Source organism: Trachurus japonicus, chromosome 6 (genome assembly GCF_045865225.1).
Source record: "Trachurus japonicus isolate A0001 chromosome 6, Traja_1.0".
NCBI lineage: Eukaryota > Metazoa > Chordata > Actinopteri > Carangiformes > Carangidae > Trachurus > Trachurus japonicus.
In genome coordinates this window covers 27296455-27440633 of record NC_140912.1, presented here as the reverse complement: position 1 = coordinate 27440633, position 144179 = coordinate 27296455, and the positions used below count along the sequence as shown (strand labels likewise).

At 40.9% G+C, this 144179-nt stretch overlaps 5 protein-coding genes across 6 annotated transcripts in view; 2 read left to right on the top strand and 3 right to left on the bottom strand.

Moving 5' to 3' along the window:
- Positions 1 to 4961, bottom strand: part of far1 (fatty acyl CoA reductase 1) — a 26617-nt gene extending 21656 nt beyond the window's left edge. For both annotated transcript variants that reach the window (XM_085780083.1, XM_085780082.1), the window contains exon 1: positions 4805 to 4961. The gene's annotated coding sequence lies outside the window, so the exon portion shown is untranslated. The remainder of the gene's footprint in view (positions 1 to 4804) is intronic.
- A 3175-nt stretch (positions 4962 to 8136) lies between these two features.
- On the bottom strand, positions 8137 to 18808 carry dkk3b (dickkopf WNT signaling pathway inhibitor 3b). The gene is made up of 7 exons (XM_085780084.1): positions 18501 to 18808; positions 17671 to 17796; positions 16775 to 16855; positions 11847 to 11939; positions 9945 to 10089; positions 8763 to 8913; positions 8137 to 8399 (listed from the first exon to the last, which is right to left on the bottom strand). Exons 1-7 carry the CDS (start codon positions 18666 to 18668, stop codon positions 8375 to 8377), a joined length of 789 nt encoding a protein of 262 aa, XP_085636210.1. The 5' UTR covers positions 18669 to 18808; the 3' UTR covers positions 8137 to 8374.
- A 4818-nt stretch (positions 18809 to 23626) lies between these two features.
- On the bottom strand, positions 23627 to 31258 carry LOC146986318 (dual specificity tyrosine-phosphorylation-regulated kinase 4-like). The gene is made up of 12 exons (XM_085780461.1): positions 31142 to 31258; positions 27184 to 27502; positions 26969 to 27074; positions 26692 to 26876; positions 26336 to 26472; positions 25959 to 26099; positions 25711 to 25849; positions 24576 to 24660; positions 24286 to 24458; positions 24135 to 24195; positions 23912 to 24026; positions 23627 to 23783 (listed from the first exon to the last, which is right to left on the bottom strand). Exons 2-12 carry the CDS (start codon positions 27301 to 27303, stop codon positions 23627 to 23629), a joined length of 1419 nt encoding a protein of 472 aa, XP_085636587.1. The 5' UTR covers positions 27304 to 27502; positions 31142 to 31258.
- Positions 31259 to 33673: 2415 nt separating this feature from the next.
- On the top strand, positions 33674 to 109741 carry mical2b (microtubule associated monooxygenase, calponin and LIM domain containing 2b). The gene is made up of 38 exons (XM_085780081.1): positions 33674 to 33858; positions 56901 to 57283; positions 62035 to 62242; positions 64590 to 64706; positions 65733 to 65834; positions 67482 to 67637; positions 67735 to 67835; positions 72221 to 72478; positions 72616 to 72731; positions 74338 to 74464; positions 75484 to 75574; positions 78542 to 78689; positions 80018 to 80214; positions 83823 to 83917; positions 84225 to 84293; positions 85462 to 85590; positions 86549 to 86755; positions 86939 to 87202; positions 87327 to 87446; positions 89088 to 89570; positions 90578 to 90679; positions 90843 to 90935; positions 91120 to 91161; positions 92980 to 93166; positions 93280 to 93353; positions 94115 to 94196; positions 99429 to 99590; positions 100575 to 100625; positions 101410 to 101513; positions 101613 to 101849; positions 102517 to 102722; positions 104133 to 104509; positions 105705 to 105778; positions 105887 to 105976; positions 107643 to 107736; positions 108314 to 108419; positions 108534 to 108607; positions 109245 to 109741. The coding sequence occupies exons 2-38, from the start codon at positions 57020 to 57022 to the stop codon at positions 109472 to 109474; spliced, it is 5637 nt and encodes a 1878-aa protein (XP_085636207.1). The 5' UTR covers positions 33674 to 33858; positions 56901 to 57019; the 3' UTR covers positions 109475 to 109741.
- A 2521-nt stretch (positions 109742 to 112262) lies between these two features.
- On the top strand, positions 112263 to 138157 carry parvaa (parvin, alpha a). Its single transcript, XM_085780080.1, has 13 exons — positions 112263 to 112688; positions 122279 to 122368; positions 124070 to 124140; positions 124528 to 124630; positions 124958 to 125098; positions 129352 to 129467; positions 129633 to 129691; positions 131330 to 131349; positions 131478 to 131539; positions 132374 to 132442; positions 132552 to 132653; positions 135770 to 135842; positions 137173 to 138157. The coding sequence occupies exons 1-13, from the start codon at positions 112553 to 112555 to the stop codon at positions 137247 to 137249; spliced, it is 1119 nt and encodes a 372-aa protein (XP_085636206.1). The 5' UTR covers positions 112263 to 112552; the 3' UTR covers positions 137250 to 138157.
- Positions 138158 to 144179: the final 6022 nt, after the last annotated feature.

The window sequence follows — 144179 nt, the reverse complement described above, 5'->3', positions numbered from 1 at the left end:
TAATATTGTAGCAACTTGCATTAACCGCTGCACTGAACTCTGATGGACGTTCCCAGGTGCCTAAAATGGTACCTGTGTTCATACTTAGGTCAATACAACACTGTGATGTTGTTAGGCCTGATCTTGTGCCAGGATTCAATCATGGGAGCCAGAGAAAGTGAACATTGACACATTGTCAGTGCCAGACCTTGACAGTGTGCAGATGTTTTGACTTGAATAATAATAAACTTTGTGGTGTTTTATACTGAGGTTCCTCACAGATCTCCTGCATGTTTTATCCTCTATCAAAAAATCTTCACAATAAGCTTAGCTAGAAACCAGTTGAGAGCGACAGCGAGGCTGAAGCTCTGGACCGTGTGCAGCTGAGAGGTGACAACATCTTTGGCTTGGATCAAGAGTTACTGCAGGCCAGTGGGTTGATGCTGCATTCACTGGCAGGACTGAACCCAGGTTCATGTTTCCCTCTGCTGCCTCGTCTACAAACCAAGTGTGGCCATGTTTGAGAGAAAACAAGAGGCCATGAAAAATCTCTGCATCTCATCCTGAAGATGTTCCTGAAACTAATCTTTATACACCAAGATTATTTCCTGTTTACATCACTGCAGTTTTGTGTTGACATCAAAATATCAAAACAGAGTAGGGCTGTCAAAACAGAACAGCTATTCAAACAGAATTCAACTATTTTAAAAAATGAAAACATTCGAAGGTGAAAACTGACGTTGGAATCTGTGCCTTCTGCAACAATGCAAATTAACGTTGTGCGTTGCGACGTAGAGCTGCAGTATCAAATACAACCAGAGTTTTTTTAATTGCCCATTTATTCGGCTGGGGCAGTGCACCGCCGCCTACATGTTCCCACACTATACGCACACCTTTTTTAAATATCAATCGATCCGTGAACCACTTGCGTGCCGATCAGGGATCAACTGCCATCCGTTGCATCACTTCTTATAATATTTCGATTTCCCTTCTTGAACTTTTATATTGAGTTGGTAAAACTTAAGTGTGTTGTAGATGTTCCAAAACAGAGTGGACGCCGGACGTAATAATAAGCTGGTATAGGTGTATGAGTTTTTAAAAAAGAAAAAACATTAAAAATTTGAATATCATGAATATTTAACAAAAGAAGCATTCAAAATTTGAATCTGACTTGGGGGGAAGATTGACAGCCCTAAAACAGGAAGAAAATGTCGTATTGTGACAGTGCCAGCTCTTCCTCTGCAGTATTGCCTCCTATATGATTGTCCTTGAAAGCTGATCAGCCGAGACTGAAACACTGAACTCTTCTCGTCCGTATGTTAACAAACAGAAAGCTCTATAATTTTAGACTTGAGCCCTGCCAGGACCTGCTGTGGCCTTTGATCAAGTGTTTGTGAAAGAGCTACTGTAGCTTACAGTCAGACAGACTGGCAGCAAGTTGATCCCTGATGCCACATATTCACTCTGAATAATTGATCAAACACATTGTAATGCACCTGGGGCAGAGGGTAAACAGTTTACAGGAAGATGAAACTTTAAGGTTCGACAACAAACAGCCTCAGAGGAGCAATACATGTCTGACTAATGTGAAAATGTGTGTGCCGGGCAAAGCCGGGAAAATCTTTAAAGAGTTTAAAGCCTTTGCCAAAAGACATTCATTTAAAATCTCTATCGAAAAAACACCTAAAAGACCCAGTTTACATCTCCTCTAGTAGGGTTTTCCTTCGTCAACAGCGATCCAACTAAGATTTCCCCGTCACACTGGCGACAGTGGCAGGTCATGCTGGTGGCTGTGTTCCCGCAAACACCGAGATCAAGCGGATCCTTCCACAACAATCTGCTTAATTCTGTAAGAAATACCAACCCGTGCTCAGAAAATGCACCATCTTTGCACGCGGCAGGTCAAATTCAAATCACCCACATTAGTTAAACAGGACATGAGGAATGTCATGAGACTACGAGAGCTGGTCACTTTGGAAAGTGGGCCTGTCTGACTGCTACTGCTATCCAGACACAGCCTCAACTCATGTGGATGTAACCTACGAGGTAGAGATCCCTGTGAGTGTATTTGTTTGGTATGAACGCCATTTACACAGATAAACGTCTTAGCAAATTCATGTTTGGATGACATGTAAGTTTTGGGTCATTCCTTACCCATCTAACAGAGGAAGTTTGAGACACAGCGACTGAAAGCTGATGCCTCACATTTATAATCATGTTCATGCCTTGTTTTTCCACCTGAATCAATCAGCTCCAGATCTGTAATGCGATCAGTTCACATATTTGTGCCATCGGTGAATAAGCCAGAGTATATCTGATTTCCAACATCTATGTCACACAGATGACATTTCAACTCTTTTAACAGTGAGCCACATCCACATACATCACAACAGGTCTTGGGTGAAAAAGAACATTCAAAGTTTCAAATCAACCCCGCTGATGGATATTAAGGCTGCACTGTTGATCGCAATGTAATCTAAATCACAATGTGATTGTTTATATCGTCATTTTAACGTGTGGGGTAGGCTACTGGGTTACTACCATAGACTGTAAAAAGAATGGACGTAGCGTCCGTGACGTCACCCATTGGTTTGGGGGAGTCTGTTTTGTGCCGCTACTACGGGGGTTTGAGCCGCGCCATGTTGGATTCTACTTGCCATATTTGGAGCGGTGCGGCCGATGGCCGGCCGAGAGCCCGCCCACTGGCCTCGTAGCAGCGGTCGCCAGACCTGTCACTCAACGGTTCTGCGCCCTAATTGGCCAGAACTTTAAACCTAATAACAGTAAAACGGTAGAGTTTTAAAAAAATTCACCCCCCTCAGAGTGTGTGCGGGGGTAGAAACTATCGGTTGAGACCAAAAAAATGAAATGTACCAGGCTGTAAATATGTTTTTTAAAGCTGTAAAATCGGCTATTTTAACATGGGGCTCAATTGGAGTTGCTCCCTTCTGGAGCCAGCCCCCAGCGACAGCCGAGGGGATTGCAGCTTTTTGAACGCGGAAGTGAGCTTCACTTCTCAGACCGACAACTGCCCCCTTGGTTACTATGGATCGCAGGACACGTTTGTGGTCCGTGATCGAGGTGCAGACGAGTGAGTTTGGAGCTGACGAGAGGATTGAAGAAAAGAGCAGCCGTAGCCGCCGTAATATGACGACCCCGTCCACACTGAAGAGGAACTATGAAGAACTCAGCTGTAATAGAAAAGCTAAATCGAGTAGAGTCGAGCCAAGTAGAGCTGTAACTGTATAGTGGAAAAGGGCCGTTACTGTGCGTCACCAGTTCTCTATGCAGGAAAAACCCTGTACATACGTAATTTTAAGAAAGAATACTATATCGAGATATAAAAGTATCTATATCGGGATATAAAATTTTGTCCATATCGCACAGTACTATGTATGACTGCCATGGCTGAAGGTTCCTCATTGATCGTGAAACGTTGTATCTCAACAGGAACTATCCATCCAAGGCCTTCTTCATGCAAAAATCTCCATAGTTTGTGAAGAATTTCAGCTCAACTTAAAACAGCTCTTAGACAGGAGTGCTTACAGAAGTCAACTCTAAGTTAATGATAGACAAGAAATAGCTTTGCGAACGTAAATGAATGATCCACATTTCACCATTAACTCAGTATATTACATATGAAATGTATTTTTAATGGCAACTCAGGGTTAAGTAACTGTACAATGTACTTCCTCCAGTTCTTTGCCTGTCTTTTAATATTCTTGATTGTCATATGGACTATGTGTCAGAAATAAAGAATGATAACGTTATATATGAAGAACCTGATGAGGGCACCATTTCCATATCATCATGTCAAACTTGCCAGCACAACATCATTGACTGCAAAAGCACTATCATGCATCATCATCATGCAACAGTGATAATCAGATGCATATGAGGCATATAAGCCAAAGCGGGTTGTGTGTATACTGTAGCACCAGAAGAAGGAGGCAACATGGGCTGAACTCAGACTCCCCCAAAAGAAAAAAAAATGAAGGCAACGGGATCTCGTGATTTTCATTACACACAGCCGCATCACATTATTAAAACTATCACCACTAGTCACCACTCACTCACCGACCGTACATTTATATTTGCACAGCTGTGGCTTCGCTTTAAAAAAAAAACCCAACACCGTCTTCTAACTGTTTGGGGCTGCCTTTAATGTGATTACTGATTACTGCCGCCGTACCTGGAAGTGGATTAAAAAAAAAGTGAGGCACCATTGTTAAAACCGTCGACTTGGTGGTTCAACAACAAAAAAAAAAAAAAAAAAAAAAAGGAGAGAAAGTGCTGCCGGGGCGGTTCAAACCTTCCTGGGTTTTAAGCTAACTTACAACCAACGGTTAGAAAGAAAGAAAGAGAAAAAGGGAAAAAGAAAAAAAGGGAAAAGGAGAAAAAAAAGAAAAAAGAGACGACCGTTGAGAATTGGAATTGTTGTTGTTTAAACGCAGCAGCAGCAGCAGCACGGCAGCGGTTAACGTTAACGGCTGTGACATTAACGGCTGAAGTCAACGCAAAAGGGCACACGAAGTCTAAACTTTATGGCCGAATCTGCGCACATATCTCCGGCCAACAGTACAGTACAGTGCTCGGCGGCGGCGGTGGTGGTGGCAGGCACCCCTCCCTCTTACCCACCAACCCTCCCTTCCTCCCCTCCTTCCTTCCTTCCTTCCTTTGGCGCATCTCTTCCTCCACGCTGTCACCCCGCTCACGAAGCTTGTCACAGCGGCGGTTTTTTAGAGCCAACGACCACGGCTCTTCAGCGGCTCCACTGAGGCACGTACACGGACAGACAGACAAGACAGACGGTTAATGTACCTACCGGAAATGTCGATGTTTTCCCCACCCGGCTCTCTTCAACTCCACACCGTCTGATATGTGTATAATGTGAGAGTGAGTGAGTGAGTGCGGGTGTGTGTGGTGGAGACAGAGGACCGGCGTGTACCGCTACCAGCGACCGAGTGGCAGGCAGAGCGGAGGCAGCAGCTTCTGGGCGGATAAATGAACCGACGTGACGTCAACGGAGCGGCGCAAAAACGACTGGAAACAGAGGTCTCACTCTCTCTCTCACTCCTCCTACCTGCTGTTTCACCTCGGCTTGAGGCTTGAGGTCTTCCACTGAAGTGAAGTAAAGAAGAAGGGGGGAAAAAACTCACCTTTTTTTGGACGCCAATAATGTGTGAGTGTGTGTGTGACTACGGAAGTTTCAGAAGTCTAGGAAGTCATGAACCCCCGCCCACTAGATGTGGTTTCAAAAAAAGAAAAAGGGGGATCTCTAGTGGTTCTCAAACTGGGGTCCGGGGACCCCCAGGGGTCCTTGAGAAGGTTCAATGGGGTCCCCAACTTTTTCTTGAAATTTTACCACTTTTGAGAATTGAGAAGTTTTTGAGAATTTTTTTACCACTTGTTTTTATTTTTATTCATTTTTTCCTTTTTTTTTAAAGGGACAACGAGGAGTTTCTCCATCGGCAGAACGAAAAATTCCACAACAATAAAAAAGTCTCATATTAATGTGGATGAATCTCCGCTACCCACACTTGTTAATGGGCCCATTTTCGATAAATATATAGTTTTGTCTCTATCGTTATTTTGTTATTATTAGTGGTGGCGGAAATGCTGGTCGAGCCGACCAGCGTTTCCTTACTTTCGGTTTTGCGGCGAGTCATGAGAATAACGCCGCCGAATCGCCGTTTATGGTCGGAACTACAACGGTATGTGATCGTCTTCGAACCTCTGACTTTAATTATTGATGAATGAAAACATGAGTCCGTCTTGCGCCGGTCAAAGAATTTCACGGTGCGCGCGGAGGCTCATAAATGTAGTGTGAAAACGCTTCGCTTTTCCAAAACTCCTCGTTGTCCCTTTAAGTATTTTTTTGGCTTTTTGCCTTTATTGACAGCACACAGTAGAGATAGACAGGAAAGGGGGAGGCAGAGAGAGGGGGAATGACATGCAGGAAAAGCCTGCCCGACGCGGGATTCGAACCAGAGCCGCCTGCGGTGAGGACTGTAGCCTCTACATGGGGCGGCCGCTCTATCCACTGCGCCACGCTCCGCCCCAAAATATTAGGCCTACCACTTTTTTCTAGAAAAATGTTTACTTTTTTTTAAGTCTTACCGTGTGTTTTTTTTCTAGAATTTTTACCATTTGTTCTAGAAATGTTTAAATGTTTTTGGAGAAATTGTAACCAGAAGTTTCTCTATAATATTTCCAAAAATTCACGCCAGTGGCCCTGATTTGAACGTACATTGACTAAAAAAAGTCCTTCATCCTCAGAACAAATATTTGCATATGTCAAAATGTTGTCCAATGAGGATCCGTGGTCTAATTTGGGGTCCTTGATGTAAAAAGTTTGAGAACCAGCTCTAGACAATTGAATCAAGTCAACCTGACTTAGTTTTGTTTTGAAGATGTTTCGCCCCTTATCCAAGTGCCAGTCTAATCCAAGATCCAGTCAGACTATGATGGAAAATCTTGAAAAATAGAAGCATGTGTAGCCTAATTCTAGTTAATTTCTTCATCACTTTGCACAAAAGCATTAAAAGAAGCCCTTATATATTTAGTTTCTTTGTGGAAAAACACCAAGGATGAATCCTAAATGTCTTTGAACATGCAAGTCAAAGACCTTGTTGTTTCCCACTGTTCTTCTGAAATGTTCGTGCTTTATCAGTAGTCTACACAAACTGAAGAAGCCACTTGGATAAGTGGCAAAACATCTTCAAGACAAAACTAAGTCCAGGGAGTTAACATGATTCAATTGCAGAGAGATGCAAAATCAGCTCCTTGTCAATGATATCATTACCTCAGGCTGGCCAGCCACACCAGACGGTTCTCCCACCACCACCATGACCACCACGACTAGGGGGCGTGACCTGATTTGAGGCCTGTTGCAAAGGGTGGTTTGTCTGAGCAATTCTCAGTTGTGTTGTGCCAGTATGATTATTTTTCTGCCCTCAGGCTGGAATCAAACTTGGACTGCTGTGGTTATAGGGTTAAAGCCTTAATGGTATGCGTGCAACTGAAGAAAACATGTGCAAAGACACAAAAAAGTGAGGGGCCTGGCTAAAGACAGGGGATTAGCTAATAATACACATTTTCAACAGTATCTGAATCATCTAATATTGACTATAATAACAAAATCACCTTATTTTCAAGTCAGGAAGCATTGAACAAAAGCGTGCCCCACAATCCATCACTTTTTTTATGGCCCCAGAAACAGGTCTCCACTCACTCATCAATTATGGCTTGATTCATCTCTTACAGCCGAAGGGAGAAAATTTGCTGTCGGTCTCCTGCAGACCTTCTCAGCCTTTTGTGAAATACCCTGCAGCTAAGTTTCCACAACACTTGTCAAAGGCTGTCAAGAGCATGCTAATTCAAATTGCAAAGCCATGTTGGCCAGCCTGAAAAACATCCTGACTACAGGTATAGTGCCTGACAGTGGCAGAAGTTTTGCAAGGGACCGGAAACAGTGTTTGCATGAGGACAAAAAGGCCAAAAAGCATATAAAAATATCACCTTTTCATAAGTACCTGTGCACTTGTGGATGTTGTATCAGATCCACAGGTGTCCACTTGCTGGAGGAAGAGGAGGAGGGTGTGAGCAGTCTTGACAGAAGTGTAGGATCTTTGGTTTTCCACTCTGGAAAAATTCAGTTCAAAGTGTTTTTTATGATGAACACGGGTTGCAAATGCAAAATCTACACAAAATACGTTTATTTCTGTAAATACAAAAGATAGGCAAAGACAACAGGGCTGAGGAAAAAGACTATGATCATCATCATTCTGCATCATTCCTTAGATATTAAGTTTCTTTGTAGAAAAACATTGAGGATGAATCCAAATCTCTTTTAGCATTCAAGTCAAAGACCGTTTTGTTTCCCACTGTTCTTCTTTATATATATGTGTGTGTGTGTGTGTGTGTGTGTGTGTGTGTGTGTGTGTTTGTTTGACAAATTGAGCCAGAGATCTTTATCAGTCTGCACAATGATCATGTGGGTATCAGCCTGAATATTTTCTTCATGAATTTACATGTGTTAAAGTGTGTTCGTTTGTGTGAAGTTCGCCCTCTAGTGGTCAAAGCTCTGGTTTGCCATAAAATAAAAAAGTTAATATATCTCCAACCTGGACTGTTTTTTTTTTTTTTGGTTCTCGGTTAAACCCCAAAACAAGTCTTTTATTTCCTTTGTTGATATATAATACAGGTTGGTAGTAAGGCATAAATTACACAGTGCAAGTCCTGCCATGAAGCAATATCCTGTGCTTTAATAAACGGTTGATCAGCAGGTGGTCAGTTCTTTGGTGAGTGATCAGCGAGGATGTTCATGTAGCTTCTGGACAGGATTATGTAGTTTAATGAAAAAAAAAACAACTCCTCATTCTTCTCTCCAGCTCTACTCTCCACAAACAGCTCCACGTCTGTAAGAGAGAAGGAAACAGTGACTGTAAGAAAATATTTTTTAAAACACAATACAGGCAGATAGAGCAACAAAAAAGAACAAAAACCATCCATACAACCAGCAGCACAAATTCCTCGTAAACGCTGCTAAGGCCATGTGGATTTACTGAGGCATAAAGTTGTGCATCGTCTGCATAACAATGATAAGAAATACACCCAACACAACTAATAATCTGGCCCAAGGGAAGTTTAATATCGGGAGAAAAGAATGGGACCAAGTATTGATCCCTGAAGAACTCCATATAACTGTAGATTTACATTTAAATAACCTCAACTAGTTTAGTCCTGATTGTTTTTCTTTTATTTTCAGTGTATTTTCTCACCCTTGAGGTTGGCATTGGAGGGAGTCAGCACAGGGGCAGTGGTCCCGGGGCCCCTCCTGGTCCCACGCCAGCATATCCATCAGCAGGTTTGGGTGGCTGAGACAGGACTCGCCCTTCCCTGGTTTGGGGTTACATACTGGAAATAACAGCTCTGAAAGAAAGAAAGAAAGAAAGAAAAAAAGAAGAAAGAAAAGTAAAGTAATCTTCATCTTTCCAGCTCAGTCATAATGGCCATTGTGCTGTATCAATGTTAATATGAACCAGTGAAACCAATAAAAGGCCTGAACAGCTCCAGTTTGCCAGATGTGGAAGACTCGTTCCAAACAGATTTTTTTCATTTATTTCTCCACTTTGGTTTTGGACTACATTTTATTTTTCACATTTTGAATTCATATAAAATACCACTCGTTGCTTTTTATGTGTTTTGTCTTTCATGTAATTATATTTTTTATTATTGCAGTCAATGAAAACAAGCCTCAAACCAGATGATATATACGTAGGAGATCATTAGAGTTTCTTATTACTTATAATGACACAAATGCCCTACACATTCTTTACAGTTCAGTCCATACATTATTACACTGGAATATATTTGATAAAATTCTGTATATTAGCGTGTAAATATATGTATACAGTATATTGTTGACAGGGTATATTTTTAGTTCTTATTTTCTGAATATTATAGAGCTTTTTATCTTTATGTGTAAAATGGAGCATTGTTACTAACAACTTCCTGTGGTAATAATAATATAGAAGATCAAATATGGAAAATCCTGCAGTCTGGCATGTGAAGCATTACCACCACTAGAGGTCAGCAAGAATACATTAATGTCAGTTCACCTGAATTCAGCTCAAAAAAGCAGCAGCAACAAAGTTCATTGAGTGCATTTAAAGCAACAAAATTTTGACTACCAGTAAATAAAAATGAAAAGCACTGAAGTAAAGATTAAAATAAGTATATAAAACCCAACAGAGGACAACAGTAGTGAGACAAAGAATGCATAAGAGAAAATAGATGCAAGACTGATTTGATTTATGCTCCAGATACCACACGCTGCAGTTATATCTGGGTTTATACCGTCTATGTGGAGCATGGCATAGCCTAAATGAGTGTGTGTCTCTTGTGGGTGTTATTTCTGGGTCAGTCTCAGTAGGACAGTCAGTGTGGTGGTTGGAGCTCACCTCGCTGGAAGGCGCAGCACAGGTCCTGACTGCAGTCCCTCTGACCTTGACAGATCGTCCCCTCCGTCCCTTTGGTGGCGTTCGCCGTGCACTGGCCCCACACGCACAACTGATCCGAGCAGCACTCCTCGTCCTTAGTGCACGGCTGAGTGGTAAAGCACATCGTCCAAACTTTAATCATCCATTTTTATTGATTTTAATCACTCATTTGTGGTAATACAAGTTGGTATGATGGTTAATTAGCCGCCTGCACACTTGTATTTGTCATTACACAGCAGTGGATCAGATTAGGGGCTAAATCAGCTCTTGGGTTTGAAACTTTTGAAACTGCTTTTCAGCTCAGAGCAGGGAGAGGTCACTGGTCCTGCAGGTGAACAGAGATCACATTTCATCACTGGTTTTCACTGGCAGACTCTGTGGAAAACGCTCGTTTATCCCTCTCAGTAAACCTCTACCCAGAAGCAGAGATGCCCTTTGTGATGGATGCCAGTGTTTTGGCTGTTCAGCAGTTAAATGTAATGTATGTACATACACTTCAGTCACACACAGTATAAGAAATATGTCTACACATAAACATAATCATGAACATCATGAATCTTGACAGATTTGCCTATCTGAATATGTACTTATGCACTTACTTATATATATTTATGTCCTATATGGTAGGACAGATGTATAACAATAATATTTATATATATTCTTACTAAAAGAAAAGGTCTCATTTCAAAAGAAAATATAGAAAACATATGGAAAATCAATTATCCTGCATGTTTTCTCCAGGTAACGGGTTAGTCCAAATGTTTCATATGTAAATAGACAATGTGTGTGTGTATATGCTATGGTAATATATTATATTTCTGTGTGGGTATTCACTAGCCAGACATTACATTTTCAGCATAAAAAACAAATTATTCATTCTTTCTTATGACTTGTAAAAATAAAAAAATAAAAAAGGCAACGTCTTTTATGTGGTGAAACTCGACTAAAACAGCCATGAATCTCCTGCAGAGTGAAGAACTATCCAGTTAAAGTATGACATCAAGACTGACTGCATCTTTGTTTTTACTCAAGTGTGTGGCCACAACTTTCCAGACGTGGCCGTCACACTGGAAAAAGTCCTAACTGGCTACTGACTGAGACGGCAGGGAATCATCATCACCGAGCATGAATGTTATGGTTGGAGTCCAAGGACTGTTCTCTGCTCGTGAAGTTTACGATTGTGAACTACTGACCACACTGTGAATCAGGGGAGTTCATCACTGTTGTGACTGCAGATGCATGCAAATTTACAGACAGTTTTTTTCAGCATTAGTCTGCAATTATTTTTGATTTTTGCACATTTTGCATCGTTTCACTGTGAAGACAGTTTGTTTCCCTGCAGCTTGTATCATGCACATGTGCAGAAATGACAACAAACCTGAACCTGTGTCTGAAAACACTGAGCTAACAACATTTTCAGTGGCTGAGTCACTATGAGCAACAGGTTTCACATTTAAAAATAGTCATTTGTTCCACTGTTGAAGTAAAAATATTGATAGGTGCAGCTTTAATTGAACAAATAACAACAAAAACAGACAACAGCAGCTGGGTTCTCACCATGTCAGTTTTTTTAAGCATGAGTCTGCAATTATTTCGATTTTTGCACATTTTTCTTGTTTTGCATCGTTTCACTTTGAAGACAGTTTGTTTCCCTGCAGCTTTTATGATGCACATGTGCAGAAATGACAACAAACCTGAACCTGTGTCTGAAAACATTGAGCTAACAACATTTTTCAGTGGCTGAGTCACTATGAGCAACAGGTTTCACATTTAAAAATAGTCATTTGTTCCACTGTTGAAGTAAAAATATTGATAGGTGCAGCTTTAATTGAACAAATAACAACAGCAGCTATGGGTCCTCACCATGTCAGTTGGTATGCAGGGGAGGCACTTTGAGTTCTCGATCTCATAGAGACAATACTTCAGGTCACCACAGTCCTCGTCCACCATGCATTCCTTAGAAAAAGAGATAAGTAAACACAGCTCAGTATTAAAACACACATTGAATAATAATAACTTTACACTTTTTCATCTAAATGCATCACTGTAATACACAACAACACCATAAATCAATCCACTCCAAATGTAATTACAGTTCAAATTTCCCCGTGTCACGGGAGCAGTTGTCCTCCATTGCACCTCCATCTAATGAGTTCCTAGAGTCTGATGGTTTTCTAAACCTGCGTTATTGCCAGCCACAGCCCGTCTCCATGGAAACTGTCTGATGTACGACATCTGAATTACAGAGAAAAACTAAAAAATCTCAAGAGCCCCCTCGCCTGTATTTGCTTTTGCTTTCTCCCCTTGATTTATTTTCTACTTTGTAGATGAAGCGTTTCTTATCTATTTAAATGACAAAGACGGGGAAAGTGAAGTGAGACATTTTATTTCAAAGAGGGAAATAAATTAGTTTTTAGTTTCTCCATGAGGCAACCTGTCCTCATATGACTCCTTGTGTTGTAAACTGTTTGAGTTTCAACCCAAATATTTAGATCCCCTCAATGTTTTTCTGCTGCCAAACTCCTCTAAAGTTTAATAAATATTTCATATTGCAGAATACGTCTTATTTAACCTTTATTTTACCAGAATGCCCCTTGAGACTTGGTCTCCTTTGCAAGGGAGACCTGGCCAAGAAGCTGAACTGGTGCAACAACGATAATAAAAAAGTAGGCTAAATAAACATTCATTTATTTGCAGGAGCACCAAATGCACCATGCAATAAAACAGGCTCATGTCATGCAAAGCACATTATAAACTGAAGAATTTAAAAGTTTCAGATGTTTCCTGCAGTATAAATCTGACTCGTCTCGCTTTCTCAAATTTTGAACAATCGGATGTTTGAGACTTGAGTTCCACTCTTTTCCGGTGGCCAGAGGAAACCGTGTCTGCCAAAAACAACACTGGCTTGCTGTGAACACACCATTTAAGTGTTTCTTTCTTTTTTCTTTCTTTTTTTGATGTTTTTTCTGCTTGTGTTCTGCTGCATCTGGGAAAGCGAAGACTGAAACTGAGCCAAGTCTCTGAAACAGCCCGTACTGGTCTGTGTCAGAGTCAGAGACAGGACCAAAGGCCTGACAGCAGAATCTGTTTGTCATTAAGCAGGACTACAAAGTACCAAGTCCATCAGTAGTTTAGAAAGCAGAATAAAGAGATTTTCACCACACCACACCCATGGACACAAAGACAGATATCTGCAAAGAAACCTGCTTTGTGTCCACCTGAGATCTTCAGCTTCACGCAGCCTCCTCCTTTCTGCTGATGATATCTACAAGTCTGCAGAATTAGAGTTGTGCTTCTTTTGTTTAGCATTATGTCATGATGATGATGATGATGAGACAATACTGAGGTGACAGAAACACGCTGGAAACTACAAACATGGACCCTGCCAGACAAACTACCCACAACCCTGTAATTATTTTTAATAAGTGCCAGATGCCTTGCAGCTGTTATACCTCTCTATAAAAATGTTTTCACTCAAATTACTTAGCAGAAAAAGGTAGAAAGAAAGTAACATTGTCGACTCACTGAGTAACAGATCTCATGCACAGGCCCAAATTAGTCAATACTAACTTTATCTGTATTTTGATGTAGTGTTAGATACTGTAAAGAGTTTTGTTTATCTAGCTACTCTTTTCCTGTATTTACTTCATCTTCTATCTTTACGTTTGTCTAGTCTTAATGTGGTTAATCTTGTTGAATCCAGATGTGAACAGCTGACAACAACGGGATATCCCACCTGAGTAAATCCAGCTAATCCAATATTAGGTAAACAGAGCTCAGTGTTATAAAACTTTACTAAAATCTGCCCTGTAAGCTGTAACTGGGTTAGTCAGGACTTCATATGTTACTCTGCAACTGAAGCACAGTTATATTTAAATTATTGCCAATGTTTCATGTTTGATTTGAATGTTTTTGTGGCTTTTATTCTCGTCGTTATTCATTATGTTTTTGTTTCCTGACCCATTTATGTAACCTCAACCTTGTTATGTCTTCTGTCTTGGACCTTTTCATTTAATCTTTTGCTCTTCTACCGTGTAAATAAAGTCTCTGTCTCGGTGTATTCCCGAGTTAAAAAACAAAGGTTAAATGAGATGAGAATGAAAAAAGACATCATGGATGTGATTTCGCTGGATAAAGTGTCCAAAACACTCTGGAGCTCAAGTACACAGATTAGTCGACCTGCTGAGAGCAGGTGGGAGGTGAACCTGCAGGACACCACTGGATCTGGGTCACCACACCCTCCTCTCCGCCCCCTCGCTCTCTCCCTGGGGCTCATGGTGAGTCACGGAGATACCAAACTGGCACAGTGAGGAGGAAATAACCTCAGAGAGCTGTTCACTGCATTCGTCAATATCAGTCAGTGGTTATAGACCTTCAAGGTCTAAATCAGGAAGAAGGGGAGTAGCACCATCATGTGTCTGACTGTAAAATACCAAACCACCTGACGAGTAGGCGATCCATGTTTCATACAGTAATGAAAAATACATGATGGATCCTGTCAGGTTATTTTCTTATGCAAATTTTGTTGTTCTTCATCTAAAACATTTTTCAAAGGCACATGGTTTTTGACCATGAATTCTTCATACGCTTTGAATCAGTAAAATAAAACTGATGTTATTTCTAACCTTTTAAACATCTACATCTAATTAAAGCAACATATGGAACAATTTTACCTTGAAGTTGATAGTTTCAAAATCATTTTGAAGCTTCATTGACTTGTAACAGAGAGAATGGCCCCAGTCATTAACACAGCGCCCCCTGCTGGCCTGTTATATTGCACAGTGTAACTTTTGGTTGCCTTCTTGTATATCACTTACAGTATGGTCTATCAAGGCATATGTGGCACACCGGCATCAACTTATAATTAAATAGAAGCTAGCTCACAGTTTTCAAGCTGTGTCCCAGTTCAAAGAGGCAGCGGCTTCGGAGGAGGTTCCTCTGGCGGCTGCGTCAACCGTTGGTAAATGGGACGGTCTCGCCTTCCGAGCCAATTCCTGATTGTGTCCAAACACAATCAACTTCCTAACGTTAACCTTGGAAATGTGCCGGCTTTCTTACACTTCGAACAGCTCCTTGAACTCAGGCAACCACCACGCCTCCGCGCGGGCCGCAGAGCTAAGTTACCATGGCTACAGCACGGTGCGGCCTTTACATTCTGATAGCTAGCATGCTAGGTGGCTGATAATTAAGTCCTGCAAGAACAGAAGAGAGAAGGCTGCATTTGAAGAGGCCATCAAACTGTGACAGGCCTTGTCGCAACACTGTGACAAAATTGGCCTTCAAATGCGACACAGGTTCAGTTTGTTCACCAATGGGCAGGAGACGTAAGCAGTGATTGCTAGAGTAAGAGAAGAAGACAGAGGAACCAAACAAGAGACCGGACAGAGGTAAATATTGGACTGGCTATCACTTGTTGGTGAGAGCTCAAAGGAAAAGACAGGATGCAAAACTGACTCGCCATCTTGTTGCTGGAGTAGTAGGCTACATATCTTTGCTAGCGGTAGTCTATGTATAAGCTTCAGCTTGTCAACGGATGCATGTGCACTGCTGTTGTCCATGAGTGGGGCTCAATTCTTGACTTGTATTTCCTACAGGAAAAGGGAATTACACTCCAATTGTAATACTAGGGGGAGCCAGAAAGCAAGTAGGGCTTTAAAGGGGAATTATACAAGTCTGGTCGCTTTTCCGCTGTTTTGCTAACCTTGGCCATGTGCATTTGTTTACAATAAAGCTGGCGAGAAATCAATCAGTAGAGCCGTACATAACATTATATATCGTATACGATGTTACGATGCACATATTTGTGTAGTTTTATGTCATAAACAAGAGATTGCGGGTTACGGGGAGTGTTTGTGGCTCTGATCTTGCAAAGTTGGTTTTCAGCCAAGAGACGCTAGGTGGAAGGCAGAGAGCCTCTATTCTCCCTGTAACAAGTTACAAGTCATTTATTTAACCATCACAATTATTCCAAAGCTGATTAATTAAGGTTAAAAAAAAATCCTGCATAGTTCCTCTTTAAATATCTCCTTAAACCATCCATCCAAGTCTTTTCTCTGAGCGTGCTGAGTCAGTCTCCTTCACTGTGACTCTCTGTGTCGATGCTGAACGTCTGTACAGTTAGTCACTGTGGCAGAGCAGACCTTACCCTGCCTGGCCTGGAGGCTTTGCTGCCTCCTTCTTTCTTTCCTTCTTTCCTTCCCTGGCATTTTTTTTTTCCAGCAGGAAGCTCTATTAACATAACCACTTTCTGTCTGGCTGCCAGGAAAGCGAAAGATCAGAACCACGGTTGTAAAGGAAAATGGCAACACAAGGCCGCAGCAGTAATGACCTCAATCCAAAACTCAAACTATGAAAAGTATATGGTAGCTCTGCTCTCTGGATGATCTCACTCTGTAGAGACCCAGATTCAGAAAAATCGCTCCACCTCTCAGTCTCTTCTTACTCAATGACACGCAGTTTACAAAACCAGAGGGGAATGTTTATGCAGGAAAATACATTTAAATGAAGTGCTGAGGATTAATTGACAATTTATTTGGAGTAAAAAAAATACTAAATGACTGATGATTTTACTGAGTCAAAACCTTAATGTGTTTCCAAAAACACCGCCTCAATACACACAGTGCGTCTGTACCGGTCTGTAACTGGTGCAGCTGGGTTCAAACACAGGTTTTTTGCAAACATCCACTTATCAGCTACTCTGTGCATTTCTGTTGCATGACACTATAAATGACTAGGGAACTTTATCACCCAGAATGCACTGGTAATTATTTAGAAAAATGCAAAAGACTCACGTGGTCGACGCTGTTCCACAGACTAGTGATCTCCATATGGACGTGAGACAGATGAGTCTCTCCTGTTTTGTTATTGGTTTCCTACAAATAAGGGGGTGACATCACACAGTGTGGTTACTATTTGTTCTCAAACAAATAAAATGCAACGTTGGGTGTGGGCACTGAACAAAGACATAATGTAAAAACAATATGGCACATGCTGGTCCCAAACAGTACATACAGTGTCATGCAAGGGAAAGTTTGGGCACCCTCGGTCAAAAATCTCTGCTAATGTGAACAGTTAAGCAAGTGGAAGATAAAATGATCTCTCAAAGGCATAAAGTTAAACATGAAACACTCTTTTGCAATATTTTTAAGCAAAACCAGTGTATTATTTTTGTTTTCTACAATTTTGGAGTGAAAAAGGGAAACAAAGCAGCAGCCTGCAGAAGAATGGGAAACCCAGGAGACTTGAGCTCTCAGATAACTTTGACCAAGGCATCAGACAAGATATTTACTATTTACACACTGTGATAGTTTCCAAAGGGGGGGCTTTTGGAAATCATTTCATCTTCGACTTGCTTAACTGTTCATATTAACAGGAATTTTTACCAGGGGTGTCCAAACTTTTGCATGCCACTGTAAAAATAACCAAATGTGTCCATAGCATTTCATGCCCCCCCAAAAATAAACAACATATTAGTTATCACACTCTGCTTAATAAAAACAAACAACTGAACTAATGACTCATAAAGGAGAATTATGAATAATCAACATCATGCAAAGGCAAAACAAAAGTATAAATAATAGATAGGAAATCAACAAACATACAACCAAATCAATCAACAAATGTCAACATAGTCAGTTTGTAATAAAAGTGACTGAGGAGGTTTCATTCAGTAAAAGTGAAGCTCTACCTTGTCGGTCCGATCCAGGACCTGAACCTCTTTGTCTCCGTTCTTAACGACCCTCTGAGTCTGGTTGTGGAGGCTGAGGAGCAGATCTGCTGACGTTAAAGATGATTTAGCGCTCTCTGTGGTTATCTGTCGAGTCAGACGCAAGGACATAAGATATACTGTACAGTGTGTGGACTGACTCCATTCATAAATCTCACATAACTCACAATACATAACACATGACATCTCCAGTTTGTTCACACATCAGATTTCCATATGGGAGTCGGAGGATGAATCCCCCAGGTGCCTGTAACTGTGGACGGTTTGTTGATATACAGTGTTTTTATATTTAATCCCTCTTTAATCTCTTGGTTGATGTGGAGGAAACTTCCCAGTAGTTCACGTATGATCAAAACCAGACGTCAGCAGGATCATTAGACCTGCTCAAACTCTCCCACCTCCAGGGGAAAATAACAGACCTACCAGGAGCCTCGGTCAGTTCCCCACTGAATATGAGTTTGTTGTTTTTAGTCACAGGGGTATATGAGGTTAAGTTTACACAGCATTACTCTCTAGTCTTGTTATTGAATTGACAGGACTATGTCCATTATGATGAGGACTATTAATAGACCTCTTCAGACACAGTGTCAGACACAAAGCAGACATGGAAACTGTTGCACATACCTGAGGCTGAGAGTTAATATTAAGCAGTTCAACTCAAAAGGCTTTGATTTTTTATTCACTGACTGTTATAATAACTAACTACAGAGTGGAGCTGCGCGTCACTCTCTCCGCTCTGCCTGAACCACACAGCACTGCCTTTGTATAAATGAATAAAATGTGACGCAGACCTGATCCACTGCCTCCTCCAGTATGTGCTTGGTATCCTCCATCAGCTCCTCCACCTCGCGGAACATGTCGTTCAGGCTGACCGGGACCCGCTCCAGGGCGTCGCTGCCGCCGCTCGCCCACAACAAGCACAGACCCCAGGACACCGACAGCAGCGTGATACCGGACATCTTCTCTGTTTCTCTTCTTCTTCTTCCTCCTCCTGCGAGCTGCTGTCCGATCTGCCTGCCTGCTTGCCTCTCTCTTTCTCTCTCTTGTGACGCACCGAGGGCGCACAGCCGCGCGCACAGCTGGATCCGTTTTATTTGGAAAGTCTGAGCAGGGATCGCGCGGGGGCTGGAGCTATAAACTGAGACAAATCACGGTTAATGGCGTGGAAAAGGTTCAGATTGCATTTCGTGGAGTAAATGTCAAAATCAAACAGCTGGTTATGAGGATTTGGTTTTTCTTTTTTTCCCTTCCTAATACATAAAAGTGAACTGCGCGCTGTAAACACACTGTATAGGCCTACTGCACTGTACTGTATGTAGAAAAGATCAAAAACCACGGTGACAGACAGAGGTTTCCAGATGTGACCTGTTGCTTTGTTAAGCGGAAATTCACCGCGAATACAAAATTGCAACCAGCAGTATGTTAGTGGAGTTGACAGGAAGAAACACAGGGAGTTCACAGGATTATTGAAGCTTTTCCCACATCACTGAAACTGAAACCAAATCAAAGAGATACCAGATGGAAAAAAAAAAAAAAAAAGATGTCTTTAATTTCATGAACTAGCCTATTATTAGATAATTTCTTTGATTGATCACTTTGACTTTGCAGCAACTAGACTTCTGCCCACTGTCTTGGAGGTTGTCCTGATGTCTCTCCTCTCCAATCAGGCCTCTGACATCCACTGATTTTGGGATCATTTTTTAATTTTGCACGTATAAACACCTCCACAGCACCACAGAGGCGTTACAACAGGACAGGCAACTCAGGCAATAGCCTATAGGCCCTGTGAGCTGGAAGAACATAACATAACCATGAACCCAACTTATCCAAGGGGAGGACGAGTTATTTATATTATTTGCTGTTGTTTATATTCTGTAAAAGAAGAAACTTTTGTTAAAAATGAAATTATCGGCTGGGGGGGGTCTCTTGCCTGGGGCCTCCAGAAATCTAGATACGCCCCTGACAGCACATAGGCTACTGTACACAACTCACCCGTGCACTTCTTTAATGGGTAAACTTGCTTCATTGCTTGTCTTTTCCTTTTGTTTTAGTTGTTTATTTTTCGTGTAACAGCCACTTTTGTAAGATTAAACATAACCACAAACCGTTGCAAATTGTGCCTTGTAATGATAATAATGTGTCAACAATGTTTTTACACAAAACATAAAGCTGAAGAAGTTGTGACATCATAAAACCAGAAAAACAGACTTTTTTCCCATCCAAGAAGAAGCTTTGCAGCCTTTAAATCATTTAACAGATCAAACAAACAACCCAATGGACTGATATTATATTTCATCCTCCACCACCTTCAGCACTGTTGATCACATCTATTGGTAAAGATGCAGGAGAGCTTTAGGTCACTCATCAACCTGTTGATACTAGAGCTGCAGACAAAAGCCTCACTGGGAAGATGTGGTACTAAAATCCACAAATATATCATCCTTTGTCTCAACACTTACAATGACACAAGATAAATATAAAACACAGGATTGATAATGTGCCATGGTTTTGTTTTAATGGGCTCATAATTCACAGCATGCGACTGATATTAACTACATTTTTGGTTGGTTGTAGTACTGTAGGAAACAGGCTGACCTGAACCATATTCACACCCACAGGTATAAAAGGATAGTTCAATATTTTTGATATTCATGTAACATTATGTAACATTACGACACATGAAGCAAATACTCAGAACTACTTGCACTTTTGAAATCACTCCGCCCAGCAGCCGTGTCTGGAATGTAGTTCCGGCTGCATTCACCTCAAAAACAACTCTGTCTCGTAATGTTACATGATTATTTCATAGCGTGGTGAATGTGCAGTTCACAGCTTGTCCACCAGAGCATTTTGGAGTTGTTGGATTGTGTATTTGATGAGTTTGATGAGGGACAGGGGACCTGTACCGTTCACCTCCATTGTGTTCTCTGACGCCTGATTTCCACCGGGGCCGTCAGCGCCGCGGCTGATCTCAAAAAACAACATGCACCGATAATTAAAGGTAACGAACCTACTGCTATGACTATAGAGGGATTATGGTGATAGGAGAATTTGCCAACATGTTGAACTATCCCTTTAACAGTGAGAATTAAGGAACGTTACGCGAGATCGTTGCTCTTGATTGCAGTGTTAGAGCGGTTGATATTAACAAACGAAGACAATTAGACACCATCAGATTGTTTAGCAGTGGACCTCTTTGAAAGATATCTTTATTTTGCAGCTGGATCTTGAACGGTTCTTGTCGTTTGGTACGGAGGAGAGATCAGGCTCTGTGACTACTTTCTCTGAGCGTCAACGAGAGTTGTTCCGCCTCCTCACGTTGAGTGCAGGCCACTGGAGCTCATTAGTGAATTAGACAAACATGATATTTCTTTTACTGTGTTGGGTAGCAGCACTGTTAACACAGTATCTGGTCACCACTGGTTTTGTCCGCTCGTATTTGGTCAAACACCAATCAGATGGATAATCAGTAAAGTTAATAATTTCACTTAATGTGGCATGCTTTTAAATTAAATTCCAGTTGTTTGTCACAGCAGCACAATCATCTATGCCCAACATCTTAAGATGATGTGCTTTGTTTCTCAGCATTTAAAAAGGTCTTCACTTTCTTTGTACCCAACCTGTCCCTATGAGATTTGCTCATTGTAGTGACGCACGATACAAAACCCCACTGTAACCTATTCAGCCTCGCTTCCAAGGGTAAAACACCACTCGCGTTATACTTGCGTTTATGTGGAATATAGTGTAACAATATAATACTGTTGAAGATGAGTTACATTTATTGCTTCAGTGTCCTATATGTATGATGAACTGAGATAGTCCTTGTTTGAGAAAGCTGTCAGAGGAAATTAAAATCCAGACTCTCGTCGTATTGCAGCAACATGTTCTTGAGGCTGACGATCGTGTTTTTTTTTTTTATCGCTCATAGATAGATCCTGGCTAGATAGATTGATAGATAGCCTAGATAGATTGATAGACAGATAGATAGATTATATCTAGTATATAGATATGGGGTAATTTTTTAGTACCAGGGACTCTGGGTCCAGTTAAAAATATTTCAACAACAACAACATCTTTTTAAGATGACACGCTTGCCATTCTTGAATGTAAACTCATTTTTAAAACAATTGTAGTGTCTTATAAGCCCGTTGTGGATCAATTTTGGCACAGAAATATTGTGCAAAATGACACTTGATATTGAAACAAAATCATAAGATCAATTAACAACCGATACAAAGTGTTAGGCTACAGATGAACACTGCAAAGCTGGCCATGTTGAGCCTCTTCGCAGTGCTTCTGCAACTAGTCCAACACAGCTGACTTTTATTCTCGATGTAATGTCCTGTTGTTAAGTTAGATGACGTGTCAAGTTGTGGATTTGAAAGGGGGATAAGGGAAGTGTTTTACTTTGATACAGTGCACCCGCCTCAGTGCTGCCATCGGCTCTGTTGAGCTTGACGCGAGTATCCTTACAACGGGAGCGTCAAAAATAGAAGTGCTGCGGGGATTGATAGCGCTGCGGCGCGGAGAGTGCACACTGGGACGCTCCCTGAGACGTGTCAGCGGCGCTTCGTCTGGACATTATTAATATTGATTAGAGTGACAGCTATCGGCCGGTGACCCCAATAGTTCCGCGGCGCTCACAACTAAATAAGGCTTTTTGAGCAGCTCACGTCTCTGCCCCAATTTTCTCAAACAAGGCATTCTGGTGTACCGATAATTAAAGGTAACGAACATACTGCTATGACTATAAGGGATTATGGTTTTCTTTTCTTAAAGCAGATTCAGTACATGTTGAACTATCCCTTTAACAGTGCAAGAAAAGGCTTAAGTTATTGTTAAAGTGAAATCTGACCATTGCTGGTTTAGTGTGGACTCCACTTGCTGGGGTGGCAGAAAACAAAGGACATTTTTTAGACACATCAGATTGTTTGGCCTGGACCAGCCTTTCAAGGCCCCCTTATTTTGCAGCTTCTTGCTTCTTGTCTTTGGTCTTCTTCTCCGGTTGTGTCGGCTCTGGTGCTACTTTCTCTCCTTTCAACTTCTGGCCCTATTTTCTCATCAGGCCATTTTGATCTGAGCTGGAAAGCTACTGACAGATATTTATTTTACTGTGTTGGGTAGCAGCACTGTTAACACACTGACTCTGAGCACCAATGTTTTGTGGATACGTATTTGGTCAAACACCATAGCCTACTAGCTACATCATGGGCTGCTTTTAAAGACCAGTTGTGTCACAGCAGCACAATCATCTATCAAACATGGCTAAGAATGATGTGCTTTGTTTCTCAGGCAACAAAGTGAACCCTTCACTTTCACCCAACCTGTCCCAAGTCTCATTGTGTGACGCCGATGAATAACTGACGAAGTAGGGAGGTATAAGGGTACACCAGAAGAGCAGCGTTTACGTGTTGTGCGACCTTAATACTGTGAGTTCTTTTTATTGCTTTTTTTTTTCTTTTCAACAACTGCAGGTCGACCCTTGAGAAAGCCCAGAGAAAATCCAGACCTCAGTTTTGGATGTCTGCCGCATGGACATTGATGTAGGGTTTTTTAAGAGGCTGTCTATGTGCTCGCACATACATTGACGACAAGCACGCGCATCGTCGCGACAGAAAGATTATATTAATAGAGAGTTGGCCACTCGAGGTAAAAACCAAAACCCAAATGAAATAGCAGTTTTTTCTCCAGTTCTTTTAAGAAGGTGCCGCACGACTGGCCCGAATGTATATTTTAAAGTTTTTTTTAATAACGCCCATGTGAGCTTGGCACAAATACGGGATTGATTTGACAAAATCAATCAATCAATCATACAAAGTGTACGGCGGGAAATTGAGGGGTCAAAATGAACTATCTGCGGACTATAGATACTGACATGGCCATCTGTCCTGTAGTTGTTGGGATCTTTGGGCTCCTTCTACATCCGTGTTGACAGCTTGTTTAGGTGCACTACGGACACTGAGTTATTACCTGCTCTAGTTTTTCCAGCACCTGGTCCAGGTTTGGCCTCTGTTTTCAGAATCCATGGATGCTGCATGGCCTTGTCTGGTGTTAAGCGCTTTGCTGGATCATATCTAAATAATGACATAGATGTATGTAATGGAGAGATGCTAGTCCAAATATACAGAAAGCTCAATCTATGAATGTTTTACTGAATTATGCAGTGTCATTCCTATGAGCATTTCTCAGAGAGTGCACTTACTCAAGGCAGCGCTCAATGAAATCCACAAAATTGACACTCTTAGATTTCAGGTGTTCATTCAGAGTGGTTTGATGACGTGTTATTTCTTTAATTTCCAGTGGGACACCATGACAATCTGCGTAACCATGACAACTTTATGGGTAAGTCTCACAATGCCCTGCGTGGTTGAGGACGTTATTATGTGAAAAAGCAAAGGTCAAAGTGTTCAATCCCTTTTGCTCACCGAAGAACTCTTTTCTCTTGGGTGCTTTCAACAGGTACACGGGAGGAGGGATTCCCAACACCTACAAGAATACATCTCAGTTTAAACAAAAAAAAAAGGTTACATCAGTTTTAATGTAACGAAGACAGCGTTGTTTAATCACAGTCTTCACCTTCATTATACTGCTGAACTGGTCTTTATTGTTAAATCCACGAAAGACACGTTTACCAAGGTGGAGCTCAGCCAACACGCAGCCCAAGCTCCACATGTCGGTAGCCGGAGTGCACCTTTTGTCCAGGAGCATCTCTGGAGACATGTAGAACAGAGTGTGGATGAGGGGATGGTCTGTGGAGGGAAATGTAACAAAAATAGACGAACATGATGAGAGTTTACATGGCCAATATTTTGGTTGGTAAAAGATTTGACTCTATGAGAAACATACAGCGTCAACTTCACACCAACCTCTGTGTTTCATGAAGTAGCACCCACCAAAGTCACAGACTGCTATTTTCCTTTCACCGTCCTTCTTGTACTGTAATATATTATCCTGGAAAAAACAAACAAACAAAAAAAAAACAGCACTGTTACTGACTCTTTGCCTTATGTTCCTTCAAACTGTGTTTTAATAGATTAAAAGAGGGACTATGCAGGTCTATTGATTGATTTCTCGCCGGCTTCGTTGTATGCACATGGCCAGAAGGAGGGTTAGCAAAACAGCGGAAAAGCGACCCGGACTTACATAGTTCCTCTTTAAGAAGTTGGCTGGATGTGTTGATTGTATTTTTCAATACAGGATGAGCTCATATTATACAGGAGGATCCAGTGTTATTATCAGTTTATTCATCATGTCAAATCATGTTTTAAGACAATTCCTGTGTAATTACTGTGGTTTGTCTGTGCAATAACAAATGTGTGTGGCCGAGCCCAAGGCCACACGGCCTCAGTGCCCCCGAGGGAGGCTGGGTGGCTGCAATAAAAACAAATTCTTCTTCTTTTTCTTCTTGCTCTCATTCCAGATGGGATTTGAACACCATCCTCCCTAAAGTCAATGCTATGACCCAAAGCGCTGTCCAGCTGGATGTGTCAAAGTCTCAGTTCCACCACTATATACCTTATAGAAACTTGCACCTTTGGATAACTTGGGCCCAAAGAGTGTGTGAGCCAACTAGCAGACACACGGACAGGTAACTGATTACTAGACTCTTTGGGTTATAGCAGATTAAACTGTTCGGTTATCATCATCAGTTATCATGCAGTAATGTTCGAACACTGATGCAACAATTTCTCAAAGTCATGGTGTGTAGAGTTGGAAAGTTTACATCTAGGGTGTCCCCCAGTGGTCGAAACATGACACATTTATGCTTTCCTCTTGGGGAAGAGACGAATGTGTTTGGTGGATGATTGGATCTGACTGGGACAACTGAAGCAACATGTAATCCTATAAAGATATTCTTTATACCAGAGCTTAAGGTGCAAAATGCTCATGCTGACCTCTCAAAAAGATAATGTTGTGTTAAACAAAGAAACATGTTCTTGAACCAGTTTAAATGTGGTTTAAATTTACAACACAGTACCCACAATATGCAACATTTCCTACCGGTTTGAGATCACCATGGACCATCTTCTGCTTTTTGAGCAGTTGCAGACACTTCAAGACGTCTATGGCATATTTTCTTATCTCCTTCTCACTGAGTCCATGCCGGTTGTTGTCCTTTAAGACTGTATATAAGTCCTTTCTGAAAATCAGTGTGAGAGGCTAGCGTTATCTTTTAATCTCAATGTGTGATCCAGAATTCATCCATATAATATCTGAAGTGTTTCCCCTCTCAAAGGATAGACACTTACTCAAAGAGTTCAAAAGTGATGCAGAGGTGTTTACGGAAGTAGAAGTTCTCCCTCATGTGGGCAATGTTGGCTGTGTTGGTCTTGTCCAGCTCACGTAGAATGTCTAAAATCTTCACTTCAGCCTTTCCAACCTGATGAACACTGAAAAACCATTGGACCACACAGACAATTATATCAACTCTGAAACTGCGACTGCATGTAAAACTGACATGTAAAGTTTAATGGCGTCCTATAGAGCTTCAAACCAACAGTCCACCAACTATCTCATAGCTTTCAGCCACGTAAAGTACATGAGATGAGCTTAGAACATACTTGAAATAAGGTCTATATGTTTTGTGTGCTACTATATGCATTGGTTTGGTTAAGTTGTAGGCTACCTCTCTTTGGTTCGAATAACCTTGACGGCCACCAGCTCCATGGTCATGTGGTCCATGCACTTGAGGACTTGTCCAGAGTAGCCTGTCCCAATTACCTCCAATACTTCAAAGCGGTAGGCCAAGTGGTCATTCATAATCTGTTCATTTAAAGGATTATATTGTCATTAAAATTGTAAGTATTTGCCATAAACCATAAGAAAACAACCAACATTCATGCCCGCTACTTCATAGGTATAAAAAGGTGGTGAAATGTCATTGCCAATTATTATTTCACTGCGAAATCAGAGCTGCTCTAATCAATATCTTTACACAACCAATGGATGCAGTTGATTTTTTCTGTCCATTAAAGCACTCACTATTCTGTAGAATCCATGTGCAGTGTCATATCCGTAGTTGTTGTAGGACCCGGTATCCTCGGAATTGCTGAAGTTTGAGTAAACCGTCTTATCGGCTTTCTGTCCCACGTACCACACCTGCTTGTAGTCGTTGATTTCTTCCAGCTCGTATTCTGTCAGATACGACTTTAAATCTCTCAGAGCAGCTGAATCGGGGTAAACAAGTAATTCAGATGTTCTCACACAGGGATCAGAAGACTGTAAACTACAAAAAACAATCTTAAAGGCTGGCTTGTACCTTCAGGGGACATGGCTGACGGAAGTGAAGTGCTGACTTCCTGCCTTTCCTTAGGACCAGAGTTTTGCGTGGGGAGAGTTGCGCGACTCTTTGTGTCCTCTTGTTGCTGCGTATCAACAGTATCAAATACAAAATACTGAAAATGTTTTCCTACAAATTGAAATAATAATAGCCTAATAAAAATCCCGTGTAAACCAAACAGTCTTCTGACAGACCTCGACAGCATCTTGATAGGAAGATATCTGTGAGTATGTGTAAGTTGTTGGGAGCGAAGTATACTGATGGAGGCTGGACCCTGGTTGTACTTCCTGTGGGTCTGTGGTGACGGCCGGCATGACGGCTTTTTGGGTTTTCTGTGGACTGTTGTCGACCGATGTTCTCAAGACCGCCTCTTGAGTAAACCTAACCTTTTTAGCAACAGCCTTTGGCTTTGGTGTCGTCTTGTCACCTTTCTTGGTAAAATCAGTCTACGAGCAAAGAAATGGGGGAAGGTTTGTAACTGGCAAACTGACCAGCACAATCATTAAAAGTGACCTGTGTTGGAAAATATACTCACTACACTGTAAATTCGAACAAGTTGAGTTTACTTAAAGACATTTAGGAAACCGATTACCTTGGGAAAAGTAAGTAAACGAACTTAATTGTGTGAAGTAGTGTGAAATTATTGTATCTAAGTAAGCTTTACTTTCTTCTAAGTTGTGAGCACTTAATTTATGTCAGTATAGTTAAATCCACACAAGTGGGCATTACTTGAAATTTGTAATATATTACACTTAAGATATCTAAGTGTAATCCACTTCAATTAAGTTGACAGAACTCAGTTAAAATAAGTCACCTGTACTTAATATACTTTACAAAAGTAAGTGAGCAGTACTTCATTTTAAATAAATTCACTTAACATACCTTAGTTAACTTCAATAAGAATACACAAAATGTCATTATGAAAACCATAGTTTATTTTCTATTTCAGTAAACAACAATAACAACAATCAACATGCTGTTCTTCTGAAACTTGTCTAGAAAGAGACCATCAAAGGTCGAGTTTGGCTGAACAATTGGGGGTGGGAGTTTGACATTGTACTGTATAAATAAATAAAAACAAATAAAATAGTGCCATTTCAGTGCTATATTGACAATACATTTCCTTTTACATATATGTATAAATTCATAATTTTTGTGAGAGGGATTATTCTCACTGTGTTGTGTAAACATATTTTCTTATTTCTGGAGAATACAATATGTAGAGCTGTAGCTCGACAGAAAAAAAAAAAGTACCGGTATTCTGTCACAGTTTCATTATCAAATTTTTTTTTTTAAAGATGCAAGTAAAATATAATATTCAATTCAGTAAAAAAATAAGTGCATAAAACATTCAATAATGTTTTGTTTAATTGTTCAGCCCCATCATACTTGCACTCATTCACACACCACACTTATGTAGACAACCAGTATAGCTATCCCTAGCCACAACATCTAGCCCACAAGAGCATGCTTTAATGTTTGCAGTTTTGGACTGAGCTTTTGTTGTCCGAGGTTCAACATTATCTTCTGGATGAAGTCAAATGTGTTCTTCATACCTTTAATCCAGATGGGGTGCATATATTAAGCCGCCAACAGAACACAAAGTGCTTGAGAGGTTATGGGAACCTCATCCATGACAGTGTTTCCTTCAAGGATGATTGCAATGCTGTTAATCACTGGAGGCATGTCCTCAGTCATGACTCTAAGAACCCCAACAGGCACCTGGGTGAAGTCATCTGCATTGTCCGAATCCTGCAATCAAAATAAAAGAACACAAATAAATTTAGGTAGGATGTTATTACCCACGGTTATAGTGTGTTCATTCTTGTAATCAAAGTGTCCACAGGAATCATACTTTAAAACCACATAGAAGATACTAGCACTCTGGAATATTGTCTGACAGAGCTCTCTTTAAAGACTATGAGCAGGAAGATATGGCTGCATTTCAGCACAAAGTCCTAACAAAAAGCATAAAAAAATTTGAACTTCAAAAAATTTCTGTACATTTTGAAATCAGCCACGGTGCCTGAGAATTTTAAGACATGTGTTTGAACTGTGGCTGTTAGAAGTCCAGGTGCAGGTATGCATGTGCTCGAGTAACAACATTGAATTTTAAAAATTACTTGCACTGTAGTAGTAGAGGTAGCAGGAACACTTACAACACTTACTTGTGTATTGGGAGGAGGCGATCAAGTGATTGGCCGACAACTCCTTTTCTGGATTTGAAGAGGTCAGTCAGACGAGAAATACGGTGGTCCAGAGCTTCCTAGAGGTCTTTCTTGAGGTTTTCACTGGCAACTCTGTAGAACTCGGCAAACACCTTAAGAAACAAAAAAACACATCCAAAGGATTGTTTACTCCACCATGGTAGTCATTTAACACCAATAGTCTATTTGACTGTCACATATGATAACACAGTCAACACAGTGTTGGTGACCGAGCGTACCTCTTTTCAAACTGCCATTAACTTCACTGCCAGAGACACCACCTAGGCTATGGAGAAAAAAAACAAATGTAAAGAAAATTATTAAATAAGTACAATTTTAACAGTCATGTGTTGTGTCATATCCAAGAAAGATTAATTGATGAACTGATTAATATTGTTTCAATAATGTTTTCAAACTAGTGCCATAAAACAGACAGCATTTTTTAATTTCTAAGTGAAAGCAGTACAGTACCCACCTTGTCTCTTGTCTTCTGTTGATTTGTTGGTTTTGTTTACCAGGGTCTTGTACCACCTGCATGAAATAAAACAAACAGGGTAAAGTCACTCAGTGCCAGGTATCAGCATTGATCAAAATACTGCAATTATTATTCATATCATCATGATCATCCTTTGATAGTCGAATAACAGCTGAAACCAAACTATCTCTCCTATTTAGGTGGTTATGTTACTATATCTGATTAGCATTGGATTTGCACCCAGAGCAAAGTGGCGCTCATGATATCATGATATTTTAGAAAAGTACGTCGAGGCTCCCGTTGCCCCGGCAACAGCCATGATCTGCGGAGCCGTAGCCGCCCCCTCCATGGCCGTTAAAAAACAGCTAAATTAGCTGCTAAATTAGCAGCTAACAGACAACAGGGCTAGTGCAGGAACAGGGGGGACATGTTACACTAGATGGGGGCTCGCCTCGCACCACGCCGTTTAGACCGAGTCACAACACTTTTTTTCGGACTCGTTTTTGAACTTTCTAACGTCTGTTCTGTGAACACGCGCGCAGACACACACATGCTAACATGCCACCGGTCTCGGAAGAGAAAGTCGGGGCTGTTGGCTGGTTTATTCGAACAATTCTCATTCCAAAAATTTAATTATACTGACAAGATTATAAACAAAAGCTTTACACTTACTGAAATTAACGTTAGATCCATCCTTCCGTGAAAGCACTGGCTGTACTGTGCATGGCCTCTACCGGCTTGCGTGGGCATGCGCACTGGGGCACACAGCACTGTTTACTTGAGTCTCATACCACAAATCATGCTACGAACTCAGAAAAACCAAGTACATGAAACTTAATAAACAAGTATGTAGGTAAAAAAGTACAGAAAACTCTGTGTAATAAAGTAAACTTAAAGAACTAGTATGAATTGAGTTAAATGCACTATTTCAGCTTTAGTCAGGACATTGTTTGCATTTACAGTGTATAAAGTCAATTCTAAACCAAAACAAATCAACTTTTCTTACTGGACAAACAGTATAGAGGCATAAAATTGACATACTAAAGTAGAGCTGCAACAGATTTTTCCTTTACTTGAGAAATTTCCTCAAACAAGAAAACCAAGAAGCAAAATGTAAATTCTCGACCTCTGAGATAAAACACATTTCGAGAAGATGAATTAGGTGATAAAGGTGATAAAGGTGCTGGTTGGCTAAAGTTTTCAAGATGTTTCATGATAAAGATTTATAATTATCTACACAGGGGGTGTCTGAACATGATGCCTCAAAACTTTGAAAGTACAGCAGAGCAATGAAACATGGAAGCTTGTAAATGTATCTTCATTTTGAGCCTAATTTCAATTAACTGCTGTATCTTGGGAACTGGAACCAATTAACACTCAGGACTTATTCTTTATTTGACTTACTTCAGGTAAAGTTCAGCTACTTTTTAGTATTCATTCATGCAGTGTTGTCTTACAAACCAAACCAACCTTGTTGTGTTTTAAAATCGGCCTGGGAATGTTTCCTCCTTTTGGTAAAAGCTTTGCAGGAGGTTTTTTAGGTTCCATCTGCTTGTCTGAAGGCCGAGGGCTGCTGCTGCTGTCCTCACCTGGTGACCTGAAGCAACACTCATTGCCCGTCACACAGGTTTGTCTGTGGAAGGTTTTAACTCTGCAGAAGTTCTGATGACAGGACAATGGAACGGGTCATAGATGGAGATTCTATGAGCTCGGTTCTGGTCTGAGGCTGGTCTGAGGTCAGTGGTCCAGTACCACCTGTAGTGGGTCTGGGTTTTTTTTTTTTTTACATTGATAGAGAATCCCCAAGTGTTATTATTTGAGTTTGAGTTTGAGTTTAAGTTTATTTCGATCAGCAAAAAATAAATAGAACCACAAAAAAAAAAAAACAGTAACACATCCCTCTAAAAACAGGGCTGCATGGCTGATCGAAAGGGTCAGGGCTGAAGCTACAAGCTTATATGCCCTAACCTTTAAACCATATACTGTATGTATATACAGTACCTATACATAAACAAACAAGCATACATGCCATCTACACACATACACACACACACACCTACATGTACATACTCAGCAAATACCAAGCAAAAATAGACAAAAATATTTCAGGATGACGTTATACTTTTATGGAATTAATGGATTGTATGCTTTATATATTTAAGTGTTGTTGTTTTTTCATATACTATATATATTAGAAATATCATAATTAGAATTCAATTTTATAAAAAGACATACAAGAACAAACAACAACAACAACAACAACAACAGCAAAAAAGCACCCAAAATGACACAAATGTAAACATGCATTCTAAGTAGTGAATCACCTTGAAGTAGCCTACCTGAAAAAGATTCCTTAAATTACCTTGTAATCTTGTAGGCTTGAATACGAACCATAACCATGCAATACGTAGATACAAAGAGTCATACAATAACTGTGTAGTTTAATTGGCATCCAAAGAAACACATAGGCTACTGTATAAGGATGCTGTGCTGCTTTAGGGTGTCACAGCACTTCTTCACCACATGAGGGCAAAGCAACACAACAGATCCCAGGGAAACAACCGGCTCTGGAAAACTGGAAATGATAATTTGTGTTACAAGGAAAAGTATGTTTGTGTATGCATTTGTGGGTGCTGGGTGTTTCTCATTCTGTACAGAAGTTTATTTTGTAGCAAAAAAGTACATTTTCTTAAGTGCAATACATAAAATATATTGCATCCTAATCCTAGTTTCATTTGCACCCGGTTTTGAGCTATTAGCCAAATACAATGATTGAGTCTTTCTTTACAAAAGTGCAATAGCCACAGGCTTGTTATGAATGTTTGGTATGAGGGCTGTTTTCTGACATCTTTAAGAGCCTCTGACTTCAGAAGACAGCTGTCTCGTGGCAATAAAATGACAAGAAGTGGGTGTGGGAGGGTGGGTGGTGGTGGTGGTGTGTGTAGTGGTGGGACTTAGGAATGGAGCAGCAGACACTTAATTTCCCATGCCATCACAACCACAAATTAATATTTAGTGCCATTAAAATATAGCCTATGGTTAAAAATAGCCTATATTTAGGAATAAAAATATTAATTAGTTCAATATAAATCTGACATTTAGGCCAAGTAAAAGTCAAGTTGACGTTTACACAAAACACAAACACGTGTCCAACACTGAGCTTCTTATTGGATGTCTCTGAGTTGCGCTTTGCAGCGCAGCTTTTTCAAATTCTGCATCAGCTGTGTGATTTGGCCTCAGACAGACTCAGCAGTACCGGACATGGGGTCAGACAATTTTCAAAATAAAAGCAGGCCTGGGGAAAAAAAACATAAATAGGCCAAGTGAACTAGTGTCACTCAACCCAATGGAATCAAGTCGAATATTTTGTTACAGTTAGTACTGTAGTAAGAAATTAGCTAATTAATAGACAGTAATTAGTCTAAATATGACTTGTAAACTTCAACAACAACAGTCATAAAAACAGATCTGCTATACCAAAATATTATATTTTGATCATAATTGGAACAAGAAATCGAGATCAAGTTGACAGCCTACACAGCTAGCTAGATTTGACCAGAGCCAACAGGCTAGTAGTGTGGTGCTGGTGCTGCTAATCCCGTGTCATTTAAAATCAATCAGAATAATTCAATAGACAGTTGTGTCATTAAGTTCTCTTTGATGATTTAACATAAAAAATGATGATTTAACGTCAAAAGTTAACGTTTTAAATGATTTAACATCAAGATACTGCAGCCAACAATTTTTTCTAAGCTAGCTGTCTGAAAATAGCCTTTTAAGTCTTTCTGATAGATAACAAACTTTATTGTGGTTAATTGTGAAGTTTATGGAGTTTAAAACACTGGCCAGAAACTGCGAGAACTAGAACTTTTATTTTTTTTAGTTTTTTACTTTACAACTGAACTAGCTTAGCTTAGCTGTTTGTGAGACTTTTATTGTTGAAACGCAGTAACCGGAAGTTGAAGCTTCGGCCGTTGGCTTCACAGTCCGCTACAACACACACACACCGCGGGGTCGGGGAGACAGACACACACACACACGACAGGTCGGTGAAAGAGACCCACGGAGCGGATAGTTTGGGACTTCCACTGACCTCCACGGACATATTTATTGCGGATAAAATAAAATAAAAACTCCAGGTGTCATTTCGTCGGCCGTTTATCTCAATGGACCTTTCCTCTGTGCGCGTGAGTACTAAGCCTACATGTAACACGACCGAGCGCTTATCAGGAATTTTATTTTGAAATGCTTCATATAATCTGACTTTCAACACATACCGACACAGAAATCACCTCTTTCTTTCCTTTTTTTGTTTGTTTTTATTTAATGTTTGTTTGAATTGAACTGTTGTTGTTGTTGTTGTTATTGTTGTTGGCCGTTGAATTTATCCTTGAACGTAGTAACTTGATTGACTGTAGAAGTGCAACAGGTGATATGAACCAACCCCTTTAGGAAAAATGTCCATGGGTCAAATGCTTTAAATCTGTGATGGCAAACAAACAAACAAAACAAACCATTATCATTATTTTCCATATTTTTCATCACTTTAATCAGTATTAATAATTACAACATTGACCCAGACAGAGTTAACTGTCCAACTCTAATCCACAGGTAAAAAGGAAGGTAAATTAGATTTATATCTACTATACATCTACCTCTAATGATTTTAACCCACATTGAACTCATTGAAGTCTGACAAGTCCACACTAGTTGTGTGAGTCTATCTCCATCAGAAGTGCAGATAAATTGGCACCAAAAATTAAAACACTTTAATCTGTGATGGCAAAAAAAACAAGTATGAACACAAACTCTCATTGTTTTCATCACTTTAATCAGTATGAATAGTCGCCACATGTATGAATTTGACCTAGAAAGAATTAACCGTCCAACTATAATCCACAGGTAAAAAGGAAGCTAAATTAGATGTAAATGAAGAAAGGAAGGTAAATTAAATATGCACCTCTAAAAGGTACCTAATGGTTTTAACCCACATTGAGCTCATTGAAGTCTATAGTCTAGCCTACATTAGTTGTCTGAGCTATCTCCATCAGAAGTGCATATAAATTGGCCCCAAAAAGGAGATTAAATTGTAGAAAAGCTTCACAGTTTTGCACAAGACTGTGACACTACCCTTCTTCCTAACTTGTAAAGTTACTTGATGACATGAGTGTGTGTCGTCTTCCAGCTGATTCCTTCTCTGTGTGTAGCAGGTGGCTTCTTGGCCTCTGGGACCTGAAATCCAGTCAGGCGGAGAGAGAGGGCTTGTCTCATGTTGGTACCCCCGGTTGTTGTGGATTAATGTTTCAGTAGTAGTTCAAACTTGTACTCAATTTGCACTTGTGTGATATAATGGATTAGTCTTCATTAGAGCTGGCCTGGGATTCAAACCTCAAGTGTTCACCCCCCTTTTTATTTATTATTTACATATTCTAGCCATATTCTGCTGTTGCTGGTCTTGGGGTCGGAGAGCTAAGGCTTCTTGAAGTCGAACTCTCATTGAATGTGTTTTTACGGCTCAGGTCATATACATGGATTATGGATTTGAGGTAAATAAGCGTTAAGAAGAGCAATTGTTGCAAGTAGCTTACAGTTACTGGTCAGAAGCAGCTTGGGTCAGCAAGAAGTGCTAACGGTCAGAGGTCCAGGACAAATCCTTTGCTAAACTATGGTTTTAAACAGTGTTAATTACAGGAAAGGGCTGGTGTCACCTGGTTCCTGCTGCGCTCACACCATCACTACTCACCAAACCTAGAACATCAGAAAACCAATAATGGGAGATGCAATTATAAAAATGTCCAGTGCCATCAATGCAAACCCTTTTAAACTTCCTTTAAAACAGTTTACAGTTTGTCTTTATGGATTACTGAATGTTAATTGATCGGCAAAAACACAGTAGGAGTGCACAATGTGAAGAGGTCTGTGTATCTGCTGCCAAATTGCAGTAATTATTCTGTGTGCGTTCATAAGTTTGGTTGTTTGAGTGTCGTCACTGTTTGTCTCTCATCATCCTGCTTTTCATGTCTGGGGCCTTGATAGACTTCCTACTGCACGCAGCGTACCCAGGAGATGTTAATCTGGAGTATTTCATGTTGACGTTTCCTTCTTATCTATCTACCCATGATGCCCGTGGGGGCCAAGAAAACAAGCCTTTGCACAAGCTGTCACTTCCTGGAATGAGTGCGATTGACTTATAAGGGGGTGTCACTGCATCAGCGCAGAGGGAGAGGCGGCAGCAGGACAAAAATACACCAGGGGGGCCGAGCGTCGCTATCTGAGTCGATGGGGCTGCTGTCAGATGAGAAAGGCCAAGTTGAGCTCCGGCATGTCAGAGGATTTTCCAAGTGCACGCGTCGAGAAAGGATCAATAAATGCGATTGTTGTTGGCATAGTGCGAATTACAGGGGGGTTTGGGGGGGTTTGACCCCCCTAATTACGACTGCGACCCCCCTAAAAGAGGTACAAATAACAGATAGGGGGGGTTGAAACATTTATCTTTCTTATTAGTAATCATAAATACTACAATATACAGTATTTCCATAGTCATGCCAGGAAGATGCTTGTAGTAAAATTTCAAACACCCCTAGTGGACTAAACCATTTCATTGCCTGAATCTGCGTGTGTCACTATGAACCCGAGATACCGGGACTGAGTCCAGGTGTTTCATTCCTGTGTGGAGTTTAACATGTGAAACAGAGAATAGAGCTTAAGAACCAGAACCAGCAGGTCCACGGACAGTCCTGGAAGAACTTTTACCTGAACCAGAACCAGAACCTGAGCCAGAATCTGAACCAGAATCTGGACCTAAATCAGAACCTGAACCAGAACCAGAACCGGGGACTGTGGCCAGGTGTTTCGTTCCTGTGTGGAGTTTAACATGTGAACACGAGATACCGGGAATGAGTCCAGGTGCGCTGTGTAAAATGTTGACCCCCCCAATTGTCATTGTATAATTCGCACTCTGGTTGTTGGTTGGATGATTGAAAAGGGAATGGAGGTGAAGTCCAAACTGTTTTGATGGTGATGGTTTTGATTTGATTGAAACAAATTGGGATGAAAACTGAGTAGATTTCTGAACAATATGTCTGACAAGCTCTTAACAGCAGTGAAGCATCTTGGAGGCGACGTCCTGCTGAAGGATGATTAGCCTGCACTGCAGCCAAACACAAAGAGGTCCTTGCTCCAGAGAGCACGCGACCTGAGGCCGGGGCGACGGTTCACCTTTCAGTCGGACAATGACCTGAAGCACAGAGCCAAGAAGACGGCTGCCGGCTGCAGTCGTTGTCCTTGAGTGAGTTTTCAGAGCAGACGCCTCCTATCTAACCTGACAGCTCGCTGCCTTTGTGTGATCTGTAGCTGCAAACATTAAAGCAGATATCAGTGGCACGGCCGTTTCGGCTAATGCTGTGTTCAAGGCAGGCTTTTGAAACCGTAAGTTACAGCTTCAAGTCACAACTACGACTTGGTAGCGTTCCAGGTAACCCGTAGCTCGTGTTTTTACCGTCCTGTTGTCTGTGAAAGTTCCCTATAACGGCCACTCGTAACTTCCGACCCGTGAACTCGTACCAGATCGAACTGGTATGACTTCACAGGAAGGAAAAACACAAAGTACGAGTTTCCTTGAACGCACCATGAGTTAGCAGCCCCCGCCCTTGTCAGGCATCAATTGGTCCTCGTGCTACGTCACCACATTCACACGCATCCCTTGGCTGCACACACAGCCCTTCATGCCGTTCTCTCCCCTCATTGGATAACACTTGTATCCCACAAGGAAAATTTTCTCCTCGGGTTACAGCAGAGCAGAGTGACGGAGAGACTCGTGTTTAGGCTGAAATACTTCATGTAAGTGATTGCTGACGGAAAATAGGACTATTTAGGACTTATATTAACAAAAACATTCCACTGATATCTGCTTTAATCAATGCAGCCTCAAGGACAAGTTAAAGAGGAACTATGCGGGATTTTTACCTTATTTCAACAGCCTCGCAGTAATTGTGATGGTTAAATAAAGGGAGAATGGAGGCTCTCTGTCTTCCACATATAGTGTCTCTTGGCTGAAAACCAACTTTGCAAGATCAGCGCCTCCGACCCGGTGTCCCAGCTCGTGTCTTCACGGATTCACCACGACACAAACACTCAACGTAACCCGCAATCTCTTGGTTATGACAGATAAGACTACACAAATATACACATCAATTCAATTCAATCAATTTATTCATTCACATATCTAATAAAAGAAGAAGCAAGTATAACCTGGTATATGATAAATAACATTATCCACCTCTACATGGATTGCTTTCTCGCCGGCATTCGTCGAAAACAAATGCACATGACTGGGAGGAGGGTTAGCAAAACAGAGGAAAAGCAACCAGACATGCTTAGTTTCCCTTCAAGTGTTTGGATTAAAGCGCTCACATGTCACATTTCTGATTGTTCTCGCACTCTAATGCTCCTGGGAAGAAGTATTTTCACAAAAAAAAAAACTTCAACAGTAGCTTGTTGCATTCCTTGCTGCTCTCCAAGTTGGACATGAGCTCTGCAGTTTGCAGGCTGGGTCAGTATTTCTGCCTCTTGCTGTAACAGTCTGTGTTTGTTCCTTCATCCTCTTTGTTGGACGAGTCGTTTAGAGTGGATTACTGCTACTTCATGGTTAAATCCCAGACGGGCTCAGGTGTGTTTGCACATCTGAGTTGCACTGCAGTCTGAAATCACTTGAAGGCCAGTGTGGCTGTGTACAGTAGGTTAGCATATTGTTCACCAGCAGTCTAATGCTTATTAGTCTGCAAAACCCTGTACTTCTCAAGTATATTGGACCACATGGGGTTCAAATCCCTCTCTGTAAATTGGGCTCTTAAATTAAATCTAAACCAACATAGGGTCTACAGGACTGGGAGGCATTAGCTCAACCATCCATGAGGGCCGGGTTATTAAGATGTGTGTTTTATTTCCATTACAGCATCAATTAAATGAAGGATTTGCTCCAGAGCTGTTGTGTCTGTCTGAGTGTCGGTGCTGCTGATATTTGGCTCAAACCAGTGGCTGCTTGGCCTCAAACGGGCTGTAACTGTGTCATCCAGTTGCCGCTTGAGGTAGACAGACGACATACGTACTTGTCTGGGAGATAATGCAGCAGTTCGTAGTAGTAGGCCCTAATGCAGCAGCAGAAGAACCTCCACAGTGTGTGGTGTTAATACTGTGAGGATTAAAGGTTTGATTTCAGAGCTCACATGTACCAATTAAAGCCCGTCTCAGTACGACCAAACATATGGCGTTGGAGCCAGACTACTACAGTCTGTGTTGGAACAGGTGCTGAGTAAGGCCCGACTCATCTCTCACTACGAAGCTCATAGTTGGTCCTGAATAGTCAAACTATTGAGTTGGACTTCATAAATATCTATTTATCCATTTTATTTTACATGTATCAAGAGTTTTTGACACCAGAACACAGTTTATTGCACTGAACATTAGTTTGACTTTTTATTTATTTTATTTTAGATGAAAAGCCCTGGATTGGACTCAATCAAAAAATACAATGTACAAAAATTAAATTATATACAGGTACATCTCAGTGAATTAGAATATCATAGAAAAGTCTATGTATGTCAGTAATTCAGTTCAAAAAGTGAAACTAATAAATGATATAGATCCATTACACACAGAATGAAACATTTCATGTCTTTATTTATTTATTTATTTAATTATTGTAATGATTATGGTTTATATTTAATGAAAACCTAAAATTCAATATCAGAAAAAGTTTGAATATTTAAAAAGACCAATTAAAAAAACTTCTTAAAAAAAAAGAGGATATGTTGGCCTTCTGAAAAGTATGTCCATCTACATGCACTCAATACTTGGTTGGGACTTGAAGTCTGTATATTCTAGTTATAATGGAAATAACCCCAAAATTATAAGCATTGGAAACTCTATCAGTTTTAAATCACAGGTCTTAATGTTCATTAATGCTTTAACTGTTAGATGGTTTGATTTAACTGAAAGTTGTCACCACACTTTAAAAGAAGAAGAAGTTGTGTATCGCTTCCTCTTCTGTTATAGTAACCGACCGTCATGGGACGGATGGGAGGGTATTTGTGTTTCATGTTCACACAAAAACAGGTCTGTCTTTGTGTGAGTTTCTGCCACTGCCTCTGGACATGGTAAACAGAGACGATCATATGTTGAGATGTGTGCCGCCGTCGTTGTGCCAAATCATTTTTGTTGTTGTTTCAAATTGCATCGTTGGAAATGTTTTTCCACTTTCTTGCGTTGATCACACACAAATTCAATACATTCCTTATTGTCAAGTAAATATGGTAAAATGTGTGAAACGAAGGTTAGATTAGGCTGTATTTGTGTTATTGATGACATAGTGACCCAGACGAAGGCCTTTTCATTAGCTGTCAGTGTTGCTGGAGTCGTGACCTTCTTAACAGCCATTGTTGGCACCTCTGTATGTGGAGGTACAGGTATCTGATTTCACACTGGACCACAGTATTATATAATAATGGGTCACATTTTCAATAGGTTTCTGATTTGGTCTGAGGCTACAGCTACCGATCCGCTCTAGATATCCTCTAGTTTCCTGTCAATGACACGACGGGTCAGCAAAGCCATTTAAGGCTTTGTTACAAACCCTTTTTTACCTTTTACAGTCGTATTGGTTTTTATTAGTGTTTACCAGACACTGTGACACACCCCTGTTCTTCAGTTCAACCTTTGTACCAAAGGTGAGACTCAACATATGTCCTTAGTTAAAACTACTACAAGAAACACAGTCGGTGAGATAAGATGAAGCCTTAAAAGATATCGTCTGACTGTCTGATGAACAGAGACGTTATTATCTCTATCTGTGAAGTCAGAGAGAAAACCTCCTGCCAACCAAGATCTTTCTTCATGTAATGGTACGTACAGTATAGAGGCTTTAAATCACTGTTTAAATAATGGTATTCTTTGATATTTGGCAGCGTTTCTGACAGCAAATGTCAAAAAAATCATGCAAAAGAACAAAAAACAAAACAAGGCTGCTGTTGTTTGGTGTGTGATGAAACTGAGATACAACGTCATGACCCAACAGCTACGTAACGTAATCAAGTTTGGCTTTCATATTTCAATGTTGGACGTTTGATTCAGGGATAAAATTGACTCTATAAAAATCTTAACTTTTTTTTTAAAGTGCTGCATATCATGTCATGACTGTTGTGGGAGTGTTTTCATGTGTCCTGTTTACACAAAAACAAGTCTGTCTTTGTGAGTTTTGTTATTGCCTCTGGCCGAAGTAAAAAAAAACCTAGTCATATTCTTAACCTGTATAAACTTGAGATGTTTTTCCAGTCACTAAAACGACATTATGGGAAACCGCTGTTTGCCACTCTCGAACCATGAGTTGTTTACTTCTTTGTTAGACCAAAAAATCAAAATTCAGTATGTTAAACTAAACTAACTAATGGTTTTCTAGCCATGCTTTGGCACCACACACTGCCTGTGTCTTATTATTTATTCAAAACGTATTCAATATGTTTTCAGGCTTCTTCTGAGTGCAGGTTTTGCATTTTGTCAGTGTAGTTTGTGTGGTGTGTTGTTAACGTGTTGTCAATATTAGACTGAAACTGAAATCAGGTGTTGTCAGTACCAGATTTCTTTTAAGACTTGCAGTTACATAACTTTCCCTGCTGTGTGTATTTCCATCTCTGTTTCTCTCTCTGTGTAAATCCATAGTGATTTCCATGCATTTGAATATTGGCTGTCCGGAGGGTTCAACTACTTTCTGATATTAACATTTGAATGACCAAACCACCGATGCAAATCTCTCTTCCCTTTCCCTCCTACTCCTCTTCCTCCTCCTCTTCCTTCTTTTCTGACCAACCAGAGTCAGGTGTTCTGGTTGAGCTCAGGTGCTGGACTCAGGTCTGATGGTTCATACTTCATACTGCTCTGTCCATTATCCTCAACTCTGCTGCTCACTGCAGTTCAGGCCTCGTCTCGATGAAATTGGAAATATGATACGATTGTACTTTTTTTTTTTTTTTACCCTGAGGGAAGTTTTGTTATAAAACTAGATGCTGTTCCCTTATGGCCTAATTTAATGTTGCCTTTATATTCCGTATTGTTTTCATTGTGGGTATCTGAACACACAGGTCGGAGAAAACCTGTTTCTTTCTTTTCTTTTTTTTGTAGCTCATCCATGTTTTGAATTATGTTGCCTTATGCCAGTTTCCTGACCTATTCGGCCTGGAAAAAGCCATGTAATTTGAGAAATGCACTTTTTTTATATATATAAATGGACCGTTTTGCACATATCTACACTGATATGAAATCAAATTTTCCTATTTCTGAGCATAAAAAGTCACAAAAATTGTTCCTGTAAATGCTTTTTTTTTCTTTTACATTTGGCATTCAGGCCTGAGTCTGCGACCAGAGTCATAAAGTGCAGCTGTCCTCCTCAGCTCTCATAAGAGCTCTTAACATGTTCAGTCTTGCACAGATGACACACTGTACACAGCAGAGACCACAGTGAAGCCCGGCAGCTGTTTATGTTGCACACTCAGGATTACTGTTAAATTTACTATTCGCTGTCTTGTCTTTTCTGCACAGCTGGATGTCAGGAGAGATACACTGACTTTCCTGTCACTGTCGATTTGTTTTAAAGACACAAGGGCTTAAAAATGCGACGTTTTTTTTTTTTTTAGCAGACAACTTGGCTCCTGGTTGCATGATTACTGATCCTCTGATTGACAGTAATGATCTGTAGGAGGAAATGTCGTTACGTTTCCTGCCGGGGAGTAAAAGGCGACAGCAGCAGTGGAGCAGGTCTGTTCCAGGTTAGTTCAGTTAGTCAAAGGTCATCACATCCCCTACACACCTACAGTACTGTGCACTCACTCAGGTGCAGGACGGTATAGACAGTCCTGATGGCTGCCTATTATTATTATTATAAAATTAAGCAACATTTCCTCCACTAGCGCAGCGTTGCATCCTGCACACGACGCCGCCTTTTTGTTTTGCTGGTGGGACTTTCCAGTGATAATGGCTTTATTTATATCTGAGTTTTTAGGGCTGGAAAAGTAATTGAATTTTAATCCTGATTCAAACAATCTCAAAACATACAGTATAATTGAAGAACAACGGTTATTTTGTCATTTTCCTAGACTATTGGGATCTTTCTTTCTTTCTTTCTTTCTTTCTTTCTTTCTTTCTTTCTTTCTTTCTTTCTTTCTTTCTTTCTTTCTTTCTTTCTTTCTTTTAATTTATTTATTCCAGCGAAGGCAATTTCACAATTTGACAATATTATAGCAAATCACAACACTTTCTTATTCCTTGGTTGGAAGGGAGCAGGGAGAAGATGCATCTTATATTGCCTGCCCCTCACTCTGTTTTTTAATTCTAGTAATCCGTCGCTGAGCAACAGTTTTACCATAAAACAAACAAAACAAAAAAACAAAGCAAAACAACAAATCAAACAAAAACAAAAGACGGTCTTTCTACCCACATGTGTCATTTACTGTAATTCACAAAAGCAATTGTTGAGTGGTTAATAGTAGTAGTTAATTAGGTAGTTAGTTGTTGCTGGTTCATTAAATGTGGAGGTTGTTGGCACAATCAAGCAAAACCTCCACCTCCTACCCCCCGAATATACAAACACATCATCTAAATAATCGAAAGTCACAAAAACACCAAAGAAAACCAAGAACTGAAATGTTGCCAAGGCCAAACTGGGTCGTCTCGAAACCGTAGGAGTAGAAAATCTTAATCTGGTGCAGAAGATGAGTCATAATAATAAGAAACACACAGGATAACAATAGTAAGTCGGTGCTGAGCCCCCGTGGCGCTGGTGACCCACTCCCCTGCGCTGCGGTCTCCCACCGAGGAACAACAAGTGGTCTGCTCCCTCTCAGACCCCCTTATCTGTAGGTTAAGTATGGGCGTGTCGCTCTCAGCCGTGGACCGGTCTGATGCAGCTTATAGATATTCATGCTCATGTTTTCTGTTTCTGACGTGAGCAGCCAGAAACTCTCTTTGTTTGTTTTAGAGAGTTTTTTATTCAGGGGTTGATAATGGGGCTTTAATGGTTAGTGCAGAGAGGCCAGAGTCATATTTTATTTTTTCAGTTTTTTGCTGTCGGTCTTCTGGTTTGAGACGCAGCCGACCTTTCTGTGGTTGTGTTTCCTGAGAGAGGGAGGGAGAGAAAGAGGGAGAGGCGGCTGCAGGTCCAACACTTATTTTACATTCCAGCTGTTCATATTTCCTGTTTTCAGAACAAACCCTTTGCTGCTGGAGCTAATCTGCATCACACTCAGCAGCGGCGTGTCTCCGGTCACATTTAAATTCCATAAATTTCAAAACTTAAAGGGATAGTTCAACAATTTGTCAAATTCTCCTATTGCCATAACCCTAGCAGTAGCTTCATTACCTTCAATTATCGGTGCAAGTTGTTTTGAGATCGGTGGGGCAGAGACGTGAGCTGCTCAGTGAACGGCTCAGTGAATGGTACAGGCCCCCTGTCCCTCATCAAACTCATCAAATACACAATCCAACAACTCCAAAACGCTCTGGTGGACAAGTTGTGACCTGCACATTCACCACGCTATGAGATAATCATGTAACATTATGTAACATTACGACACATGAAGCAAATACTCAGAACTACTTGCACTTCTGAAAACACTCTGCCCAGCAGCCGTGTCTGGGATGTAGTTCCGGCTGCATTTGCCAACTCTGTCTCGTAATGTTACATGATCATCTCATAGCATGGTGAATGTGCAGGTCACAACTTGTCCACCAGAGCGTTTTGGAGTTGTTGGATTGTGTATTTGATGAGTTTGAAAACATCATGCACCGATAATTAAAGGTAATGAGCCTGCTGCATTATGTTGATAGGCGAATTTGCGAAAATGTTGAACTATCCTTTAAAGAACTACCCCCTCGCGTCCGACTCTGACTCTGTCCACAGGCCTCGTTTCTCTCTGGCCTGTCTCACCTCCTCCTCCTCTCTCTCTCTCTCTCTCTTTTCTTGGCGTGTCATCTGTCTGGGCAGGAACTTGTTGACTCAGCTTTGATCCTTCCCCCAGACGTCCACACACCCACACATTAGCCCAGCTATCTTTGTGGAGTGACCACTCTTTGACATCGTGTGTAGCCTCTTTCTATTGTATAACTTTAACCACTACGTCCAAATGCCTAAAAAATATTTAGTTTGGTTATTAGAGTTCATTTTTATTTTTTATTTTTTTGTCATTTAAACTTTTATTGGCAGCCAGAGAGTCAAAGTGATACAATCCTGATAAGACAGAATCAAGTTAATCATGGCTACCAGTACATTTTTTTTTATTTTTAAAGAGAAAAAATGATAGGAGGAGAAAAGAAAAAACAAACGCATACAAAGAAAAAGAAAAGAAATGAATGAATACATGAATTTAGTGGGGAAGGAAGAGATTTTTTATTCTTTTTAATGATGTTTAGATTAAGTTGTTGACCTGCCTGTTTACCCCCGTGGGTGTTATTATACTGCCCCAGTCGTTGGTCACAACAATACCTACATTTAAGCCTGATTACCTAATTTAATGGGGCTATGCAGGCTGCAGTGATGCAAGCAGTTTAATTGGACCTTGATACAACCTCTCTTCAGTTTTTAATACATTGTGCTGCTGACCCAAATCTCTGACCTGCCTGTTGTTAAACCTGTTGTTTGGTTTGTTTTCTGTGATCAGTTGAGTTTTCCTCTGCAGCATGTACGTGACAGAGTACGTGATGGTGCAGATTTTTGCAGGCTGTGTCCTGAACAGAAACAAAACTGGCTCGGTTTATACTTATTTTGGAATTGGTAATGAAGCATATTTGTCAAGTTTTGCAGCTTTTGGACAAGAATTCGAGAAATGAAAGCCAGGATATCAGTCCTTGGATGCACTTTTGGTGTGTTCCTCCTCCTACAGTATTTCATCTTGTGACGCTGCTGCAACAGATTGTGGTTCATTCAGAGGTCAGGTTGTTGTTGTATTGTGTCGATAACTGCAACTGATTCAAAGGAGAGTGTATGTAATGTAATCAACACGTTATAGCCTCTGCCTTCGCTTCTTTTCCAGGTTTACACAAAGAAAATGTGGACAGGCTGCATGTGGAGTAATATGAGGTGAATGAAGTGTCTCTTTGTCTGCAGCCAAGTGACACATTTTCTCCTGTAGTTCCTCAGGTGACTGGTGGAAACCTGACGCCACGCTCTAGTCTGTAACCTTATAGACATTTCCCTCAACTTATGGACATGAGTCATGACTTCTGACTCTGACTGAATTGAAACTTATGAGTTCTTGCTGTCAGAAATTGCTCTGTGTTTCTTTTTGTACAGTAAATGCAGGATGCAGAGCTCTAATTCTAGGCTGCCGAGGTCTCTGGGTTCAGGGATGTTATCTGAGCTCCGTCACTCCGACCACAGCTGATGTGGCTGGTTGCTGCAGTAAGACCGTACTTAGGTTTCCTTCACAAGATGACGTGCAGAGTTGGATATCCAACAGGAAACAGTCGAGTGTGATGTTCTTAAATCGTGTGTGCTCCTTCTGATACTTGTTATTTCTCACAGTTTAGATAGAGATACTGACGTTGGACGGCAGCAGCTGAAGTTTTCCCTTGAACTAAACTACAGTACAAGCTTCCAGTTCAAACACATCATCTTCTTCTGTATATTTAGCCTGCAATTGTCCTGATCTTTACATCTGACCTTAACACCTACTGCACTGGATCCTTTACATGCATCTAAATATCCTTAAGTGCCGTTGGCACGCTCTTATTTTGGAAAAAGGTTCTTCTATTACACGTTACGCCACCGTTATAGACACTTGAACCCACAGACTTAATTAGCAAGTCATCCGTTTACCGTTCAAGAATAGATAGATATATGAATGTGTATGTGTTAATAGGCTCGCAGGAAGGGCCGTCTATGTTTAGTGCACCCTGAGGAACTTGTGGAGTCATGAATAGCAAGCTGTAAGTTAGAAAATAAGATGTTTTGTAAGCACCTACAGTACATGAGTCATGGAAGCTGTGATGATCAAGTTTCTGCACACAAAAACAGAACAGAACAAGATGAAATGTTTTGTTTTTATTAGATTGTTCTTAAAAGTAATGTAATGTAGCTTTCAGTTTATTTGATGTATTGCAGTTGATGACAACATACGTTTTCACTAAAACGTCTGTGTAAATTTTCATTTGTCCAGGTAAAAGGCTTCTCTAGGCAATTGAATCAAGTCAAGTGGACGAAGTTGACTTGATACAATTGCCTAGAGAAGTTTTCACTAAAACATAGATTGTAACAGAAACACGCATCTATCATAAGTTTAGTTTATTTTGGTCTTTGGTTTGACACAGCACCTCACTGTGCAATAGAAATTACAACTCAACATAAATACAGCAACTAGACGAGATCCAAGAAAAGATGACAAAACAGAAATAAGCAAATCAAAGTAAACGAATGAATAAATAGACATTCAGACAGAAAATGTGTAGGTTGAAGCATGGCTTATTCTGCCTGCTCTACACTATGCAATCTACTGTTTCTTTTTTATCAACAAACAAACAAGCTCAAACAAGCTCTTCAACATAGAAGGCAAGTAAAGTAGCGGAAACGTTCCTGTCAGGAAAACAACACTACCCAAGGTGAAGAGGACAGGTACGTGTGCTGGTTTCGCAATGGAAACAAACAGGAAGTTAGTCATTGTAGTTTATCAGCTGCAGAAGTGGAAGTGACTCACATACACACATACAAACACACACTGACTAACACACACAGCTGATGGAGACAATTAAAAGGTACTTTGAAAACAAATAGCAGAGTTTCCATCAGTAGTCTGACTCATAACTCAGACCGCTGCACGTAGTGAACATGTTTTTAAGTCTCTAGTGATAGTTGACTGTGCATGCACACACAGAATCTGCTCATAGCTTTTTCACTTTTACTTTCAATGGTGCTAATTTGATAAAATGTTAACAACCATAGAGGATGCAGTGAATCCATGGCAACACGATTCTTCCTGTTTACATGGCCAACGTCAACTGAGTCACACAGCGCGTTTACATGGACTTGAGTATCCCGGTTATGATCATATTCCGGATACTGCGTTTACATGGACACAGAGAAACCTGGGGCCTCATTTATCAAAGAGCGTGTAAAAGTCCTCTTAAATTTTCAGTACGACGGAAAGGCAAAATGTGCGTACGACCAAAAAATATACACTCTTTTCAGATCTATCAAACTCCGCGTACACACGGCTGCACGGTTTTTCCCTTGATAGATCACACCGGACCTGAGAAAAGCGTGGATGAGAACACGCCTCATACCCAGCCCCCTAAATGGCCCCACACAACCATATGTGGTCAATGCAAATCAGTTACGTGCATATTAAGTAGCCATGTGCACTCTGGAAACGTGTGGAATGACGTCAGTGGAAGACGGTGAAGACAACAGACGGACGGAGAGCGGAGAAAGAAGCGGAATTTCTCTGAAAGCGAGATACAGGTAACACGTACGGCAATATCAGTCAGAAACATCATCTTGCATTGAAAGGCTACAATAAAAACAAAAAAACTTCCCAAATCTAAATGAAACAGAACAGAAAGAAGAAGAATCATATTTATTCTGCCCCTTATTTTAGATTATGTCATAATAATTTAAAGCAGGGTTTCACTGCCAGTTACTTTGCACCCCTTTCCACTAACCCCCAACTTCCGTTCACTGGAAGATTTGATTTTCATTTGTGCATATAGCTATATATTAAAAAAAAAAAAAAAACAAAACATTGAAGTCCACCAGTCTGTGACTTTTCCTAAAATGATGTTGGGCAGCACCCATTTTTGTTAAATACAATAAATATTATTCACACAAAAAATATCGATCATGTTTTCTCATTTGCTTTGATTTGCTCCGACATTATTGGGCTTGCTGCTTGCTTGTGTGTGTCCAGTCTGGCTACGTAACACACGCACGTCGCAGAAATTATTTTCCAGACTGGACAGACTGGTTGTGTAAGAGGTGTAGCCTACATGCAGGGGGAAATATCAATATGATATCAAAAGAAAACGAAATTCGTTTTATAAAGCCAGTATTTAGGAGCAAACTAGTGTAAATGCACAGGGGAAAAATCAGAGTCGCTGTGCTTTTCATGTAAAGTGCCGACGTCAACACGTGTGCGGTGGTGGTGGTGGTGGGGGGGGGGGGGGTCATCATCACCACCACTTGCTACTTCAAACAGTGTCCTCGCTCCTCTCTCCCTCGCATACTGCAGTTCTCTGACTCTGCAGCGGCGTCGCCAATTCCTCTTGTTCTTCAAAAAGCGTGTAAATCACGGTACGCCATGGTCAGACTGGTCGTAAATTTTTGCTCTTACTCCCGACAAGTTTTGGTTTGATAGATCCCAAATTAGGCGGAGAAAAGTGCGTACGCACAAAATGGGGGAAAGAGCGTGTAAAACAGCGTGTATCCACAATGATAAATGAGGCCCCTGGTTGTTCATATCCCTGTTTACATGATAAATACCAGCATCGTGGTTTCTGACAGTTGCATCTTCTTTGTGCAGGCGCTTGTGGTGTTTTTTTTTTCTTTGTTTTGCTGATACGTCACTTGGCTGCGCCTGCTCAGATAGTCGCAGCTGTCAGAAACTGGGATAAGGCGGATACATGATGCCACAGTATCGTGAGTTCTCCGAGCAGCAAAACGGGGTTTCTCAAAACCCTGGTTTCTAAAATCTGGATATGACGTTTAACACGCACAAACACAAAAACGGGATACTCAAATATCCGGGATACTGAAGTCCATGTTAACGCACTGACAGTCTCAGTTCATGATCATGTTCTCATGATCATAATGAATTACTTAAAGGGATAGTTCAGCATTTTGGCAAATTGGCCCATTGCCATAAACCCTATAGTCTTAGCAGTAGGTTTGTTAACCTACTCCGTCTCGTAACGTCCCGTTATTATCTCATAGCGTGGTGAATGTGCAGGTCACAACTTGTCCACCAGAGCGTTTTGGAGTTGTTGGATTGTGTATTTGATGAGTTTGATGAGGGAAACCAAGAAATCCCATTAGCCTCCGTACAGTAGCGTAACTCTGAGCAGCTCGTGGCTCTGCTCCGCCGTTCTAAAAATAGCTTGCACCGACAATTGAAGGTAACGAACCTACTGCTATGACTATAGGGATTATGGCAATTTACTGGATCGATTCGATTCTAATTCACAAGGTCCCGATTCTATTCAATATTGATTAATTTAGAGATATTTTAGTTTTAAATTTTGCTTAGTTATGAAAGTGACTTTCACAGGACGAATGCTGCAAATTGTACAAAGATGGAACTCTCTCTAACCTGGTTGATTAAAAATATGTATGTTTACATTAAAAATTGACCCAAAAACAGTGCAACTCTTTAGTACAGGAAACGGGAAATAGGAAACATCATATAAAGATCGATCTAAGGATTTTATGAATCGATACTGGATCTTTCAAATAAAGATCGATATCAATCGGAAAATTGATTGTTTAAACCCAGCCCTAGTCTGTTTATTTTATTTGGAGGTTCAATGCCACCTATTGTCTAACAAGAAGCCATGGCTGCTTCTTTGATTTTTTTTTTAAAATCAATCTACAGCCAAGTCATTATAATAACCTCATGAATTTGTAATATAGAGCTCTTTATGTGTTCTTAGATGAGCAGGCGCACAGTTTCAAGACCATGATGTTGTGTGACAATCTGCCTGAAGAGGCCTCTCTCCTACCTCCTGTAGTGTACAGTATGTTTGTCTATTCTAGTCCATTTTAATCTAATTGCGTAACGGTTTATTTTACATTAAAAAGTCCACACTGTTGGTCAGAAAAACTCAAAACGAACATCGTTACCCACAAACGTTTCCGTTTGCCGAACAAGCGCGAAAAGCAGTTGAAGCATAAACAATGAAAGTAATTAAGATTTCAGTTAGAGATGAAACATCAGATGTCGTATACACTGGGAATAGTTGAGGCTGAAAAAGCAGTTAAACCGTCATTACAGAGTGAGACATGAAAGCAGATGAAATGTCAGTGTTAGTTAATGATAGCAGCTAAAACATTTCAGTATCTGCACCTTCCACATGGCTCCACATGATCTGAAGAGACTGTGAATCACTCGGACACACACATACGCACACACATACAATTTTGGTAACAGAAACTAAAATTAGTACTTCCTGTACCAAGACGTGCCCTTCCAGATGTGGTCATATGCAGCTTCCAGAGGTTTCCGTCTTTCCCACAGCCCTTAAACTCAGTGTATACTATCAGCACACACACACTTTACTGTGTGTATATACGTATACGCTGTATTTATATTTTTCTTGACCCAGTGAGTGAGTTCACAGTGTTTCATGTCTGGACATCAGGGCCAAGCGCAAGTAGGGCAGTCGGTCTCCGAGGTGACATCAGGATGTTATTTCCCAAACAAATTCCCAGAATTTCCTCTTTTTTCTTCCTTCTCCAAATCGTTGTGTCCTATTATATATGTAGCTTCGTTCGCCTCAGGGATAATGGATCAGATCCAGAAGGGATAAATAACCTGCTGGGTCCGTCTTTACAAAGCAGTTACACTCCAGAGGCCAAACATATTAACTTACTCCATGTTTTATTACGTCCTGTTTTTAAAACAAGGAAGCAAACACTAAATTTCTCATCTTGTGTGTGTATATGTGTGTTGGGGCTGAGTAGTAAAGTAGAAGCTGCTGTCCGCTGCCAGGTAGCTGAGACCTGAGACCCCCACTGGGCCACTCGAGGAGGGAAAGTGGTATGTGAGTATGGATTAGTGTGTGAGTGTGTGTGTGTGTGTGATGGGATGGGATGTGTGACTGGCACAAAGTAAAAATGAAACCAGGTGTCGTCCCAACAACGCTGCTGCACTTCTCTCTCTTGCCATGACGCACACTTGCCTGTGCACGGCGGCACACGTCCACCGGTTGACAGGTGATTTTGTTTCAGTCTTGATGGACGCTGTGTTTGTGTGTGTGTGTGAGATGCGATAGTGTATGTGCAGGTGCTTACATGTCTGTGTGTGTGTGTGTGTAACAGTATCCGTCTCCCAGCTCTCCTCCAGCTGATTCCATGACTGTAATAGTGAGAATAACGCTGAGCGGCTTCCAGCGATCAGGACCCGATACTCAGCCATGACAGAGATGTTATCCAGGAAAACCCTCGCTATCGATTTCACATAACCAGAGAATATCTGTTGCCGGGTAGACTCTCGGATCTTGGATTAAATCATTGATAAAAGAAAAAGTGTGAAACACTCTAAAAAACCCCATGATAAAGTATTATTGTAATATTTTTCGATATCCTGGTTATCACCACATCTTACTGAGATAAAGTTGTTTTTATTTACTTTTGCAACTAAATTATGAGGAAAGCTTTAAAGGAATAGTTCACCAAAAAATGAAATTCAGTCATTAGTGACTCACCCTCATGCTGATGAATACTCCGGAGTAGTTTTTATTCCTCAAAGTACATCTGGAGACTCGGGAGGCCGGTTCGCAGTCCAACGAAAACTTGATATGAGATTAATAGGGCCCGACATCAGCATGAGGGTGAGTCACTAATGACTGAATTTCATTTCTTGGTGAACTATTCCTTTAACTTTTATCTAATAAGATAAAGTTCCCAGGTCACTTATAACAGACTGAGAAGAAGTGGAAGTGTCTGACATGTTGGTCAAACTGACTCTAACTTGGCTGGGTTCAGTTGCATTTGTATTTGTTTGAAGTACAGTTTCCACAGAAACACTCAAAGTAGTTGAAACAGCTGAACTGTCGGTTTAACAGCTGAAGTGTCGACTGATGGTTGAGGCTGAAAAACTGTTGAACCTTGATTGGTGGAAGCAACAAAAGTTGGAGTTTAGGTTCGTCGCCAACAGCATAGATGCACTCACTGGAGGTATCAGCTGTTACGTGAGCTGTGAAAGAAGATGAAATCACATTTATTGTGTTTTAAAGGGACTACAAGGAGTTTCGGAAAGCGAAGTGTTTTCACACTACATTTCCCATGAGCCTCCGCACGCACAGTGAAATTCTTGGACCAGCACAAGACGGAGGAAAGCGAAAACATTTGCCAAGAGTGTTTTAATTAATCAATAACGAAAGTCGGAGGTTAGAAGACGATCAGATACCGTCGTAGTTCCGACCATAAACGATGCCAACTAGCGATTCGGCAGTGTTATTCCCATGACCCACCGGGCAGCGTCCGGGAAACCGAAACTAGGAAATGCTGGGCGAGTCGACCACTAAATAATAATATCAAAATAACTATAAAGACAAAACGATTTGTTTATCTAAAATGGATCCATTACCAAACGTAGGTAACCTGGATTCACACACATTAATATGAGACTCTTTTATAACCAAAAGCAAACTCCTCGGGGGAATCTTTAACTGTTTTCTGAACTTGCCATTTGATTATTACATTGTATTAGCTGAAAACAGTTTAAGTAATAATAATAAGCAATAGGCAGTTGAACTGTAGGAGTGTGGATCTGAAGCCTCGGTAAAGATAAAGTGTCCCCTCGTTCTCTGGTGTTATTATAGGTATGAATACCTTTTTAAAGATCCATCACCTATAATAAGAAACCGTCATCACTCTGTTGCCGTCTAAGGAAACTCTGCTGCTGCTTTTCCACTGACATGCGAAGAGTTCCTGAAACAAACGAGTTCAACCGACCGTCAAGTGTCAGTTTCAGCGGCGGTCGTCACCATCCTCCATTTTCTTACGGAGCGTTTAACACCTCGCTTCAAACGGTTCTAGCTATGGTGTTAATATGTGCAAATGCCCAACTGTCAAGTAAATAGACACTGATACTTAACGTTATTTAAGGCCGGCAGACTCTGGAGAGGAGACAAAACGATAATTTACTGTTCATACAGGAAGTGGGCCTTCGCAAAAAAAAAAAGTTATGTGTTGCAGCCTCTTCTAACCTTTCAAAGCGTCATCAGATACAGGTTACTCAGCTCTACTCGAGGGAGATAAGATCAAAGAATGAAACGAGGAAGCAGGAATTTTCATGAGGGAACTGGAAAGCGATGTTCTCCTGATAGAGGGTCGGCTTCCTCCTGTGGATCAGTTAGAGGTGAAGTGGTGGGACAATGTACATGTTCACTCTGAAAACCTGCAGGACCTCAGGGTTGTACAGGCTCAGGCAAAGGTTTGTGCACCTCTGATAAAGTTAAGCAAGTGGAAGATGAAATGATCTCCAAAAGGCATAAAGTTAAACATGAAACACAATATTTTAAGCAATATCAGTGTATTATTTTAGTTTTCTACAGTTTTACAGTGAAAAAGCGAAACAAAGCAGCAGCCTGCAAAAGAATTGGAAACCCAGGAGACTTGAGCTCTCAGATAACTTTGACCAAGGTATCAGACAAGATATTTACTATTTACACACTGTGATAGTAGTGGGTTTTAATGGGGTTTTTTTCTGGCCAGTGGGAAAGGGGAAACATACAGTAGCATGCAGAAGTTCGCGGACCCCCGGTCGAAGTTTCTGTTGATGTGAACAGTTCAGCAAGTGGAAGATGAAATGATCCCCAAAGGTGTATATATAAAGTTACAAATCACACATTTCCTTTGCACATTTTAAACAATATATGTTACATTTTAATCTTTTACATTTTCAAAATGACAGAAAAGCAAAAGGTCTGGGCCCCCTGCATAGTTACAGTAGAAGCTAGTAGCCCCCCCCCCCCGGAAACTACACAGTGTGTAAATAGTAAATATCTTGTCTGATACCTTGGTCAAAGTTATCTGAGAGCTCAAGTCTCCTGGGTTTCCCATTCTTTTGCAGGCTGCTGCTTTGTTTCCCCTTTTTCAATCTGAAACTGTTGAACACAAAAATAATACACTGATGTTGCTTAAAAATATTGCAAAAAGAGTGTTTCATGTTTAACTTTATGCCTTTTGGAGATCATTTCATCTTCCACTTAGTGAACTGTTACTAACATTAACAGAAATTTTAAACTCAGGTGCCCAAACTTTAGCATGATGCCACTGTATCTTCTCCATCTTGTGCCTCCTTGACAACTTGTGTGTGATTGTGGGCTGCAGGAAAACACACACAGACCAAACACACACACAGTCGCAGTGTTTCAGAGCTTCTCCCATGACTGCTCAGCTGAACCCGTCCAAGAGCTCTTGCTCAGTCATAATCCCATCAGGCATTCAGCGGAGCCGGAGCGAGGAGGAGGAGGAGGAAAATATCTTTGTTGTGAAGGAAGGAGAAAGGAAAAAAAAGTGTGTGCAGCTTAATTGATGAGCAGGGATGTTGTTGTCTTTGTTGTTGTTGTTGTTGGCCGGTGTCGGTGTCGGTTCTGTGGTCAATGCGTCTCTCACAGCGTGCAGGACGTGACTCTTCTGTCTATATGAGGCAACACGTCGACCTCGGCAGTTTATTTTCAGTGCGAGCTGCACACATTCCTTACGTTGGGAATGTGACCTCCCCTTTTATACAGTTTCTAAATGTTTCCACCACACGGCGACCTCATGTTTTGCCAGAAGATAATGCAAATAAGTAAAAAACTGTTTGTTTAATGATAAGCTTTTAGTAAGGGACAATAAATTCTTTAGCTATGCAGCATAAAACACTTAACCTGTGATATATTTTTCAGCTTTTTACTTGTCACATCTTATTTAGATTTCAAATTAATTTCACTGGCTGAATGTATGAACGCAGAATAGGCTCTAAAGATAAAACTGACACAGTTATAAAGTTAACAAACCTCCAGCAGATGTGAGCATCATTTTGAAATGAACTCTTCTTTCCACGTTTCATCAACTCCGGACTCTTGATGCTAGCTCTTCAGATATTAACTGTTGTCCTATTATGTTTTACAACTAGCTGTTAGCTCTATACTTTGCCTTTTAATTCGAGTTTTGCTGAAAATCAGCTGATTTCTGCTGCTGAATTGAAGCCAAAACAACCAGAAAGATGCTAAATAGATAAATAATGAAATATTCAACTTATTTTATATCATTATTTTATATTTTTTTCGGCATTTTAGTTGTCACGTTTTATTTAGATTTCAAATTAATGTCACTGGCTGAATGTATGAACGCAGAATAGGCTCTAAAGATAAAAACCTGTTAGCTCTATACTTTGCCTTCTCTTGCTGCTTATAGAAATAAGGTTGATCGTGTGACTATAGAAACTGAATCAAAACCAAAACGATTATCAGAAAGAAGCTAAAAATCTCTGTTGAACCGAGACGATCTGCAGTTTGGTGATAATTCTCTGTGGTTAATTTCCCTCTGTTCTCTTTACAGAGTCATCTGATCCATTGTTGCTATAAATATTGTGAGTGGCTTTTGAAAAACCAGCGTCAGTGTCTGATTAATTTATTCATGAAGCAGTCTAAAGTGTCTCGACCCGTTTTTACACAACAATAACAGGACCTGTCTCCAGATCACATGGGCAGACATTGTGATTTCACAGTGGATGGTCATTTTTTCTTCACAATTGCACTTAATTTTGAATTGATAATGTGATTTTTGTTGAAACAAACATGTCTAGAGAATATGATTTGTTCACCAAAGCGTCTCTAATGCAACACAACACTTATTTTAAAGGAACATTGTGTAACTTCTCCTGTTATCTATTCACGAAAATCGATTATTTCATTCAAAAGTATGTTTAGTCACAGAAGTCGAGAGAAAGCCGGTAAAACGTGGGTCAGGTAAACAATACGACATCGCCATGACAACATATTGTCACGTGTATTGTTTTGCCTCGTGCTGACGGACCACTTGTTTACATAGAAGCTTGTTTATGTGCAGCGGCTGTTGTCCGTCTGCCCAATTTCACGTGAATGCAGCATGAAAAATACGATTCAGGGGGCGGTGCGTGGCGCAGTGGGTAGAGCGGCCGCCCCATGTAGAGGCTACAGTCCTCGCCGCAGGCGTCCCCGGTTCGAATCCCGCGTCGGGCAGACCTTTCCTGCGTGTCATTCCCCCTCTCTCTGCCTCCCCATTTCCTGTCTATCTCTACTGTCATCACTATCAAATAAAGGCAAAAAAAGCCGAAAAATATACTTTAAAAAAGAAAAAAAAAGAAAAATACGATTCAGTTGCTTGCGATCTACAACCGCAACGCTAGATGGGAGTGTACGCAATGTACCTTTTTAACAAAAAGCAAAGACATTTTTTCTAATTTCTATTATCTTGTGTCCTTCTAAAAACCATCTTTCTGTGTTTCAGGAGCAGCCCGGCATGGTGACACGCACATCGTAGAAGTCTAGTGAGGAAGGAGCAATCGGAAGAAGTGGAAGAAGGATAAAAGAAAAAGAGCGAGTGTTAGTGGGTGACCGTCGGGCCAGATGGGCGAGACGGAGGATGAACGCACGGCGCAGGCCAGCAAGCTCTTCGAGAACTTCGTCCACGCGTCCACCTGCAAGGGGACGCTGCAGGCCTTCAGCATCCTGTGCCGGCAGCTGGAGCTGGACCCGCTGGACTACAGCAGCTTCTACGGCTCGCTGAAGGCCGCCATCAGCACCTGGAAGGTCAAGGCTCTGTGGACCAAACTGGACAAACGGGCGCAGCACAAAGTCTACAGCCAGAACAAGGCCTGTCAGGGCACCAGGGTGAGAAATTATACAAAAGTTTGTGCACCCCCTGGTAAAAATGTCTGTTAATGTGAACAGTTAAAGGGATACTTCAACATTTTGGCAAACTGGCCCATTGCCATAATCCCTATAGTCATAGCAGTAGGTTCGTTACCTTTAATTGTCGGTGCAAGCTATTTTTAGAACGGCGGAGCAGAGCCGCGAGCTGCTCAGAGCTACTCTATGGAGGCTCATGGGATCTCTTGGTTTCCCTCATCAAACTCATCAAATACACAATCCAACAACTCCAAAACGCTCTGGTGGACAAGTTGTGACCTGCACATTCACCACGCTATGAAATAATTTTATTTCATTTATTAGTTTATTTCATAGGGACAGTGCACCACTAATCAACAGAGTTAAAAGAAAAACTGTAAGTGGGCCAGAGTTAGCCAACAAGGCTAGTTTTCGTCCGTTGTCCCTGGCCAGATGTTAAAGGCAACCTAAAAGCCAAAAAAAGGGGGCAACAATTAAGTACTTTCAAAACACAACTTACATAACAATCTACCTAGTAAAAGCTCATAATAACAAGTAAGAAGTCTGACATACAGCATAACAAAAGCTCATGGCATGCAGACATAACATGCAGACAGGGAGAAGAAGAGTGAGAGAAAGCAAGAGAGGAAAGTAGCTAGAAACACATGCAAGTAGCACACAGAGCTAAAACATTAGCACAAACAATATCAGACATTACAAGGCAGGACATAAATGGCAGGCATTAGGCAAGAAAACAAAAGCTAACAAACAAGCAAACAAACAGGGGGAAAAAAACAAAAACAGGACATATAATTACAAGCATTGAGAAAGAGCACAAGTAGTGATTGATTTGTGATTTACATGATTAGTGATTACATGATTGATTATTGATTAACCACTGCCTTAACTGTCTTTTAAAAGAATAGTGAGTGTTTGATTCTCTAATAGACCCTGGTGTTGAGTTCCAGTCCTGCACGGCTTTTACTGAGAAGGCAGCTTGGCCAAAGACACTTTTTCTCATGGGAACAACACAGTCTCCTCGAGCTGATCCTCTGGTTGCCCTGGCATTGATTGATCTTTGGGTTATGAATGTTTGGAGAGGAGGAGGAGCAATATTGTGCAGTATTTTAAAGACCAGGCAGAGATTTGCATACTTTATTCAATTATCCCAACTCAGAAGATCATGCTTTTTTAAAATGAGGCAATGATGGTGGGAGTTAGGTTTTCGATCTAGGATCTTAAGGCTTTGTTTGTATAATGTTTCAAGCGGTTTGAGAGTGGTCTTATTTGCTTGTGCAACACTCGTCAAACAGTATGTTAAACGTGAAACAATCATTGCATTAACATAAAGCTTTGCTGCATCCATGGTCATGGAGTTTCTAATAAATCTTAAATTGGATAGACTAAATTTAATCTTATGACAGACTGTCTTCACATGGGATTTAAAGGACAGCTGTTGGTCAATCAGTATGCCAAGATATTTGTGCTTATTTACAATTTGAAGTTTTTCACCCAGTAGAGTTATGTCTGGATCTGGACTCGACGTTGACTTTTTTGAAAAGAACAGTCCAACTATATAATAATAATATAATAACAGAACGTTACGAGACAGAGTTGTTTTAGAGGTAAATACAGAGACTGCTTGCTGAAAAACTGTCCCCGACGGGAACGCGCATCAACGGTTTTGCATGAATTTCCCTCTAAAACAACTCTGGTGGACAAGTTGTGACCTGCACATTCACCACGCTATGAGATAATAACACAACGTTACCAGACAGAGCGTTTTGGAGTTGTTGGATTGTGTATTTGATGAGGGAAACCAAGAAATCCCATGAGCCTCCGTAGCATAGCTCTGAGCAGCTCTCGGCTCTGCTCCGCCGTTCTAAAAATAGCTTGCACCTACAATTAAAGGTAACGAACCTACTGCTATGACTATAGGGATTATGGCAATGGACCCATTTGCCAAAATGTTGAACTATTCCTTTAAGCAAGTGGAAGATGAAATGATCTCCAAAAGGCATAAAGTTATGGATGACACATTTCCTTTACATTTTAAACAATATTGTATAGTTAGTACCTAGTATTTTAACAGTGAGAGACAGAATATCAACAACAATATCCATAAATATTATCATCATATAAAGGTTATACATGAATTTACATTTGATTTGAAAGTGAAATAAGAGCAACAATCAGCAGCTGATCAAATACTTATTTCCCCACTGTACAACCATGAATAGCAGGAATTATACACAACTTACAATCGGCTGTAGCAAAGTGGTCAGTAAACATTTAATTACCAACATTTATCCACAACGTGTTGTTCTATCGAGTGGAAACGTACAACATGTGCCTTTTTTATTCTCTTTATTTGTCCAAATACCCAATTAGGACCTTCGCCAGTGTGGATTTGTTTGGAAAATAGATTACATAAGTGGATTACTTCTGCAATTATATACAAATAATTAATTAGACCTAAGTAATTCCAACATTGAGAGGCCAAATTAACGGGATTTATTGCACATAGCTTGAAACACCTCAATTAGTGTAATTTATGATTAAAGGAATTAAACCTATTTATAGGAGAAACACACTTAGGAGTACGTGGGGGCACAGTGAGGACATTAGAGCGTCATATTTCATATACAGTATTTAGTGACGTGCTGATCTCTTTTGTTGTCGGCCCATGTCTAAGCAATACGAGCAGCACATTGAGCGTAGCGCTGCAGGAATGTCTTCGTATCTGAAGGAAAAGATAAGACGTCCAGAGGGGAAAGAGAGAGGCCAGAGACTCGCAGAGGGAAGATTAACACAGATGGGCTGGGCTGAGGTTTGGCCAAAAATAACAGCTCAACTATTATCCCAGACATTTTTTTTCCGTTTTTTTTTTCTCTCCAGAAAACGTCTATTTGAAGAAAAAAAAAGAAACACTGTTACTGGGTGGGAGCTCCTCTGCTTTGTGGTTTTTCCTGTATCTAGGGCAGATGAGTCGGCAATTTGGAAAATTTGTTTAACTTTGTTTACGGCGTATTCTGTTCGGTTAAATAGAGGATGGCACAAATCGTACTCCCAAAAGTGATTAACCCCTCGAAAGAAAAAAAACTGTTGACCTGACCTTTCCCAGATGGCTTTTGTGTAGCTAATTGTTTTTGCCAGTGGGTTTTTCCTCTGTAACCGTGAAATGGCAAACGGCACGTTGACCTGGGAAATGAGACGTTGGCTGTAATCATGAGACTTTCCAGACACTTTTCATACTTTTCGCCCCATTTTCTCATATTTATGATTTTTTTCCCCCCCTCCTCAGTCCAGAAGCAGAACAATCAACATCATCGCTCCTGTAGTTGACTTACTGTCTGTCACGCAGAACCTCTGACCCAGTTCTGTTATACAGTATATACAGTACTCTTCAGGAGTGATACTAAAACCAGAGTGCATGGTCTGCAGTGTGTGTGATACAGGTGCATTTAGTAGTAATAAACTTTATTATTTAGACTCCATGTCCATTAAAGGGAACATATTTTGGAAATATCACTTTCGGACGGCTCTTTAACATATATTTGGGTGTTTGTTTTGCCTACTGGCCCCCAGAATGTGAGAATTGACAAAAAATATGTCATGTGAAGGCTCCCTAGGTTGAAATCCATGTGGTTTTACAAGCTGTTCCCTCAGTTGTCTTCCAGTGATGTAACTAGGATTCAAATTTGCATAAGGCAAGCAGTGGTTAATTTGCATTTAAAGGGACAGGCTCTGAAACCAGCCGCTCTGAACAGGGCTGTTTTGAGAGGATGAACTGAGCTGTGATGTTTGATCCGTGGGGTATTTTGACCAAAACGTGTCACAGATATGTCTTTAAGGCACCTGGGAACTATTTTAATTTGTGGAAAAGGGGCAGAATATGTCTCCTTTAAACATCGGGATCAGTATCAGCCCAGAATTTCACCATCAGTTCATCCCTTGTTTTGCTGTCAAAATGATGCAGCGCCACTGTCCACAGAGTAGGGAGAGGCACACCTGCATTTCCTTTTTGCTTTGCATTGGGAAACAATAGAGTCAATCATGCGCATCGTACTGTTACAGGTTTATTGAGTCACTTTGCCTCTGCAGGTAGGATCAGTTTGTGATATGCAACTGGAGCGCAGAAGCTGTTTTGACTTATGTTTGAAGAGAAAAGGAAACGGCAAAATAGATGATGCAGGACGTTAAAGTGGATGTGGACACAAAGGGAAGAGATGAGGGATGAAACTGAAATCTGGTTTACACACAGTTTGTTGTGGCTTGTGAATAATTGTGTTTTCCATTTTAAATTCTGACTCTTGATTTCTAATTGTTCTGTTATGTCACAGTTATACTTTAACTCTTATGCCCTTGTCGTACCTAATACAAAGAATGAATAGTTATTAGTCAGAGTTCTGTGTTTGAAACAGCATACAGGTCTTCATTTATTTATTTATTTTTTTAAGTATTTATTTATTTTCTGTTGTTGTTTGACATACAACTCCTTAACAGAGGTATGGACACTTTTTTTTCTTTCTTTCAAAGGCAAATTAAAACAAAAAAAAAAGTATGTGGTTAAAAAAAGAGGCAAGAATTGCTTCCATAACACTTTTAGGGTGAGAGGAAAGGATGTGTTTGTTTGGAAATGTTTGACTTTTGTAAGTTTGGATGTCAAGTAAATGAAATTTGTGCATCGTTGAAGAAAAAAAAAGAAAAAAAAGAGTTGTGTGTTTGACGTCCCTGTCTTTCGTCTCCTCCAGTGTCTGATCATCGGTGGCGGTCCCTGCGGTCTGCGTACGGCCATCGAGCTGGCCCTGCTGGGCTGCAAGGTGGTGGTGATCGAGAAGAGAGACACCTTCTCCAGGAACAACGTGCTGCACCTCTGGCCCTTCACCATCCACGACCTCAGGGGCCTCGGGGCCAAGAAGTTCTACGGGAAGTTCTGCGCCGGCGCCATCGACCACATCAGTGAGTTTCTACACGTCGTTTTTACAGGATTGTTCAGGAAAATGTTAAAAAAATCAAAAAAAATCCCAGAAAGCACGGTGGTGTTTTATTAAAGAGAGAAGAGACCGGGGACTGAAGCTGAACTTTTAACTCTTCTTCCATCTTCCACATCTGCGTCAGTTTTTTTTCTCCCCAGCAGCCGAGTTTGCTGCAGTTCGTTTCTTCGGTTCGTGCGTCTCTGTCCCTGTTGGGATGTTTCCATTGGCACGTCTTCGTCTCCAGCTTTAGTAACGGTGTCATGTATTAATACCTCCTGTCAAAGATGAGCTCTGCTGCTTGTCATCGTTCGTCTAGGTGCAAACATGTCTTCCTCCCACAGAGAGCACCTGAATATATAAGTTATATAAATTATATTTACGGTGTGAACTTGGCCTCCTTCTAGAAATATGATCTTGTGTTAAAACCGGAGTGTAATGGTGCATCATGGCTGTGTAGGGAAACACTGATCGTACACACTGGATCTGTATTGGTGTCTGTATTGACCATAATCAATCCAGTGACCTTCGTTAATTTCAGAGGATTCTTGATCTCATGTTACTTTTGCATAAAAACAACCCCAGTTATATTAATACAGCCAGTGAGCTTTAATAGAAATTAGATGTAGGACAGTATCAGATACACATACTGATACTGACATTTCTTCTGCTCCTGATCAGCATCATAAATGCAGTTTAAAGGAGCTATTTGAAAGTTTTTACTATTGTTACTAGGGGTGGGTAAAAATATCGATTCATCAATGCATTTGCAATATATTTCTTACCAATTCAATATCGATTCAATAAATCCTCTGAATCAATTCAAGCAAGCTTTGCCTTCCACGCCCTTTCTCTTTGGTCGGAGCCCGCTGTCCCTCGCAGGACGGCTCTCGGCCCCCTGCCTCCAGCAGCTGGAAGCGACTTGCCTTCGACCTCGTTAGACAAATCAAATCGCCAGGTTCTCACCGATACCCAGCACCTAATTGACCTATGGCTAAGCCACGCCCCCAAACACGATGAGCCAATCACAGTGCGCATAGCTAGCCCATACACTCGGACATTCTCTGCTTCCACGTCCATTGAAATGCATTGCAGTTAGTCAGTTTTCATTCGTTTTTATATGTTTTTTCTTGACATTTTAAGTTTTAAATGGTCAAATGGTGTGCATGGGGTACATGCAACTCCGACACTAGGTATCCCGAGAGGCTGGGCGACGGGGTGGATTTTATTAACCCTTTCCCAAGCCACATCTCAACCAAGAGAAGTGTCTGCTCTGGATAAAGTTATGCAGTAGACCACAACACCAACTAAACGTGGATAAACCTTACAAGGATGTCTACATCTGTTCTAAGTTAAGTCAACAACGTATTTGAGGCAACATATTGTCAGAGATGTTTGGATGTTAGCCAGTATCACAACTAAGCATAAAGCCCGCTAGCTTAATGCTAACGTATAATGCAAAACTCCATAGACAGGCTAACAGAAGTTAGCCCGTCGCTATCGGCGTTTCGCGGCAAACGGCAGCCATAGCAGTAAAGTTAAGTTAAGTTTTGGTGACTTCGAGATGATATTTAATCTTTCTGTCTCCAAAAACCATCAACTGCCTCCTGTGAAATGTCTCAGCTGCCATAGCGCCTGTCACCGAATGTTGACTGTTTGTCCGAGTGAGTGGAGGGGGCGGGGCTTAGCCATAGGTCAATTCTTACATAGTCATAGTGAGCACCAGCACCAGCAGCCGTTCACCTGCTGGTCCAGTAGAAACGATGTGAGCTCACCACCAAACTTAATTCCTTCACTCATACAGAGTTGGAAACAAACGCCAGTGATAAATTATAACCAGCTATCCCCGTCTTGTATCTTTCCATTACTGACTCATGTAGCCTCCACCAGGGAACGACCCTGAGGATGTACAGTCGGGCTCTTGTCTTGTAAAGGCAACAAATGGCCGAAGCTCGTGTCAAGTATGAATCATCTCCACCGGCTCGGAGAGGAAAACCACATTTGGTGGCAGAAAAAACAACAACCCTTCAAACATTATTAGCTATTTATCATTTATATTGAGTATCATGGAAGAATAAAGATTGCGGAAGAGCTGGAGACGGATTATAACCCAAGTTTCCAAACTGAGTGTTTGCCATCAGGATTTAAATTGTTTCCAGTTTGAACCTGACGACATCAAAGAGAGAGGACAGCTGCCACTCTCACTCACAGCTCCGTCCTGCTGCCGCTCGAGTTGATGATGACTGAAGTTATTTTTCAACTCGTCAGCTTCTCTTCTTCTGGATATAAAGTACGTGTACGTGTGTGTATTTGTGTGTGTGTGTTTGCTGCAGGTATCCGTCAGCTCCAGCTGATGCTGCTGAAAGTCTGTCTGATCCTGGGGGTGGAGATTCACGTCAACGTGGAGTTCGTCAAACTAGTGGAGCCACCAGCGGAGCAGACTGATGACAGTGAGTCAGTGTGTGTGTGTGTGTGTTTGTGTGTGTGTGGTAGTATCTGATCTGTACGTTACAGGGTCATGAGTGGCGCTGACATGCAGACACTCTCCTCCTGCATATTTCAGCTATATATGGACGCCTCCCTGCTCACAACATGTGTTGAAGTGATCAGAAATGTTGGTCGAGGCAGAATTTATAGCAAACTGTGTGGAAAAGAACCAGGTCTATTGATAGAGTCTGCTGATTGCTACTGTTTTGCTATTTTAAAGGGATAGTTCAACATTTTGGCAAATTGGCCCATTGCCATAATCGCTATAGTCATAGCAGTAGGTTCGTTACCTTTAATTGTCGGTGCAAGCTATTTTTTAGAACGGCGGAGCAGAGTCGCGAGCTGCTCAGAGCTACGCTATGGAGGCTCATGGGATTTCTTGGTTTCCCTCATCAAACTCATCAAATACACAATCCAACAACTCCAAAACGCTCTGGTGGACAAGTTGTGACCTGCACATTCACAGATAATAACAGAACGATACGAGACAGTACGAGACAGAGTTGTTTTAATCTCATAGTGTGGTGAATGTGCAGGTCACAACTTGTCCACCAGAGCGTTTTGGAGTCGTTGGATTGTGTATTTGATGAGTTTGATGAGGGAAACCAAGAAATCCCATGAGCTCTGAGCAGCTCGCGGCTCTGCTCCGCTGTTCTAAAAATAGCTTGCACCGACAACTAAAGGTAACGAACCTACTGCCATGACTATAGGGATTATGGGAATGGGTCAATTTGCCAAAATGTTGAACTATCCCTTTAAGGGTCCAGAAATATGCACACTAAATATGTTACGTGGGGACTTTCTCACTACAACACAACACAACTGTCCCTTCAGTCAGGAAATAATCACATAAATCTCATGTGGTCAGAAAAGAGGAAATGGTTTCACAAATCAAATCAGCTCCCTGTCGTTTGTACTCTTTCTTCTTCTTTTAAATGTGTTATGGTGACGTGACGGTCAGCTGCTTTTTTGTCCCGTTCTTCCTTCAGGCCCCGGGTGGCGAGCCGAGGTCCGGCCCTCCAGCCATCCGGTCTCAGACTTCGACTTTGACGCCGTGATCGGAGCCGACGGCCGCAAAAACACATTAGACGGTGAGAAAGAAGGAAAAAAAGTAGCAGGAATCACAATCACACACTGGACATGGACGGGTCCTGTGATATGAGGTCATGTGTGGCGTTTTCTTATGGGTCAAAAAAAAAAAAAGAGTCCTTAGACAAAGTTTGGTCACTGACCCACATTTTTTTTAAACGGTCACCCTCCAGTCAAAGAAGTGTTTGTTTTTCTTTTTTGATGGAAATGAGTCTGGGTGTCGCAAAGCTGCTTTCAGTCACTGGGGCAAAGCATTTCCTGTTGACATAGTTTTAACTGGAGGCTTAATAGTTTGTATTGGGTCAGTGTTGCGCGTGTAAGTGTGTGTGTGTGTGTGTGTGTGTGTGTGTGTGTGTGTGTGTGGGTTTATGAAGTGTTGGAGAGCTTTGTTAGTGTTTTGTGTAAGTGTTGTGTTTGCTGACACATAAAGTAACTGATTCCTTCAGAGCTAAACATGGTCCTCTACTAAAACCATCGACTCCAGATCGCTCCATGTCTCTATGGTACCACAGACAATTAGGGCCGCATTGAGAAAAAAAGTTTTTTTCACAGACTTTGAGAATAAAGTCATAGTTTTACGAGAATAAAGTGGCAATTTTATGAAAAAAAAGGAGCAACTTCCTCCAAATCCGCCTGGTTCTTTCTGCAGAACAGATGCATTTTCTTGCATATTCCTTTCCAAAGTCCTGATACTGATGACAATGTGGTGCTGATGTGCCCAAAAATTAAGCATCTCCTTGTTTGTGAAACCTATACTGAGGTACAACTACACAAAATGCTCCACAGTCACATTTTAACAACTTTACTGCTAAAACAACAGGTTAAAATACACTGCCCGTCCCCCCCAAAAAGTCACCACTTAAATTTAACTAAGCTAATAGGTCAGATCCTCCCATTGGATAATTACTGCATGGATGATTATGTTTCAGCTATGTTTCAACTTATCTAACCCTAACTGATCCAGTCTCATTTCTTAAACAACCATGTCGGAAGACGCATCCTGTGGTCGTGGAGAAGATGTTAATCTGTTTCAGAAGGGTCAAATTATTGGCATCAAGCAAATAAAACATCTAAGGAGATTACTGAGACTACGAAAATTGAGTTAAGAACTGTCCAACGCATTATTAAAACCTGGAAGGAGAGTGGGGAAACATCTTCTTCAAGGAAGAAATGTGGTCCAATGTGACCACAGAGTCCAGACCTGAACCTGAAGAATCTTTAAAAAATTAACGCAACTCTGGACGGAAATAAATGTTGTGACATTGCAGAAGCTTATTGAAACGATGCCATAGCAAATGCATGTCGTAAACAAAGCCAGAGGCGGTCCAAAGAAATGTTAGTGTGTGACTTTTTTTTTTGGACAGGCATTGTATTATGACTTTATTCTTGTAATATTATGATTTTATTCTTGTAAAATTATGACTTGTTTTCTTGTAATATTATGACTTTATTCTCGTAAAACTATGACTTTATTCTCAAAGTCTGTGTAAAAGAAAATGTTCTCAGTGTGGCCCTAATACTGCGTCATACCATGGTGACTTACTGTAAACTCCATAAGTGACTCAGCTTGCCTGTATCCAGTCACTGAATGCATTTTATTTAAAAAAGGAAAAAAAAAAATCCCATTTAAAGAAACATTTTCTTGGCAGGTTTTGGTCGTAAAGAGTTTCGGGGGAAGTTGGCCATCGCCATCACGGCCAACTTCGTCAACAGGAACACGACCGCAGAGGCCAAAGTGGAAGAAATCAGCGGCGTGGCGTTCATCTTTAACCAGAAGTTCTTTCTGGAGCTCAGGGAGGATACAGGTGAGAAAAACAAACAAACATGGCATACAGACTTTTATGATTTATTTATTTAACTTATTTAAACTCACCTGTTGAGTTAATGTGCTCATATTCTCAGGAATCGACTTGGAGAACATAGTTTACTACAAAGACAACACCCACTACTTCGTCATGACGGCCAAGAAGCAGAGTCTGCTGGAGAAGGGAGTCATCTTACACGTGAGTTTGCCTTGGCACAAACACACACACTCACTCGTAAATACATACAAATACATACAAAGGAGTATTAGGGCCAACCCCCCCCCCCCCCAAAAAAAAAAGCCCCCCCCAAAAAAAAAATCCGGCACAAGAAAAAAAAAGTCAGGCAAAAACAACAACAAAAAATCCGGCACAAGAAAAAAAAAGTCAGGCAAAAACAAAAAAAATCCAGTACAAGGGAAAAAAAAAAAAAAAGCCAGGCAAAAAAAAACAAAACTGCAGAGGCTTGACCACCTACCACAACAAAGCGACAAGCGACTGTCGGCTCAATGACAGCAGCAGAGTGACAGACAGGCTGCCAAACTCTGCAGCGCCATAAAAGTGAACAATAAAGCCGATTAACTTTGACTCAATGCCGGAGTTTGACAATGAAAACACGAATCACTTCCGTGTCCAACCCCTGCTGCTAACGTGCAGCAATCAGCAATGCATGTTCTTCATTGCTGTAACACACACACAATAATTTATAAGTTGCATAGAGACATTATATGAGCTAACGTTTAGCGCGACTAAACGTGACTGGAGACACCTCCGTGACTAGACCACCGCGATCCAGGTCTCTGCCTCCTCCTGTAGTATTTACAAATACAAATACTATACAGGATAGACCTATCTCCTCTCCTCCTCTCCTGTAGTATTTGTAGTATTCACAAATACTACTACAAGAGCCTGTCTGTCACTCTGCTGCTGTCATGTCGCTGTGGTACGTGGTCAAGCCTGCAGTTTTTTATTTTTTTTGCCTGACTTTTTTTTTTTCTTGTGCCGGATTTTTTGTTTTTTTTTTGGCTGTTTTTTTTTTTTTTTTGGCTGGCCCTAATACTCCTTCGTAAATACAATACTGTATTCACTGAAGAAAACTTGTTTTAGTGAAACCTGCTGCACCTACTTTCATTCTGAACCTACAACTAACACCATTGTTGTAGTGTAAAACTAACACGGCTAAAGGTGGTGTAAGGTGGTGGAGTCAGTCTTTACTTAACGTCACTGGACTGTAATAGTTCACACACACACACACACACACACACACACACACACACACACACACACACACACACACACACACACACACACACACACACACACACACACACACACACACACAGCTGTGTAAAGGTCACTCTGCTCTGTGGCTGTAGACTCTCTCTCCTTCTTTAAATGTCATTCTCCAAACTCCAAACATCTCTTCCACGTCACACTGTCACCGCTTCCTGCAGGAAGAACAAGATCATTCACAAACTCCACTGACAAACTGATCAGTAACTTCACCAACTGTACAACAGCAGGTTCACAGTAAGAGAGCGCGTCACCGGCTCAACTCTGTGCTCTGAAACACTGCTGAACTCGAAACGCACAGTTACAGTAAAGGGATACTTCACCCAAAATTGATAATTCACCAATTTTCTACTCACCGTCATGCCAAGGAAGGGTTCGGAGAACTTTGGGAGTCATCAAAGCGCTTTTGGAGTTCCAGGGGGGGTCTGGTTGGCAACCGATTTTCATATAATGGCGGCGGATAGAGTTCACTTTTGAATGGTCCAAAACACACACTATGAAACATCCAGATACCTCCATACTGCTCGTATGTACTGACCCAAGTGTCCTGAAGCCGCCACATGAAAAAGTTGTTCAGAAAAAAAGATGTGATCTCTGTTTTTAGCCTTGTTGTAGCAGTAGCTCCCAGTGGCTGTGCAAGATTTGCTGCGAGATGTTCTTCCGTGTTTACATCAAACATCCAATGGTTTACAACGACGAACGAACATCTCGCAGCAAATCTCGCGCATGTGCACAAACATCAACAGAGCCACTGGGAGCTACTGCTACAACAAGGATAAAAACAGAGATCAAACAACTTTTTCATGTGGCGGCTTCAGGACACTTGGGTCAGTACAGACGAGCAGTATGGAGGTATCTGGATGTTTCATAGTGTGTGTTTTGGACGATTCAAAAGTGAACTCTATCCGCCTCCATTATATGAAAACCCGTTGCCAGCCGGACCCCCCCTGGAACTCCAAAAGCGTTTTGATGACTCTGAAAGTTCTCCAAACACTTCCTTGGCATGACGGTGAGTAGAAAATTGGTGAATTGCCGATTTTGGGTGAAGTATTCCTTTAATTCATACAGGCTGGTCCGTCTGTTTTAAAGCCGGAGGCCGGAGCAGAGAGTCTAAAGGGTAATTTGGGTGAACAGGAGTGTGTGTGTGTGTGTGTGTGTGTGTGTGCCAGCGTGCGCCAGCCTGGCAGTGAGTGATTGGTCTCCATAGGGAATGATAATGAAATGTGGCTCTAATTAGATTGTGCTCTATCAACTTTCTTCCATGACCCCCATAAGCTCACAAACACTCACCCCACCTCACCCTGCACACACACACAGACACATACACACACACACACACACACACACACACACACACACACATTATGAGTCAGGATCGCTGGCCTCTACAGAGATTAGACTATAAATTAGTTTATTATTATTATTATGACATCGGGGAGTCGACTGGATCCCATGAGGAAGACAGCTGTTAACACTGGCACCCAGAGTGAGCCGGGACGATTATCTGAAAATACACACACACATGCACAAGCACACACACACACGGAAAAACAAAACATACTGTAGTGGCATACACACGTGGACCATGTTCTTGTTCCTTCTCCCTCTCTCTCTCACACTCACACCGTCTCACACACACACACACAGGTGTTGACAGTCCGCCTCGCCGTACCCTCGGCGGTCGCTCTGTCTCGTTTTACATTAGTGCCCATTAGTGCGGAGTGATGTGTCACAACATCAGCTGTTTGTGGGGCCTCATCACTCATAATAGCTCACTGATTCAACAAACTCACCAACTCGTCCTGCCACGGTGAAGGAAACACATCGGCCTAAAAACATTTTTCATTTAATTTCAGGAGAATAATGAATCTATTTTCTGCGTCTTGTTTTCTAATGAGATTAAAACGATTCATCTCGCTCGTGTTTACAAGTCTAAACAAAATAACTTGGTTGTTTCCTGAGTGACACAGAGGGAGGAGGCGGTGTCTCTCATGTTTAGATTGATCACTCAACTCGTCACTGTGGCCTGTGAGGAGCCACGATGGTCGACTCTGGACTCTGATTCCTCTGGTGAAAAAGTAACAGCTTCACCACTGATTATTGTTACGTGGCTGAACGCCAACAACACCTAATGGATGATATTTAACCTGAATTCCTTGAAATGACTGAAAACCAGTCAGGGAACTAGAATGGAATAGAATAGAATGGAATTGAATGGAATGGAATAGAATAGAATAGAATAGAATAGAATAGAATAGAATGGAATGGAATGGGATAGAATGGAATAGAATGGAATTGAATGGAATGGAATAGAATAGAATAGAATAGAATGGAATGGAATAGAATGGAATAGAATGGAATAGAATGGACTAGAATGGAATGGAATAGAATAGAATGGAATGGAATAGAATGGACTAGAACGGAATAGAATAGAATATGCTTTATTGTCATTGTAAACAGTGTAACAACGTAATTGGTTTAGGATACCCTGACCTAACCATAGTGCAATAGAATGACAATAAATATGAGACAATAAATACAAGTATAAAAGCAATAGTGTATAACAATAATAAAATACAGCATACTAAAACTATAAACTATCCCACCCACACATCATTCAAATACCAAAGCCAAAGATAAAATTGTCATTACATGCTTTTATATCCTAGTTTAGAGTTTATTGACTCCTACAAATGCGACCTGAGAGGTGAAAGCAAAGCAATTTAAAAACAAAAAACAAAATACAATAATTTTTTATTCATACAGTTATTATTTGCAATGATGGAGCATAAAAACACAAAAACGAGAATAGTGATACAGAATGATAATAATATATTTAAGAAAAAGTCTCACGCAGCAGTTTTCTTTGATAAAGTGATTTAAATAGATATTGAGATGTTTTGTTTTACCTAAGTTCCATTTAATCATTATTAAGCTTTTTTTTAATAGCTTTTTTATTTGCAACAAACGAGCATAAATACACAAAAACAGGAAACGTTATAAATCACAGATTAACATCGGTAAATAACGATAAAAAAAATATGTTATTTAAGAAAAGTTTCACACAGAAATTTCCTTTTGATAAAGCAATTTAAAAAGATATTGAGATTTGTACCTAAAATGCATTTAATCATTATTAAGCTGTTTTTTATCAGCTCTTTGGACGAGACAAATTCAAATCCACTGCAGTAGAACTCTATACACATTGATTACTTTATTATTATAATGATAAATATTATAATCATGATAAGTTTAAATAAAGCTGTATTATTTTTCTCTCTCGTCTGTAACAGGATTACATAGAAACGGAGCGACTGCTGAGTCCGGACAACGTCAACCAGGAGGCGCTGCTCTCCTACGCCCGCGAGGCGGCCGACTTCGGCACAAACTACCAGCTGCCGTCGCTGGACTACGCCATCAACCACTACGGGCAGCCGGACGTGGCCATGTTCGACTTCACCAGCATGTACGCCTCGGAGAACGCCGCCCTGATCCGGGAGAAACACGGACACCAGCTGCTGGTCGCACTGGTGGGAGACAGTCTGCTGGAGGTAATGGCGTCCGACTGGTGGTGGTGGCGGCCGTCGTTCAGTGTGTGTGTGTGTGTGTGTGTGTGTGTGTGTGTGTGTGTGTGTGTGTGTGTTTAGCTGCTGTGTGTTCATGCTGGACTCGTGTTCTCCCCTTACAGCCGTTCTGGCCGATGGGTACAGGTTGTGCTCGGGGTTTCCTGGCAGCCTTCGACACGGCCTGGATGGTGAAGGGCTGGACACAAGGCAGGAGCCCTCTGGAGATACTGGCTGAGAGGTATGTGTGTGTGTGTGTGTGTGTGTGTGTGTGTGTGTGTGTTTTATCTTCCACTCTGTAACCTTAGATGAGCATAAAAGACGCGTCTGTGCTCTGTGATCAAGAGCACTTTGTCCGTTTGCCAGTAATATTTTGGGTCCAAAGCAAAATGCTGTTCATCCTCCTCAGAGTGATGAATCCGTCCTCTAATGAGCCGCACAGTCGCCTCCAGGGGTTTTTTCTACTTTGGAAACTCCTTTTTTTCTTTTCTAGGACCACTCTCAGGATAAAATGTGAACTTTCTGCACAGAATATCTCATAATGTTTTGACCAGATTGCCTAAGGATGTGAGTTTTCCAAAAAAATACCATTATATAAGATGGAAAAAGTGAAGAATCTTACCCCGAGAGGCAGCCAGTGGCACCTCAGGTCTTTGCACTTACTTATTGTCTACAAGTCACTAAATAGTTTTAGATGCTGAATATGTTTCTGAAATGTTTAATCCACTGTGCATAAACATTTTAAAGGGATAGTTCAACATTTTGGCAAATTGGCCCATTGCCATAATCCCTATAGCCATAGCAGTAGGTTTGTTACCTTTAATTGTCGGTGCAAGCTGGTGGACAAGTTGTGACCTGCACATTCACCACGCTATGAGATAATAACAGAACGTTACCACACTTGTTGTTTTAGAGGTAAATACAGAGACTGCTTGATGAAAAACTGCCCCCGACGGGAACACACGCATCAGCTGTTTTGCATGAATTTTCCCCTAAAAAATAACTCTGTCTCGTAACGTTCTGTTATTATCTCATAGCGTGGTGAATGTGCAGGTCACAACTTGTCCACCAGAGCGTTTTGGAGTTGTTGGATTGTGTATTTGATGAGTTTGATGAGGGAAACCAAGAAATCCCATGAGCCTCCGTAGCGTAGCTCTGAGCAGCTCGCGGCTTTGTTTCACCGTTCTAAAAATAGCTTGCACCGACAATTAAAGGTAACAAACCTACTGCTATGACTATAGAGATTATGGCAATGGGCCAAAAATGTTGAACTATCCCTTTAAGTCTCAGTGATCTGCAGGAGCTGCTCAGCTTGTGATGCTTAGATTTAAAGCTGCCCACTGCTGGAACCAGGATTTACAGTAATGTTGCACTAGATATCACCTGTTTCATAATCCTAGTTTTTTTTTATTGCCTTGTGTTTTCTTATGAAGCTTTTTACTGCAGTTTTTATGATTTTAGATTATTTCTGTCCAGGCCTTTGAATGGCCTCTGTGTCTGATGCTGTGGCTATAAAAATACATTTGCTTTGCCTCCTTTTTGCCTTTTTAGACCTTTCATACTTAAGTCAGCGTGCACTTTGAAGGAGATGACAAACAGCCCTGATATCACACACTGATATAAATTAAGTAGCGGTAGTCATGAGTTCACAATAACCAGCTGGGACTTGTCCACGTGTGAGGGTGAATGCACTTAAAGTGATGTAGATGTCATGCTAAATGTTCTCTGAGCAGGATTTTTGTTCCTCTCGGCGTCTTTACACAGATCAGGTGGTGAGTTTGAAGCTTCATCGTCTTGAATCTCACAGTCAAACCTACATCTGACTATCTGCCCTGTTTGTTCCTCAGGGAGAGTATTTACCGCCTGCTGCCTCAGACCACCACGGAGAACATCAGCAAAAACTTTGAACAGTACGCCATTGATCCCGCCACCCGCTACCCCAACCTCAACTCCAGCTGCGTGCGTCCACATCAGGTCAGTCCAGTGCAGCTCTTATGTAATAATAATATTAATGATAATACACTTTATTATTATTATTTTTTGTAGTCTGTAGTTAAATTTACAAAGTACAGAGAGGAAAATATCTTCCGCTCTTAGTCACGGTCATGCTGGATTAAAGTGTTTACCACGAAGCTCAGACTTGTTTTGAATCTTTCCTGATACAAATGCCACATTGTGATTTTCCCTCCTGCACCATCAGCTCTCCACGGTTTCTCCAGGGCTTTTCTGTCTGTTTTTATGCAGCGTCTTAAGATTCAAACTGAACCTCAGGCTCAGTCAGGAGTGGTAGGGATGTCAGGATTAGTTGTTTTCACAGTTAATCGCGGTATTGAACGTCACAATTAATTAATTCATCGTAAAGGTTCCTCTATACTGTCACTTTCCAAAAAAGATTATGCTGGAGCTACTGTATACAGGCAGAAGAGCGCAACTCACACGGAACAACAAACAAAAGTTACACAACAACCGCGTGTGAAACTTTTGTTTTCGTTCCATGCGAGTTGCAGAACAGAGACGTGCCCGAGTGGTAAAACCAAAACAGCTCGGGGAGCCTCTAAAACATGCACGAAGAAGTAGCAGATCAAAGAGGAAATACTTCTAATATGTATCACCAAAGCAAAAGCAAAAGCAAATGCACAGATACTGGGTTAAATTATGTAACACTGAATTTGTTGGAATTTAAATGTTGGCCTGTCATTTGTAATTAAAAAACAAAAACAGATACTGGTACAGATGACAATTAATGACTTGAATATTTCAAACATTTCCCCTGGAGGATTAATAACTAGTCCTATATTAATAGATACTTTTAAATATTTGGTGTTTATAATAAGTAATGTAATAATATTTTTGACTTTACACCTTCATAGTGTTGTGAAATTAATTAATGCATCATAATCGTGATAATCATAACATCATGATTATTTCTCTGACAATAATCGTACCAAGAAAATCTGTAATCGTGACATCGTTCTCTCTGTCTTTGCCCTCAGGTTCGTCACCTGTTCATCGACGGGCAGCAGAGCTCGTGTCACCGGGAGAAAGGAGGTCCCACCGGTCGATCAGTCAACTTGTCCAGAAAAGGTGAGACACAGAAACAATGTTGTTATTGTCTTTGGCTACTGAGGGAATTGTTATAAAACCTGCTGTTGTACTGTGGCCAAGGGAAACATCCAATAACCTGAGAGTTATGACCCTTGATTATGATTATTTGTGGTTTCCAGTCAAGTAGCGGTGATGATGACATGGCTTCACTTTGCCTTTGATGTTCATGTGTAAAGTTTTGTAGTTGTAAAAATATTTTGTGCACATGTAAAAAAAAAAGTTTTATATGTGTGGGAATATTTTGTGCATCTGCAAAAAAAAAAATTTGACAGACGCACACATTTCTAGGGGTGTAACAATACACAAAAATGATGAAGTTCGATACGTACCTCGGTTTTGAGGTCACGGTTCGGTTCGTTTTCAGTACAGTATGTTAACAAAATGCAAAACCTAAATTTGCTTGTTGTTTATTAGGAACAGTCAACTGTAATTCTAACATTATACTAAATACAAAAATAAAAGATAGAATACTGTTGTAAAGTGCTGCCTAGTAATACGTTAAATAAATGATTCTCAAAAAACAATAGGCTATATATATATAAGCTTTCCAATAAATAAAAAGTATTACTTGTAACTACAGGGTCTATCTTTTTTTTTTTTCTTTTTGCAGATGCACAAAATATTTCCACAGATACAAAACTGTGAATATCATTGTACAAGTGCAAAATCTTTTGGACGCTTATTTGATCCCATACATTTCCATCCTTAGGTTCAGGGTGTGGACAAACTGTAAAAGTCAACCTGCAGATCCCTTTGACTTTCTAACCGCAAAGTGTTCACACCTCCGTCTTGATTAACACAATATAACTGTAGATGCCGGTGCCAAGTTCAACTCCTCAGTATTTCTTCTTTGAAAGCTCCCTGTCGTGTTGTAACAGTAACCTGATCCTCCACTGAGTCACCGCATCCACAGCCCCGTTAACGCCGCATGAAAGAGCCGATTAAGACGCTCAGTCACTGTTTATGAAATCATCTTTGTGTTGACGCAACAGCGCAGCATCACCTGAACCGGCTTTGAGAAAGATTTTCATAATAAACCATAATGAACTCCTGATTAGAGATTTAAAAAGAAACAAACAAACAGGTTGACACAGTGTTGTTGAGGGGAAACTTTAGCCTTTTACCTCAGTCGCAGGCCGACACGCCTCGCCACGCAGACAATACGGACAGATTTGGTTACACACCCACATGAGGCTCAAGCGTCACGGTGCCAGTGACAGACATGTGCTGGCCTGCACGCTGTTGTTTTGCAACAGCAGGGTTGGAGCGATAAACAGCAGCATCGGCATGGGGGCGACACATTTTATCGTCTCTGCTACGGCGGAGAACCCACGTCACTGTTTGGTCTCCGCTTGCAGCTGTAAACACAACGCTGACGCATCATCATCATCATCATCATCATCATCATCTCATGTTATGTTGTCATAGTGAACCTGTTAGAAAACTGTGGCTTATTTACACATTTATCTGGGGTTATGTTTCTGTCCTTCTCATGGATGGATGGATGATTGATTGATAGATAGATAGATAGATAGATAGATAGATAGATAGATAGATAGATAGATAGATAGATAGATAGATAGATAGATAGATAGATAGATAGATGGATGGATGGATGGATGGATGGATGGATGGATGGATAGATGGATGCATTGCAGGTAGCGTCCAATAACTTTGTCTGAGCTTTTATTTTGAAAAAATGCTGCCTGCTTTTGTTAGAAACAAGGAGAAACTAGCCTTTTATGACATTTACTGTATGATAAATGCACTTTAAAGGGATAGTTCAACATTTTTGGCAAATTGGCCCATTGCCATAATCCCTATAGTCTTAGCAGTAGGTTCGTTACCTTTAATTGTCGGTGCAAGCTATTTTTAGAACGGCGGAGCAGATCCGCGAGCTGCTCAGAGCTACGCTACGGAGGCTAATGCGATTTCTTGGTTTCCCTCATCAAACTCATCAAATACACAATCCAACAACTCCAAAACGCTCTGGTGGACAAGTTGTGACCTGCACATTCACCACACTATGAGATAATAACGGAACAAATTAATGTAAAACTGCTGATGTGCGTTCCCGTCGGGGGCAGTTTTTCATCAAGCAGTCTCTGCATTTACCTCTAAAACAACTCATCTGTCTGGTAACGTTCTGTTATCATCTCATAGTGTGGTGAATGTGCAGGTCACAACTTGTCCACCAGAGCGTTTTGGAGTTGTTGGATTGTGTATTTGATGAGTTTGATGAGGGAAACCAAGAAATCCCATGAGCCTCCGTAGCGTAGCTCTAAACTAGAAGATGCTAAAAAAAAAAACTGCACTATAACTTAAGGGAAATGCAGAGTAGGTGATAATTCTGTCTTTTCATATCACATAGTAACATCTTTAAGTCTTTAAGTCTCGACGCTCCAGATCTGAATCAGTTCCAGTGTTTGGGTCATGTGCTAAATTCAATCTTCACAGAGGTTATAATGTTCATACACAAAGTTTCCAGGCTGTCCACCATGACCCCCACCTCCCTCTGATTTTCCCTCCATTCCTTTCGCTCTGCAGATAAAACACTGACATGTAAAACAAATCCTCCCATGGAGTTACAGCTATGCGTTTTAAATCACATCAAAGCGAGCGCTGCAGATTTTTCTAAGTAGGCCAGTTTGGGCACTGGCCTGAATTTCTTACTGCTCTCGTCTGTGGATATGATGATCGCTCTTTTTGCTCTGGGCTTTGGACGTCGTTCAAGTCTTTCATATCACACAAGGCTGAAGTCCGAGTGAGCCCACAAGTCATTTGTGTTTTTATTGAATTATTGTGTCAACGCTCTCTGACAAAAATAAAGCACTTAGTGATAACCTTATCCTCTCTGGCATAAGAAAAAGAAAAAGAAAGGAAGGAAACAGTTCTTCCTGCGATGCTACACAACCTTAAATGACACGCTGTTCCTCTCTCCTGCAGAGTCGGAGGTGCGTCCCGGCCGGCTGCTGACCTGGTGTCAGAAACAGACTCATGGTTACAGAGGCGTCGACATCACCAACCTCACGTCCTCGTGGAGGAACGGCCTGGCGCTCTGCGCTCTCGTACACCGCCAGAGGCCCGACCTCATGTAAGATCACGCACAAACGCACACAGGGAAACACGTGGGGGAGTTGTTGACAGTTATTCAGGCCTTTTTTTTTTCTTTTTTCTTTTTTTCTTTTACGTAAGCGTGAGAAGAGTCACCTTTCCAGATCAGCTCTCTTTGAACTGAGCAGCTTAACTGTGAGAAGAATGGGAAGAATGGATTTCATCTTTATGCTGAATTAGTATTTAACACTTTGCATGTGATTTTCCCTGAGAATCTTTCCAAGTTTCTTTTCTTTTCTTTTCTTTTCCTTCTTTGGGGGGTTGGTGATTAATCTGATTCAGAAACAGGCTGTCATACACTTCACACTCCATACTTGGTCCAGTCTGCTCACACACAACTGACAAAAACCAAATATAAGTGTCAGAGTCATCGACTGGAGTGACATCATCTCATTTTGTGGACTCAAACTCACGTCATCCTCGTCATCGCAGCCAGCTGTGATTCCGCTTAGAGCGTTAGATCTCATATGGAGATGATGGGATGGTTTGGTGGTTAATTTTTTTTCCCCATGGTCCCAACTTTTACCTAATGATACCAACTAACATGTTATAATCAGCTTTTTGCCATCCTAAAATGTATGTAAGCAAAGTAATGTATTATGTTGCTACGTTAACATCCTGCCACCTTGTTTGCATGATGACATTAACATTTACCTCAAAGAATAGTCAAAGACAAAGACTTATGGTCTCTTAAACATATTAAAATGGAAGTAATCCTCAAAGATTAAAAAAACAAAACAAAACTGAATCTTTAGTAAATAATCTCATCATAATTATGAAATATTACATACACAAATGTTGGTACACTAAATCCCCCCCTCATGGTTTACTCTTAAATGAACTCTCCTTGTTAAAGCAATGTCTGAAACAAATACATAATCCCCATGCAAATAAACTGTACACAACTTTTAACCTATCCTCAACCCCTTGAATTTACTTAATAGGGTTTTATTCTTTCTTTTTTCTCTTTTTCCCATTCTCCATTCGCCATTCTCTCTTTTGTCATCATAGTTGTTATATGAGCGATTTTGCTAATAATCTTCTGGTACTTGAATTAACAAAGGAGGCGTGACTTTTCTTTTACATGTGAAGTAGTAATGGATATAACTGAGTATGCCATTATTCATGTACTAATGCTCTGTGTTAAAAAAAAAAAAAAAGAAGTATCTTAAAGATGGCATAGTCGATCTTAGCATCGATATGTTGGATGCATTCCTTTGAAATATCACAACATTGTTTGTTGGCTCAAAGTTTTCTTCTTCTGCCTGTCAACTCGAGGTATAAACTCAACTTTCTTTACATTTTCAGTGATTATGAATCTCTCAACGAGGAGGACGTGGCCGGGAACAACCAGCTGGCGTTCGACGTGGCCGAGCGAGAGTTCAGCATCCAGCCGGTGACCACGGGGAAGGAGATGGCTGCCGAGGCCGAGCCGGACAAGCTGCTGATGGTCCTCTACCTCTCCAAGTTCTACGAGGCGTTCAGGAACTCACCCGTCAACAACGGTCAGTGTCCGTCCTGCTGCTGTACTGAGTTATTTATTTATTTTTCACCACATGAACAATGTTTGTCTTGTTAACAGGTCTGTGTGCGTAATGCTAATCTCCTGCCACTCAATATTGTGAATGCTAAGCTGCAGACCAAACAGTCTGCTCATGGAATTAATTATTTTGGAGTTTTTGCACGTGAGGTCCCATATTTCACACTTACACAGGGTTTTAATTCAAGTTTTGATCCACAGAGAGATATAGTTGTGGTTTTAAGAATGAAAAACCATCTCATTATAGGCTTTTCTGGTCAGGCCTGCGACTGGTAACAGATGTAGCGAGGCAAAACGCGCCGATAAATGCAAATGAGGACGGTCAGTCGGCTCTGAAATGAGCTGAACCGCCGTTCAAATCAGGATTAAAGTGTCTGGTATTTCAGAGAAATCTCTAATATTACCATTCATGGCTGGACATCCAACAATTATGCAATACTTACAGTAGGTGGTGGAATTAAACTTAAAACAATACAAAAAAACAAACAAACAGTACATTTTGTTGTGACATCACAAAGTCACAGATTTCCTGCTGCCTCATTTTCTGAAAACAGGCTGCAGTGAACTTCTTTGTGAACCGAGTGCTTTGATACTTTTGCAGTGTTAATATAAAACCCAGAGCTGCTTCATGATGAATAAAAGAAACAAAATATACGGAAATCTCATTTTATACAATATGGGACCTTTAAATACCGGTTCAGATTTCATTAAATCCTTGAATCCAAATCTATAAAAACTTAAACACAGCACCATTGCAAACTGCAGCCTTGAAGAAAAGTCTGGTGTTTCAATTGAAATTCATTGGATCAAGAAGAATTCAGAGCGTCGGTGCTGCTCCTCCTGACTTCACAACGCCTCAACGTCTCTCTGACAAAAGGAAATTATTATATTACATACACAACGTCACTTCGGCAGCGTATGAAAAGTGGATCCAGCTGCAACTGAACAAACAGATGGTAAAAAATGTCTTGGCCGACTTGAGTGCTGCACTGTTGGACGCAGACGAGTTGCATCCCAACCACACACACAGAAAAAAAAAAAAAAGAAGTGTAATACTATACCGAACCAAAAAAGCTGTGAAAACAGGATCTTCATTCCTTCTTCCTTCACAGACTGGGGCGAAGTCGGATTTAACAAAATATCACAGGATGCTGCCAGTGTGTGTGGGGCGTCTGTCTCGATTTGGGTTGGAGACGATGATTAGACGACGGTTTAAAGAAGCTTAAAAAGCGGCTACATTTTGAATAGGTGCTAGTGTGAAGTAACTGAGGTTCAGGAAACTGTTTTATCCAGTCAGTGTGCGAGATGCAGTTGCATGTTGCACAACCGTGGTCAAGTCGGTCGCTGCCAGAGACACGACTGGTATGTGTGATATGTCTGTGGAAGCTCTGCATAACTCTGGAGGCCCTCGATCAGCCACGGTCACACCGCCGGTTCAGCTTCAGCCACGTTTCACTTTAATAAATGCCGCCACTGTTAAAAGTCCTGCAGACCCTCTGTGCCGCCGCCGCCGCCGCTGCTGCTGCTGTCACCACGGAGAAACCCACACCTCTGAAGGCCTGGGAAAAAATGATTTACCCCCGCCAACGCCGGCCGGTGAACGTTTTCACAGTCCATTTGATGGGAATTCACTTCACTTAACACTCACAGACGTTTCAGGAGCTTAAGTGAACCGTTCGGTTATATTTAGCTTTTTTTTCTTCAGTGAAATCTATGCTGTGTGCAGTTTTACTGGAATGATGCTAATAGGCTATTGCTCTTCTGAAATAGCAATGTTGTACAGATGTTGCAGTCCAGACCTCAAATATGGACTATTTTCAGAAAACGAGACTCGGCTCGGGGCCCCGTGACCACTGGGGCCCCAAAGAGCAATTCACTTTTTTAAATCTCTAGAACGAATCGCCTTGTTGTACTTCCGGGTAGAGAACCAGCATGAGAACAATAGTAACGAACAAGAGTTTGGCTATATACATAGACTGTAAAAAGAATGGACGTAGCGTCCGTGACGTCCCCCATTGGTTTTGGGGAGTCGTTTTTGTGACTCAAATATGGCGGCCTGAACAGCGCCATGTTGGATTGGCCGGCCGAGAACCCGCCCACTGGCCTCGAAGCAGCTGTTCACGGAGCTGCTCGGACCTGTCACTCAACGTTTCCGCGCCCTAATTGGCCAGAGTTTTAACCTAATAACAGTAAAACGGTAGAGTTAAAAAAAAATTCACCCCCCTCAGAGTGTGTGCGGGGGTAGAAACTATCGATTGAGACGAAAAAACGTTCTGACACCAGGCTTTTAACATGTTTACTGAGGATGTAAAGTCGGCGATTTTAACATGGGGGTCTATGGGGAATGCTCCCTTCTGACACCAGCCCCCAGAGGAAGAAGAGGGGATTGCAGTTTTTTGAACGCGGAAGTGAGCTTCACTTCTCAGACCGACAACTGACCCCTTGGCTATATACAGTATATCATGTTTTTCACGCCACTATATCAGCTTTTAGACAAATCTGAAATGATTGAATGATTGCTATGTGTGGTATTCATTCAGTTTTGGGGCTTCACGGTGTCTAGAAAGCATCAGTGGCTCAACTGTACAGGGACAGCTAACGGCGGTAGCTAAGCTAACGGCGGTAGCTAAGCTAACATCAGGACGTCAACTGTTAAAACCCTCCCGTTGTCGGACACGACATGAAACTACTCCAGTTAGCTCAATCATGTTGTAACTAAGATATCCGCTGGAAATGGACCGTTTATTGAGTCACTGAGTTATTTAAGTTAAACAGGCAACAGTTAGCTCTGCCAATTTACGATAACCATGACTTTACAAAAACGTGTACACATAGTAATGAGTGTCCAATCATTGGCTTTATAGACTTTATAAACATCAGATGAGTCTAAACGGTGATATAGTGTGTGAAAAATTAGATATAGCGAAACTCTCGTTAGTCAATGTTCTCATGCTGGTTTTCTACCCGGAAGTATAGTATAAACAAGGCGATTCTTTCCATAGTGGGTAACTTCTGTCAATCCCTAGAGAAATCCTACATAATTACAAAAACCTTTGGAGATGGAAAAATCGGTTCTAGCAGGCCACATTTTGAAAATACACAAATTCTGTGCTCTCCACTATGTCAATATTAGTTACTGTAAGCACCATTGTGCCATATACACATTCATTTCAGCAATTTTAGTTGGTGTAATTCTAGTTTTAATGAGTTAATCTACTAATGTTGTTTGTGTGTAGAGCAACGACACGTTAATCTGGGTAACTTGATCCACTTCAGGACGACTGAACGCAGACAACTGTCCTACATCACCTCTCTCTCTGCCTGACGTCACATCACTGTGCCACTGTGTCAGTCTGAAAGTGGATTATGTAGTTTACCACCTCACAGTCTAAATAAACCTTATCTTACATTATTAAATAAAATGTAATTTGCACATGTACATGATTGTGTTTCCCTAACCAACTGCTGTGTATCCAATTTTGGGGAGCTTTATTTCCATTTTTCCACTGTTCTGAAAATGCAATAAAAACAGCCGTCATGTGAAACCTGTAATGTTTGTGTTTTGTTTTCTAGGTACGAGAGAACCAGATGAAAACAGCGAAGATTATCAGTCGAAAACCAACCACAAGCTCCTGAACCTGCCTCCAGCCAGGAAGAGGATACCCAGGGTACAATGAAGTCTCACTTTTAATTCTCCTCTTGTTGTTTTTGTTTTCTTTCTTTCCTCCCTCCCCTCTCATCTTCAGTGCACTTTACACCCCATGAAACCTTGATTAGATAACATTAAACAAATATAAAGATCAAGACTCTGTAATAAACGTGTTATCTAATCACGAACAACAGCTGATTTTTGATATCTCCTCACGTGAGCAGTGTATTGCATGATTAGTTTTTCATCTTTGTGTGTTTGAACAAGGAAGACGACCTGGATCAAAACTTTTATTGTCTCTTTAACTTTGGTTTCTGTCGTCACAGGAAGATAAGACGGCTGAAGATGATTCTATCAACAAGAGGCGACGAAAGGGCAACAACTACCTCACAGAGGTACGTTCACGAGTGTCACTGTCGACGATTCAAAAGTGCTGATGTTGGTTTATTTAACAGGGACTCAGAGTGCAACGTAAATGTGTAGTCGTCCCTGGACAAATGTTAACTGTCACCCTAAAAACAGTTAATTATGGTCTTTTCAAGCATGCAGAACAATAAAAGAAAAAGAAAAATATCAATATTAATAAAAACACATATTTATTCTATTTTTATTTTTCTAGTTATTATCATTTCTAATTTTTTGAATCCTGAAGTTGCCTACCAGTTCAGAACCTGTATAGGACTGTGATGGGAGAAAGTATGGGTGGTTTTGTAATGATGTAAATGTTTCTTTCTTTCTTTTTTTTGAATGTATTTATTTATATTTTTAACTATTTATCTATTTTTCTTTCATTATCTACTTGGATGATAAGACTTAATGGCATGTAAAAAAAACTTAAGAGCAACATTTAAACCTATTTTTCTTCAAATAAAAAGTTTAATAACAAAAAAAACCATGCAATACAGAGGCACATGATACATGCAAACAATAAAATGAGGTTTAGTTTTAACAAAAAATAGACAAAGACAACATAGACAACGACATTGTTGAGCACTAACTGAGTCATGCAAATTATTATCATCATTGTTAAAACCTTTATTTAAACTCGGAAATATATTGAGGAGCAACCTCATTTACAATATAGCTGAGACAAAACACAAAACGTATACATACGGTAAGCATATCCAAAATACCAAAAAAGTAAAAGTGACAAAGATAAATTGAAAACAGAGAAGTTTAGTTAAAAACAGGAGCAGTTGGAGGTAAAATAAGATGCAGTTATGGATTTAAAGTGTCCTAATGATAAAAGTGTGGTAAGTTTCAGATGGTTTTGCAGAGTGTTCAGGTTGCAGGTGCACAGGAAGAAAATTTCCAAATCCAGTATTAACAGAGGGAACCTGCAGTGCGAGCCGGTCCTTTGAACGTGTGTGATAGAGACTTGCATTAAAAGATACTGAAGAGTTAATGTAGGATGGTGAGGGACCAGTGAGAGCTTTAAAAAATAAATAAAATCCATTTTCTATTAAACAAATGTTTGTATTTACCGTAAAGACAACAGCGAGACCTTGTGTAATGTAACGTCGTCTCACCGGTCTGTGTCTGTGTCTGTGTCCCCGGCAACAGTTGTCTTGTCACAGTGCGCTCCCTGCTGGCGAGGACGGAGAGCTGCGGGAGAACAAGGTCCGCTCCATGGCAACGCAGCTGCTCGCCAAGTTTGAGGAGAACTCCTCGACAGCGATGACGCACAGCAAGGTGAGAGGCACAGTGAGTCTGATGACGGAGGGTAAGGACTCTGGACTCTGGACTCGGACATTTTTCATTCAGAGTTGTTGTGGTTTTTCTGGTTCGTTCACCTGAGCTGAAGCAAACGTGTCGGGAGAAGAGAAGTCGTTTCTCTTTGTGGATCTTTAGCTTTGATGTCTGAGTCATGTCTCGGTTTGTGGTCTGAAGTGAAGAAGGCAACTGGACTTCTCTTTGGTTTCTTGAAGACGTTTCACCGCTCGTCTGAGAAGCTTCTTCAGTTTGATTTTTAGCTTTGATATAGAAAATGGCTGAAAGTTTTTTTGCTACATGTACCAGCAACATTTCTATTTTTTCCTTTTCCCACGGAGCAGTTTTAAAACAGAAAAGATCTTTTGGGATAAATCAAGTTATTTCAATGTGTTCTCCGTGTGTTGGCGTGGAGTATTTACATTCAAATCCTTCCCACTTCATCGCCGGCTCTGATGCTCTGATGATGATTTCGTTTTTATTCGCTGATAAATCAAATCTCAATTTTCTTTACCACTGCTGAAAGTTTCCCTTCTTAACTGCCCTTTTCCTTCCCTCATTTCCTTTCCTCATTTCCTTTCCTTTCCTCATCTCCTTTCCTTTCCTCTTTTCCTTTCCTTTCCTTTCTCATTTCCTTTCCTTATTTCCTTTCCTTTCTTTTCTCATATTTTCCTTTCCTTTCTTTTCTCATATTTTCTTTTCCTTTCTTTTCTTTCCCTCATCTCCCTTCCTTTCTTTTCCTTTCCTTTTCAATTTCTTTTCCTCATTTCCTTTCCTTTTCCATTTCTTTTCCTCATTTCATTTCATTTCCTTTCCTTTCCATTCCTTTCTTTTCTTTTCCTCATTTCCTTTCCTTTCCGCTTCCATTTCCTTTCTTTTCTTTTCTTTTCTATTTCTTATCTCCTTTCCTTTCCTTTTTCCTTTTCTTCCCTTTCCTCAGTCTGATGACGACCCATCCAGTCCTCCTTTGTCTCCTTCCACCTCCCCACTTCCTCTCTCAGATGAGGAGGATGATGATGATGATGATGATGATGATTATGATGACGAAGAAGAGGAGGAGGAGGAGGAGACAGAAAACCCTCGTTTTGCTAAGCCTAAAGACGCTCCTCCTCCTCCTCCTCCGCCCCCCTCTCGCCCCAAGTGGCAGGTACTCGTGCTCATCAGTGTTGAGTCAGTCTTAAAGTGGCGTTTTAAATTTTAATATTTTCACCATAAACCCGTAAACGTTGTCTTGTTTCCTACCTTGTCTCCTCCTCGTCTCCTTGTCTCCTCCTGCTCCTTGTCTCCTCGTCTCCTCGTCTCCTCCTCGTCTCCTCGTCTCCTCCTCCAGCCGTCCGTCTACCTCCGTTTACTGGAGACGCAGCAGACCAGCGTCCTCTCTCACCTCTCTCTGAGCGCCTCCTCCAGTCGCTCTCCGTCCCCCTCACACTTGAGGAGCCCGCTGGGTCCTCCTCGCTCCCCGAGCCCTAACGCTACCGAGCATCATTACTACCCAGAATGCACCTCCCCCGACTTCACAACCAGACACTTCTGCTCTGTTTCTGCTCTGTCGAGTATCGACCGCGAAGCCGCTGAGACGTCACAGCAGCAGCAGGTGAATTTCACGTCGCTTCTTCATGATATTTTTAATCCTCTCAACTTTTAACCTTATAAGAACTTTATTTTTTATGTTTTTTTTCTGTTCTTGGCTCCGCCCACATGACATGACGTCTCTGCAGAGTAAAACCCAGAAACTGACATCTAGAGAGTTTTCTAGGAAGAGTATAAAGGAGAGAGCCGTCCTCCTCTCCTCCTTGTTCTCTGGGTCCAACAAACCTTCTGCTGCTGCTGAGTCACAGGTTGTGTATCACCACAGCATGGACTTGTTTTATATGCATGAATAATAATAATAATAATAATAATAATAATAATAATAATAATAATAATAATAATAATGATAATAATAATAATAATAATATAGTTGAGACTAGAGTTTGCACAGTGACCAGGCATGGATGTTGAACTCACTCCTTTCCTTTCCTCATAAGTTTATTGTGTAAAAAGAAGTCAAACTGCTTTTATTGGTCAGGTTCAGGTGGGAGATCAGTCCTTATCGGCCAAAAGTCATGATACAACTTTAAAAAATGGAGTTTCATCGACTTTCTTAACAAACACACCTCATTTTTTTAATTTTTAAATTATGTTTCGGCCCTTTTACATTAGTATTATATCATTTTTAAATGATGTATTGCACTCAAATTATGTAGCACAGTGTTTAACCTATGTCTAAGTTGCTCCCTTTGCACTTGTAATGTATATTCTATTGTTTTAGACATTGTAGGATATATTTTATCATATACCTCCTCTTTGCATCCTATTTATTTTCTTTGCACATTTTCCTTTGGAGCATCCTGGCAGAAGAATTTCCTTTGGGATGAATAAAGTTATATCTATCTATGTATCTTGTGAGAGCCCCAGTGGTGTCTGAACCTGTGATCTTGTGCAAGATGCAGAAAAGGGAGTTGGATGATCTTTCTGCCAGAACAGAGCTCCTTAAATCAGGAGGGAAACATTTCGCAGCAGTGAAGATTTGGCTCCTTCTTGGTTTTATCAGTCAAAGGTCGACGTCTCACGGTGCCTCGGTTAGGAGTCAATAAATCAAATCCTGGGTTAATCATTTATTGATTAACATTTGAGAAACACGGTCATGCTGTCATGATATTTGGTTGAGACACTGATAAACTAGACTAACCCTTCCCACCTGTTGGAGTACAGACTGTCTGTTAAAAGTGTGTTTGCAACATGAAACACTAGTAAAAGTACCGTACTGACCCAAATATAAGACGATTCCCCTTTTTCAAGATCTGTTTTTGGAAAAATACTTTTTTAAGACAAAATCAAAGACAAATTGAATCTTTTTAAAGTTCACTGACGGGAACGTGCATCAGCGGTTTTGCATGAATTTCCCTCTAAAACAACTCTGTCTCGTAACGTTCTGTTATTATCTCATAGCGTGGTGAATGTGCAGGTCACAACTTGTCCACCAGAGCATTTTGGAGTTGTTGGATTGTGTATTTGATGAGTTTGATGAGGGAAATCAAGAAATCCCATTAGCCTCCGTAGTGTAGCTCTGAGCAGCTCACGGCTCTGCTCTGCTGTTCTAAAAATAGCTTGCACTGACAATTAAAGGTAATAAACCTACTGCTATGACTATAGGAATTATGGCAATGGGCTAATTTGCCAAAATGTTGAACTATCCCTTTAAAATTGGCATCATAACTGTGTGTGAGTTTGGGAAGAAGTCGTTTGGCATCCCCCGTTGGTTTGCATGTATAAATATCTAGACCCTGAATATAAGCGAACCCGTCTTTTTCAGACTTCTACTTCAGGTCAATATAATATATTATAAAACAACGTGGATTTAACTAGCTCAAGCTATTGTCTCTTGTTTCACCCCTCTTTTCTACTCGGTCTTTAATTTCTTAACTCTTCTTCTGTAGGTCGATGTATCTACCTCCTCTCCTCCGTCTCCGTCTCCATCTCCTCCTCCTCCTCCTCCACCTTCTTCAGCCTCTGTATCTAAGAGCTCCACCTCCGTCTACCCTGTGGTCCACCCTGTCCCTGACCCGACCGTCCAGCCCGGCTTCTCCTCTGTCTCCTCTCCTCCTCCTCCTCCTCCTTCTCCTCCTCCTCTCATCACCTCTGGACGCAAGGCCACGATTCACAAAGACTCCTCCCCTCCTTCGTCTCACACTGACTCTGAAAAAACAGAGAAAACGTCATCTCTAAATGTCGACTGCTCCAACAAAACATCTACTTATCCTTCCTCCTCCTCCTCCTTCTCCTCCTCGGCCCTCTCTGACGCTGACTCGTCTTTACTGCACCGACATGAGAGGAGACACGTGAGCTCTCTGAATAATAACGAGACTGAGCAGGTGAAGGAAACTAATGACGGGCAATTAGCTGAAAATGATCATGTGAAGGTAAAAAAACAAACAGTGGCACAACTTGGTCTTAATGACTCATTAATTTAATCACAACAGTCATTATCCAATTTCAAGCCTTAGGAATGAAACAGAAAGTGGCATCAAGCAAAGGTTTAAGCACCCCTGGTCAAAATTATGAAATGATCTCCAAAAGGCATAAACCTCTGCATCCATTTTACATTTTAAACAATATATATTTTATTTTCATCTTTTACATTTTCAAAATGACAGAAAAGGAAAGGGGCCATCCTGCATAGTTAGTACCTAGTAGCCCCCCCTTTTGAAACTATCACAGTGTGTAAATAGTAAATATCTTGTCTGACACTTTGGTCAAAGTTATCTGAGAGCTCAAGTCTCCTGGGTTTCCCATTCTTTTGCAGGCTGCTGCTTTGTTTCCCCTTTTCACTCTAAAACTGTAGAAAACAAAAATAATACACTGATGTTGCTCAAAAATATTGCAAAAGAGTGTGATTGATGTGACTGAAGTAGGACAGTTGTCGGCGTTCAGTCGTCCTACTGTGGACGTGAACACTCAAGTGTAACGTGTCGTTGCTCTACGGCATAAAGTTGAACATGAAACACTCTTTTGCAACATTTTTGAGCAATATCAGTCTATTATTTTAGTTTTTTACAGTTTCAGAGTGAAAAAGGGAAGCAAAGCAGCAGCCTGCAAAAGACTTGAGCTCTCAGATAACTTTGACCAAGGTATCAGACAAGATATTTACTATTTAGTAAATAGTAAAGGGGTGGGCTACTAGGTACTAACTATGCAGGTTGAAACTGTAAAAGATGAAAGAAATATGTATATAAATATATATTTAAAATGTAAAGGGAATGTGTCATCTGCAACTTTCTGCCTTTTGGAGATCAGTTCATCTTCCACTTGCCCAAACTTCTGCATGATGCCACCGTAATAGCCTAACGATGATAACATGATGCTGAATGTTAACGACAGCAGTGGGGATGGTGATCGTCATGGTGATGAGTCTCGTGTTCATGTGTAGTGCAACGGGAGCTGTGCTCTTGAGAACGACCGGAGAATCAGTGGAAAGTCTCTCTCCCGCTCTGAGAGTTGTCCGACCGGCGCTCCCACTTACATGAAGGAGGTACCGGATAAAAACCTTCAGCTGCAACATCTGAACCATGAATCTTCTGCCTTTTTCTTTCCCTCTTCCTCATCATAACTCTTCTCCGTTGTTTCCACTTCCTCTTCCTGTTTTTTGTTTTGTTTTCTGTGGTGTTTTTTTTTTTTTTTAACGTTATTTGTAGCGTACGGTTGGGAAGGTCTCGTCAGCCATAGATGCTAAAGCTCAGTTACTGGCCATCATGTATGAGACAGACCACCGGCCCAATACCACCATGGTAAGACGCATGTGGGTGCTGCAGAAACAAACTAACACAGATTTAACGTGTGTTTATCTTCTTTTTTTAACTTATCCATGTTGTCCTGCCGTTTTAGTTCCACACCGCTCATGTTATTATGAAGAGGTGTCATCGTTTTAGTGTGATCGATAAGTCACTGCCGGCGTTTTCATCTGCTTTTCAGCCTCTAGTCCCGTGGCCGGCGAGGGCTCCTAAGGCTCGAGGGGTAAACTGGTTCTGCTTCTTTTTTTTTTTTGGCTATTAGAGATTTTGCATCGGTGTGAAATAAAATCACATCACAGAGAAATTAGATAAAGCTTCAGCGACCACTATTCTGCAAAATATTGCTTAGTTTAGAGTCACGTTTAGCTGCTGCTGCTGCTCGGCCTCAGACTTATGCCTATTGAACGAGCCTCAGTGTAGCTGAAGGAAACGACGATAGTGGACAGCTGTGTGTGGATTTGTGAAGTTGCATGAATTGAATTTGTGACTAACTCGAGTCACAGTTTTACTTATTTAAACTTATTTAACATGTGTGAAGAGAAATGACTCACACTGACACTGTTTGGCTACAGCGATGCAGCGTTTAACAAACCTGGAAGGAGGATTTAAGTAAAAGTGAAAAGCTTTCGTGTGAACTGTTGTGATCTTTTTACGTAATTTTCTACATTTTGCTTCAGAGTCGACTTGAGATTTGGTGTTTAATTAGTTCTACATTTAGACTCCAGGAATTGACTCAAATGAATCGTTTTGATGTTTTGGGAAAATTCACTAATTTGCCGTCTTGATGAGAAAATGAGTTCCTCTCTGATCTCAGCTCTGTTTGGTAAATCTGAAGCTGCTGCAGCAACTGGAGCTGAAGGAAAAAGAAATCTGGACTTTTAATTGATCTGTGAAACTATGAACTACTGTCTTCATCTGTGTGTTGCACCACAGACATGAAGCTACGCCAGCTGTATCACATTTGACCTGCTGTTTTTTGGTGTTGTACGTTCGTTTGATTTTTATTTTCCAGCACATTACACAACAGGTTGTTGCTGCACAGCAGGTTGTGTTTTTTTTTTACAATTTAACACAAGTCCAACAAAAAAAACAAGAAAAAAACAGGAAACTAAACCCTCAAAGTCTTTTTCCCAAAATGTCAAACTACTGTTTTAAGATCTAACCTCACTCTTTCATTGTCCTGTTATATCTAAAGCCTGGTTTTACATAGTTACATTTATTATTTCATTTGATTAATTCATGAAACAAGCTTAAAGGGATAGTTCAACATTTTGGCAAATTGGCCCATTGCCATAGTCATAGCAGTAGGTTCGTTACCTTTAATTGTCGGTGCAAGCTATTTTTAGAACAGCAGAGCAGAGCCGTGAGCTGCTCAGAGCTATGCTACGGAGGCTCATGGGATTTCTTGATTTCCCTCATCAAACTCATCAAATACACAATCCAACAACTCCAAAACGCTCTGGTGGACAAGTTGTGAGCTGCACATTCACCACGCTATGAGATAATAACACAACGTTACCAGACAGAGTTGTTTCCGAGGTAAATTCATGCAAAACCGCTGATGCGTGTTCCCGTCAGGCAGTTTTTCGGCAAGCAGTCTCTGAATTTACCTCTGAAACAACTCTGTCTCTGCTCCGCCGTTCTAAAAACAGCTTGCACCGACAAATAAAGGTAACAAACCTACTGCTATGACTATAGGGATTATGGCAATGGGCCAATTTGCCAAAATGTTGAACTATCCCTTTAAAGAAACATTAGCATATCATTTAGCATAGCATATCATTGCCATATCATTGCTTCTGACTTCTGGGTTTTAATGCTGTAGTAGTTTATTATTTTTTCTTGATTTGATTTGATGCAGCTGCTTTTAACAGTTTACCACCGTCTCACCGCTGCTGAACCATCTGACTAACGTGTTTTGTGAACTTGCAGGCGTCTCACAGAAAAACAAAACAACCCTAAAAGAAAAGAAAAGGAAAACTAAACAGGAGAGTGTGACCCTTATCTGTGTGTAACCTCGTGCTGATCTTCTCCGCCTCAGAGTGTGGTACGTAAGGACTTCTCCTCCGGACTCGGCGGCAGCGACATCTGCCACTTCTGCACCAAGCGAGTGTACGTGATGGAGAGACTGAGCGCCGAGGGCTTCTTCTTCCACCGCGAGTGTTTCCGCTGCGACGTCTGCAACTGCACGCTGCGCCTGGGAGGACACACCTTCGACTCACAGGAGGGTGCGTTTTATTCGTCGTCTCGTCTACCACCACCACCACCACCACACAAAAAAAACATATGAATGGCTCTCAGATGTGTGTATTTATCATTTCTGTGGCTTCTTCCTTTACAGCAAAGTTTTACTGCAAGATGCACTATGCTCAGCGCCAGTCCAACACTCAGCTGGGCAGGTTCAGGAGGAGAGTGGTAAGGAACACACAGTTACACACAAGCAGCAAAAACAGCCATAAAAAGTAAAATAAAAATGCATTTTTGCAAAAGCATCTTTTTTCAGAGGAGCAAGATCCACAAAATTAAATTTAAAAAATCTGTGCACACTGTATAGTAACTGGATTGAATATGTGAGTGAATAGAAATGATAGATGTTAAAATGAATTGCCAGACTGTCTGAGATATAAAGTGCGTCCAAGTAAATTTCCATCAGTACAATAAATAGTAATGTTGTGACAGTTTGTATAAATTATATTCAACCTTTATTCCCACACTGTACAGCCTACCCATGACATGATACATAAGTTTAGTGATGTTCAATAATTACACCAGTTTTCAATGAAATATTTACGTATTCTTCTATTTTATAGGCTTCTACAGTATTTGTGTGCAGATAAATGTTAAAAATGCAGACTAAAAATTGAGAGAATCGGCAATATCGTAGAATCGCAATTTAAATCGAATCGCCAACCAAAAAAATCGTAGAAAATCGAATCGGGAGAAAAGCATATCGTCCCAGCCCTAGTTATTATGCTAATATTTTTTGGTTAAGCTCACTTGAGATCAAATTGCGCCGAACTAAAATGAGTTCGACACCTTTGCCACCGCTTGTAAATAAAGGGGATGTGGCCTCCATGATTCATTGATATAATAGTGGTTTCGTAGCTTTAGACTTTAGGCTGAACTGGGACTTTACCGGTACGTAACCTCCTCCTGTCTGTCCTTGAATCTCGCAGGAAGACCAAAGCCGCGTCGCCCCCTCGTCGCTGGACGGCGGGAGCTACTCGGCGCCGGGCGGCGTCCAGATCCACCCCCCAGGTACCGTCGTTTCCTTGCTTAGGCGAGGCCTGAGCTGGCCGCGGCGCGCCAGCCGGGCCGTGTGTGTGTTGCCTCGGCGGCTGTTGGAGAGTGTGTGTGGGTCTGTGGCGGCCGTGGGCTCCCACGTCCGGAGCTACTCGCAGGACTACGTGTTCCTGTACGAGCTGCTGAGCCTGGGCTGCCCGCTGCTCTGCATGCTGCACGAGGTGCTGGGACAGATCTACCGGGAGCCGCAGCCGGCACCGCTGGCCCGGCTCGCGTAGGACGGCCCGGTTCACCTGACAGAGGAATCTGTCCTCTTGTTCTGTCCCCAAACGTGGTGAATCAGGGTCCATAAGAAATAATAATCTCACTCCAAATATTAACATCTGTAATTCGCTACATTCCCAATTGTCATTTTTTTTGCTTTTTGTGTTTTGTGAAGTCGTCAGTATTTCCTCCCTAAAGCTGTCGGTGCCTGGAGTTTGAGCTCTGCCTTTAGTGTTACACAGTGTTACACAGAGTTACACAGAGTTACACAGTGTCACACAGTGTCACACAGTGTTACACAGAGTTACACAGTGTTACACAGTGTTACACAGTGTTACACAGGCACTCTGACCATGTTGTGTGTATTTTTGAAGTCATTCGTAACGGTTCGTGCCGAGGAGACACTTGAAGGGCGACGCATTGATAATAAAATGCTGCAGCCCTTGTGCACATGGGGATCAGCTCAGATTCCCTTGTACATGTTTGTCTGTTTGTTTGTTTGTTTGTTTGTTTGCTGAGTGTGGAGGAGTTCTCCTGGTGTTGCGCTCACCGAGGGCTCGTTGCAGGCTGCTGCCGACACCGTGACTGTGATTCACATTCAGATTTACTTTACTGATCCCAGGAGGGATTTAATTTTTTCGTTACAAACTCCTGAATAGTAAAAGGAAATCTACAGAAAGTGTGATATACATACAGTAGGAGTTGAACAGGATCAAGATGAATACAAATATTACAATTTGATGTTTGATGAGAGCTTCCTGTTCTGTCCTAAAGGTACAGTACCTAAAAGAATAACTGTTAACCTGCAGTAACCTGGAACCGGCCCTCGTAACTTTAACCTCCTGAGTTGTGTCACTCGACTAAAAGAAAAAAAATGTCGTATTGATCGACACGTGTTGTTGTGATGTCACACTGACTCTGCATTTTGCCTGCGGCACCTTAACTCAATACCACAGAGATGTGCAATGGAAATGCCAAAACAGTATTTTAGTTTTTTTTCTTCAATATATTTTAACCAAATACTTGATTTAGTTGAAATTAGATTTTTTTTTTTCTGGTACTATTTCACTTTATTATGTATTTTGTGGCACACTTTACTTTATATATTCAGCGCTCATTATTTAGGATTTTATAGCCTATCACCAGGAAAAATCGAAATCTGGGAATTTATGTTTGATCATTGATTTTTTTTGTCTGGATGAAAATATTAAAAGTATTAAAAGGTGATTTAGTATTTAATCGTTGATATTCTTCTAAAGTTTGGACCTTGTGACAAGTCTTTTGAGTTTTTTCTCTCTTTATTTGGTGTCACATAAAATTATTGTCTGAGTTTTGCTTCTCACTAAGAGAGACCATGTTTAGTTGACAAAACTCAAGACCTTTTGGTTACATTAGGTTGTAAAATTGAATAGAAATTATATAGTTTAGACTGATTTGTGCCTCTTTAATGTTTTTTTGTTTGTTTTTTTTGTCTTTGATGAAAATCTGTACAAACCAAAATCAGCGAGGAGCTTTATCGATCAATCCTTCCAGACTGAATGTTCTCGACTCAGTGAAATTAATTCACTTTGTTTTGTAGTTTTTGTTTCCCAAAGTTTTGCAGTTTTTTTTTGTTCTTTATGATCTTTTTTGTTGTTGTTGAATTATTATGTTTTGTAAATGATTCCTCATCTGATTGTTTGGTTGAATTGTGCAGAATCTATGCTGCAGCACTGGCCTAGCTGTCACCAGGGCCCGCCCACTTTACAGTGTTATAATTGTGGTAACTTAAATGCATACAGTACTTTCTCTCTCCTTCCTAAGTCTTTGCACTCTGTATGTGTTTACTTCCAATTTTCCATCCTCCATTTCGCTTTTTTCCACCACATCTCATTCATTTCTCATTCTTTTTCCTGCCAAATTCTTTTCCCTTCTGTTTTTTGTTTCACTTCATTTTGTTCAGTCTGTTTCGAGTTTCCAATGCTGCACCCTCTGATTGGCTGATTTCCTGCCAGCGGGGAAGGTGACAATTGGCTGGCTTCAGTCATAAGATCTTGACGTGTTGCTTTTTTTTTTTGCATCCGCTGGCTTCGTAGCTCCGCCCCCCCGCTACTCCCTTCCCGCCTCCATCTAACCAAGACTAACCAATCACAAACCAGCATGAAACACCGCATGAAACTAGCAGCGTTTTAACTTTTACCTAACGACATTTAGTTTTCACATTCCTCAAAAATAGAGAGAAATATTTCTATGAAAAGACAAAAACTAAGAACATGCTAGTCTGTGTCTCAGTGCTGTTAGCCATGCTAGCAGAGCGGCTAAATATTAGTCAGTCCACCACTTTGGTCCAGAATTTGATTTCTAAATATTTTTTCGGAATTAATTTATTTTTTCTAGACATTCACTTTTTGTCACTTATCCGTTGAATTACATAACATCTGGAACAGCTATTGATAAATAATAAATTAATAAATTAGGGAACCCTCGGACGTTAGCAACATTTTATGACCATGAAAAGTAATGATGGTCCGGTGGCCTCAGCTGTATTTCTTGTTTAGTGTTAATTAAAAAATGTTAGCATTGCGCTACAATAAGATGTTGACATTTAGCGTGTTAGCATACAGCGTCACAGCCGCTAGCATGAAACTAATGTCGCAGTTATGTTTTGTTGTTTTGTTTTCTTTGGTGAGGTTGTTGGTCAGGCAAAGTTTTGTTTTACCTTTGGCACAGAAGAGTAAGATGTGTCTCGTCCTGCCGACCCAAATCATACTAATTAATCATTTTTTTTGTCTTTTCATGGGATTTGTTGACAATGAGAAATGAATATCAAACCATGTGGCTCAAGGCCTTTAATTTGGAAGTTTTAGCTCGAATACCACACAGATCTGCACCTTTAGAGCCAGAAAACGTAGCTATCACAATGTGCACACGTCTGAATCGTGATATATAACGGTTGATCACTTGTTGTGTGTTGTTGTGCTAGTTTGCCGCTATACCGCCACGTCGCCGAGCTAAGCTAACCCCGCTAACTCTCATGTCGTGCTGTGTTCCTCCCTAACCACCTCTAACTCACCAAACATCCATTTGAATGCCCCTGAGTTACATTTTTTCTCATATCATTCATTTTTCATCATCATCATCAGCCGCCTCCCTTCTTCTCAGGCCCCTTTGACAGTAACCTGTGTCCACGTGTCTGTGGTCTGTCTGTGGTTCCCTCTGTTGCAGAAGGAGGCCTCCCCTCCCAAGAGCCCCTCTCCAGATCTCTGTCATGTACCTCCTAGACTTCAGCAGCCCCCTCCCCTGCCCCGATAGCAGCTTTTATTTGCACACTGCCAGAGATTCACATTGTTGGCTGTTCTCTGTTTGTTCTGTAGTTTGTTGTTCATAAGTAATAATAACAGTAAGTCTCGACGCAGCCTTTGCCAGCCTTGTTATTTGTTTTCCACAGTGACAATTCCTGTAAAATTGCTTAATTTATGATATTTATAAGCTTGTAAATATATTCAAAAATAAATCGGTTTGATTACATACAAAATTTTTTGCTTCGTCGTTTGTTGCCAATTAGCCGATTTGCAATATTCTTGAGCCAGACCCCGAAGCGTAGTCGTGACTGAACAGATGGCGTTCAAGTTCATCTTTTGAATTTCACAATGTCTTTTAACAACAAAATTAACAACTTCCATCAAAAAAAGCCACTGCCAGAGCAAAATCTCCTCTTTTTTTTGATTAGTATTTTTTATTTTTTCCTCCACCCTCTGTGCTAAGTTTAACCTAACATCACCCACACAAATCATCTTCACAATCACAGCTTTTGTTAACTCAACAAATAACACGTTCTCTCCTGTAGCTGACGAGCTTTTAGCTTTTGCAGCAGATGTAGAGGGAGGTGCACAGCAGTGGGGTTACACGGCTTCAACTCAATCAAACGGCTTAAAAATGCTGCAAAAAGGAAACAGAATCATCATTTAATATAGATGCAAAAAAAACAAAACATCAATAAATAACAGGCTTTATGCAAAATTCACTATAATCAAACACGGTGTCAATGGTTCAATCTGAACAGAATTGAAGTGAATGTCAGTTCCTCCTGTCGGCTTCCTGCTGTAGTGGGTCTTCTCTGTCCTTTCCTCTGGGGTTGGTAAATACACTGTATGTTCTTATATATATGTGTGCACTTTTTTGTTCACTATAATTAAAGCTTCACATTAACACACTGCACTTAAAGGTTGTACCACGATATGTTGTCATTTATAATTTGCTGTGACCGAGTGGATTCACCTTCTGTACATTATTCTGTGAGTACTGTGCTGTGTATTTTTATGTCAGTGCTTGTGTTGCCAATAGAAATTAATTTGTATATGTGGAAAGTTTAAATCTTGAAATCTTTGATTTTCGTTATTTCCCAATAAGTTCTGTAATGTGTTTATTTGTTCGGTTAATTTCTTAAACACTGCCTGTTTTATTTTTCAGAGTACGTCAGTAACAGTAGCTGCTAACCTGGTTTTCTGAAGTAATCCAGTGAGATAGTATGCATGGAATTAGCTACGTGCTCATGTGTTTTTACACTGCAAAAACTCAAAATCTTACCAAGAATATTTGTCTTATTTCTAGTCAAAACAAATCTCACTCATCACATTAAAAATTAGCTTGTTTTTAGACACTTTTTACTTCTTTCAAGCATATTTTCACTTGAAATAATCTGATAGTGGGGCAAGTTTTTCTTTCTTATTACAAGCACGAAAACTTGCTTTCGCTGGCATACTTATTTCAAGTGAAAATTTGTTTGAAACAATGAAATTGATCTAAAACAAGTTAATTTTTAGGTGATGAGTCTTATTTTAAGTGGAAAGAGATTAGTTTTGACTAGAAATTAGACATTTTGACAAGAAATAAGACACATATTCTTGGAAAGATTTTGAGTTTTTGCAGTGTGTTTTTTTTTTTTTACTGTAAATTATAAAGTAAATGTAAAACTTACTTGCCGCCCGCTGTTTTAATTTTCAGGTGTGGCACCCAGTTTGCCTCCAGAGCAGCTGGATAAAGGTCAGAAAAGAGCTGCGGATGACGCAGAGATGGCTGTGGACGCTCTGGACGCCTCCTGTATCGTCAAACCCACAGCACAGGACGCCACCGGGGCCAAGGGCCAAAGCCACGGCAGCACCAAAGGTCAGTGTGGCTCCCAACCTCTGTGCTCCGACACTGTGTGTGTGGTCTATATGCCATATATCCTCCATAATAAACTGTTAAACCTCCAGAAAAAGCTGTTCTCAGTGTTTCTCACGATGATACTAGTAATGGGTTTCCAGCATCTGTTATTCCTTGAACACACGATATTCCCAGTGGGAGAATCTGGTGACCCGGTTTCAGACATCTCTGTGTGTTTGTGTTGGTGTGGCCGATGTAAAAGCTCAGTGTTTGTTTGAGCAGAGTTTTCCTGAACTACTCAGTCTGGAAACATCATATTGATTATATTAAAGAAAAATATCTAAATCAGTATCAGTTCTCTGTAAAGCCACGTGTGCATTCAGTTATAATTGATTTACTCTTGACTTGAGTGATTCATCGTTTGGGCGTTGACCTTAAAAACAAGTTTAAATTCATTAGTTTCACTGTTTACTCAGATCACACAGGTTTATTGTTTCTAAATTCTCGAGGTATGAACTTCAGTGATTTAATTTATTATCGAAATAATGTAAATAAATCAAACTACGGTAACTCAGAGGTGGTGGACAAAAGTTTGTTTTAAATACGGGAGATAATTGATAATAGATAAAAGTAGCTAGATCTATATCTATCAAGTCAGTGTACGTAAATGCATCACTGTGTTTTTTTTCTTCCACTTTCATCCAGATTTGAAATATCTCTGTGAACACACATCTTTTCTTCTTGCATCATTATAATCATCATGTCAAATGTTTTCCTCTCTATTTTATTTAATGAGCAGAAACCTGTAAATCTAAATTGTCAAATGTACTTTGTGTTTAGTGCTAATTAGCAGGTAATCCTAACAAGTTCACCTGGCTACACAGTCAATATCAAACCTGTTAAAAACATGTTATTGTTGTGACATCGTTCCGTCTCTGTGCTTTCATCGTGCAACAAAAAAAAAAATCCTTTTCCTGTCTCTTATTTTTTCTATCCTGTCTGCAGATCACGGTAACACCAAACACAACGCTCGATGGAAGAAGAAGATCAAAGCGAGTGAGTCCCTGACGTCCTCATCTGTCTGTTTGATATTCTGACTTTAAACTGTGTCTTCATTAAGTTTGACTGAGAACTGAAGGCAACATGACTTATTATATAGTATATAGATGTTAAAAAGGCAAATGAATCTCATCAGATATCAGTCTGTACAGCTTGAGCACTTGGTGTGGAAGACGTGTTCAGTTTGTAGATGTGTGGGCACAGAAGACACAGTTATTATGTGTTTGTGTGTGTGCACATACAGGATGTAAACTGTGTTGTAATGCTGCATATAAAACAACAGAGGTCAGTATTGTTCTCCTTTGTGGACTATTATAAAACATCAACTTGTACAGACAACAACAGTCTGTGAGTCAGTGTGTAAAATATAATGTATATAAGACGACAGACGATAATGAGATGATATACAATAAAATAAAATAAAATAGTACATGAACAACTGAGGAAATTGAAGGTAAGGTAAATAACCAATAATGCAATATAGTATAATGCCAAAAGGTACATGTGTAAGAACAAATATGACATAAGTGATATAAACTGACTGAGGAGGACGAGTCAACGGCCTCTTAATCTCAGGTTTTATGTTTCCTCTTCATCAAAAACACCATGTTTCAGTCGTATAAATTCTGCTCCGTCAGACTCACAGATTTCTGAAAACATCTAATGCAACAGGTTCCCTCCTCCTGCAGCTCAGGACTTGATCTTATTGTTTTGTATCAACTCTGCAAATGTTTAAAAAAAAAGGAAAGTTAATTCATGTTTCTGTGTCACCATGTTGCAGCGTTCCCTCTGATGTTCATCAAACACTTCCAGAGAAACGGCCCAGAGACCGTGCCTGAGGCCGACTCGGACTTCGAGGAGATCAGCGCTGCAGAGAAACAAACTGTACATCATCTGATATTTATCCAGATATTATTTATATGTGTGTGTATATGAATCATGATGTGACTTTATCAGGCGCTGATTCTGCTCTGATTGTCTCAGGTCTGTGACGGCGCCTCCTCCTCCTCCTCCTCCTCCTCCTCCTCCAGGACGTCAGCGGCCGATCCCCAGAGTCGTTCAAAGAAAAGCGAGAAGAGTGAAAAACAAAAACACTCGTCTGCAGCAAAGACAGAAAACAACCCGTCGCCGCAAAAGACCCGATTAAAGATTCCTCCGTCCGAGAAGGAGAAGCTCCTGAGCTGGGACGTGGAGGAAACCACGCAGCAACGCAACGACCAGGTGGAGACTCAATGTTTTTTGGGGGGTTTTTTATTAAAGGGTTAGTTCAACCTTTTGGAAAATTGGCCCATAGCCATAATCCCTGTAGTCATAGCAGTAGGTTCGTTACCTTTATTTGTCGGTGCAAGCTATTTTTAGAACGGCAGAGCAGAGCTACGCTACGGAGGCTAATGGGATTTCTTGGTTTCCCTCATCAAACTCAACTCAAACTGCTCCCGACGGGAACGTGCATCAGCGGTTTTGCATGAATTTATCTCGAAAACAAGTTGCTGGGTTGTGTATTTGATGAGTTTGATGAGGGAAACCAAGAAATCCCATGAGCCTCTGTAGCGTAGCTCTGAACAGCTCGCGGCTCTGCTCCGCCGTTCTAAAAATAGCTTGCACCGACAATTAAAGGTAACAAACCTACAGTACTGCTATGACTATAGGGATTTATGGCAATGGGCCAATTTGCCCAAAATGTTGAACTATCCCTTTAAAGCAGCAGCTTCAGTTGTTTTTCTTGAGCAGAATAAGAGTCTGTATCTTCTGTATCTTCCCTCTCCTTCCCTCCCTCCCTCCTCACTGTAACACCGTGGTCCAGAGACTGTGATGTGACTGAGATAAGGTCGAGGATAATTCCACCTTATGTCGACTGCATTTTTCTCGTCCTCTGATGTTTTATCAGGTACAAGCAGAGACAGAAGCAGATAAGCCTCACACAGACTCGCGCCAGGACGGAGATGGTCCATCCCAGAGCCAGAGTCCGGCCTCCTCCTCCTCCTCCTCCTCTTCCTCCTCCACCCCCTCGGCCTTCCAGCTCATAGCCAACGCCTTCAGGAGGAAGTTTAGTGTGACCAATCCCTCCAGCGGCTCCAACCCTGCAGTCACCATGTGGGTGCTAAGTACTTTGTTTCATAGTTTTATTTTTAAAGCCTCCGAGCAACATTTTTCTGTGAATCCAATCCAATCCACTTTATTTATATAGCACATTTCCAAAACATAAAATTTTAAGTGCTGCACAGTCAGTGATTTACATACAGAACGTAGAGCACAAAACGGTAAGAAAACTTAATGAGAATTTAAATTAGAGGGAGTGTAGATATTTTTTCTGTGAGGACACTTTATTATTATTAGCCTTTATTTAACCAGGTCGGTCCCGTTGAGATACAGTGACCTATTTTCCAAGGGAGGCCTGGCCAAGACAGCAGTCACTAACAAAACAACACAGATAAAATACATGCAAGATAAAAGCAACAGCACTAAGAATCCGGATTTACATTAAAACAAGAACAAGTGCCATAAGAAGCCGCTCCAATGTCTCTCACACGTGTTTTCAAAGTTGCAAAGTTGATGAGCTCCTTTAACTTTAAAGTTTTCTGCAGTGCGTTCCAGTTAGCAGGTGCAGCGTACTTAAAGCAGTGCTTTCCAAATTCAGAATGAACGTTGGGCACGTTTAATAGGTAAAACTCGTTGGCACGTTAGCAGTAATTGCTTGGGGATTTAGAGATGTAATGACATAAATAGTGGGGGAGCAGACCCAAGTTTGCAGGGGCATTGATTGATTGATTGAAAACTTTATTGAACAACATGTGTTCAAAAGGATTAAAAACACAATAAAGCCCAAAGGCTTATTTCCATTGTGGTCCTATTTGATGGTAGACATTCATATATAAAAGGTCACCGTAATCAAGTACAGGGAGGAAAGTGGCAGCAACCAACTTTTTTCCTGGTAGTAAAAGAAAAACAAGATCTGTGCCGGAAAAAGAATCCCAGTTTCAGTCTTAATTTTTTTTTTTTTACCAGGTTTTCTACTTTTCAGTAGAAACGGCCTCTTCTGCTGAATTTAAAGGGACAACGAGGAGTTTCTGTTTGGTTATAAAAAAGTCTCACGTTAATGTGGATGAATCTCCGCTACCCACACGTGTTAATGGGCCCATTTTCAATAAATATATTGTTTTGTCTCTATCGTTATTTTCTTATTATAAGTGGTGGCAGAAATGCTGGTCGAGCCGACCAGCATTTCTTTACTTTCGGTTTCGTGGCGAGTCATGAGAATAACGCCGCTGAATCGCCATTTATGGTCGGAACTACGACAGTATCTGATCGTCTTCGAACCTCTGACTTTAATTCTTGATGAATGAAAACATGAGTCTGTCTTGCGCCGGTCAAAGAATTTCACGGTGCGCGCGGAGGCTCATAAATGTAGTGTGAAAACGCTTCGCTTTTCCAAAACTCCTCGTTGTCCCTTTATTTCAAGTTGAATCAACAAAATATAATGATTTGTCTTGTTGACTTCTCCAGGAGAAACAAACATGACGGCCTCAACAAACGGAGGCCCATGTCTGAGGGAGCGTTCGACTTCTCCGCCTTCCTCCGCTCCTCGGAGCTGTACACGGAGGAGGAGAGGAGGCGCGAGGTGAGGTTGGCGTCCGTAGGGGCGGATCCGTGGGGGGCCGGGCGGGACCTGCCCTCTCTGCTGCAGCAGGTGTCCTTCAAGGGCCGCAGAGGCTCCGGCGGCGTGTTCGCCTCCGACGACATGGCGGGCTCGCTGCCCCGCAGGAGGGTGGACCTGTTCTCCTCGCTGAGGCTGAGGAAGAGGCAGGCGTCGGAGAGCGAGGGGAAGGAGCCGGAGGCGCAGAAGGAGATCAGGACCATCCTCAGCAACCTGCGGAACAAAGGTCAGGGCAGCGAATCTCCCAATGTCAGCCTTCTGTTCCTTTAAAGGGATAGTTTAACATTTCGGCAAATTGGCCCATTGCCATAATCCCTATAGTCATAGCAGTAGGTTCGTTACCTTTAATTGTCGGTGCAAGCTATTTTTAGAACGGCAGAGCAGAGCCGTAAGCTGCTCAGAGCTACGCTACGGAGGCTAATGGGATTTCTTGGTTTCCCTCATCAAACTCATCAAAAACACAATCCAACAACTCCAAAACGCTCTGGTGGACAAGTTGTGACCTGCACATTCACCACGCTATGAGATAATAACAGAACGTTACGAGACAGAGTTGTTTTAGAGGTAAATTCATGCAAAACCACTGATGCATGTTCCTGGCGGGGGCAGTTTTTCAGCAAGCAGTCTCTGCATTTACCTCTAAAACAACTCTGTCTCGTAACGTTCTGTTATTATTTCATAGCGTGGTGAATGTGCAGGTCACAACTTGTCCACCAGAGCGTTTTGGAGTTGTTGGATTGTGTATTTGATGAGTTTGATGAGGGAAACCAAACCAAAATGTTGAACTATCCCTTTAACACACTAACATGTCCCAAAATATATAAACAATATAATAATATATAAACACTGAATAATGCTTCACACAGTGCAGTGTCCCATTGGACACACGTGTGTTTCCTGAATTTGCAGCCTGTTTGTTCATTTGCATGTGTTTTCTTAAGTTGCAGATCTTAAGTTGAGCTCTCTGGGCCACCATAGGGTGATTTGACTTGGAAATATCCTATATTTTTTAGTCAAGTGGTGTCTGTTTACAGGCTGTTTTTAACCTACAGTATGAGCTGTGCGTTCAACCAAAAAGTGAAGTTTCGTTCTTTAATTGTTTGTTGAGGTAAAACTTATGACAAAAAAACAAAGAGGAGCATAAAAAGAGCAACAAGTGTTTTTTCTTTCTTTATTTCCACTTTGAGACCATCAGCTTTAGTTTACATCCCCTTAACGCCTTAGATCAGGATTAATCATCCTTCTTCTAAAGTGACATTTACATTTCACAAAAGCAGAAAATAGCTTCTGTTATGAGCCACCAGTTGTTGTGCACAGATGAAATGTTATCAGTTTAATACGTTGTGCATGAAACAGGTTGTTTTATTCTTTCATGTAAACATCAAAGTCTCACTTTATCATTTTCTCCTTTTAAAATCCAGCCTCCAGTCAACAGAATCTGAACGAACACTCATCCAGCGAAGACGAAAACGACAACCTGCCTTACACTCAGAAGGTTTGCACACATCATTTCAATGCACTGACAGACATAATATACTGTATCTGAGCGAGTATGTGTGTGTGTGTTTACATTGTGTGAATCGTTGTGTACCTGCTCTTCCAGCCGTGTGCAGAGCGGCAGAGGAGGCGTCAGGAGAAGATCGTGGCGCAGCAGGCCAAGCGAGAGCAGCTGAAGAGGCTCCACAGAGCTCAGGTAGCTGCTGCTCTTTACTTCCCACAGTCACTCTGGTTTAATTAAATGCTGCTGTGGAGCCGTCTGTGGCCTCCCTGCTTTAGATGTGGTTTGCATAAAAGAAAAAAACTAAGTGGAAACACTGAATATCTGTCAGACTGAAGTGCTTTTTGCTCCCGGTGAATATGATACATTTAATATCTTTAACATCTATTAGATCCAGAGGATAAAGGTTTCCTGAGAGTAGCCAGTTCATGACCTGCTTATTATGACTGATTCACTTTATTATTACCAATTTTCATGTCTGTCGATTATCTTAACAACTTGTCTAGAGTCTAAAATATAACTTTAGATTTTATTTTATTTACCCACATTAAAAGAAAAGCTTTGATGCTGGGAAAGGAGTAGACTAGACTCAACTTTATCCATGCAGATTATAGCTGGTGTTGTATGTTACAAAGGTCACTGGAGGACTGGTTAAGGTTTTCACTGCATTGAAAAACGACATAAAAAAACTACTTTGTACCAAAGGACGTGTCCTTATGAAAAACTGTTTATTAAAAGTTAAATTATCAGGATCACCCACAATAACAAGGTCAACCTCCAGACAGAAACCTTGCTGCTCCACTAGAAAACCTTAAAGGAGAATTCCGGTCATTTTCTAAGTAATGCTCTACAGCTCTAGGTCTCCAAGTGCGACCACAGGAAAAAAATTCGAGAAAAATATGTGCAGCCCGGACCTAGCTCTCCTCCTGCTAGCTGCGCTACACTGCAGTTAAACAGTAAAGTAATGGGGGCAGTTCTTCTAACTGCGACTTTGGCCTCTATATAATGCTCAAAATATCACTACAAATGCTTTGCAACATCCACCAGTTCCTTACCACACAACACTGAGTGTGTATCTGTTAATATGAGAGAGCAGTGCTATGTTTTTATCATGTACCTCTGTTTATGCTAGCTTCCTGGGTAGACCTTACTAGTCGACTGTCGAGCTTGGGACTGTTTCCATATCAACAAAGACCTGCTGGATGGATGGGAAAAAAGCATTAATATTAATATGACTGCTTTTTTTCCCTCCTAAATCTTTTTTTCCCTCCTAAATCCATGTTTTCCTCGCGTTTTTGTCTTTGTTGATATGGAAACAGTCCCAAGCTCGACAGTCGACTAGTAAGGTCTACCCAGGAAGCTAGCATAAACAGAGCTACGTGATAAAAACACATGTTAACACTGCTCTCTCATATTAGCCTTTGGGCTTTATTGTGTTTTAATCCTTTTGAACACTTGTCTAATGTTGTTCAATAAAGTTTTCAATTCAATTCAATTCAACGGAGTTATGCACACTCAGTGTTGTGTGGGAAGGAACTGGTGGATGTTGCAAAGCATGTGTAGTGATATTTTGAGCATCATATAGAGGCCAAAGTTGCGGTTAGAAGAACTGCCCCCATTACTTCGCTGTTTAACTGCAGTGTAGCGCAGCTAGCAGGAGGAGAGCTAGGTCCGGGCTGCACATATTTTTTTCAGATTTTTTCCTGTGGTTGCACTCGGAGACCTAGAGCTGTAGAGTGTTACTTAGAAAATGACCGGAATTCTCCTTTAAGTTAAAACACGTTCTGTTGAATCCTATAAAATCTCTCATCTTTAATCACACTTGGTAATGTCTTTTTCTTTCTTTTTTTGCATTGTCCAGATGATCCAAAGACACCTGGAGGAAGTCGGAGAGAAGCAGAGAGACCTGGAGGAGAGAGGGGTGTCTATAGAGAAAATCATAAGAGGAGAAACGGGTACTAAACAATGCGTGAACACACACACACACACACACTTAACAAAGATCTCTGAGCCTCAGTGAGACATCGCAACGCCACTGCTAATGTCACATCTCTGCACTGTAACACCTCGGTTCAGTCTTACCAAACACCTCAAAGGAATTCCTCTGTGAAAGCCTCATTCTTCTCCTTCTTCTTTTAATTTCCGTGGTCGACACTTCTCGGACCTTTAGTAAAGAAATACGCTGCTTTTTTTTTGTTATCTCGATCTGGTTAAAAGCCTCAACGTACAGTTAATGGCCGTACTCACAATAGACAGTCAGACTTCATTGTTGCTGCATCTTTGTACAGTTCAGGGCTTTGGTCGTGTTCCCGTGAAGAGCGAAGTCTTTTCAGGTCGGTATAAAGAAGATAACCCAGCGCGTGTTGGAAGTTTAATTCCATTACGACTTCGTCTCTGGAAGTGTTTTTTTTTTATACAATCTACATAAAAACTCTGAAATATCTTATTCTTTCTTCTCCGTCCTCCTCGTCTCATCCTTGGCCTTCGCCTTCATCCACCTCTCCACCTTCCTCCTCCTCCTCCTCTTCGCAGAGTCGTCTGAGAGTGAAGACGACGAGGCTGAGCTCTACCAGACCTGGTTTAAACTTGTCCTGGAGAAGAACCGGTTGGCCCGCTACGAGTCCGAGCTCATGATCTTGTAAGTAGCAGCATCTGATCTCAGGACAGTTAGAGCATGTTAAAGCTGTTGCAGCTTATCGTTCTCCCCAGGAGAGGTTTACCCAGTTTTCCTCCTCTTCTCTTGCTCTCTTAGCGCCCAGGAGCTCGAGCTGGAGGACACACAGAGCCGACTTCAACAGGATCTACGATGCAAAATGGCCGTGGAGGGTAAGAAAGAAACAAACTCACATAAAAACACACGAGTTGATAATCAAACCCATCTCAACAATCTGTCTCCTCGCATACACAACATAGTTTCCAAGGTCAACCTGTTACGTCCTATTTCTTGATAGGTCCCATTATTTCATGTTTCTGTTCTGTGTGCTCTGTAATCAGTGTGTTTGTATTATAAATGCCCAATAAGATCCATAATAAAACTAAACTAAGTATTTCGTATCGAGTTTTTTAGGTCATGTTTATCACATATCAAAATAGTATGATGAAGCTAATGTATTCTGTGGGTAACAGGGGCGGGACTAGATAAGCTTTTGTTTCTCCCACTTTCCCTTTCGGCCATGTGTATTGTATGATTTAAACTAAGATGATGTGTGATGATGATTGATCTAACTGACATGCCTGAAATAAACAAAATAAATAAATAAATAAATCACCCAGAAACTGCCTTTTTTCAAAGAATTAAAAAATATGAGCACTGTTTTATGTCTTTTACTTGTCTCCATGTTGTAATGTTGATGCTCAGTAAAACATATTGTAAAAAAAAAAATATATATATATATATAGGGATGATAATGGGGGAAAAACAAACAAAACAAAAAACCATCTTCCTGCTTTACTCCCCCTGCAGACACAAAGAAGAGCGCCTCCGAGCTCCAGGAGGAGCAGGAGATCCTGGCGGAGATCATGAGGACGGTGGAGAAACGGGACATGCTGGTGTCGATCCTGGAGGAGCAGCGGCTGAGGGAGAGAGCGGAGGACCGGGACCTGGAGAGCCTGGTGGTGTCCAAGGGCTACGAGTTTCACTGGGCCCAGGCGGACGACAGCTGGGAGCAGGAGAGGCTCGAGTGCGAGGGTTGAAGAGCAGGAAATGCAAAAGCAAAAGGGTGAAAAATGTTTGACCACAGTGGTTTGTGTGTGACAACAACAACAAAAAAAATCTAGACGAAGACAGAAGACAACAACAACAGCAACAGGGAGACTTTGTCTTTTCACTTCTTTCACATTTGCAGAGCTAAGACTGGAAAATGGAGCCTGAGCTAATGACTTCCTTTGCAGCCACGAGGGTTAATAACATCTCTGCCATTAAGGTTATTTGACCTCTGTGCTCAGAAGTGTAATCCGTCACAGCCCAGGCCGACGCTGACCTGCTGAAACTGCCTGTACAATATGATTAACCACTTCTAATGATAATAATGATAATAATAATAATAATGTGACTGCCTTGTAAAATCCATGCACACTTCATAAACCAAACTGACTGCCTAATCAACATCTGCTCCACATGGTCGCTTGCCTTCGGAGTTGAGCTGCTGTAACAGATTTCTTTCCACTGTAACACTGTGTGTCGACTCACTGGATAACACACTTACCCTGAAGTTGTAGTGTTTGGCATCGTGTGAACCGTTTTTAAATTTGTGTCATGAATCCAGATGTGCTGTATTTAGTTCGCTGTTGTAGCTGTTTGTGTAAGTGTGCGCTCTGTTGTGCATATTATTTGAATGTGTTTAATGTGTTGAAATACTGTTAAATAAAATTATATTGTATTCACACACAGACACTAATAACTAATTTGTGGTCAGCTGGTGGTAAGAGACCAGGCGAGTGACTGAAACCGTATTGCTGGAAGTTACTGCAGGTTGTGGACATGGCCACGCCCCCAATCGATGATGTCACACAACCCTTGTCCTCCTCCGCCAGATGTCAAGGCAAAACCACCTGCTGTGAAATCAGTCGGTCGTGGTTTAAAGATGTGACGAGCCTGAAAGATCTGAGTGGATTTTAACCCACTCTGTGACGAACCGCTGTCAATTAAACTGTGACTGTTTTAAAGGACCTAAGTGTAAGCTACTGCTACGTTAGCCGTTAGCATTGACGGCTGTTTATTTACCACGTTGTGACTTAAGAAGCAAATTTTCCATCGTCACCCAGCAGTGGAAATAAAAGTCAACTTCTATTACTTATTTTCTTGTTGTGAAGTTAGCATGCTAACCAGCTTGCCTCAGTGCAGTGAGACTGCCTTGTCATTTTCCGATACCGAGTCACTAGCGTTCGGGTTTGCCTGAAGAAGAGGTTATAGTATAACCTCTTCCAAATGCAACAATGAAGCTCTTGCAAAGACTTAAATAAGCAGCTACCAATGCAAATGTTGGCTTGGTAGCTACAGCTGGACTTACAAATAGCTCCTTTAACCTCTTCTATTACTGGTTGATAACAGGATGTATAACATAACATGTTTACATGAGTTTTAACCTTATAAGGAACTGAATTTCTAATTTAGGCTTTAAATGTTATGTTTGTTTGTGGTGTGAATAACAAACACTGGATTCAAAGTAAGTTATGTTGTCGTGATAGAATCTGTGTGGTGTTTCTGTTTTGTCTTGGTCTTATGCTGCTTCAAGCCTTTTGAATTAAAAAAAATGAATTAAATAAAAATTAAAAAATTCAATAACTGTTATAACATCTGCATCTTTTTCTACTAAGTTCTACTACTGTAATAACTACTAGATTGCTGTTCCTTGGCATCATATATTTATTATAATATAAAATTCTTTAACTCTAATGTCTGGTCGTTTTAATTGAGTTGTATTGACATGAAACATGGTTTTAGATCACAGACTTGCTTGTTTTGGTTTCCACTGCCTCAGTTGCATGTATAAACAAGTTTTGCATGGACACCAAATAGGCCTACGGATTTACAGCACACAAGACAGTCATGCAGCTTGTTCTGTCTCCGTCCTTCAACTCACTTTAACCATAGTAGTCACATTTTACATTACAGTTGGCATTCTTCATCAATTGCTTTTACTTCAGCAGCTGCCTCTTTGTATGAATTGAAGCCAGCAGGCAGCACAGTTCAGATTTGACTTAATGCTTGTCTGTGACACTGGTTTAGCCTGATTTTGCCAGCACTGAAGGCCCAGAGTCACACAGAGGCTAAAAGGAAAGGTTAAAATGGTTAAATGACTAAGCTAATCAGTTAGCCAATAGGAAATTGAAAAGCAACAGGGGGAAAAAGGAAATTGAAATCAAATAGGAAATCCAGTCATTGATTCCCATTTTTAAAGTACCTTTTCAAATTCCATTATTTATTCATTCATAATTGAATAACATCTAAGTATTAATTGGTGGATTATTATAGATAATAGATAGATAATTTATTCCCTTTTGATTTATAATTTCTATTCAGCTAATTAGAAATTATATACACACACCTGTTGTTTTTATAAGGGATCCCATAGTATGGAGGACCAGGTATGTCACAGTAAAGGTAATGGAGTGTTTCCTTTATTTTATATCTTAGTGTATTAAGATGTACATTAAAAATAATGAAGCATTTCCTTTATTTTATACAACAGGGAATACGTCATTACTTTTTACTGTGACATCCCTGGTCCTCCATACTATGGGACCCCAAAACAACAGGGCCTCAATAAAAGCAAAAAGTCAGTGCATCATGTTTCCATAATGTTGTGTTAGTAACTAAAGAACCACTGTAAATCAAGGCCTCTTGTGGTAACTGTGGTGCATCCTCTTTTCTTTTCTTTTTTTTTTCTACTTTTCGGGACTCCCATCCTCTGGTGCTCCTCCCGGGCAGCAGCAGCGCCTCTCCCCCAAACCAACTCATCGAAGCTCGGCATTGTCCTCCTCCTCCTCCGGCCTGCTGCCTGGATCTCCGCGGCCGGCCGGGCCCTCCCACACAGAGGAGGGGCCGGGCTGCTGGCTCGCTCCGCTGCAGCCAAACTCGGTGGAGAAAATGCCTGGAATTCCGTTTCCGCTTTGGGGAGTGGACGGTGATTTTTTTTTTTTTTTTTTCTGGGGGTAACTTCACTTCCCAACTGACTTAGGTTCCCACGTCCACTCGGTCCAGTTTTCATTTGTAACGTTTACAGGTCTGGATTATAACTTAACGTTACGGTAATTAACGTTTTAACGACGATGGCTTCCTCGCCTCAGAAGTCTCCGTCCTCTCCGAAGTCTCCGACGCCTAAATCCCCGTCTTCCCGAAAGAAGGACGACTCTTTCCTGGGAAAACTTGGTGGAACTTTGGCGAGGAGGAAAAAGGCTAAAGAAGGTAAGTTAGCTAGTAGCTACAAAACAACGGTTAACGGCTACCCGTCTAAAAACCATTGGTGTTTTTTTGTTGTTGATTAATGTCGTGTTTTTTTTTTCTTTTCTTGTAAAGATACAGTTACGGAGTTATAACAATATTTTTCACCATTACAGACAACAGTGACCAGATGTGTAGTGTAACTAAAGTACCAACAAACTTCCTAACTAACTTATTTTAGGCTAACGCTACTTATGTTCAGCCGTTAGCCGGTTAAGATTTAAAAATTTGAAATTAACCTCCATTAACGGCAAAGAAACTACATTCTCTGTAACTTGTGGCTGCTTGTGTGAGTGTGTGTGAGTGTTTTCATGGCCGCGGGCTGTGTGTGTGTGTGTGTGTATCCATGTAAGGTATTGAATCAGCTACTACTGTAATATGTGAGGAATGAGGCACCAGTAAACACAGGCCTCCTCCTCCTCCTCCTCCTCCTCCTCACACAGACCCAGGCCTCCTTCCTTTCCTCTCTGCTTTACTCCAATATATTTATATTAATGTTGCTCATCTTTTGGGGGTGGGGGAGTGGGGGCAAAGGATGCAGGGTTGACCCCCCCCCAGAGTGAGGTCAAAGGTCGGGGTCAGGTACAGGTTAGTACCATCCCTGTCTGCAGCTGGAGGGACCGGGCTGGCTCAGTCCAGACTGCATTTTGCCCCTAAAATGTGAGACAGTGCAGGTTACTGTGCGTTCACACCAAAAGCTTCCAAAGCGTCAAAAACGCTCGAGGGTGGGCTTCAGACAAGACAGCTTCCAAAACGGCAAATATTTTCAGCCGCTTTGGTCGCTCGCCAAAGGACAAAAACATTTTTAAAAAAGGGAGCCGAAGGACCTCTCTATCCTGACAGGTTGCCACCGAACCGCGTCATAGCTAATTACCCTAAAGTTAAAGCAGAAGCAGTGGCGTAAATATCGACGGTGCAACCGGTGCAGCTGCACCGGGGCCCAGGCGCCGTCAGGGGCCCATGAAGGAAGAGAGAGAGAGAGAAAAAACAGCTGTCCAGTATTGCGACAGGCCCCTGTTTTTGTGAATGGCATAGCTCGACGCGGGTCGGTATAAGGTAATGCTGAGTGGCTAGTGTGGGAGGAGGAAATGATAATTTATCCAATCACCTTGATACCTGTCAGTCATGATGAGTCGCGGTTTGAGCCCAGCTCAGGGCAGGCTGGTGTTGATATGGAGCTGCTGTCCGTGGTGCTTAAGCGCTGGTTTGCAGGGTGAGTTTGTGGCCAGTCACCTGTAACTGGGGTTGCCACGAGAACTGTTACCTCTACATGCTGACACGCAAAAAATACGCCAGTACCTGCATTTTTTCTCGGCGGACCGTGTCGATCCCTGTCGGGACTGACGCGGACAGAATACGCACGTGAGTCTGAGCAGCGCGAGGTCTCGGTGCGGCTGCAGTCGAGCTCGCGGTCCGTGTAGTATGTGAATGCAGCCGGACCTCGAGCCTTCTGCTCAGTGTGCGCCACAAGTTTGAGCTCATGTAAACATGACAACGTGCCACACGTCTTTCTCCCGTCAGTTGTCATGATGGAAACATGACGCTCTGACAGTGGTGCGGCGTTTGGATCATAACACGTCCATGGTTTGGACCAGAGAAAAAACAAACGTGTGTAAATGTAATACATGGGCTGCAAAATGAAACAATGTGTCATTTTTGCACCAGTTTGTGTGAAAACCCTATGGTGACAATAGCAGTTCTCTCAAGTGGCTGTGTGTGTGTCCGTGTGTGTGTGTGTGTGTGTGTGTGCGCGTGCGTGCGTGCGCGCTTGTGTTTAGGGCAGCAGCAGGTATAGGGCACAAAAAAAATATTTGCACCGGGGCCCATCACCATGATGTTACGCCACTGAGCAGAAGTAAGCGATCCGGTCGTTTTGGCTAACTTCTTGTCAGCCGATGGAGTTAGCAGTCCCCGCCCTCGTCCCTACGTCACCACATTCACGCGCATCCCTTGGCTGCACACACAGAGAGGACCGCCCCTTTATGCCGTTCTCTCTCCCCATTGGATAAAGGTTGCAGGATACAAGGAAAGTTTTCTCCTCGGCTTACAGCAGAGCAGAGTGTCTGACAGACCCGTGTTTCAGACCAAACACTCAATGTAAGTGATTGCCGTCGGAAGATATAACTATTTAAGACTTATTAACACAAACATCCCGCTTACTTCTGCTTTAACCATGGCTCAACTTCTCGTCGGGTGACGCTTTAGACGCTTTAGATGCTTTGGAAGCACGGTGACGCCAGTTGACGGTTTGGTCGCTCAGTGTCGCCTGGCTCTCATTGAAAATGAATTGACTTCCGGCGTTTTGACACTTTGGAAGCTTTTGGTGTGTGAACGCACAGTTAGTGTTGTAGTACTCGAGACTACAACATTGAGACCACATTTTCAAGGTCTTGGTCTTGTCTCGAAATCGACTACATTTTTACTCGGTCTTGTCTCAAACAAGGTTGAGCTCTGCTGGACTCAGGATTTTTTCTCAAGACCAGTAATAAAGACCACAGCTGCAGTGACATATTTTTTTAATTGCAAATGTCTCTCTGTCACTTTGGTTTATGTGATGTAATTCAATAACTTTCCAGCGATACTTCACCCAAAATCTATAATTCACCAATTGTCTATTCATCGTCATGCCAAGGAAGGGTTCGGAGAACTTTCAGAGTCATCAAAACGCTTCTGGAGTTCCAGGGGGGGGGGGGGTCCGGCCGGCAACGGGTTTTCATAAACATATAATGGTGGCGGATAGAGTTTGCTTTTGAATCGTCCAAAACACACACTATGAAACATCCAGATACCTCCATACTGCTCGTCTGTACTGACCCAAGTGTCCTGAAGCTGCAACATGAAAAAGTTGTTTGGAAAAAAATAATGTGATCTCTGTTTTTAGCCTTGTTGTAGCAGTACCTCGATGGCGGTAATGGAACTTGTGGAAGGGATATCAAATGCAATAGACAATAAGGAATACACAATAGGTGTCTTTATTGATTTAAAAAAGGCATTTGATACTATTGACCACCGAATATTAATGAATAAATTAGAGAGATATGGCATCAGGGGGATTGTTTATAAGTGGATGGAGAGTTATTTGGAGGACAGATATCAGTATGTGCAATTAAATCATGTAAAATCTAAATACTTGAAGGTCACCTGTGGGGTTCCCCAAGGGTCCGTTTTGGGCCCTAAATTATTTTTGTTATATGTTAATGATATTTGCAATGTCTCCGATTTATTGAAATGTGTTTTATTTGCTGATGACACCACTCTCTACTGCTCTGGTAAAAATCTTGAACAGCTTCTGAGTATAGTTGAAAATGAATTGAACAAACTTAAAGACTGGTTTGATTTGAATAAGTTATCATTGAATCTAAATAAAACAAAGTTTATAATTTTTGGTACCAAACAAATTAAAACTCAGGTTAAAATTATAGTAAATAGTATTGAAATAGAAAGAGTGTATGAAAACAAATTTCTGGGTGTTACAATTGACGACAAACTGTGTTGGAAGCCACATATAAACAATGTGATAACCAAAATGTCAAAAATCATCGCAATATTTTATAAAACAAGAAATTATCTCAACCAAAAGTCATTATACACACTCTACTGTTCGCTGTTACTTCCATATATGACCTATTGTGCCGAGATATGGGGTAATGCGTACAAAACTAACACTCAACCTATCTTCAAATTACAGAAGAAAGCTATAAGAATTATAAATCATTTAAATATTACAGAGTCAACAAACGCTTATTTTGTACAGTCAAAGACTCTTAAATTTTACGACTTAGTTAATTTCAAAATGGCTCTAATTATGTTTAAAGTGCATAACCATATGTTTTGTTGCAGTACTCAGAGGCTGTTTGAAACTCGAGAGAGTCGTTATGAATTGAGAGGATTAGGTGTCTATAAAAGACCAAAAATACGAACTAATATAAAACAGCGTTGTGTTTCCGTCAGAGGTGTCAATTTGTGGAACAGTTATGATGAGGAATTAAGAATGTGTAGCTCGATTTCTATTTTCAAGAAAATGTTTAAATCCAAGGTACTTAAAGAATATATAGATTTGTTATGAGCGCCAAATGCTTGTTTGATTTAAACTCTAATGTAAAAGTTGCCTTGTTGAAATAGTTTCTGGATTGATTGTTGTTTTTTTGTTTTTGTTTTTTCTCTCTCTTTACCTCTTTTTTTGTTTTGGTAAAAAGGGTAGGCATAATAAGCCTAGGCTTCAGCCTACACCTTTTCGATCAGCACCCCTCATCACATGTACAGTAAGCACTTGTGTACATTTAGTAAATTTTACCTGTGGAGAAGGGGGGGGGGGGGGGGGTAAAATGCTGATCGAATAAACTGAACTGAACTGAACAGTAGCTCCCAGTGGCTTTGTTGTGTTTGTGCGCATGTGCGAGATTTGCTGCGAGATGTTTGTTTGTCGTTGTAAACCATTGGATGTCTGTCTAAACACGGAAGAACATCTCACAGCAAATTTCGCAAGGGGAGCTACTACAACAACAAGGCTAAAAACAGAGATCAAATAAATTTTTTTCCAAACAACTTTTTCATGTCATGGTTTTATCGCCCAGCCTGATGTGCAAATAAATTTTTCATCTACATGCACATCTGCATCCAGTAAATTCGCTTTTCTTTTTTTTTTCTTTTTTTTTCTTTTTAACAATGGTGAAACGTGGAAAGGGCGACTCAAAGGATTTGTAGTCTGTCATTACAGGTGTCAGGCCGATGTGTGTGAGGATCATGAATGAAAAGGAAATGTGAATATTTGCTTTGAAAGTCGATTTATGGTGTGCGTCCCCTTAAATTTTCCTTTTGCGTTCCTACAGTTTTAAGTTAGGGAGCAACTGTGCACTCTTCACCTCCCCGTCCTTCGTTATGTTAACAAATCTGAGGTGAATACTTCAGCAGCCTCTTTTTTTTATTTTTAATGCCTCCAATTGTATTTATAGTCGTGCAGGGTCGCTTTGGAAATAATTAGACTTCAGTGTGTTTGACATTCACTGTTAAAGGCCAGGTTTTATCACAGAATGAGAAAGGTCTCTTGCAATTGGATGATTGCTTTAGTGTCATTCAGGACACTGTTGCACAGCTGAGCCCCCCATTTTATGTCGTCTTTGTCCACAGCATGCAATCGCATTACATCCTCCATACCACACCAGCTCGCACATACACACACACACCACATGTACACACTGATCACTGCCTTGTGTGTGTGTGTCTGTAGGTAGTGTGTCTCTGCACTGTGTTATGCATGATTTGATGGAAAAACATTGGGACGGTCGCCCTTGTGTTGATCATTGATTAAATTTGAGTCCTTGTGAGATCCATGGCGGTCACTGTAGTAGTAATGGACGAAGGAGAGATGTGCACATCGTGTTTGAGCAGCAGCAGCAGTAACGAGCGAGGTGAAAGGAGAAGAAAAAGAGCGTAAAAAGGATGAGAAAGGGGGAAAAGAGAGCAATAGGATGGAGATGAGAGGGGAGGAGAAGGTCAGGAGGTTTTACAGCATTAGCGAGGGCTGTGCGTTGGATGCAGATGGACGCACACTAGTAGAGCACATAAAACCGGAGAGGTAATACATATATAATCCTGTATTGTCAGTGGAAATAGAGCAAAATATTAGACTTTTATACAGGAGTCAGGTTGGTTTTATATCTGGAGGAGGATGAGCTGCAGGGGACAGAGCTGGTGCTGCCAGCCAGGAGAGGATGCATGAATCTGGGGGACGGAGACTGACAGACATGGGCTGTGGAGCGCTCTGCCCTCCAGGTAGGAGACAGGAAATCTTATCGTACACGTGTCGCTGAAGGATGCATCCGTTTGACGTGGGTATTTTATTGTTACCCCTTTTTATTTAAGCAAGTGCATGGATGGGTATTCTCGTTTTATGACACCGTACCAGAGGGGAGGAGGGGGGGCGATGGATGCATGTGATTCATGTTCTGTCTTTATATGACAACAAATCAAACCCAAACATATACGGTACACACAGTCTCTACTGCTGAATCTACTCACCATACTTCCTCCTGCTGGGTTTTCACATATTTGGCTCGTCAATAAATAGCACAAGTGATATTACAGTAACAGGAGGTTGTGTTAATTGGTATGGTGTTAGTGTAGAACAGATGTATTGCCATGCGGGTCTGTGAACTGACTGACAGTTGCTATAAAAGGTTTTTTTTATTTTCACTCCCCATGAACATTAAACCTTTTGTTCAGCTTTATCTCTCCTGTTTTTACTTTCATTTTTAAACACATGTTCATCGTCCTATTGATGATATTTACACGTGGAATATGGAAACTCACATTGAACAGAAGTCGTGGGACTGATTAGCAGTTGAGCCCCAAACAAAGAAGTATCTTCTATTCAGAAATAAAGTGAGCAAATCGATTACATAATGCTAGTTACTCAACAACAGTGTGAATCTAAAGTTTACAGAAGCCAATGTAAGCGAATAGTCATCCCAGACCAAATAAGGCTGTATAACCCAGCCTGAGTGTGATGGAGTGGTGTGTTTTGTTGTCCATGAATGCATAGTTTCCTCTCTTATAAAGGGTCATATAGGTCACGTTAACCCAGCCCTAATAAACATGGCGGCCCGCGACACCAACATCTCTCTGAATCTCTTGGATAGAGTATCGATAGTGCTGCGATGTTACACAAACATCCATTCATACTTAAAAGGACAATTCCAGGCAAATTCAACCTGGGGCTCTAGTTTCCTAATATTTTAGGTCCAAAAGAATAAATCTGAAAAATTTCTTTTTAATGTCTCCTGTGATGCAGTAGTTCTGTCTGTCCCCGCATCGCCACAGAAGCATATAATGGGAGTGGACGGATCTTAGGCTGTTTACATCCAACAAAACCGCTTTTTTTCCCCTGGCACAGACAACGTCAGATGGCTTCAAACATACACCGGGGTTTGTTTACTTCAGCTGTAAGAGTCTCGCGTGAGTCAACTGGACGGTTCAGTATGTTTACAGGTAGAATAAACAATATCCAGACTTACTCTTACTGCTACGAAGACATTGTGGCTCTGAGTTGATATTGCTTTGTTGATAATTTGTTGATTCCTCTTCCCAAACCCAAGTAAAAAGAAAGTGACGGTTGCTGATAAACATATTGAAGCGTGCATGGGTGCAATGAAGTTTGAGGTTCCACTGATTAACAAAAATATATTTATTTTTGATCTTAAAGGTGTACAGAAATGGCCGTTTGTCCCGTTTGTCGCGCCGAGTTGTCACGAGCTGCAACACGAGTTTACCCGAGTAAGGAAAATGAATTTGATTGGTCGTTATCGAGCGGGCGGGATATTCAAAGTTTGGGGCGAGCCCGAGCTCCGTGTGTGTGTGCGTGTCTCAGATGTTTGAATGACGGATTACAGATCCAATATCAGTGGCTAGTGAATCGTGTACAGGCTGACGTATAATCCGTGCGCCTGCATTATCCAATACGAAAAAAAAAAACTACACTAAAATACACACTTTCATCACGGATTTACTCAAAAATAGAATTTTGCACAAAGTTTGGCCTACATCGTCTGATAGATGAGTTATTACACTAATTTTATGACCCAGAGTGGGCTCAAATTCAATTTTCTTTTCTGTACACCTTTAAACTAAACAAAATCAAACTTCTTAGTAAAACAACAAACCAACGTCTATTTCAAGGCACAACACGACACACGCATTGTTTTATTTTGGTAAGCTTCTGGGCAGGACTTAAGCTGCAGAAAGAAAGAAAGAAATCTCTCAGTTGATTTTCATAAGTCTTATTGGTGAATAACAATGTCTCCTGCGTTATAACTGTATACTCAGTTTTATACCGTATATCGTTGTGCAGTTTTTAGAGTCAGAGGAGTTGTCATGTGTAGTGACTAATTTCGTATCCATTGTATCCTGGAGACTTGAGCGCCGGGGCGTGTGTGTGTGTGTGTGTGTGGGAGGTAATTTACAGAATGAAAAGAGTGTGTGTGGTTTGTATGTGTAACTCTGTATTCTCATACACCCCTGTGTTATGTGAAACGTGAGTGTGTGTTCATGTGGACATGCTGCACTTGTGGATGGTGTTGATTAAAAGGATGTTGTTCCAGTGAAGGCAGAGAAATGCACAGGATGTTCACTCCATGATCCCAACAACACACACACACACGTGTACACAGTCTGACACGTACACACACACACACACACACACACACACAGATCAGCAGTCATCAAATATCTGACACTCTGTGAGAAGAAATGCATGCTGGGCCTCTGTCGAACCCGCTGAGAACCAGGAAGCAACACCATTCGCTGTTTGTGCGACCTCAAGTGGGTCTCTGTCTGTGGACGGTCTGATAAAAGTTGTTGCTGGAATCAGGGGAACATTTAAGGATCCAGTATTGCCTTCCTGATTGATTGATTGATTGATTGATTGATTGGCTTTTTTTAAAGGACAATTCCAGGCGAATTCAACTCAGGGCTGTATTTTCATATCATTTTAGGTCTAAAAGAATGAATCTGAAGATTTTCAGTTTAATCGCTCCTGTTTTGCGGTAGCTGCGTCTGTCCCTGCATCGCCACGGCAGCAATGAATGGGAGTGGATGTAAGTTCCGCTGTTTAGGCTGTTTACAGCCCTCAAAGCCGCAATTTTTTTCCACAGACAGCATCAGATGGCTACTCAAACATGCACCGAGAAGTTTATTTACTTCAAGCAAGCCGACATGTTTGTAAAAGTCGATCTAATTCAAAGTCTCCCGGAGTCTCGCGCGAGCCCGAAGTTGCAGTGCTGGTGTATTCAGGCGCAGTAGGAGCTACCGCTTGTGTCATAAACACAGGAATATCAACTCTTTACTTGCTTGAAGTGTACATTTTTTTCCACAGACAGCGTCAGATGGCTACTCAAAAATGCGCCGATAAGTTTTTTTTACTTGAAGCAAGTAAAGAGTTGATAATCCTGTGTTTATGACACAAACGGTAGCTTTTCCCACTGCACCTGAACACACCGAGCACGGCAACTGGGTCTCGCGCGAGACTCCGGGAGACTTTGAATTAGATCTAGTTTTACAAACATGTCGGCTTGCTTGAAGTAAATAAACTTCTCGGTGCATGTTTGAGTAGCCATCTGATGCTGTCTGTGGAAAAAAATTGCGGCTTTGAGGGCTGGAAACAGCCTAAACAGCGGAACTTACATCCACTCCCATTCATTGCTGCCGTGGCGATGCACGGACAGACGCAACTACCGCAAAACAGGAGCGATTAAACTGAAAATCTTCAGATTCATTCTTTTAGACCTAAAATGATATGAAAATACACCCCTGAGTTGAATTCGCCTGGAATTGTCCTTTAAATGGCCTTGTCCTGGTTTAACTTGGTCCTACCTTTACATCACCCATCAACTGCTCAAGTTTTATCATCCTACACTGAAAAGCTTTAGATTTTGGTCGAACAAAATGAGCCACATGAAATTATGATGGCTGTTTTTCTATTATTCCACCCTCAGTTCATTAAATGATGTTGTATCAATGATGATGATCTAAATGACTGAAATTATGTTTCTTTCTCACAGTGTCCGAGCTTCAGGAGGAGGGAATAAATGCCATCAACCTTCCTCTCAGCCCCTCCCACTATGAGCTCGACCCTGAGGACACAATGCTTGGTAAGCCACCACACACACTCACAGTCCATATTACACACAAAAATACAGGCTATGAGTTATCTTAGTTATTGATAGTTTGAACCTTTTTTAAAAAAAAAATAGTTTTATTGATGGTAATTACCCATTGTTTTAATCTTAATCACTCATCCAGTAATAATCATGGCTTTAAAATTAAACTGATGTCCTTATCATCCAAAGTCACCCTTGTCCATTTAAACACGCAATAGAAACTTAATACCTTGTACAATACTGGTTTTGGTCCAAACAAAAGTGCATCAGAAAAGCCAGTAGACTGTACCTTTATAATACACCTATATATACCTACCTCCAATTTGCGTTTAAGCTTCTTTTAAATGGATTTGGGCAACTTTGAATATAGGAATTTTCATAATAAATTCTAAAGACAAAAATGCTGAATGCCGAGTTGGTAACACAAAAAATTCAACTTCACAGATTAAAAAATGTCACTAAGGTCACTTTTTAAAGCCAGTGACAAAAGTTTATTTCAGTTAAAAGAGGATTTAAAACTCATCCAGGGTTGAGCATTGGCAGTCAGTGAATTAAACAGTCTTTTCTGCATTAAACTAAAAACATGCAACAAAATATTTATGCAGTGAGGTCTACTTGGTGTAGATTTGCCAACTGGCAGTTTCCACAGCAGAGCCAGTGGTCGGTGCCAGTAAGTCAGGTGAGGAGTCGCTGCAGTGGAGCTGCATAGATCTTAATGCTTTCAAACAGGAGAGGACATGGGAGCGTCTCCCAGCTCTGGCTTTTGGCAGCATCGTCCGCTCTGTCGCTACATCCACTGAGCTAATCCGACAAGTGTAGTTTTGCCAACAACAGTCAACAAACCAAACGTGCAGGGGAACAACAAACACTTTTCAGTTTTTATGTTCTGTCATATGAGCCAAGACGTTGTTAGACCGTGTTCGATCATGAAGACGGGAAAGGGCTAATAAACAGAAACAAATGGAGCGCTCATCTGGACGTCCTGTGGGAGTTGTGTTACCTGTATAGCACCGCATGGTTACATCATGGAAAATGTGTGTATATGAGTTTGTGACATGTGTTGCCTTTTAAGCTACTTTAATGCTCTTTTAAATTGCCCCCTGGGGACAAATAAGGTGTTTTTGAATTTGAATTGAATTGAAGTAAATCAATAAAGTCAGAACTGAATAACATTAGAAAAAAAAGCAAAAAACAAAACAATTTCAGCTGTGCACGTCACAAATCTAGTGTCCAAGACGCCAAGATGTCAACAGTGAAAAGGCAAAGCTCCTGTGAATCAGTCAATGCAGTCGCAGCAGATCCATCCAATCGATCACACCACTACTACCTAATTAACATATATAGACACAGAGGTAGAAATACATATATTGATGCATTTCCTCAATAATCATGAAAAAAAAAATTAAAAAGTGAATATAAAAAAGGAGGCATGAATTTTTTATATATTATTAATACATTACAGAAACCCTACAGTCGTCACCATGAGCAGCTCTTTAACAATAATACATCAACAGTGGCTCTTGAAATTCTGTCGGCCTAATTGAGTTGCTTACTGTGTAGAAAATGACTACAGTGCACCAGTTAGTCGTGTCACCGTGGAGCCGTTTTTCTTTATGAAGATGTTCATGCTGTTTTTTTGTTTTTTGTTTTTTTTGTGCTTTAACATTTATCCTGTTTCCACTCGTCCATTAGAGGAGAATGAAGTTCGCACCATGGTGGACCCCAACTCCAAGAACGACCGCAAACTGCAGGAGCTCATGAAGGTAAAACTAAACTATCAGTGTTAGATACCAGAGTTACATATCGCTGTATTTTGTAATAACCAGCAGCAGAGGGTGTAATTAAGTAAAGATTAAAAAAAACAAAACACACACACAGTAATTAATGTTACAGAGTCATCTCCCTTTAGATTTTGATCACAGCTCATCACACTGAATCTGAGGTGGTGGTGTGATGCTGTGACATCAAGCCTCAGTTCATTTGCAATACGGAGCAAAAGAAAACCTCCAAAGTGTTTTGTATATACAACATTTCTCCAAATGTTCCTTCAAGGGCAACATGGTATAAAGCTTTGTACATGAAGCTCATAAGAAGAGATGGTGCATCACATTTCACAGTGTGAGTCATGTGTCTGTTATTGTCCCACTCAGGTGTTGATCGACTGGATAAACGACGTCCTGGTGGGAGAGAGGATCATCGTGAAGGATCTGGCTGAAGATCTGTACGATGGACAGGTGCTGCAGAAACTGTTTGGTGAGGAACTGAACCTGTGAACCTAAAAAAACAAATAATGTTATTGTATGATTACACTACATCGTAAAAACATAATGAAAAAGATGCTGCTGCCATGCAAGGGAAACACTAAACCATTTCTCCCTCCAGTTAGCTCGTCCTACTTAATTGAGACTCTTATTTTGAAAGTAAATATTAATGACCAGACAGCTGTGGAATATGTCTAATAATATGTGTTTGTTTTGTGTGTGAGGTATGATGGGAACAAGACTTAACCCAGTTAACTCTTGAACTAAAAGTTTTTAATGCCCACTGATATTAATTAGTGTGTCTTCATCTGTGTTTCAGAAAAGCTGGAGGGTGAGAAGCTGAACGTGGCCGAGGTGACCCAGTCGGAGATCGCCCAGAAGCAGAAGCTGCAGACGGTTTTAGAGCGAATCAACGACTCGCTCAAACTCTCCACCAGGAACATCCGCTGGAACGTGGACTGTAAGAAACATCTTCTCATACGTCGCTCTGTGATCTGCACTCGTCACATAATGAGATGAAACAGCAAACTGCACACAGTTGATCCTCACATTACTTAGATTTGTTGAAATTGAAATTTGGAGATCTTTTAAGACGATGAACCTTCTGGCCCTCAGTCACTTAAAAGACTCGGTGAAACACAATATTCTGTTGAGTGACGCTTTTAGAGACAAGACGAGACACAACTGATCCCTGTGGGATGAACGAGCGCCTGCAGCCGCGAGACTAATTAACAGAAAAGGGGAAATAAATACAGAAGATAAAACTATATAAACAAACACTGAATCATAGGGATTATTATTAGCTTCAGATCTCTTTTGTGTTGCATGTGCAGAAAGAAAAAAAAAAAGCATAATATTTGTACTTTTGTCATGTATCATTGATAGCAGATGCTTATTACAGGTTTTCAAGCAGCGAGTGTCTCACTGTGATCTGATCCTCTAAACGCCCCACAGGCTCGCTGAGCGTCCAGATAGTCGTCCTCCACACTGATCGTCAGTGTTGTGCACGTAGTGGCAGGATATTGGATGTGTGATTTTTTTTTTTTTCTCAACGTGTGCTATAAGCATTTTGGTTTCCCGGTGTTTGTTGTTGGACATCCTCCAAGCCACAGCTCAGGATACACTTTGGTATATTTGTACAAAGCAGAGATAAAAGAATATACCTCATAATCTGCAGGCAACACAACACTTTATTTTCTTTGTTGCTTTATTTCTGTGATTATTATTTAGATGCTGCCTGTGTATTGTTACAGTAAAGAAAAAAAACTCTACCAACTTGTACAGGAAGCATTGTGGGCAGCGAGTCTCTGTGACGCCTGGAATCCACTGGCCTATTTATATTTTCTTATGATAACATGAATATTTACACAGCTAACAGACAGGTCTTGAACAAAGTTCATTTTCTCCTGATGTGTCCGTCGTTTTATTGTCAAAATGTTCAGAAGAGACATGGCTTGTGAAAAATGACTCCAATATTTACTTTGGTGACTATGGGGCGAGAGAATCGACCATAATTTCACGTTCACTTCTCCCATTGGAATCAATACTGTAGACTCAAGACCGCCGCTTGTCTCCTAAAGGGGGCAGGGCCGTGGAAAAACCCACGTGACATGTATACAGGAAGCTGACTCGTCATGAGGCGTCTTGGTTTCTAAACTGTCTTTGCCGTTGCTGACGTTCCTGCAAAGCATTTTGGGTAGGCGCCACTGCCACTGGTTGCGATTCAACTTTATGCAAATGAATCTGTCAGACGCTAGGACGCTATCCAATGGAGAGCAAGATGGAGAACAGTTCGGGGGAAGACCGTCGGTGTTTTATGGTGTTTATCCACTTTTCTTGCCTCTTCAGTAATTAGTTAGTTTAGTTTATATAATTACAAGTACTTAAAGTGAATAGTTATGCACCTTTTGGTCATTGCATAAAAATAAAAGTACAAGAATGTAAAATAAATACGCCCATCTGTGTTCCCAACTACTGAAACATCCGTTTTAGAAGAGCCGCCGCGTCCGGCAAGAAATCTCTGCGACATCTCGCCAGTGGATTGAAGGCTTGAGAGCTGATATCAGCAGCAGCACTGGTCCAATCAAGTGCGGGGAACAGTTTGTTCATATTTCTAGTACTGAACAGTCTCCTCAGTGCTCACTCACTCACAGCTGCTGTAAATCACCGGGAGAAACATGTCTGTCGGTTTCTACCTGCTCAACCTTGTCGCACAAAAGCTCGGCCGCTTTCATATGGAGTTCAGTGTGATGATAGATCAACGTTGAGTAGACATGAGAAGGTGAAGGTCAGTGTAAACTTGCTGAACCCTCTCATCCGGGTTCACATCAAACTCTAGAAAAATACCAGAACAAAAGATCGGTTCGATTATTTTTGACCAGCTCTCCTTAAGCCGTCATCCAGAGCCAGTGTGGATTAATAGAAATCTGTGGCCATGATCACTGCTGATCAGAGTTCAGTATTTCTCTCCACATAGAATACGCTTTATTCTGTGACAGCTTTGTAATGTGTATTTACTAGGAGTGCACCAATACCACTTTTTTCCAAAACAAGTAGTGTATGAGTACTCACATATACCGATACTGAGTACTTATGCCATTACACATAATAATTACTAACTAAATAACTTTGAATTTTTTTTTCCACAGATATCATCAGCGTTATTTGAACAACATTCCTCAGTAATGTTTTTCTTGTACATGAGTGACTGTCACAAGTTTCACTGCAGTACAAACACAAATTTAACAACATTGTCATAGCCTGCTGACATTCAACATTAGTGCTTTTATAAACATGGCACTGCCACACATACTGTCTGAAATTTAACAAAACAAAAGCGAACTCCTTATATTCTGCGTCGTGCTGAGATTTCAAAGGTTTAATCAAAGAGGAACTATGCAAGTCCGGTCGCTTTTCCGCTGTTTTGCTATAGCTGTCGGCCTGGCCATGTGCATTTGTTTACAACGATTTGTTTACACACATACGATGTTGCAACGTTTATATTTGTGTACTTAACCGTCATGAACAAAAGATTACGGGTTACGCAGTGCGTTTGTGTCGCGGTGCGCAGAGACGAGATATTGGTGGTATTTTTATGAGTACGAGTACTCATGCCCTGTATCGGACCGATACCCGATACCGGTATTAGTATCGGTGCATCCCTAGTATTTACTGTAACTGACTCGCATCTTGCATTTACTGAATTGTTATTTTGCAGACAGAAGAGTTAGTGATTTACCTGCGTCAGACTGGCCGAGTTTAGCTTCGGTGTTGGCAGAAATGTCGGCCAGATAAGTGTCATTACAGTACAAAAATATAAAATATCAGAGTGAAACCAACACTTTGAGTGTGAAAAAACCTGTTTTTATGTCTTGTAAGTTGAGATGTGTGCATCACACAGGCAGTGTTTCCTCTCCAACCTCAACGTGAGCTTCAAAATGAAATGACAACCAAGACTTTCTGCCACCACCACTGCACACATGTGACGCATCCAACGTGTTCCTGAGATATACCGCTACTATAAGGCAGGAGGAAACACATGTGAGGTCTGAGGTGAAAGCTACAGGGCAGTTTCACTGAGACACGGAGAGAAAAAGCTTTAAGATGAGGAACAGCATTGATTTCTTTCATGAGAGTGGATGACTACAGAAAGGCCATATCAAATAAATACAAACCAAATAATGTGACGTTCTTGAATGCAGCTCCGCCAGAGGTTTTTTTGTCCATGAAAAGCTATTTTATGTGTGAGATTTCTTCAAAAATGCTAAAAGAGCACAGTGAATAACCTGGAATGTGATTGATTTTGATGTCCATTTATTTGAGGAGCTTTCATTTAATCAATTCACTTTTGTTTCCCCACCGACTTTCATCCCCCCTCCATTCAGACAGCGTAGAAAAACAACTCATTCCTTGTTGTGTACATAACGTGTGTGAATCCTCTTCTTCTGCACCGAGGATCAAACAGGTTTTATGAAGGTCGGGCCGTACGCTTTGCACGCTGTCATTCGCCATCGCCACGGTGCATAATCAAAGGCTTGCTTTAGACACTTAATTGATCCTGATTGTTTAGTGTATCCAACAGTAAATCCTGTTTTGTGCGCTTGACTAAAGACGCGTCGCTGAGTGCTGAGTCTGAATGCACACACGATTTAAAGCAATTTCTTTTTGTAATTGCACTCTGTAACAACTTTTTTGGCATCTTGTGTTTTCGTATTTACCATTAAAGGTTTCCTGACCTTGTCTCATAAAACTTTTAATTCTAAATTCCAGGACAGATGGAAAGATAATAGAAAATATGTAGTTTGTTATTTAGCAATCTAAAAGCCTGGAGTGAGGTATTTACTTCTTTAAAAAAAAAGATATGAAACACAGAAATTAGAAAAATGCTGAGAGTGAATAACATGTCTACACATTAAAAACAGATGAAAGCAACTTTTCTTTTTGTTTGTTCAGAAAATGTTGGAGACATTTAAGGTTTTATTGTCGGATAAATCAGTAGCACAAGACGTCAATAACACTGCACAATGAGCCTGCGAGACAAAGGTTAAAGAGGTAATAAAGAAAATAGATTTAAATATCAGAAACTATGAGACAATAAAGTGAAAGGCCGGAGTTGCATTATTTATTAATTGTTCCATTTCTAATAGTTTATTTATTCATATTTTACTGGTTATTGACACTTTTCTGTCTCCGTCTTCTTTTCCTCCACGCCAGCCGTTCACGCCAAGAGTATAGTCGCCATCCTGCACCTGCTGGTGGCGCTGTCGCAACACTTCAGAGCACCAATCAGATTGCCCGACCACGTCTCCATCCAAGTGGTCGTCGTCCAGGTGCGTGTGACGACGTCTCTGATGGTTTTTTTTTTGGTTTTTATTGTGAATCTTGGTTTTATAACTTCATCTTTGACTATTTTTTTCTTTCTCTTCATCCATCACCAGCTGAGACATATCGACTCACTCAGTTACATACTTATCGTCCTTCTCTATGTGTTTCAGAAAAGAGAGGGCATCCTTCAGTCCAGACAAATTCAGGAGGAAATCACAGGCAACACAGAGTGAGTACTGACTGTCCCCTCGGCCCTCTGACTCATTCTTACCCCACGAGATGTAAAGCTAATGGACGTTACTGCTGATGAAAATAATAGACAGAAGACTGACTTTAGAGTTGTCGCCTCTTGATCATGGGCCCGCTTGCGAAAGTCAATGATCATGTCTTTAGTTTCGCTTACTTCTGCTTTAATCGAGCTATGCTCAAAATTCGATTTTGGCGTCAAGTCGGACTTCTGTCCTCGTCTCAATTTACATGCAACTGAGAAAATCGAATAACTGACGGGGTCCACCCCTTAAAATGGTTCTATCCTCTCTGTTGCTACGACACATATTAGTATAGAGGATGAACCAGAGAGGAGAAAGCACACATCCTTGCGGGGAGCCAGTGGAGGAAGAAGAAACCTGATCGGAGAGAACTCCATTCACTGTCCTATTTGTTAAAAAGGATGTTTTTTTTTTCGCATTTCTGATTTTTAAGCACATGTTTGTTTGGATCTTTTTGAAGTTTTTGTTCTGTAAAATTAAAAAAAAACTCCCAAAATCTTCTCTCCTCTATAAAACTGTGCTTCGTGTAGTCGGCGCCATGGCAAACAGGCAGCCATTGTATTTCAAGAAGAGATGTGATGGCACCCTCAGCTGAAGAATTAGACAATTTAAATCACACACACACACACAGACACACACACACACACTCACTCACTCTCTCTGACACACACACCTCTTCTTCTCCTTTGTGGCTGTGAGGCTGTCCTGCAGCCTGACAGCAGCAACGAGGGAGATAACAGCAGGCCAGCACACACAAGCACACACATTTTGTCATGGTAGATAGATACACCATTAATAACACACACACACACACACACACACACACACACACACACACACAGAGGCTCAGATACACTCACATGGTCACAGTGAAAATACGGTTATTACCACCAGGACCATTGCCCAGACTTGCCTGCCTTTGCCATCGCAGATTACACCATGAATGTGTGTGTGAGTGTTTCTCTTTGTGTGTGTGTGTGTGTGTGTGTGTGTGCGCGCCATTTCTTGCTGGCCTGCCCACTGCGATATCGCTTCCTCTGGGACACACACACTGCAGCGTCCTCTAAACTCCCCCTCCCAAAAAAAACCATCCACCTGACCCGGTCCAAACGCTAACGCTGTAATAACAGAGGCTCCTTCCATTCCCATAGAAAACCACCAACACGCACCGTCAGGCACGTCTTCATTCATTGTATTAATACCCAGCAGTGTGTGTTGTGTTGTGTTGTGTTGTGTTGTGTGTGTTGGGGGGATTACTGCATTGTGCTATAGTATGTGGTCATTGTGAGCGTCCCCCACTGATGATACCCAGGTTATTTGAATACCCGCGGTGTTACCTGTGTTTACTGTTAATCAAATTACACCCTCGCTGCGTTGTTGTATTGTCATTCATTTCTCATAACATAATCCCTCCATTCTCTACATTCCTCTGTGATTGACTTGGACTGACACACTCGTCTGTTATTTATGTCTCTTGTTTTCTATGAATAATCTACTGTGAAATTGTCAATGAGGAGAAAATGGCCTCTGAGTTGATGACGAGTCCCGTCTCCTCTGTTTTGACTAATTTCTCATTTCTCTCCTTCTTCTTTTCAAAGGGCTTTCTCTGGCAGACATGGTATGTTCCCTTTTCTTTCTTTTTTTTAATGCTTCTGTTTTGAGGAATTTTTTCACATTTCCTTCCTTGTCCCATCTTTTCTCATTTTTTCCCACCGATCACTGATCCGTTTGGTTTATTCTCCACAGAGCGCGACGCGTTCGACACCCTGTTTGACCACGCTCCAGACAAGCTGAATGTTGTCAAAAAGGTACTGGAGCTTTGCAGCAGCACGACAAATCTATCAGCCACTTCTGGCACCTTACAAACACAACTATATGAATAAAATGTTCTCTTTTTGTCATAAAACTTCCAGAAATCCTGGAAAATAAAGTGTGTCCAAGCAAGTGTGTCCGTCGGTAGAATTTTGTGATATGAGACATAGAAGAATACATAATATTTCATTGAAAACAATTACATATGGAAGAAATTAATTGACTAAACTTATGTATCTGTCACAACAATTACGAAGGAGTATTAGGGCCAGGCCCCCAACCCCCCCCCCCAAAAAGAAAATCCGGCACAAGAAAAAAAAAAAAAAAATATATATATATATATATATATATGTGTGTGTATATATATATATATGTATATATATATAAATAAAAAAATATATAAATAAGTCAGGCAAAAAAAAAAAAAAAAAAATCGGGGAAAAAAAATCTGGCATCAGAAGAAAAAAAAATCTGGGGAAAAAAAAACAGTCTCTTCAACGTCCTTATGAGCCACCGTGTTTATGAGCCAAAAGAGACAGAATTTCCTTATTACTGAAGCAGATTCTAAAGTACAGCTTAATCAAGGCATCTGTAGAGGCAGCCATGGCCACCGACTATAGTAGTTTGATATATTCTGAATTTATTTTAAAAAATTAAAAAAAAAATCCAGCACAAGAAAAAAAAAAAAAAGTGCCAGATTTCTTCTTTTTGGACAAACATTATTTGTGTATTAGTGTGTGTAAGGTGTGTGTATCTTTGTGTAAGTGTACATTACCTGTTGTGTTTGAGAGTCACCAGCTTCTGTGTTTCTGTTTTCATTGTTTTCTCAGACATTGATCACATTTGTGAACAAACACCTGAACAAGCTCAACCTGGAGGTGTCTGAGCTGGACACACAGGTACGACACACACACACACACACACACACACACACACACACACACACACACACAGAGCTGTACATGGTCAGAGTTGGTGTGTTGACCTGAGTGTGTTGCCGTGTGTCAGTTTGCAGATGGTGTGTACCTGGTGCTGCTGATGGGGCTGCTGGAAGGATACTTTGTGCCGCTCTACAACTTTTTCCTCACGCCAGAAAACTTTGACCAAAAGGTAAAAGTCTGATTATTTTATACTTTTTATTTTTTACTTTTTTATACTTAAGGTTTAAAGGGACAAAATCAGATGTGATCTCTAGTGATGCCCCATTGTCACTGAAATCGTGATTTGGTAGATGAGAACTAATACCTCTAATCACTGATCACCTGTGGTTAAAGCTTTGGTTTGTGTGTCTGTGTGTGTGAGACTGAATGAATGAATGAATGAATGGATGAACACCGTCTATGATGGATTTGAATTCACTCATAGATGATCATATCAGCAGCAAAACAAAGGTACAAAGGTGTCAATAGAAGCTTAAAACTTCACCACTGCTGCATATAGAGCAGGTACAGAGCTTCGTTTTTTTGTTTTTCTTTCTGGGCAGCACGGTGGTGCAGTGGTTAGCACTGTGGCCTCACAGCAAGGGGGTTCTGGGTTCGAACCCGCCAGCCGGCCAAAGACCAAAGACATGCAGGTTAGGTTAATTGTACTCTCTAAATTGCCCATAGGTGTGATGTTAGCCCTGCAATAGACTGCCGACTTGTCCAGGGTGTACCCCGCCTCTCGCCCGAAGTCAGCTGAGATCCAGCTCACCTGTGACCCTAGTGCAGGATAAGCGGTATAGAAGATGAATGAATGAATGCCTTTTTTTCTCTTTTTAAAAAATGTGCTAAAGAATGACCATGTGGCTGTGACGTAGTTGCTGAATCGTTAGGGCTAATGCCACATACGACGTAGCCCGTCTCTACTCTCCTCTGTCTACACCTACACCGTCTAAAATTATAAAATGAGATGAGAAATTAGATGAAAGTGCCAGAATCGTAACTCCTTTTACACATTCAGCACTTCCAGACCAGCTGCAGTTTCTACTGTCTTCATCTAAAGTAAACACCTTCAAATTAAAGTTGAAAGTCGCCATTGCAGTTGCAGCAACTGAGATGACGAGCTGTAGTTTTCAGGAGCTCCACCACATTAGTGCATTTTGCTCTTTTCTTTTCTTCGAGGTCCGTGTGAAACAGGACAGCGGCTCGTCTCTGGTCTTGACCTACAGTTGAAGACACACACTCCTAAATCAATACTCGCCCATTTCTGAGGAGCCGCGGCCTCATGCTCTTACGCAGCCAGGACTCTCTCTCTCTCTCTCTCTCTCTCTCTCTCTCTCCTCTCAATAGCCTGATAAATGCCATCCGTTCTCCCCAGAGCCCATTCAGTGCGGAGCCATCTCTCCTCTCCATTGGCCTCTGTCGTTGTCGTGCGCTATTCTGAACAGGCAATCTGCGGAGACACCACAGTAGCCTTTTGTTTGGGTCTTGGCCAGCAGCCGCTGCCAAGCTGCAGAAGAGCAGAATGGGCATCACTGCTACAATGTACACAACTACACACACACACACACATAATATACACACGCACACACACATACAGAGACTCCTGGCCCGGAAGAACAGGCACCAGCCCCACAGCATCTGTAATCTCCTATTGCACAGGGAAACGCTGAAGTGGCTTAGGGGCTCAGCTCTATTACTCTGTGTGTGTGTGAGAGAGAAAGTGTGTGTGTGTGAGAGAGAGAGAGAGAGAGAGAGAGAAAGAGTGTGTGTGTGTGTGTGTGTGTGTGTGTTCAAGGGCCTGGAGGCCTATCGATGATACACCAGGGGCCGGCTGTGAAAAGAAAAGTAGCATGAGGCATCAAGAAATCACTCCTGCCTCTGCTCGGTACATCTCTACTTAAGGCTCATTCTTCTTCCTCTTCTCCTTCTTCTTGTTCTTCTTCTTCCTGTCTTGTTTGACTCTATTAGACGGCTGAGGTCATGCTTATCACACAATAAGCCCTTGTTGGGCAAAGCTTTTAGTACTTCACAGCGGGGCGAGCACACACACGCGCACAGATACAATGGGCTGAGTACCGCACAAAAAAAAGAAAGAAAGAAAAAGTCTTTCAGTGATTTCGCCCTCTTGTTTTTTTCCTCCACAGAGACGGAGAAACAAGACTTGATGGTCCATGTATTTGGAAAAGCCAGTCACTGCATTTTCACATCATTATCAGTTTCTCAGAAAATCCACCACATAATATGTCACTTTATTCCACCTGCATTAAAGGGATAGTCCAACATTTTTGGCAAATTGGCCCATTGCCATAATCCCTATAGTTTTAGCAGTAGGTTCGTTACCTTTAATTGTCTGTGTTAGCTATTTTTAGAGCCGCGAGAGGCTAATGGGATTTCTTGGTTTCCCTCATCAAACTCATCAAATACACAATCCAACAACTCCAAAACGCTCTGGTGGACAAGTTGTGACCTGCACATTCACCACGCTATGAGATAATAACAGAACATTACCAGACAGAGTTGTTTTAGAGGTAAATTCATGCAAAACCGCTGATACGCGTTCCCGACAGGGGCAGTTTTTCAGCAAGCAGTCTCTGTATTTCCCTCTTAAACAACTCTGTCTGGTAACGTTCTGTTATTATCTCATAGCGTGGTGAATGTGCAGGTCACAACTTGTCCTCCAGAGCGTTTTGGAGTTGTTGGATTGTGTATTTGATGAGTTTGATGAGGGAAACCAAGAAATCCCATGAGCCTCCGTAGCGTAGCTCTGAGCAGCTCGCGGCTCTGCTCCGCCGTTCTAAAAATAGCTTGCACCGACAATTAAAGATAATGACTATAGGGATTATGGCATTGGGCCAATTTGCCAAAATGTTGAACTATCCCTTTAAATACAGTAACATCATCATAAACACTCCTCTTCAGTCCTCTCTGTCCGTTCAGCTCTACATTCAGTCACATTGTTGTGTGAGTGTCACTTCCTTGGAGTCGGGAGGTTTCTGAGTGACACCGGTGACATGAGTCGGTTGATGAATGAAGCCGCAGCGTGTTTGTGCAGCTGCTGGAGGCTTATGGTCTTACAGCACAGAGCCGTGTTGTGTTTGTCCAACACAGGAAGCTGCGGTAACACGACTGAATCAACCTGCACTGGACTGTGGGATTAAGCAACCAGTTCTCTATGGGCTCTTATCAACTAAAATGTGTGTGTGGTGGTGGTGTGTGGTGTGTGTGGTTTGTGTTTGCCCACGTGTCTGTATGTGTGAAGTTCAGGCTGCGAGTGTCCTAACTGACTCGTCCCTCTCTGTCCAGGTCCACAACGTGTCCTTCTCCTTTGAGCTGATGCAGGACGGAGGTCTGGAGAGACCAAAGCCCCGACCGGAGGGTGAGACACATTTAACACGTTTACACTTTGTACTGTAGTTTGTTAGTGAGTAGTGATGGACAGTGACGTGAACAGTGTTCAGTCATCTGTTCTCACTGGGAAACTAAAATATACAAAGCAAAGAATAATTTACTCCCGAACAATATTCAAAAAATGTTTAAGGAAAGAGAGGGGAGATAATGAGGGGAAACTTAACTTAAAACAACCAAGTATAAATACTACATTATAAATGTGTATCGCTGTGGAATAGCCTGCCAGAGGATCTCAAATTAAAACATAGTATGATATAGAAAGCGATTAACAGGATTGATCATTTGGGATTTGACTGAAACTTAATTGCTGTTCCTTTATTTTGGCTTTATCTGTTGACTAAAAGATTTCTGCTACTATCTGTTACACTGAAACAATAAAGAGCTCTAAAGGTTTAACTGAAGAATTAAAGGGTAGGCACGAGGCAGGCACCTGCACCTTTTTGATCTATGTAACATTTATGAATTAAGTTTGAATTAATGGATGCATTACTGAATGTTTTTTGATTGTTTGATGCCTGGCTGTAGCAATTTGTGCACAAGATCGAATAAACTACAACTTTTTTTTTTAATGCATAATTTTATTTGAGAAAATGAACAGTAATCTCAAATGTTCAACAAACATAATTTTTCTCATTTTCTCCTATAATAAATAAAAGACTCACTGGGAGGCTTGACATGTCAGTTTCCAATCCACTGATCCTCATCTCCATTACAGCAAATAAACAGCTTTAATTACATGTATCATTATAACAAAAGGAGGAAGAGGAAGAAGTAAATGATGGATAAAGACAGATGAGCCGGAGATGGAGATGTATGTGATGTAGACTGAGGAAGAATCAGGAATAATTGAATAAATATATATTAGAGAGTGTGTGAAGATTGTTAACAATTTAGAGCCATGAGGAGAAGAGATGGATGGACGAGTGACACAGAAAGGAGGGGAGATAAAATAATAATGGTGATAAATGTTTTTCACTGTCACGATTTTCTTTCCTCTTTTATTTATTTTTATTTGACGTCTTTATCATGATTATTGATAGTATTTCCTTCTTTTCTAGTTTTATCTATTCATTGGTATCCACTGTGAATTTTTCTTACCTGACCAAAAGTGTTGAGTTTGTAACAACAATACAGACAAATTGAATTGATGTGATGTGATGCTGTGATTTGTGAATAAAAAGAGAAATTAAAAACAAAGTAAAAAGGTTAATTTGTTAGCTGAAGAGAAGCAGGACTTCCCTCTTCGTTTATGATACAAACTCTAACTCTTGTTTAATTTTTTTCTTCTCTTTTTTCAGACATCGTGAACTGTGACCTCAAATCGACACTACGCGTCCTCTACAACCTCTTCACCAGGTACAGAAACGTAGACTGAGCTTCACGGGGGGTAGAGAGAGATAGAGAGAGAGAGAAACACTTTTTACCATGGACCACGAGCTTAAAATGAATAATACTGTAAGTTTTTCCTTTTGATTTGTTGTAGAAATCCGTTTTTATCTGAATGCATGCGTCACGTTTTGTATCCGTTGAACAATGAACCACATAAATCTGTTTGTGTTTTTTTTTAATTCCTGCAAAGACATTAAGCTTTGTATTGTAAACATGGCTCTGCTCTCCAGTCCTGCAGACACCTATGAACTAAAGAGGCCTACATTAAAGTCATGTAGTTAACTCTATGATAATTTTTGTCACCATTTAACACTAAGGAGAGATTTTAGATGAACAACTTGTATCTTTTTAGTTCAGAGACAAAATTGTTTACCTGTATTTATTTTCCATTTTCATACTTTTGTTTAATGTCGTTCATAAGTGCCTCTATTTGAACATGTGATCACCGTCAGCAGTCACAGTCTTAACGCTCCTCCAGATTGACCTTTTACGTGGAGGATATTGAAATTTATAAATATATAAATATTTGACCAAAGTTCTGTCGCTGTAGGACGTTAGAAAGGCTTTACCGCAGACCACTTGTCTTTTTATATTTTAATGTGTATCTTATTTTTTAAATAAAGATACATTAGCATTGTATAATCACTGCTGTTTGTGCCATAACACATGATATACTATGTATATATAAATATATATATATATATACATCATATTTTTAGTACTCCCTCCTCGCTGAATGACAAATGAATATTTTTAATGTTTTTGGACAACAAATTGTACGTTGTGTTGTAGTTTCAATGCGCACTCACTTCTTCTTCAGAGGATAAACACACTCTATCATGTATCTATTTATGTTTTAATGCATTACATTCAATAAACTGTTCAGTCCCTGAATGTGGCTGCATTTTTTTTTCTGCCTCTCAAAGGAAGAGGAATCTGTTTTTTTTTACTTTTTATTCCAACAAAACAAAATTTCAGGTCAGATTGGTTCCGGTTTTTCCGACACAAAACACAAGTGAGATTTTATTTATTTTATTTTTTTGTCAGAGTGAGACGCTGAGTGAAAGCTTTCTGATTTGGACGATGACCCCAGCACAAATAGATCGGACAGTTACCAAATGGATGAAAATGTTTGTTTGTTGGTTCGTTTTTTTCCCTCACACATTCCACAATAGCTTCTGAAAAGGTGAAGGTGGAGTGTGTGTTCATGTGTGGTTGTGTGTACACATTTTTAGTTTGACGCCATCGTTTGATGGTTAAGACTTGTATCTAGTTGTGATAGTTAATGGGTTTAGATCAGAGGTCACCAACCCACTTTCACAGTAGAACAACAATAGAAAAACTAATCTGTACACTCCAGACTTTTTACTATGTGATGGCAAAATCTGGTTGGAAACACCTGTGAAAGAACCTAAAAGGGGCGGGGCTTTATTTCTGTCATACAAGCTGCAGTTCCACCTTCAAACCACTATATGGGCTGCAATGGCAGAGTGGCGCTGTTCGTGTTTTTCCCTCATCAGCTCCACAGGTAGAAGAAGGAGCAACGATAGAAAAAGTGAAAATTTTTAAAATAATTAAACATGAAAAAGGAGAAAACAATTCATTAACTGCAGGTTAATAACAGGTAACAATGGTTCTTAATATTGTTAAATTAGTATTCAATATTGAAGACCAAAATAGTTAAACTTAAAGTGTTTTATATGTGTCAAATTCTTTAAGCAAGAAGTTGTGGCTTTCAAATTCTAGTTACACTGCAAGGTTGCATTCCTTTGTATGGTGGCCCTGAGAGGCCAATCCTCTGCAACTTAACAAAACACAAGCAAAGATGTTAAATTAAAGTGCTACAAATTCAGAAAAAAACTTCACCATTTGACAACACATGCACTGCAAAAAAAAAAAAGTGGTGCACCAGGCTACAGAGTTGCTAACTCCGACACTTTTTTGTCCCCCAGAAACCGTTTTGTTGTGTTGTGAGCGTGTGCTGGCGAAGTTGTATTCTGAATTTTGTTTTCTTGTGTTTCTCAATTTGTGGTTTCTTGAGCTCTCAGGGCCACCGTAGACTTGAAAGTTGACTTTAAAGGGATAGTTTAACATTTTGGCAAACTCTCCTATCACCATAATCCTTATAGTCATAGCAGTGGGTTTATTATTATCGGTGCATGTTGTTTTGAGATTCGCGGGGCAGAGATGTGAGCTGCTCATCATAATTATGTAACATTACGATACATGAAGTAAATACTCTGCTACTTGCAACTACTTGCGCTTTTGAAAACACTCCGCCCAGCAGCCATGTCTGGAAAGTAGTTCCGGCTGCATTTGCCTCGAAAACAACTCTGTCTCGTAATATTACATGATTATTTCATAGCGTGGTGAATGTGCAGGTCACAACTTGTCCACCAGAGCGTTGTGGAGTTGTTGGATTGTGTATTTGATGAGTTTGATGAGGGACAGGGGACCTGTACCGTTCACCTCCATTGTGTTCATTGAGCAGCTCACGTCTCTGCCCCGCTGATCTCAAAACAACATGCACCGATAGTTAAAGGTAATGAACCTACTGCTATGACTATAGGGATTATGGTGATAGGAGAATTTGCCAAAATGTTGAACTATCCCTCTAACAGGCCTCAGGTTGGAAACACAATCTGGTAGTAGCCCAGATGTCGACTTTCCCTTTGGCCGAGCTCAGGAGTCTTTTTAGCTGCAACACAATGGTGACCACTGTTCCAGATGCATCATGGGATTTATTACGTTTGTTTATGTTTAGTCCTCGCAGCTGTAGGACGGCGCACGTGCAACAGATTCTGAGGGATCTGAAACCGTGTTATGATCATTTCCTCTCTGCTCCCTCGCCCAGGGAACAATCGAGCTGCTCTAGTTATTATCCCCTGTTACATTACTGTTATTGCATTACTGTTGCATTGTTGCTGTGCGCGCCGGTCACATGGGGACAAACAGACGCATTCCTCTGATTAAAGACACCGCAGTAATGGGAGGAGAAAGGGACGAGTGTGGCTCCTCCAAGTTCTGTCAATATCAAGAGTAAAGAAGAAAGTGAATTGAAAGGACAGCGACAGAGAGAGTTAAAGAGGCTTTAACGGCCTGCACAGGAGACCATTCACTGCAAGATAATTAATTTGCAGCAAATCATAAAGTAAATATTCGCTTTTTTTGGGGTTTTTTTGTTCGTCTATTGATTTCTCCTTCAAGAAAAAGTTGAAAACAGTAAATATGACGTTAGTTTATCTTAGCATGATCACTGCAGCAACATGAACACCAATCTGACTCTAATGAGGTTACGTTTTCTACAGCTCATTAATTAATTAATTAAGTATATTTCAATCACTGACCAATTAAAACAATCTGCTGAAACAAAATCTCAAATCTTGATTGAGAAAAAAAGCAAAAAGGTAAAACTATTTGTATAATCTACAAATTAAAATGTCTGCAGGCCAATGCCACCGCACACAACTCTGTTAACTCCTAGGTTGACATTTTTATAGACTAAAATGATTCATCTGACATAACAAAACAGAACAAAACCTCATTAATATATTTCATGGATTTACTCAACAAACTCGCTTTAGATTTATTTTTTTATTTATTTTTTTAAGATTAACATAATATCTTATTTGTCCAGTCTACAAAAAATTAAAAAACAAAAACTAATCTAAGAGAGCAGTGAATAGGACTGAATCAGCTGGATGTTTGAAACTAGCAGCATGTAAATGAATAAATGGTCTAAAAGTAATAATAATTGATTAACAATAACCTTTACTTACCCTACCGTAGTTTTCAGACAGCAGCGTGTTCATGGAAAACACTTGAATACTGAATATCCTGGGTCTTCCCAACATCAAAGTTGATCCGATAACTAAATTTGTAAACACTAACATGATCTATTGAATCACTTGCATTTCCCCCGTAAACTAATTCAGTCATTTAAACTCATTTGGGTTTAATTTAACAAAAATAACTGCATTAGTTACAGCGACAACGAAACAAAAAACCTGCTTCTTTTTTGTGTATAAGAAGTCCCAGCAGCTCCTGAAGTGCTCCTCTGACCTCTGACCTTTTCATGAACCTGGGCTTGCGAGAGAAAAGACAGTTTTTTTTTCTGCCGGGGATCAATAAAGTATCACTTGATTATATTATGTGGCATTAGAGAAAAGGCTCGGCCATTGTAGCCCAATGATGTTTTGCTGCTTCTCCACTTAGGTAATGTTACAGAGTAGGGCGGGATTGCTTCATCAGTCGTTAGCGTATTGATGTTGTATGTTTATGCGCTGACATGTCTCCCTCTGCCATTATTCTCCAGAAGCTCGTCGTCTGCAGTGTTTAGGATGAATATCTCCACAGAAAGTGTCTGACAGTATCACTTTGCCTCTCGGAGAACAAGGAACCACAGAGGGAGGAGAGGGACAGAGGTATTATCAGATGACACTCACAGTATATCCCATTGTGTGTCCATGTGCGTATAGTACTATATATATACTCTCTCAGTGAGCGCTCTCAGGCACCACAATGACAACCACACACATAAAAGCTTGCAACTCTAAATGAAAAAAATAAGTATCTAATCAATCTAATGTAACTATGTGACACTTGATCTGTGCTGTGGCACAAAACATCTGTGTTAAAGCTTCTGTCGGTGAGATGTGGCAGCAAATGATGTGTCTGTACAAAGATGCTGGCTGGACTGCACCAACAAGGTTTAGTTTAATTAATCTAAGATAGGCTCTGCTCTAAAAATAGGTTTAAAATGTGTTCAAAATACTTCATTTTCTCCACAGGGAAATTTGTTTTTGACTCTGCTGCTGCACATTTCTGTCTCCATGCTACAATGACAAGTTTGAAAACTCACAAAAAAATACAAAAACAAGACTGAAAACCTTCAAAAAATACAAAAACAAGACTGAAAACCTACAAAGATTACAAAAACAAGACTGAAAGGTGATACAAAGATTAATTACTAAAAAATACACTAAAACATTGAATGAAAAACTGCACATATTTAACACAAAACACAGAGGAAAAATAATAATATTACGTCTGTCTCAGCAACAAACTCTCACAAAATCTCGTAACATCTCTCCTCACTCTCTTCGCTGTTTTTCAAGTACAGGTGTGAAACCATTAATTTGAGATAAAAGCTACTATTTCTATGTTTAATCACACACTGTTATAAAACAAAAATTTAAAGGTCCAGTGTGTAAAAAGGGGGTAAAACCGTGACATCTACCGTTCAGATTCTAGTTTGCAGCGCACACTCACCCCTCCCATCGGCAAAGTGACGGTGGTCTCCGAGGACAAAAATACTTGGGACTGGGATGACTGGGAGTATTTCAGGAGCATGGAGCGATGAGGTGAAACGTGCTCTCTGGTTGGCTGTTTTTTTGTTCAGGCTGCCGTACAAACATGGCGGTGCAAGATGGCGACACTCTCTAAAGTAAGACCCCTGCTATATGTTATGTTAAGCTACGAAAACCAAACAAATTTTATTTTATAGCGATTATATACTTATACCAATATATTCATTCAGATTTTGCCAATAAACCTTGCCAATTATTACACACTGGACCTTTAAAGCTGGCCAATAGAAACAATCTGTATCTAGCGTCGTGTAGCGTTATGTCTCGACCACGCCCACTTACGAGACCAGCTAAAGGATCTTTGGTGTAGAGTGACAATAGTGGCAGCGACAACCATCTATTCTGCAGAACCTTTAAACTTTTCCTTTTGTTTATTTATTTATTTTTATTTATTTGTTTATTTCCGGCATATCAATTAAATCATCATCACACTTCATCTTAATTCAAATAATACAATACACATGGCCGAAAGGGAAAGCGGGAGAAGCAAAAGCTTATCTAGTCCCGCCCCCATTAGCCACAGAATAATTATCTTCATCATAATCTTTTCTTTTTCTTTTTCTTTTTACATTTTGACATAACATTTTCTTTTTCTTATGACAATCAACACGTGAACGCTTAAACTTGGTAAACAGCAACAAGTGAAGAAACTAGATCATCATCATCATGTCTCACATACAGTATAATCCGTGTCGTTCACCCATATTTAACACGTGTCCTGCGGCTGTCGGACAGTGCCGTCTGGTCTAAATGTGGCGCCGTATCACTTATCATGCAGATAATAACATAAAAGGTAAAAACAGCCGAGGAGTAAAGGTGCATGTGACCTCTTTTGAGTGGTTCATTCATTCCCTCTCTCTCACTCTCTCTCTCTCTCTCTCCGAGACGCCTGATCAATGCCGATCATGGAAAAAGCTCGGGTCCTGGAGCCGCTATCTCTCATGTCGGCGTGACTCTCTCTATCCATGTGTCAAATAAATGTCAAAAATTCAAAGGGAGGCTTCTCTGTGCCCCCGCTCTATAAAAAAAAGGAGAGCATTTAAAAACACAAAAGGAGTGGAAGCTCGGTCTACATGAAGCTCAGAGCTCCACTCACACTCTCTATCTGACACTTTTTATTGCGCTACACACAATCGGGGTTTCATTGTGAACTTATTGTGCAAGTAAAAAAAGAAATATATATATTTTTTTTTTAAAAATGGAGCACTGTGGCAGGAGGCGGGCTCCCACTGGGGCTGAGACACCACGGCCGACAGGAAACAGTGGGAATTAAAAGTAAATCGGCCTCAGTGAATAAGATGTTTTCACAGTGCGGAGCTATTGGAAATGCTGTTAAATTCTATACCCTTTATAAATGTGCATATAAAAATGATTCCCCCCCTCATGGCTCTTTATTTTCATGAATGCTACACTGTGAAGCTGAAAAAGCACTAAAAAAAAGGAGCATATTCATTCATTATTAAATATTAAAAAAATATCCCAGTTAAGGTACATTTTGAACAAATAAACTAGTCATAATTAACTGTGGAGACACTTTAAAAGACTAA

Excerpts from the sequence above, each read along its gene's own strand:
- dkk3b (XM_085780084.1), bottom strand. The coding sequence starts at position 18,668 with ATGTCCGGTATCACGCTGCTGTCGGTGTCCTGGGGTCTGTGCTTGTTG. Across the intron at positions 17,797-18,500 it reads TGGAGGAGGCAGTGGATCAG|ATAACCACAGAGAGCGCTAA; the intron begins GTCTGCGTCACA and ends CTGACTCGACAG. Across the intron at positions 8,400-8,762 it reads CTCCAATGCCAACCTCAAGG|ACGTGGAGCTGTTTGTGGAG; the intron begins GTGAGAAAATAC and ends TCTCTCTTACAG.
- LOC146986318 (XM_085780461.1), bottom strand. The coding sequence starts at position 27,303 with ATGCCGGCCGTCACCACAGACCCACAGGAAGTACAACCAGGGTCCAGC. Across the intron at positions 27,075-27,183 it reads CCTATCAAGATGCTGTCGAG|CAACAAGAGGACACAAAGAG; the intron begins GTCTGTCAGAAG and ends GTTGATACGCAG. Across the intron at positions 24,459-24,575 it reads CTACTTCATGAAACACAGAG|ACCATCCCCTCATCCACACT; the intron begins GTTGGTGTGAAG and ends TTCCCTCCACAG.
- mical2b (XM_085780081.1), top strand. The coding sequence starts at position 57,020 with ATGGGCGAGACGGAGGATGAACGCACGGCGCAGGCCAGCAAGCTCTTC. Across the intron at positions 62,243-64,589 it reads CGGCGCCATCGACCACATCA|GTATCCGTCAGCTCCAGCTG; the intron begins GTGAGTTTCTAC and ends TGTTTGCTGCAG. Across the intron at positions 65,835-67,481 it reads CCGCAAAAACACATTAGACG|GTTTTGGTCGTAAAGAGTTT; the intron begins GTGAGAAAGAAG and ends TTTTCTTGGCAG.
- parvaa (XM_085780080.1), top strand. The coding sequence starts at position 112,553 with ATGGCTTCCTCGCCTCAGAAGTCTCCGTCCTCTCCGAAGTCTCCGACG. Across the intron at positions 129,692-131,329 it reads GAAATCACAGGCAACACAGA|GGCTTTCTCTGGCAGACATG; the intron begins GTGAGTACTGAC and ends TTCTTTTCAAAG. Across the intron at positions 131,350-131,477 it reads GGCTTTCTCTGGCAGACATG|AGCGCGACGCGTTCGACACC; the intron begins GTATGTTCCCTT and ends TATTCTCCACAG.